Source organism: Ovis canadensis, chromosome 13 (assembly GCF_042477335.2).
Source record: "Ovis canadensis isolate MfBH-ARS-UI-01 breed Bighorn chromosome 13, ARS-UI_OviCan_v2, whole genome shotgun sequence".
NCBI lineage: Eukaryota > Metazoa > Chordata > Mammalia > Artiodactyla > Bovidae > Ovis > Ovis canadensis.
The window spans coordinates 73,503,103-73,644,611 of NC_091257.1; the positions used below are offsets into that span (position 1 = coordinate 73,503,103).

At 51.7% G+C, this 141,509-nt stretch overlaps 2 protein-coding genes and 1 long non-coding RNA gene across 12 annotated transcripts; all 3 read left to right on the top strand.

Annotated features, from left to right (window-relative positions):
- The first annotated feature begins 17,536 nt into the window (after positions 1–17,536).
- LOC138417099 (uncharacterized) lies at positions 17,537–21,078 on the top strand. The gene is made up of 2 exons (XR_011247991.1): positions 17,537–17,742; positions 19,977–21,078. It is a non-coding gene; the product is annotated as an uncharacterized lncRNA (long non-coding RNA).
- A 7,459-nt stretch (positions 21,079–28,537) lies between these two features.
- PMEPA1 (prostate transmembrane protein, androgen induced 1) lies at positions 28,538–83,491 on the top strand. 6 transcript variants are annotated; one of them, XM_069546818.1, is made up of 5 exons: positions 78,047–78,114; positions 78,428–78,547; positions 78,805–78,959; positions 82,007–82,060; positions 82,558–83,491. In XM_069546818.1, exons 2-5 carry the CDS (start codon positions 78,487–78,489, stop codon positions 83,104–83,106), a joined length of 819 nt encoding a protein of 272 aa, XP_069402919.1. In that variant the 5' UTR covers positions 78,047–78,114; positions 78,428–78,486; the 3' UTR covers positions 83,107–83,491. The 6 variants fall into 6 exon arrangements, with proteins under 6 accessions (XP_069402920.1, XP_069402917.1, XP_069402918.1 ...); XM_069546819.1 differs by lacking the exons at positions 78,047–78,114; positions 78,428–78,547 and adding an exon at positions 28,538–28,843; XM_069546816.1 differs by lacking the exons at positions 78,047–78,114; positions 78,428–78,547 and adding an exon at positions 29,162–29,819.
- A 24,104-nt stretch (positions 83,492–107,595) lies between these two features.
- On the top strand, positions 107,596–118,142 carry ZBP1 (Z-DNA binding protein 1). Of its 5 annotated transcripts, none has more exons than XM_069546825.1 (8): positions 107,596–107,853; positions 110,383–110,592; positions 111,343–111,408; positions 111,810–111,983; positions 113,112–113,273; positions 114,383–114,586; positions 115,598–115,810; positions 117,105–118,142. In XM_069546825.1, the coding sequence occupies exons 1-8, from the start codon at positions 107,751–107,753 to the stop codon at positions 117,254–117,256; spliced, it is 1,284 nt and encodes a 427-aa protein (XP_069402926.1). In that variant the 5' UTR covers positions 107,596–107,750; the 3' UTR covers positions 117,257–118,142. The 5 variants fall into 5 exon arrangements, with proteins under 5 accessions (XP_069402926.1, XP_069402927.1, XP_069402928.1 ...); XM_069546826.1 differs by having other exon boundaries at positions 107,628–107,853; positions 113,115–113,273; XM_069546827.1 differs by lacking the exon at positions 107,596–107,853 and adding an exon at positions 109,163–109,648.
- Positions 118,143–141,509: the final 23,367 nt, after the last annotated feature.

The window sequence follows — 141,509 nt, forward strand, 5'->3', positions numbered from 1 at the left end:
TTTTGAAAGCAAGTCCAGTGTTTTAGAGACAGATACTGAAATATTTATGGATGAAATGACATGATGTCTGGGTTTCGCTTCAAAATAACTGGGCAGGAGGGTAAACTCTGAGTAAAGGTACATAAAGATTGGCCATGAGCTGAAGTTTTTTGATGCTAAGCTAATGGGTAGAATAGTATATTAGGTATAATTCTAAATATGTTTTATATATAATTTTGGATAAAATTTATTAAAAAGTTAATATACTATCTAGGCTTCCCTGATAGCTCAGTTGGTAAAGAAACCGCCTGCAATGCAGGAGACTCTGGTTTGATTCCTGGGTCGGGAAGATCCACTGGAGAAAGGATAGACAACCCACTCCAGTATTTATAGTAATATAATATTTATAGTATGCAAATATATTTATTATAACATATAAAAGTATATATTATAATATATACTAATATAGTACATTATAAATTATGTAAAAAACATTGAGTTATGTTATTGATTATATAATTAATAACTGTATTATATAACTTTGCCAAGTCCCTTCAGTTATGTCAGACTCTTTGTGATCCCATGGATTATAGCCCACCAGGCTCTTCTGTTCATGTGATTCTCCAGGCAAGAATACTGGAGTGCATAGCCATTTCATTTTCCAGGTATACAACTGTATTCATTCTTCATAATATATTATGTTACATATGGTTTATCTTTTATGCATTATATATTATGGGTATCTTATACAATGTTATTCAGGCTACTTTGATAAGTATTTAAAATTTTCCACAAATACAAATGATTTTTTAATACTATATAAAAAATGTTTTTAACTAAGTTGTTTTAAAGAAGAAGTAAAGTAAGAGCTACCCAGAGATGGGACTTCCTAGGTGGCGCTAGTGGGCAAGAACACTCCTGCCAATTCAGGAGACTTGAGACGTGGGTTCAATCCCTGGGTGGGAAAGATCCCCTGGAGGAGGGCATGGCAATCCACTCCAGTATTGCCTGGAGAATCCCATGGACAGAGGAGCCTGGTGGGCTACAGTTTGTAGGGTTGCAAAGAGTAGGACACAACTGAAGCAATTTGGCACGCACTCAGTACTCTTGCCTGGAAAATCCCAGGGACAGAGGAGCCTGGTGGGCTGCCGTCTATGAGGTCCCACAGAGTCGGACACGACAGAAGCGACTTAGCAGCAAAAGCAGCAGGAGCACTAAGAAACGACAAAAACTATGACCAGGAAGAGCAAATGAGCAAGGTGTGCAGAACACTGGCACACGACTTGTTTCTAATGTGTACAAGTTTATTTTCCTCCCCAGGAAATGGGGAGAGGGGGTGTTCTCCTCCCCGTCTCCCAGGACTTTCTCCTTGTGGCTGCAAACTTGTGGGCTCCTGGTGAGGCTGGTGGTCCAATGTCATCTTTGCAGATCTTGGGAGAAAGGGCAGGAAGGAAAGCACTGCCTTTTTTTGAATCTTTCCCTTTAAACAATGTAAAAGTGCAATGTTGCTAAAGTGATCCCATCTGGAAATCCAAGAGCATTAGAAGCAAACAGGCCTGGCCCAGGGAGGGGGAGTATGACGGGGCTCTGTGCTGAGGGCATTCACAGGCCATGCTGCAGGCCCCACCCAGAGGACCTCGGCTCAAAGCTCGAAGGGAACAGGCTGTCTGGGCCACCCAGAGCCTTGCCCCAGGGAGGGTACACCCCCTCAGCAGAGCCAGCCAGACCCTGAGCAGCTCTGGGCTCTGCAGTTCGGCCCAGAGGGACCTCAGAGAGCAGAGATCGTGAGCCCAACAGACAAAAGCAGGAGGCCATCCAGCCAACTTGTGGCTCATTCCTTGACAGTGTGTAAAGGAAAAGTGTTTGTCGTGTAGTCATGTTCAACATTTTGTGACCCCATGAACTATAGCCCACCAGTCTCCTCTGTCCATGGATTTCTCCAGGCAAGAATACTGGAGTGAGCTGTCATTCCCTTTTCCAGGGGATCTTCCCAACCCAGATATTGAACCTGGGTCTCCTGTATTGCAGGTAGATTTTTCACTGTCTGAGCCACCAGGGAAACCCACTCATTCCTTGGGTAAAGGGAAATGAAGAGGCTTAATTGGGAGCAGTTTATGATAGGCAGGAAGATTATTCAGGCACTTAAGAGGTTATTAACACCTTTTATGAACCTCATTGTTTAAAAGCCCGCCATGCTTAATCATTTTAGCACCGTTAAATCAGTATTAACAACAACCCCACGACTTGCTCTCCGAAATATCACCGTTTGATAACACTCATGAAACACAATGCCGTGGGAAATCTGGGCAGAACAGGTGAGTACTCAGCTTGCCTGTGAACTGTATCTTCAGCTTGGGAGGCCCCAAGCTAAATGGGGGTGCCCCTGCTACTCAGGCACTTAGAATCTGTCCCCAGCCCAGCTGCTTCCCAGTCTTTCCCCCCATCTCGCAAGCAGGCCTGGGATCCTTCCCAGAGACCTCCCCAGCAGGCATCCATGAGCTCCACTCAGAAGAACACCCTGGGAGCTAGGAAAGAGCCTGAGATGAAGAGGGTGCCTGATAGGAATTGTGTGAATTAAGTCACATTTTAATCTTTTCCCTGCTTGCCCAGTGATATATACTTATGTAAAGTAAGAAATGTTTATCCTTTTCCCCCACACTTGAATCCCAGCTCTGCTACTCAAGTCCCTGTTGGCCAGTGGTAAAGAAACCGCCTGCAACGCAGGAGACAAGGGTTTAATCCCTGGGTCAGGAAGATCCCCCGGAGGAGGAAATGGCAACCCATTTCAGTATTCCTGCCTGGGAAGTCCCACGTACAGAGGACCCTGGTGGACTGCAGTCCATGGGGTCACAGAGTTGGACATGACTGAGCGACTAAGCATGCTACTCAAGAGCTGTGTGACCGTGGGCAAGCAACTTCACCTCTCTGTGCCTTCGTTTCCTCATCTGTAAAAAGGGTGTCAGGATAGCCCCTACCTCCTAGTCTTATTGTAAGACTGAGAGACTCTATGCCTTCAGCATAGTGCTTAGCACCTAGTTAACACTCAGTAAAGTACGCAACCTCTTAAATTCCAGAGGTAACACTGTCAGTAGACAGGGATATCTCCTTTCAGACTTTTGTGCACCTATAAAATACTTATGCATGCCCTGCCCTGTGCTGTGCTCAGTTGTGTCCGACTCTCTGCGACCCCAAGGACTGTAGCCTGCCAGGCTGCTCCGTCCATGGCGATTCTCCAGGCAAGAATACTGGAATGGTTTGCTATGCCCTCCTCCGGGGAATCTTCCCAACCCAGGGATTGAACCCAGGTCTCCCACATTGCAGGTGGATTCTTTCCTGTCTGAACCACCAGGGAAACATATGCATGCATGTTTCTATAATTTTTGTTGTTTCATTGTTCTTTCACTCTTCTTAACAGAATTAAAATCATTCTATTTATGCTGTGATGCATCTCAGTTCAAGGCTTCCCAGGCAGCACCAGTGGTAAAGAACCTGCCTGCCAATGCAGGAGATATAAGACATGTGGATTCCATCCTTGGGTCGGGAAGATCCCCTAGAGGAGGGCATGGTAATCCACTCCAATATTCTTGCCTGGAGAATCCTATGGACAGAGGAGCCTGGCAGGCTACAGTCCACAGAGTCACAAAGAGTAGGATATGACTGAAGTGACTTAGCATGCATGAATGCACATATCTCTGTGTGTGAGGTATTTTTCTCACATGACGGTAAGTCCTGGAGAAACTTCCACCCTGTTTTTGATTTTTTTTTTTTTTATGTAGCAAAGTTTTTCTGAAAAATGGTCGAATAGTAAATATCGTAGGTTTTGCAGGCCATGTGGTCTCCATGGCAACTACTCAACTCCGCTATTACAGCTTGAAAGCTGTCATAGACAATATGTAAATAAATGGCATGTTCCAATAAAACTTTATTTACAAAAACAGGAAGTTCACCATCCTTGGCCCTAGGGCTGTATGAGCAGAGCCTGGCTTCAGCCCCACCCTTGTGGATAGCTCCCCACAGTATCCAGGTATCCCAGAGTGGCTGTACTGTTACGTACTCAGTTCCCTTTTATAGGGAATTTAGGTCATTTCCAAGTCTGACTTTTCAAACGATGCTCCAAGTCTCACGCCCAGATCCCTGGGGCACCTGTAGCTGGGGGCTGCATTTCTCCCACTGGGAATGCTGGGTGATGCAGGAGGCATTCCTTGAATGTTACCAAGTACAGGTAGCATTTTAAATGCATGAAGCACACCCTTGGACTGTAAGCACATCAAGGGATCAATTGTTCCCAATCTATTGTTTTCTGAACAAAACCAGGGCTATTCTAAAAACATGCCTTCTTCAAGGTCACCAAGCAAGATGATGGGGAGTTAGATGATAGGAACCACCCTTCATGAGGGGGAATGGCCTGGGCTGCTGCACACAGCCCCCTCTTGGAGCTCTCACTCAGACAATTATGATTGACCTCCAAGAATCCCACAAGGTAGGAACCGGTGTTGTCTGCTAAGAGCATGTGTTTCCTCCCTCCTATTGCTCCAGAGCAGGCCTCTCCAGTTTCTCAAACTTACCAAGGTCTTGCCCTTACATGGGCCCGAGTGTTCCTGGCAACCCCAGCCTCTTTCCAAAGGGAACTACTTCTTATCTGGTTTTTCTGACCTCAGCACAGAGGTTTCATCCCCAGGGAGGCCCTCCCAGACCTGCAGATCCCAAAGCAGGTCCCTGGCTCCTCCTGCTCCCTTCTCATTCCCCCAGGAGTACCAGAATCTGCCACCATTCAGGATCATTCACTTGTTTGCTCCTTTACTCCCTGTCTCCTCCCATGCCCCCCACCCTCCGGATATTCAGCCACTCAGCACAGAGTCAGGATTTGAACACAGATTCCTCCAACCTCAGCAGTGCTCCTTTCTAATCCCAAGCACGCCCCTCCAGCATCAGGGTAGTGATGGCGGCTCCAGAACCACGCCACTGTGGAGTCCCAGTCAGTTCATCTTCCTCCGGCTGTCACTGGGCACTGGTACCCAGGTCCTGGGCTCCTCTGGGCATTAGATAAGTTCTTAAGGAGGTTCGAACACTGGGCTATGCAGGAAACACCCACAGTGTCAGCTGTCACTATGGCACTATGATTCACCACTTCTAGGAAGGTGCCAACATCCCCAGAATACCTTTCCAATACAAATCCAAGGTGCTCCTGGCTTCCCCAAGGGGCCAGCCAACACAAGTCCTCAGTACTTTCCAACTCATGGACTCCTCCCAGCAGCTCCAGCAGCTTCAGATGTTGTTCAATCATGCCTCTTTGCTACTCCATTGCCTGCAGCATGCCAGACTTCCCTGTCCTTCACTATATCCCAGAGTTTGCTCAAATTCATGTCCATTGAGTTGGTGATGGCATCCAACCATCTCATCCTCTGTCACTGCCTTCCCCTCCTACTCTCAATCTTTCCCAGGATCAGGGTCTTTTCCTATGAGTCGGCTCTTCACATCAGGTGGCCAAAGTATTGGAGCTTCAGCTTCAGCATCAGTCCTTCCAATGAATAGTCAAGGTTGATTTCCTTTAGAATTCACTGGTTTGATTTCCTTGCAGTCCAAGGGACTCTCAAGAGTCTTCTCCAGCACCACAGTTTGAAAGTTATAATTATAACATTCAGTTATAATTCCCATTTTAGAGATGAGGAGACAGAGGCACCAAGAGGTTAAGGAACATGATCCAGATTAAATGATTGGTGAGGGGAAGAGTGCAGATTTACCCTCATGCCCTCGATTCCAGGACCCATTGTTATAATCATACATACGCAAGGCACTCCCTCTTCTGAATACAAACACCCTCTTCCAACAACACAAGAGAAGACTCTACACATGGCCATCACCAGATGGTCAAAACTGAAATCAGATTGATTATATTCTTTGCAGCCAAAGATGGAGAAGCTCTGTACAGTCAGCAAAAACAAGACCAGGAGCTGACTGTGGCTCAGATCATGAACTCCTTATTGCCAAATTCAGACTCAAATTGAAGAAAGTAGGGAAAACCACTAGACCATTCAGGTATGACCTAAATCAAATCCCTTATGAGTATACAGTGGAAGTGAGAAATAGATTCAAGGGATTAGATCTGATAAACAGAGTGCCTGAAGAACTATGGATGAAGGTTCATGACATTGTATAGGAGGCAGGGATCAAGACCATCCCCAAGAAAAAGAAATGCCAAAAGGCAAAATGGTTGTCTGAGGAGGGCTTACACACAGCTATGAAAAGAAGAGAAGTGAAAGGCAAAGGAGAAAAGGAAAGCTATACCTATCTGAATGCAGAGTTCCAAAGAATAGCAAGGAGAGACAAGAAAGCCTTCCTCAGTGATCGATGCAAAGAAATAGAAGAAAACAACAGAATGGGAAAGACTGGAGATCTCTTCAAGAAAATTAGAGATACCAAGGGAACATTTCATGCAAAGATGGGCACAATAAAGGACAGAAATGGTATGGACCTAACAGAAGCAGAAGATATTAGGAAGAGGTGGCAAGAATACACAGAAGAACTGTACAGAAAAGATCTTCATGACCCAGATAACCATGATGGTATGATCATTCACCTAGAACCAGACATCCTGGAATGCAAAGTCAAGTGGGCCTTAGGAAGCATCACTACAAAGCTAGTAGAAGTGATGGAATTCCAGTTGAGCTATTTCAAACCCTGGAAGATGATGTTGTGAAAGTGCTGCACTCAATATGCCAGCAATTTTTGGAAAACTCAGGAATGGACACAGGACTGGAAAAGGTCAGTTTTCATTCCAATCCCAAAGAAAGGCAATGCCAAAGAATGCTCAAACTACCACACAGTGGCACTCATCTCACACATTAGCAAAGTAATGCTCAAAATTCTCCAAGTCAGACTTCAGCAGTATGTGGACCACGAACTTCCAGATGTTCAAGCTGGTTTTAGAAAAGGCAGAGGAACCAGAGATCAAATTGCCAACATCTGTTGGATCATCGAAAAAGCAAGAGAGTTCCAGAAAAACATCTACTTCTGCTTTATTGACTATGCCAAAACCTTTGACTGTGTGGATCACAACAAACTGTGGAAAATTCTGAAAGAGATGGGAAAACCAGACCACCTGACCTGCCTCCTGAGAAATCTGTATGCAGGTCAAGAAACAACAGTTAGAACAGAACATGGAACAGACTGGTTCCAAATCAGGAAAGGAGTACATCAAGGCTGTATATTGTCACCCTGCTTATTTAACTTATATGCAGAGTAAATCATGAGAAATGCTGGACTGGATGAAGCACAAGCTGGAATCAAGATTGCCGGGAGAAATAGCGATAACCTCAGATATGCAGATGACACCACACTTATGGCAGAAAGCAAAGAAGAACTAAAGAGCCTCTTGATGAAAGTGAAAGAGGAGAGTGAAAAAGTTGCTTAAAACTCAACATTCAGAAAACTAAGATCATGGCATCTTGGTCCCATCACTTCATGCCAAATAGATAGGGAAACAATGGAAGCAGTGACAGGCTTTATTTTGGGGGGGCTCCAATATCACTGCAGATGGTGACTGCAGCCATGAAATTAAAAGACGCTTGCTCCTTGGAGGAAAAGTTATGATCAAGCTAGATAGCTTCTTAAAAAGCAGAGACATTACTTTGCCAACAAAGGTCCATCTAGTCAAAGCTATGGTTTTTCCAGTAGTCATGTATGGATGTGAGAGTTGGACTATAAAAAGGTTGAGCGCCGAAGAGCTGATGCTTTTGAACTGTGGTGTTGGAGAAGACTCTTGACTGCAAGGAGATACAACCAGTCCATACTAAAGAAAATCAGTCCTGAATATTCATTGGAAGGACTGATGCTAAAGCCAAAACTCCAATACTTTGGCCACGTGATGCAAAGAACTGACTCATTTGAAAAGACCCTAATGCTGGGAAAGATTGAAGGCTGGAGGAGAACAGGATGAAGGAGGACGAGATGGCTGGATGGCATCACTGACTCAATGGACATGAGTCTGAGTAAACTCTCAGTAGTTGGTGATGGACAGGGAAGCCTGGAGTAGTACAGTCCATGGGGTCACAAAGAGTCAGACACAACTGAGCAACTGAACTGAACTGAACTGAACTGAACTTCTGAATACCCTTTGAGGCAGCAATTTCATGGGTGGGGAGTTATCCTGAGACAAGAATCAGATAACTACACAGAGGACAATGTTTTCTGCAGCATCAGGTACACAGCAATAATAATTGGAAAAAAACAAACAAACAAACAGAAGCAACTTAAATGTCCATCCACTGGGGATTGCTCAAATCACATATAATGCACCCAAGCCTGGATGCTCTGCTGCCATGAAAGATGATGATAGATCTACGTTCATTAGCATGGAAAGCTGTGACAGCTACGTAGAAAAAAGCAAGCCACTCAAGAGCACTCATAATGCGAGTCTATTTTTGCTTCAATATATATTTAAGTATATATTAAATATATATATATCTGTGTGTGCAAATATGCATAGAAATGAGATTGGAAGAAAACGCATCAAAACGTTCGAAGTAGTGTTTCTGGGCAGTAAGATTCTGGACTCTTTCCACTTTCTTTCTCCTTATAATTTTCTGTTTTCTTTATTTTCTGCCATGAGCATGTATTGCTTTTATAATTGGGGGCGGGTGGAAATGTAAAACCCGATTTAGCTCTTTTTCATTTGGAAAAATGTACAACTTGCTTTCTGTACTTCAAGATAAATCGTGTGGGCACCTCTCTGGACCCACAGATAGAAATGAAAGTCTTCTCTGTGATTACTGCATTTGCTCTGGAGTATGGAGGGGTTGCTACTTACTCAACCCTTCCCGTTGGGACAGTCAGTGGCTAGGGTGTCAGCCCTGTGACGGCACATGGCAAAGCTGAGGGCGTTCGCTGCCTTGCTTACCTTGTGCTCCGAGCACAGTCTTGCTATAATACCAGACTCCCTCCAAATGCTTGGTTCCCTCACTGTCTTTGAAGAAGCAAACAGCTCTGGGTACCACAGCCACAAAGGAATCGGTTCCACCAATAGCCTGAAGGAGCCCCGAAGCTGATTCTTTCCCAGTCTCAACCCTTGACTTCAGGTGAGACCACAGCCCCAGTCAATACCTTGATCTCAGCCAGGTGAGATCTGGACACAGAGTCCTGCTAAACCATACCCGACCCCTGACCCAGAGAAACTGTGAGATGATGAATGAGGATTGTTTTTTAAAGGATAGCTGATTTACAATAGTCTATTAATTAGTTGCAGTTGTATAACACTGTGCTTCAGTATTTATACAGATTATACTCCATTAAACATTCTTGCAAGATGACGGCTGTCGTTCCCTGTGCCATATAGTGCATCCTTGTTATGTATCTATTTTATACGTGGTAGTGTGAATGTGAATTGCTCTGTGCTGCTGTTTATGGCAAAATGTTATGCGGTAAAAGAGGACTAAAACAAACCGGGTAATTCATTCACCCTACTCAGCTCTGCTAGACAGGGTTGTCTGATTTTAGCAAACAAAACATGGGATGCCCAGTCAAGTTTGGATTTCAGTTAAACAGTGAAGAATTTTGTGCTATGAGTTTGTCTTCTGTCATATTGAGGGCAGATGTACACTAATAAATTATTCACTGTTGAACTGAAATGCAAATTTGCTGAATGTCCTTTCTTTTATCTGGCACCCCTACCGCAGACCCCAACAGCGGAGAGCTGAGTGTATACTCTTTTCTTCTGCTGGAAAGGCCTGCACAGCAAACCCAGGAACACTCTGAGAACAGCCCTAAAAGGTCAGACGGGTAAAGACAAGGACCTAACCCCAAGTTCCTCTTTCGTAACCCCAGATGTTCAACATTTCATCGATGTTCCTAAAGTGAAGTGCCCCTGTGTGTCTGCATGTCAGTTCTCCCCAGCCAGAGCATACCTGGAACTTGCCTCCAGGGCTCCCAGCCACAACCGTGAGGGCTGGCGTTTCACATGCAATGCCCTCCCTGGCAGTGGGGATAGCCTGACCCCCATGTAACATGACTCAGGGTCTGTGACTCTTGGCACCAAGTTACAAAGGTAAGTAAGATATAGTCCTACCCCTCAAGGGGGTTGTGGCCTAAGAGGCAGAGAGGAAGAGAGAAAAAAGGAGGCAGGGAAAGAAAGGAGGAAGGGAGGAAGGAGGAAGGGGGCAGGAAGGGAAGGAGGGAGGAAAGGGATTCACATGAGCAAAGCTGGACGCAGATGCATTGTTCACAACGGCTGATTGCTGGAAACAGCCCCGCGTGCTTCACAAGAGAGGGGACACACACTGCGGTGTATTCACACACTGGAGGGCTACTCAGCAACAGAAGGAGCAAACTGCTGACACCAGACAAGGACGGAGGCTTTGATCATCATGTCGACTGAGAAAGCCAGAGACACAGAAAAGGACATCTTGTAGGATCCATTCACATGGAGCTCCAGGACCACCAGCTTATCTATGTGTCAGCAACAGGCTGGGACCCCCTGGATGGGGGGCAGGGGTCTTCCAGGCTGCTGCGCCTGTTCTGCTTCTCCGTCTGGGTGTTAGCTGCACAGGCATGTTCACCGTGAAAATTCACTCATCTGGTCAAGTAGGATGTGTACACTTTTCCATATGTATTTTCGGCTGTGCTGTGCTCAGTCACTTCAGTGGTGTCTGACTCTTTGCGACTTGTGGACCACAGCCAGCCAGGTTCCTCTGTCCATGGGATTCTCCAGGCAAGAATACTGGAGTGGGTTGCCGTGCCCTCCTCCAGGGGATCTTCCCAACCCAGGAACTGAACCCGTATCTCGGGCGTCTCCTGCATTACAGGCAGGTTCTTTATCCACTGAGCCACCTGAGAAGCCCCGTATATATATTATACATCAGTAAATAATCGCATTGTAAGAAAAGACGTAGGTTGATCAGCAGGTGAATGGAGCTCAGTCTGTCCACATGATGGAATATGTACCCAGAAAGAAAAAGCAGTGAACTATCGCTCCACACAACGACATGCCTGAATCTTGCCTAATTCTGTTGAGAGAAAAAAGCCAGACCCAAAAAAGCACATACTGTATGATTCCGTTTATATAAAACTCTAGAAAAATGCAAAGTAATCTATGGTGGTAGAAGCAGATCAGTGGCTGCAGAGCAGGAAGGGGGTAAGAGAGATGACCAGGAACTTCTCAGAGGGACAGAGATGTCTGGTCTCATGACTGTGATGATGGTGTCACCAGAGGCGTCCCTGGGTCAAAATGGGTCAAGCTGCACATTTCAAATACTTGGAGCGTATTGTTTGTCAACAAAGACTCAGTAAAGCTACTTTTTAGAATAGAGGTAGAAACCCAGGATTTTCCATAGACTGGATGTGGGGATAAGGGACGAGAGGGAGGTATCAGAGTGACCCCAGACTTGTGGATCTGGAATGGGGGAGGTGAGGCTCCCCAGGACAAACAGTTTTCTGGCCCCAAATGTCAACAGTGACAGACCCCAGTCTAGAGGTAGACCTCTGTGTGTGTGTGTGTGTGTGTGACTGCTAAGTCACTTCAGTCGTGTCTGACTCTGTGCGACCCTATGGACTCTAGCCCGCCAGGCTCCTCTGTCCATGGGATTCTCCCGGCAAGAATACTGGAGTGGGTTTCCATGCCCTCCTCCAGGGGATCTTCCTGACCCTGGGATCAAACCCATGTCTTTAATGTCTCATGCATTGGCAGGCAGGTTCCTTCCCACCAGCGCCACCTGGGAAGTCCCCTGGGGGTTGAAATTCTGGATCTGCCCCTTCAGAGTGAGACGAGACAACAGAGGGAGACCTGAGTCAGCTTGTGACTCCCCTGGGAAGCTCACAAACCAGGAAAAGAGAGCATGCCCGCCCCCTCAACCCCAAAAGAACAGGCACACTGTCACGTGCCCTAAGCGTGTGTGTCTGCCGGTCAAGCTTGTCAGGAGGGTGTGTAACATGATACACAGGGGTCTAAAAATAAATAAATAACTGGAGAGGCCCGAATTAGCCGTCTGATGGTTTTAGCATGGAGATTTGGTACAGCTTGCTCCAAGCATCCTGGTTTCCTTGGATACGTTGGCCACGCATTAGCTGTCTCAGGCCAAAAATAAAAGATTTGCGAGAAAGAAGCCACGGGACATTGTCGCTGCCACTGCTGCTGTCAGGATCACTCGTCATCTTAAAAGACATGACACCCCAGGCTCCCGGGACAGACAAGTGCCTCATTCTCTCTTTGTCCTGATGGCAGGACAGTACAGCAGCTAACGAGGCTGGAGGGGTCAGAATTCCAATCCTGACCCCAGGACAGCTTTTAAGTGCACTCTCTGACCTCCCTGAGCCCCTGAGAAGTTGCCTTCTCTGCTCAGCAAAAGGGAAGATGCTCCCACCTCATAAGGTGGCATGGGTGTCATCACGGAGCAAGGCCCCAAATCTAGAAACTGCTTGCATCATCTCCAGAGTATCCAGGCATTGGCGGCCATCACACAGACTGGGCGCCATTAGACATGCTGTTGGCCAGCCAAGGAGAAACATCCTGAACCAGTACACCCCCATGCCCACCCTGGCTGAAGCCAAGGGAGCTGCCCCTTAGATGGGCCTGCCCTCCCCCGCTGCCCCAGGGCCCAGACTCTCCCAGGCAGCTGGTGCTGGTCACAGTTATTTGTGCAATAACTCAGGTAGAGACCTGAGCACAGTGCTCAGCACGTAGCAGGCACACAGACTGAATTCACAGTTGATGTTGTAGCAACTATCAGCCAGCCCGTCCAACTGCAGACCCCACACTCTTTCCACGATGCCATCTGCCCTTCTCTCTCCCTCCCTCCCAAGTCCATGTGACCAAAGGATGTCAGGACCCACAGGCCCGAGCTACAGACTGTCCTCGGCCATGAACCGAGGAGCACTGACTGGCCCTGTGGGCAGACACAGTATGGCTTCTACACTGACCAACTAAGACCTTCCCCGAAAGGAACCAGACCCTCCAGGAAAGGAAGCCTGGACCACCTGCTTGTGCAGAACCAAAGGGAAAAAAAAGCTTCCAACTGTCAAACCAAGAAGCAGTTTGTCTGCTGGTTGGATTCTAGACTTAGAAGCCTTCCAGAACTAATGGGCAAGGCTGGTTCCCTGCTGACCTCAGACAGGTGTTTCCCATCCCCCTACACAAGAATCCCCAGTCACTTTGAACCCTGGGACCTCACCAAAGTGGCCACAGCAAATGGCATTCCAAACAGGATGATCCATCCCCACAGGAAAAGGCAGCAGGCTCAGACATCCCCTCCGAGGCCAGTTTGCCTCCTCTCGAGTTCAGCTGACACACAGTCATTTGGCAGCTCTGCTGGGCCTTCTCTGTGCCGGGCAGGAAGTTGGGATCATGCAGCAAGCAAGGCTGACAGGTTCCTTACAGTGGGCTTATGGTGTGAGTCAAAGATATGAACAGCAAACAGATACACACATCAACACTCAGGGGTTCTTGCTGGCGGCCCAAGGGAAAGAAACAGGGTGATGGGGTAGGACATAACCAGAGGCCGGGGGAAGGCTTCCAAGAGGAGATGATGTTTGAGCTGAACCCCTGAATGAGAGGAAGGAGCTGGCCATGAGAAGGCCATGCTCATCAGAGGGAGCACAAGAGCCAAGACCTCGGGTTGGGGTGGGGCTTTTGGGGTCATGTCCAAGGTCACATAGCTGTGCATACTCAGCAAGAAGCAGTGGGAGGTAACCAGGCAGGGCAGGGGATGGGGCAGGTCACAGGCAGCTTGAGTGCCCAGCTCCGGATGCAGACTTTGTAGAAATGCAAGAAGAGGCATCTAAACACTGCGGCAGCCTCTCCCAAGTGACTCCTCACCTGGTGCTCCTGGAGGCCCCTAGCGGACAAGAGGCTTCATCTGTCTCCAAGATTCAACCTGGGGTGGGAGAAAGGTGATCTTCTCATCCACAGGCAATGCATTTGGAATCTGATTGCGTTGTCGGGCTTTGAGTGAGGAGGAAAGGGTGTAAGATTTGAAATCTGGTCCAGAACGGACATTTGTGTTTTTGTGTTTCCCTGACAACATCTGCTCTCTGAGGCACAAGCAGAGTTAGGGGAACTCAGGAGTCCTTTCTGATCGCTGGACCATGGGTTGCATGAGGTCAGAGACTGCATCTGCTCCATTCAGAACCAAATCAGCAGAGACCTGAACATGGATGAACAAACGAATGGAGGAACAGTGGATTCTGGTGTCTGCTGTGGCCGTGCGGGTGGTAGGAAAGCAGAGGCTTTCCCAGGGAGCGAGCTACATGCCACGGATCCAAGAACACCTTCTCTAGGAAAGGGAACCCTGCGTGACAGTGCATAGCCACAGCAACTTGTGTTCCATTTCAGAAACCAAGGGCTAGATCTCTTAAGAGAACGGGGTGGTACCAGGTTGAATGGTGGCCCCAAATTCATGTCCACCTGCAATCTCAGAATGTGACCAAATTTGGAAATAGGGTCTTTTCAGATCTTGTTAGCTAAAATGAAGTCCCTGGATTAGGAAAGATTATGAGCTCAGTTGTGTCCGACTCTTTGTGACCCCATGTACTGTAGCCTGCCAGGCTTCTCTGCCCATGGGATTCTCCAGGCATGAATATTGGAGTGGATTGCCATGCCCTCCTCCAGGGGATCTTCCCGACCCAGGTTAGGGTGAGTCCTAAATCAGATGACTGGTGTCCTTATAAGGCAACTTTGGGACTTCCCTTGTGGTCCAGCGGTTAAGGCTCCCCATGTCTACTGCAGTGCGCACAGGTTCAATCCTTGGTCAGCAAATAAATAAATACTCAGATAACATTTTTTTTAAATCCTTTTAAAAAAAAAAGGCCACCTGAAGACAGCAGAGATTGGCGTGGCTTCTATAAACCAAGGACGCTGAGGGGTGTCGGCAGTCACCATGAGCCAGGATAAAGGCCCCTGAGCCCCAGAAGCACTCTGCTGCTGATGCCCTGATCTTGATCTTCTGGCCTCCAAAGCCACAAGAAAATACATTTTGGTTGCTTTCAGTCCCCAGAAGCAAGGACTCTTTTGCATGCCCTCACGCCTGCCCACAGTGGCTGATGAAATACAGAGCTGTGTGGTCCAGCATTGGAAAAACAGTGTTCCAAACCTTTCGCATTCATTTCCCAGGGCTGCCCGAACAAGTTATCACAAATTTGGTGGCTTCTTCCTCTCACTGCCCTGGGGACCAGAAGTCTGAAATCAGCAAGTATCACAGGGAGGAAACCAAAGTGTCCTGGGGGCCGGGCTGCCTCCAGAGCCTTGGGCAAATGGGCTCCTGCCCTTCCAGCTTCTGGTTGCCATGCCATGCCACAGCTTGTGTCCGAATCACTCCAACCTCTGCCTCTGAGGTCACATGCCTTCCCTCTGAGTGTCACCTCTCCTTTTGCCTCTTGTGACACCTGTGATTATGCTGGACCTACCTGGATAACCCACGCTAATTGTCCCATCTCGAGATCCCTTAACTTCCTCATATCTGCAAAGAGTGGACGGTTAAGTGACATGATTTCCAACAAGGTGCATGGCTGGCATCCCTAATCAGATGACCATCTGCAATCCCCCACAGCCACATTCTAGGACAGATTTGTGAGGGGCCCTGCCCCAAAGGCCTAGGGAAAAAAGTGATTCCCGCGAGCCAGCAAAGGTCCACTTGGAATAGAGAGCTCACTGCCATCTTCCACCAGGAGACCTGAGGGGCCCTGGGAATATGGGGAGCAGGGAACACGAGGCAAGCTAGGCATCTTCTCCCCTAGGACACAGCACCTGCTCAGCTCTTACCCAGGATGGTCTGATCTTTTGATTTATCAGGAACAGTCAGAAACGCAGGTTTGTTAAGGTGAAGTATCCTCATTATCAAATAAGTAACTAACTTAAAAAAATTTAAAGCGTTCTATAGATCAAACAAGACATATCCAATAGGTAGTGCCAGTTCCCAATGTCTCCTGTTGACTGGGTCTATTAGAACCCAGCTAGCATTTATGAAGGTCTTCTCTGGAGCAGTCCAGGGGGAGAGTTAACAGCTGAGGCCTTGGAGACAGATGGACTCAGGTTCAAATCCATCCTTCACCAGCTGTGTGAACCTCAGGCAAGCTACAATTTCCAAGCCTCTGTGTTCTTATCCATAATATGGGGTGATAAAATCAACCTCCCCAGGATTGGGATTAACATATACTCACTACTATATATAAAATAGGTAACTAATAAGGGCCTACTAGGTAGCACAGGCCGAGAAGGCAATGGAACCCCACTCCAGTGTTCTTGTCTGGAAAACCCATGGACAGAGGAGCCTGGTAGGCTGCAGTCCATGGGGTCACTAAGAGTCGGACATGACTGAGCAACTTCACTTCCACTTTTCACTTACATGCATTGGAGAAGGAAATGGCAACCCCCTCCAGTGTTCTTGCCTGGAGAATCCCAGGGACGGGGGAGCCTGGTGGGCTGCCGTTTCTGGGGTCGCAAAGAGTCGGACACGACTGAAGCGACTTAGCAGCAGCAGCAGCAGGCAGCACAGGGAACTCTACTCAATACTCTGTAATGGCCTATATAGGGAAAGAACCTTAAAACAAGAGTTGATATATTTTTATGTATAATTGATTCACTTTTCTGTACAGCAGAAAATAACACAACATTGCAAAGCAGCTATACTCCAATAAAAGTTTTTAATTAAAAAAAATTAATTAAAAAATTAAATCAACCTCCCTGGGGTGTTGGAAAGCTCACATTGATATGGTACAGGTATAAAGCCCCTAGCACAGGGCCTCCCACAGTGAATGTGCTATAAGGATAAGGAGTAATTGTTGTTTCTGAGATGCATTCTTTTGCATATTTTAATCATTCATACGCTGGGTCAGGAAGATCCCCTGGAGGAGGAAATGGTAATCTGCTCCAGTATTCTTGCCTGGGAAATCCCAAGGACTGTGGAGCCTGGCGGGCTACAGTCCAGTGGGTGGCAAACAGTAGGACACAACTGAGCACACACACAATCATTCACACCTTTGGCTGCAACCTACAATCACTGTGTACATTTAACATCTGATTGGAACCCCTCCAGTCCCTCAAAGATGTTCTTCAATAGTTTGTGTGACTTTAAAAAGATCGGATACCTTCCTGTTCAAGATGTGGAAATAAAGGTCATGTTGTGAGAGATCAAGGACTTAAGACCCAGTTGGGGAGAGGAGTGTCCAGGAAGAAGCCAGGGCTTTCCCTGCTCTGAGATCTGTCCTGTTCAGAGTCTCAACAGTCACTCAGATGAAGTTCATGCTTGTGAAATCTGCAAGTGATCCCAAGGGGGAGGGGAGCTCTGGGGCGGGTGTGTGAATGTCCAGGGTTCAATGTCAGTGGTCAGAAAGGAACAGCAACTGTGAGTTCTGGCACTCAGCTTCCTTAGGTCAGTTCCAAAAGTCAAGTGCGACGTCATTAGGAGAGTGCAATTAAAACAGCGGCAATGTAGAGTGTCGGCGAGGCTGTGAAATCCCGGCAAGACTCATGTGACTGCTTCTGGGAGTACACATTGGTGCAACCAGCTCAGGAGACTGTTTGGCAATAAACACAGGCCCACCTCTGACCCACATCCCCACTCATGGCAATGACCCCAGGTTAATGAGTGCACGTGTGTGGTGAGCACACCGAGACAGTGCCAGTTCCCCACAGCAGCCCTGCCCGTAATGCCAACAGCTGAAAACAACCAAAATGAACAGGAGAATCAACATGAGAACTGTGGTGCGTTACAACTGCTACAGAGCAATGAAAAGGAACAAACCACAATTACACCAATGAGGATGAGGCTCCCAGATTTAATGGTGAGTGAAAAGGTCAGCCACAAAAGAGTGTGTACTGTAGGATCCGGTTTATATGATGTCTGAAAACAAGTGAAGCATATCCTCAGAGGAAGAAGGTAGAATGACCACTACCTCTGCAACAGAGTGGGGTGGGTAGTAACTGGGGTGGGACTGAAGGGAACTTTCTGGACTGGTGGGTGGTGGTTACCTGAATGTGCATGCTCAATCTCTAAGTCGAGACCAACTCTTTGCGACCCCTTGGACTGGAGTCCACCAAGCTCTTTTGTCCACGGAATTTCCTAGGCAAGAATACTAGAGTGGGTTGCCGTGCCTGGGCTGCCATGCCCTCCTCCAGGGGATCATCTCAGATCAGGGCTTGAACTCCCGTCTCCTACAGATTCTTTACCACTGGGCCACTGGGGAAGCAGTGGTTACATAGGTGTACACAACATAAAAGGTCATTCAGCTATAGACTTTGGATCTGTGCACTTTGCTCTAGATACATGTTCTATCATAACAGACAAAAAGTCAAGAGTGGAGAGCCAGCGGATAGATGTAGGGCAGGTAGCTGGGTAGGATCGGTGAACCAGAACTCCCAAGGAAGTATAGACCATGACTGTGGGTGCCTTCCCCTGGGTGCAGCTGGAAACTCTCCTTACTCTGTCCTGCAATAGGAGGCAGACCTCCTATTGCAACATGCAGATCTGCAGGACATTTCAGGACTGGGGACCACCCATGGGAGCGGGGACCACCCATGGGAGCAAGGCCCACTCCATGGGGTGTGAAGGAGTATAGTTAGAAGGAGTTTTTGAACTCTGCAGTCATCCCCTTGACACTCTTACTAAGTTTTGAACCAGGGGCCCTACATTTTTAGTTTGCACTGGGCCCCACAAATTATGTAGCACATCTTGAATGGGAAGCTATGATGTGTATCTGGGTCCTTGATTTCTGAAGGACTGTTCCATGTAAAGAGAAGCACACATCTGGTGTTAGGAGCATGAAGTTAAGGAAGTTATAGAGCAACTGAGACTCGGCTTGATGTAAGGAAGAACTTCCTGCCGATGCCAGTGCCTCCTAAAGAAAAGATCAGCAGCTTGTTTGATGAACACCAACTAAGTGCCAAGCATCTTCCCTGCATCATCTGACTCTTCACAATAACTCTGTGATCAGGGACTATTGTTATCCCCATTTTGCAGAAGAGGAAACAGAAGCAGGTTGTTATGGCCGAGCATCACTCAGCTGGTTGGCAGTGAAGCTGAGATTCAAATCCAGGGTTAACTAAGCCAGCGGTGGCATTCACTGCCAGAGTTTTCAGAAATTCCAGCTGAGGGCTGCACAACCTCAGGAGCCTTTCAGCTTTGGGAGGTGCAGAACTTCAGGGCTAAAGGTGGAAATTCCCACCTGAGTGCCAGCCCAAGGAAGCTGGTCTTCAGGTGCAGGGCCTCACCTGGGCCCTGCCTTCATGGTTAAACAAGGGACTAGAGACTCAGATGCTGGCAGGGACATGTTAATAAAGGCAGACACGTGTGATACAATAGAGCGGGGTGGACACTGTGGCAATTTAGAAAATTTTAGAAAAATTGTAACAAACATTAAGCAGCCAAAACCTAAAGCACTTCTGCAGGCTGCCCACAGGTCACCATTTAGTGGTTGCTGGTTTAGACTACCAGCCCCATGAGGGTCTGTCATGTTCATCAATGTACCCATGGCCCAGCCCAGCACAGGGCCTGACATGCCCCAAAGGCAGCCTCTCTGTTCACCCCTCTCTGACCTCTGCTACACAGCAAAGCTGGGCTATTCTGCCCATGGCAGGATGCCAGTTCACCTGGCTACGCCACACACACCTGATTCCTACTTCCTCCATTTTCTCTGGATTCCCAGGAGCACAGGGATGATTTATGAGAATTTTCTTAGGAAAGACAGACAAGTACTGGATAAATATTGGGATGGTACAGTGGTTAAGATCAGGGCCTCTTGAATCTAACCCTATCACCACCTAGCTATAGGATCTTAGAAAATACCTGGCCTCCCACTGCTTTGGTTTTCCATATCTGTAGAATGGTAATAATAATAGTACTTAACCTACTTTTTTTATGACTATTAAGTTACATAAGACATGTCATTTTGTAACCACTAAATGAAATAATACACAGCTAGTGCCCAGAACGCATTTAATAGTCATTTAATCAATGCTAAAATCAATTGTTCTTTATTCCACAAATGGCTACCATTTGTCAAACCGACTACGTGGCAAGCACTGTGCTAAAAACTGGTCTTTGAAGTAATCGTTCCACAAGTACAGACTGAACATGAACGTGGGGCCGACCCTTCACAAGGCACAGGGTATCTCCTCTTATCACTCCCTGTCCCGTGAAGCTCACATCTTCTTAGAGGAGCAGAGTAAGAGCTATGGACAAGAGGAGCATGGAGGTAGCGATAAACCACTTGCTGGAAGTTACACAGAAGCGTGGATTCTTTGGGTGTCTCTCGTGGGCCCTGCCTGGCAACACGGTAGATGGTAGCAAACATCAGTCCAGTGAACGAATGCCACTGGATACTCACAAGATCCTATAAGGTACCTGCTGATACAAACAGCTGCGGTGAAGCGGAGCACCAGGCCCACGATGCAGGAGGAATGAAGAGTGGCACCCATGCACACCCTCCAGGGTACAGCGCTCTCCCCCCTAAGGCGCAGTCTCCGCCACCGCCCTTCCCTTGTGCCACCACGTGGATTTAAAACCCACGCTGCCACCCGGCTCCTGCCCCTCTTCCGCCATTGGGCAAGGCCGCCAGCACTTGTGTCCAATCGAATAGGGGCTCCCAGAATGCAAACTTGGGATTGGCTCGTCTTCTGTGTCATTTCGGGCTGCTTCTGACGTCAGCGGTGTCTGGCACCCCCGCCTCTTCCGCGTCTTAACTGGAGTTAAAGGAGCCGCAGGGGAGAAGACGTGCATGTTGCTTCAGAGGCACTTTCAAGTAACCTTTAAATGTTTTTTTAAAAAATAACGTTAATTGTAAAAAATACAGCAAACCATATAAGAGAAATGTTAATTTCACTTAATCCATTACATAAAACTAACTGCTGTTAACATTGTGGCTTGTATCATTTAGTCTTCTAATAATATAACTGTATTTGTACAAAACTGGGATCAGTTCTGAAGCCCATTTTAAACTTTACTTTATGAAGGACTTTTTTCTATATTGTCAAATAATCTTTGAAATCATGTTTTAAACAGTTGTGTTGTATTTGACCTTCCTGATTCAACCAACCCCTTATATTTTTTTCTTAATTTCATTGAATTTTGCTTTTCCAAATGAAAATAAATAGGATCAAGTTCTCTGATTATTTCCTTAAAATACGTTGTAGAAATGGAACCAGAGGGTGAGGACATTCATCCCTTAAGGCCTGATGCATATTGCAAAATTGTCTTCATACATTCATTCACTAGGTATGTACTGAGCCATTATACCTGCCAGTTCCTGCTGTGGATACAGCAAAGAACAAGACATGTGTAACCCACACCTCTTTCAAAAGTACTGTGCCAGTTTGATCACCTCTGAAGCCAGCATTGTGTTCCTAAGCCATGTGTCTGAGCCCAGGGCTCCCTGTGCAGAGGGGAAGAGGTTCTGTCTCCAGCTCCAGCTCAGGGTCTGCAAACAGAAGGCTTAGAGCATTTTCTGGGTGCCACATCCTTGGGTGGTATTGGGGTATCATGATGCCCTATTCCTCTGGATTCCAACAGTTCCTGTCTGGTGTTCTGGAGGTCTTGGGGACCTCTGAGCATCCCTTCCTGGGACCAAACATGGGGGACATGCAGGGACAGTCCAGCGAGAAACACGGAACAAAGCAACTCACAAATTCATTTAAAAATTAAAATTTGGGCTAACTTCTCCAAAAGGAAGGAGGGTATTCTAGGGTTCACTGGGGTTTTGTATGGAACAGGGAGTTCCTGCAGCACAGAGCATGAAGTAATAACAACGATTAACTTTGGGGGACTTCCCTGGAAGTCCAGGGCTTAAGACTTTGCGTTCCAGTGCAAGGGGTATGAGTATGACCCCTGGTTGGGGAGCTAAGATCCCACATGCCTCATGGCCAACCCCCCCACCCCCTAAATCATAAAACAGAAGCAATATTGTAAGAAATTCTCAATAAAGACAAAAAAAAGGCCCACATTAAAAAAATAATAATTATTAACTTTTTCCAAGAGCCTCTTCCCAGCCAAGCCTGGGAGTTTTCGTATTTAATCCTCCCAATAGTGCTATAAGTTCCTTGATGGTTTCTGTTTTAAAGGTGAGGAAACTGAAGCCTGGATTCATTAAGTAATGTTCCCAATCAAGGCCTTGCAGTTAGCAGCAGTGGCCTATACTTAATGTGACCCCAGTTTGGGGCATGCAGAGTCCAGTCCTTGGGGAATGAATCACTGAATGATTGAGCCCCCAGAGGGTAGACTCTGCCCAGGCAGAGCCTGGCTTGCCACGGGCACCTTGTGGCATGGTCTCTGTGTGCCAGGTAGGGTGCCCACCGTCAGCCCAGCCCAGCCAGGCAGGCACAGTCTTCCCGGCACCCTCTGCAACTAGCCTGGCCGATACCCTCATACCTGCTTCCTTCTTCACCAGCCCCCACCCCCCAAACCCAGCAGCAGAATGCCACCACCCAACCTGGCACGAAGGCCTTTTATGCCACCAAGCATCACAGGTTTACATTATTAATCACTCCTGACAACAGTAAAATGTATCGCTCTTGAGAACAGAGACACAGAACATTTCTGCTCCGGTATTTCTGGTCCATGAAATCAACTTGAATGACAAACAGTTCTTTCTGGAAGTGTTTCAGACATGAGTTGAACATCTGGAATCTTCCAAACCCCTCTCAGGCACAGCCTGCCGCAGAGAAGTCTATATACTAAGCTGTTTAAGGTGACCAAAGGTTCTGCAGGGCTGGGAGTTGGGAGCAGGATGCTGGCTTGCTGCCTTGCTCCAGCAGCTTGCCCTTAGCCAAGTCATGTCCCTGCCTGGGCCTCAGTTTATCCACCTATCAGAAGACACAGTTTAACTCAAATGTTTCCTTCTGTCCTTTCCTTCAAGCCCACACCTCATCTCCTTGCCTTGGTCCCAAAGCCCTGCCTTCTCTATGGAAACTAGTTCCCTGTGGGAAATGAGAAACTGGACGGGAGAGAAAGAAGTGACTCCTCTAGTTGCATCTGTGACCAATTTAGCAGGGCTCCTTTGGCTTGTTGCTTGAGAGCTCAATGATGTGACATCTGTCCAGGAGCTGAACTCCTGTATCAGCAGCTAAGCACACAAACCACAACCAACAAAACATACAAGACACACATCCCCGTCCCAGCATGAGTATGCACAGGGATACACCCCACACATGTGCAACAAATACAAACACACACAACACACAGACCACACAGACACACACACATGCTCCTCACATCTTGTTTTTTTAATCTTTGTTTTTTTATTTGACTGTATTTAGTCTTAATTGTGGCATGCAGGATCTTCGTTGAGACATGGGGCTTGTCTCTCGTTGTAGTGCACAGGCTCCAGAACATGTGGACTCAGTAGTCATGACATTCAGGCTTAGTTGCCTTGTGGAATGTGGAGTCTCAGTTTCCCAACCAGGGATTGAACCCATGCCCCCTCATTGGAAGGCAGTCCTTTAACCACTGGCCCACCAAGGAAGTCCCTTCACATTTCTATGGTTACCACATCTGGCTCTGGTACCAGGCAAGCACTCTTTCTTGGTAGGTGCAGACCAGGTTTCTGGCTTCCGGATACTAAGTTAGAGGCTTGTCAGTAGGTGGGCAAAAGGAGACTGGGAGTGGAGCGGGTGAGCAAGCTGAGGAGACAGCCTGTCAGGAAGGGGGCCTCAAGTGTGACTTATGTGTTTACATATGCAGGTGCCTGCATGCGAGCTAAGTCAATTCAGTCATGTCTGACTCTTTGTCTCCCTATGGACTGTGGCCCTCCAGGCTCCTCTGTCCATGGGATTCTCCAGGCAAGAATATTGGAGTGGGTTGCCATGCCTTCCTCCAGGGGATCTTCCTGACTCAGGAATCAAACCCGAGTCTAGTCTCCTGCATTGGCAGGTGGATTCTTTACCTAGTGCCACCTGGGAAGCCCCACAGGTGCAGATACTGCTCATTTACTCTGCAGAGGTTTGCCAGCTGCCCGCTGCATGCCAGACCCTGACCAATGGACTCACCGGAGTCACATGGGGAACAAGCCAGAATGTCCTGTCCGTGTGGCATTGCCAGTGAACAGTGAACAGTTGCCAGACGGTGAACATGCAAACACATGTCCAATGTTGCTGGTCACTGTGCTGAGACCTTGAAACACTCCCCAGACCCCTATCCTATGAAATCCTGTTCCTGCCCTGCTTAAGGGCAGATGAAATGTGGCTTCAGTGAGGAGATGTGGGCTGCAAAGTTCATCCAAGTGGAATTTTGGCAGCAGGCAAAGGAAGCCTGTATGAAGCCCAGGGAGCCGTGGTGACCCAGTCCAGTGGGAAAGGTAGGGCAGACCCAGGCAGAGGTAATGAGGATGGGGCAGGGGAGCAGAAACACTACCTGCTGAGGTCAGTCCACAGGCTCTGGGGCCAAAGCCCCTGAATTCACATTCTGCTCCACCTCCCTCCTGGGTCCACGAGCCTCAGTGTCCCCACCCGCCCAATGGGAATGCCATTACCTTATGCTTCACGGGACTGCTGTGGGGATCCAGAGGACTGAGCCCTGGCTCTCTGTAGGAATCTGATGCATATTTGTCGAGTGATTAAATGGACAAATGTGAAGTGGCCAGAAGAGGTCCTGGCACACAGGCAGTTTCCAATAAATGCTCTTATTAGTGTTTAAAAGGAAAACAAGACCCAAAAAATCATAAAAATACAAAGTCCCAAAATGCTAACTTGGGAACACCAACAGGCCCCTTAAACCACCAGCAGGACTAAGGGGTAGGGAGCTGGGGGAAAAAGTGACTTAGCCTGGAAGGGGTTTCCAAAGGTGGTGAGTTGGGAGTAGAAGTGGTTAAACCACTTCAGGCCATCGGAGACTGCTTCTGAAAAGGCAGCTCTGTCCCACAGGCCTGGGGGTGGCAGGCGTGAGAGGGCAGAGCTGGACCGCAGAGGCTGGGATCTGCCTTGTCCCCTCTGTCCACTGTCAAAGCAGGCCCCAGCAGGTACAGTCAGGACACGGCCAGCCATCCTCAGCCAAAACCCACGCTGGCTTCCTTGGTCCCCCGACTGGCTGCCAACATGGGCCTGGCACCTAAGCAGGACGTCTGCAGGATTTGCCAGGCCCTTTGTTCAAAAATGATCAGTTATGAAGAATTTCAAGATGGTGACAGTAGAACATCAAACCAAGCACGGGGCCCTTCTGAGCATGAGACACTGGCACCTGGCTGGGTTGCACACCTGTGAAGCCATGTGGACGAAGCCCTGCCCTGCAGTGGGAGCGAGGCCTCTTCACTGGCCTGGACCACATGGTTTCTATCTGAAAACCTGCTTGTGGTGGATCCAGCCCCTGCTCAGGGCAGACAGGAGCATGTGCTGTTTGGAGGCCCTGAAACACCTGTGCCCAGCGGCTGTCTGGGAACACACACCCATTTCACAATCCCACCACCTGTAACTGGGTTGGGAAATGTGTTCTAAGTCCCAGATTTCCTTTAATTTCCCTTCCACCAAGAACTTTGGCCTGGGCACTTACTGCCCCTAGGCTGGGGCTCCTTCCCTGCTGTCCCACTCTGCTGAGGGGCCATCTGGCCCCCTGGGATCCAGCTGCATCCAGGCTGAGTCCCTTTGTTCCTTTCTAACTCTTGTCCCTCTGAAACTATCACCTGGACTTACATGTTTACAAATCTGTTGTCTGTCTCACCTGCAAGCATCTGAGCCTCAGGAGGCCCCTAGGAAGATGCTCCATAAAGATGAGTTGAATGAAACTCCACCTCCTCTGAGTGGGCTACCCTGATTACCAACCCAGCCTCTATCTCATTGTTACCATGTCTGATGTAACTTAGTTTAGCTATGGATTTGCATGCCTGTCTATAGTCACTCTTGCCCACCCCACCCCCACAATGTCACATGAGGGTGGGGAGTTTGCTTTTCTATTTTTTAATTTATGGCCGTGCTGGGTCTTTGTAGCTGTGTGAGCTTTTCTCTAGTTGCAGTGAGTGGGGGCTACTCTTAGTTGCAGTGTGCAGGCTTCTCATTGCAGTGGCTTCTCTTGGTATGGAGCACAGCCTTAAGGGTAAGTAGGCTCAATAGTTTTGGCTCCCAGGCTTTAGAGCACAGGCTCAATGATTGTGGTGCTCGGGTTCAGTTGCTTCATGGCATGTGGGATCTTCCCAGACCAGGGATTGAACTAGAGGCCCTTGCATTGCAAGGTGGAGTCTTTACCCCCAAGCCACCTGGGAAGCCCCGGGAGTTTGTTTGGGTAGCTGCCCTCTGTCTACTAGACCCAGCACAGCGCCTGGCACTGAAGACGGGCACAAAGGAAGGAAATTCTTTCTCCAGCTTTCAGTCTCCTTCCCATGGACTCAGGCTGGTCCTACAAAGGTGGGCCACCTCCCGCTTCCAAGATGGCAAGTTCTCCCACCCTGCCCACATCACCTCATTCCCTGCCTGGTCCAACAGTGGGCTCTGCCCTTCCTCATCACTGAATTCCTAGCATCACATAGGGCTGTGCCTGGCACACACAGGGTTGCCAGATTTAGCAAATAAAAACACAAGCCATCCAGTTAAATTTAAATTTCAGATAAGCAACACATAAATGTTTAGTGTAAGTATGTCCCACAAGATACACTTATACAACAAGCTGTTCATGGTTTGTCTGACATTCACATTGACCTGGCAGCCCCACGCACACATGAACTTCCATGAGTGTGGGTAGTCAGGTGCTTGCTTCTTCCAGAGCACCTCTGTCCCTGCCTGCTTCCTACTCAGCCAGGGGCCCTGTCATCATGGGAAGACTTTCCAGTTGTCAATGCCCTCATCTGTAAAAGAGAAAATAATATCATACCAGTTCCTCCCCTCCCAAGATTCTATGAGGATTAACTAGCCTAACTGCTAATATATAGATTGCTTGTGGCTCAGACAGTAAAGAATCTGCCTGCAGTGCAGGAGGCCTGGGTTCAATCCATGGATTAGGAAGATCCCCTGGAGAAGGAAATGGCTACCCACTCTAGTATTCTTGCCTGGAGAATCCTATGGACAGAGGAGCCTGGCGGGCTACAGTCCATGGGGTCGCAAAGAGTCAGACATGACTGAAGTTACTGAGCATGCATGCACGCTAATATATATTCAACCCTCTTCTTACCAACTTCAAAGCCACTGCCTCCTTCACCTCTTTGGATCACCCCAGGCAAAGACACTATTAGCATTCCCATTTTGAAGAGAAGGAAACTGAGGTCAGAGAGATGAAGGTACTCACTGAGGTCACATGACTGTATCCCACTCATCTTCGGAGGTGCAGTTGCCACCACCACACTGACACTCTGCATTAGGCCTCCAGGCAAAACTCACTTTGGAACCAGGATGGAGACCAATAACTCATCCCCGCTGACACCATCAAAACAGTGTGATCACAGTGTAGGTGCTCATTAAATGTTCCCGTGCTGTTGTCCCAGACAGATCAACCAGAGGTTGATATTGTGGATTTGTTTTTTTTAATCCACTGAATTAACTGGTTATTTTTGCCGGCCAGTGGTTTAACCTGGATTTTATAAAATGCTGCCCCATTTCCAAGGCAATCAACCTGTGTGATTCTTGTGGCCGGACAGGCCAGATCAGCTGTAAGACTTCAGGAGGGTAGAGACAGCCGCTCCTGGCCTCAGCCAATTCCTGGCACTCAGGGCTCGCTACAGCTCAGGGAATGTCTGTTGTTTGAATGACTCAAGGAATGGCTGAAAGGAGGGGCAATGCTGGTGACCCCCTGTGGCCTGACACGTGAATGGGGCTCAAGGTCATTCCCAGGCCCTGACAACATTCTCACTACCCCCCACCCCAGCCCTGCCCCCAAGGAATGCTCAAGACTCTCCTGCTTTTCCTCCAAGCTGCTGAAGTTAAACTGCAGCAAGACCTTCCCCCTCCTTCCTTAGACGTGTTGGTGAGACCTGCCTCTTCTTTAAGGGAGGGCCTGAGACTGCCATGAGTCTGTGACATGGGTCCCCTCCATGGTAAGTCCTGAGCAGGCCCCCCCCCTTCCGGGGCCCTGGGCTTTGAACCCTCTAGAAAAAGCTTTCGGTTTGTGCTAAGAAAGCAAGAGGCATCACTGTGCCCAGTTGCAGAAGAGACCTCACCACTTCCTGGGCTGGCTTTCTCTGAGTTCTGGGAAATACAGCTCTGGTTCCATAACTTTTAAGCCTCCCCCCACCACTGCTGCCCGCCCCCTCCCTGACCCCCTCCCCAATGCAAAACTTTTCTCTGCCTATTAAGAAAATTCCAGGCAGTACACGGATATGTGGAGGATATTTCAAGAACTAAAAATATTTGGGGTAGGGGGGTCTGACCTGGGTTCAGCTTAGAACTCCTCCATTGTGTGACACCCCCACCCCTCCAGTTTCCGTGTCTGTGTCAGATTGCCTTCTCGTTTGGCAAGTTTCTAGCACAAGGTAGTAAGTACTTGTTAAATAAATAGAGACTCAGGGCAGGGTCTAGGAGAGGACACACCGAATTGTTGAGAGGATGGAGATGTGCCAGGCAGGGGGGCCTCTTACATAATATTTTAATATCTTTTTAATTCCAGGAGAATGTGTTCTTGTAGCACTTGTGTAATTAAAACTTGAAATAAAAGTACACCCCCGCACTTCCTCCCCCGTCTTTAGAACTCCGGAGCCGCTTCTTTCCTCTCGCCCACCGCAGGCCAGTGGCCCTTTGGGCAGCAGACGTAGGGTGTGGATTCGCCCCGGGCCTCGCTGGCTGGGACAGTACAAGTCCCCGACACGTATTTACATGACAAGGGTTCCCGGGCGTTTTTCGGAGCAGTCCGGGGCGTGTCTACAGGAGTTCTAGTTTTCCCCAGTCGACCTCCTCTAGGTCGAGATAAATTGCGCGGGGGGCGCAGTGGGCTTGGGGCCTCTTGGAGCTGCAGATCTGGAATCGGGGAGTTGACAGCGAAATCAGGTAACGGACGACCTGAAGGGCTCCCCTCCTTTCCCTAATTTCCCCTGCCCCGAGTCCGAGGGACCTCGTGCTCCTTTGAAGGGGGACAAGCTTCCCCCCAAAGCCTCGGTCAAGGACCCCGAGGCCTGGGTTGGGGGGAACGCACCCACAAAGGCTGGGACCCAATCCCGCTCTCCCGGGCCTGGCCTGCGCGGGGCAGAGCTTCCAAACTGACCGCCGTTTGTGAGGGGACGCTGCACCCTTCTTTCGCCTCGCGGGTCCCGGGTCTACGCGGACCGCCTTGCTCTGGCCCTTTAAGAGCCCGCCCCCTTCCCCGTCACCCCGCCCCGCGGCCCGGGGAGGGGGTGCGGGAGAACCTCGGCGGGGATTGGCGCAGCGCGCGCCCCCTCCCCGGCCCCCGCGCGGTGGGAACCGGCAGCCCCGTCTAGCGCTGACGTCAGACCGTCTGCCTGCCTCCGACCGCGGTCTCGGAGCGAAACCCGATCTCCTTGGACTTGAATGAGGAGGAGGAGGCGGCGGCGGCGGAGGCGCTCGGCTGGGGGAAGCTAGCAGCAGAGGCTCAGCCCCGCCGGCAGCGCGCGCCCCGGCTGCCAGCCCATTTCCCGGACGCCACCCGCGGGCACTGCGGACGCCCCCGGGGCTGCGGAGGGGCAGCCGGGGGGTGCGCAGAGGAGCGCGGCCCCGAGCACTGAGTCCCACGGCGCCCCGGTAACTTGGCAGCGCCCGGAGCCCGGCGAGCCGGGGCGCGCCTTCCCCGCCGCGCGCCTCCTGCATGCGGGGCCCGAGCGCCGGGCGCCGGCCGGAGCCCCCCCCGGCCGCCCCCGAGCCCCCTGCGCCCCGCGCCGCGCCGCCGCGCCGTCCATGCACCGCTTGATGGGGGTCAACAGCACCGCCGCCGCCGCCGCCGCCGCCGGGCAGCCCAATGTCTCCTGCACGTGCAACTGCAAACGCTCTTTGTTCCAGAGCATGGAGATCAGTGAGTGACCCCGCGCCCCCCTCCCCGGAGGCCCCGTCAGGTTCGGACCCCGAATCGAGATGCAGATGCGGGCGGGGGCCCGAGCCGTGCGCGCCCCCTCGGGCTGTGCGCCCTGCGCCCCGGCTGCGCCCGCCGCGCCCCGGGCGCGCCCTCCCGGCTCGCGGCAGCTGGCGGCCGGCCCGGCTTTGTCCCGCGGCGCTGAGAGCCTGGCACGGCCCCCGCTGCCCGCGCCCCGCCCGCTGGGACTCGGACCCGGGGCCAAGCGGCGCAGAGGGCGGCAGGGCACCGCGCGCGGGAGGGCTGGGGCGGGTGGATCCGTGAAGTTTCCATTTTATTTCCCTAAGGGGCAGTCGCAATGGAGCAATTAGGCCGGCTCTTTATCAACTTTGGCTTGGGGGCAGGGGGGGAGTCGGGCGTGTGAGACACTGTCTGGCCTGCGCGGTGTCTGGAGCTCCGGGTGTGTGTCTGGAGTGTGCGTGGCGCTGTGGGTCTCGGTCTATGTGAGTGGGTTTCCGTGCCGTCCGTGGAGTGTGCTGTGACTGTGTGTCTCTGTTTGGGTCTCGGCTTCCCTCTGTGTGGCTGGCTGCCCCAGGAGTGTGTGACAGAGTCTTCTTGGTTTCTGAGTCCCTGTGTCCGGGTCTGGGTGCCTCCTTTGAGTGTGTGTGTCTCTCTGAGGGTCTGGGGACCATTTGTGTCCAGGTTTCCGAGTCCAGGGCTCAGCGCTGGCGAGACGTGGATCCTGAGTGTGTGTCATTGTGTGAGTGTCTGTGTCCCCGACGCACCTATAAATAGCCTCTGTCTGGACAGCTTGGCTCAGTCTGGCTGGGACGGTGGTTACAAATGAGTCAAAGTTTGGGGCTGTCTGTATTTGGGACTGCCTTGCTCCGAAAGGAGGAGGTAGACTTAGGGTGGGGAGGGGAGTGTTTGAAGCTTGGTGCTGACTGGCCCTGCACTCGGAGGAGTTGAGAGGGGAATAAGCCTGGAGTCCCAACATCTGTAGCCCACCCAGGTGGGCTTTGGTCTAGGTGGTGAATTGACTGCCACCCCCCAGGGGACTGCCTTCTAGCCTATACTCCCTTCCCCCGCCCATCCTTTTGGGGACCTCTTGCCTCTCTGAGCTTCCCAGTCTTTGCCCCCAGTCACTCCAGGCGGGGGTGGCACACAGCCCTTCTCCGCAAGGGCCAGCCTTCCAGCTGGGACCAGGAGTCCAGAGGCAGCCGCCACCAAGGCGAGGGCAGTCACTGGGTGACTCATAAGCCAGTTTCCGCAGGCGGCTGCCACAGTTTTCGGCCCCTGAGCCTGTACAGTGAAGCGCAAGAGGTAAAAATAACCCGTGACCGGCCAGGCTGGGGCAGGCTGGCTGGCTTTGGTGGTGGGTCCTTCCATCTGCTGGTCCCCCCCGCCTTCCCCGCCCTCCAGTCCTGGAATTGAAAGCCTTGCTCCCCCCAACTCCACCCCACCCCTCCCAGCTGCCCCACGCCAGGCCAGCGAGATGCCAGGAGAACCTGCCCAGAGCCAGCGTTTGCGGAATTGAGTTGCACTAAACCAGATTGCTTCCAAAGGCCCTTTGTGAACTCGGGAGGCTAATGAAATGCACGAGGATATTATTAAAATATGTTCGCACACGTTTGGAGAGCCTCGTTCCTCTGTGGTGCCTTATTTCTCCCCCTCCTGTAAAGCTGCCTTAGGAAGCTCCCCCTGCCCCACCAGGGGTTGGCAGTGGCAGCCAGAACTTATCCATTATGAGGGCTGGGCACAGTCAGACATTCCACTCTTCTTCCTTTGTGTTCAGGACTTTTTAAAAAATTCATTTTTATTTCTGTGCCTTCTTGGGCTAACTAGCCCTAACGTTATCTTGGCTGACACGGAGGGGCCGTTAAGTCTGTTGCCTGTTGTGACTGCTGTGCATCGGCATCCGAGAGGGACCCTTGAGGTTAGCGCGCCTGGAACCCGGGCCTGCTCCAGCTGGCCCCGAGGTGGCCCATTAGTCACCATGTTCCGTGTATTTTTTACACATGGCCCCTGCTTCCTGGAAGAAAGCCCAGGGCAGGGAGGGAAGCGTCTGTAAAGCGCAGGTATAATATAACTGTTTGTTGCAAGTGCTAATCAGGTTTCCCGGAAATGGTCTGATGAGGCAGCCTTTAAGGCCTGGCGTTTCTTTATACAAAAAGAAAGAAGGATGAAAGGAAGGAAAGAAATGGACAGTAGCCACTGTGCATTTCCTGTGGTCTGAGTTGGGGGTTCCAGTAGGTCAGAGTTGGATTTTGAGGTGGGCTGAAGGGCAATGTCCAGGTGGCTCCTCTTCTAGAGAAGAAGAGATGGCCCTTGGCAGTCCCTTAAGTCCTCTGGGCCTCAGCTCTCTCATCTGAAAAAGGAGACTGTGATGGTTGAAAAAACAAACTCTACCATCTTTCAAGATGAGACCTCTCCCCTCCAAAGTCTGGCTTGAATAGTGCTGGGCCCTGGTATGGACTTCAGTGACACCAGATTTCACAACTGGGGTTCATACCCTCGATTTAGAGATGCAGGGAAGTGACAATGAGAAGCTTTACCCAGGCCCCCAGTCAATGCTTAGACGTAGGTACTCGTGGAATGCACACACCATCTTGATTATGGAACGGGGTCCCCAGAGTAGGGGTCCACCTTCACCTTGCGGGCTGGAGATCAGCAGCATCTCCTTTGCCCCTGGGAGACTGGGAACTGGGTGGGCTCTGAGGATCATCTTGACTTTGACAAGACACTGCCCAGACTCTCCAGGGGCTCCCATCTTTTCTGAGCCTCGAGGGTTGAGGGCTGCTGTCTGATGGGAATTCACTGTTCCCAGAACACACCCCTTGAAAAAATATACCCGTTTTGTAAATGAGCCAGGGGTCTTAGAATCAGACACAGCCAGCTCAAGTGACAGCCCACTGGAGATGATCGCTAAGGAGTCGGATGCGCTGACTTTTGAGGAAAGGATTCCTCCTGGCATATGTTTGCATTTTTCTTGGCATTCTTTGACCTCTTTTTAGTTCTTCTGCGCCTGTTAGAAATCACCCCCTTTCTCCTCCAACTTCTGCTTGAGACTTTTGGGGGCAGCCAGGTGCCCACTCTGCTTTCTGGACAGGCTGACTTGTGGGGCCAGACAATAACCAGCTGTTGGTTCTGGTGGCAGTATTTCGGGAGGATCCGGGGAGGTACCCCTGCCCTAACCCTGCCCTGCACCTCTGCAGCAGTGTCTAATGTGGGAGCTTTTTTTAAAAAAAAAAAACACTGCTGTCATGAGCCTCTGATTCCTCTTCTCTGACCTCTCCTCCGATCCCAAAAAATCTTCGTGGGCACTAGAGACTCAGAAGCTCGCAGGACAACCCAGTTTTCTGGCAGTTCTTGTGGCACGTGTGCTGTGCATGTGTAACACTTGAATCCTGGGGAATGTCAACCCGGGCTCCAGGATGCCTGGGCCAGACAGTTCCTTGCTGGGACGAAGGGGACAGTTGTCTTGGGTGTTGGCGTTTTACCCAGCATCCTGGCCTCTATCCTTTAGAGATCAGGAATAGGATTGTCCTTCCCCGACCAAGTTGTAACAACCAAGAATGTCTCCAGACTTTGGCAGGTGCCCTCTGAGAGGCACATTGTCCCTGGCTGACAACCACTGTTTTAATCAGTTACCGGTTTTTCCAAGGGGACTGGGTAGGGGAGGAAGGCAGAGCTGGTCGTCAGTTCCCTTCCGAAATCAGTCCCCGTGAAGCCCAAGTTGGCCACTGCCACTCATCCACGTAGCCTTTGTTGAGCACCTGTTGTTGTGTGCCACACGGGGAAGACTGGGGCTCCTTCTTGATGAAATTTCCGGTTTTCGCCTTGAATTTGCTTTTACCACCAGGAAAGACGCAGGCACCCATGAAAACAGATATTTCAGGTTTCTGGTTAAACTATTGATTCAACACTAGCTTTTATACCCGTGGGCCTTCTCAGTTGGGACTTTTAACCCACATGTTTTCTGTCTGGGTTTTTGGTTGAGCTGCCGTAAGAGGCTGAGTTTTGACTGGATCTCAGGTCAGGCCCTTGGCCATGGCTTCCCAGGAGGCCTGGGTCAAGCCAGCTACATCGCCTAGTGTGACCTGAGGTCAGGGGTGAGCTTAGTGTTTGTCAAAACACAGAACAACTAGTGGCTCTTGCGCACACATGCATACACAGGCACACACGTGCGTGTCCACACACACCCCCTCGACATGCACACACACATGCACACGTATGGGTTCACACAGTCAGCCGCTACCCCTTTCTGCCTTTCCTGCCAGCTTCTCTTGGGGTTCGGAATGGCTTCAGCTTCTTCTGGGCATGTGAGAAAAATAAAAAGGGAAAAAGTGCACACACACTTCCTCCCTGATGAGTTGTGCAAATATATGCACTCGCCCTTCGAAAGAGAAGGGAGATGGAGCTGTGGGTGAGGCTGCAGAGGAGAGAAGGCTGGCGGCAGGGAGTTGGGGGGCACTTCTTATGTTTGGGACTGCAAGATGCAAAAGATCCATTTGCACCCCAGTGATCCCAGAGCAACCAGCTCAGGTGTGCCTAAGTACCCACCTCCATGTACCTGCCCCACCTCATCTAGCCCAGGGCTAGGGTTTTTAAACACTTATGGTTCTGGCAATTGTCAAATCATAAGAAAGTGTTGAAGAGGAGGGTGCTGGTGGTGGACCCCCACCAAGAAGGGCTGCGTGGCATTGTCTTCTCCGGTGTTATCACCCAGAGAGAAGTTGGCAGGCAGCTGGGCACCTGGGATCCTGAACAAAGAGAAGGCGCTGTGACAGGTTGAGTGTTGGAGGCTATACTCCTGCCAGCCTTGGGCTCTTTGGTGCATGTGCTGAGTAGCAGATCAAGGCTGAGGACTCATTCTGTGCTTTTTAAAAGGTGTTGTACGCACGTGTGCCTGTGTGTGTGTGTGTGTGTGTGTGAGGTACCCTTGGTTGGGGTAGGGCTGGGTGCTGTGTGTGCCGCCTGCCCCTTCATCTTTGTGAGCCCGTGGAGCAGAAAGGATGTACCTGCTGCTTGGGGGCTTCCCGAGGCCCAAAGAGGACAGCTAAGGGTGGCAAACTTCTTGTCCTCGGGGTCGGGGGCGGGGGAGGGGGCTGCAGAGAACCAAGGGCAGAAGTGCCGCCCAAAGGCACGTGGGCCCCATGAGGCCAGATCTCCCAGTTTCAGGGGACTGAGCTAGATTTTGTTGTAAAACTCCTGGATTTTAAGTACAAGCAATCTCTTGTTTTCTCACCTGCTTACAGACCCTTTCCAGCCCGAGGACTGCAGTGGGTTCAGAGCCAGAGGGATGGAAGCTCTGCCCCCATATCATGCTGGCTATGTCCCTTGTCCTTCAGTCCATCTGTCAGGCTGGGTGACAACAGCTCCCGTGTGCTGGGGTGTTGTGAGGATTCTCAAGGAGTCTGGCCTGCTGTTTGCACCCTGTGCTTCTGGGGGTCAGCAGTGACAGTGGGTGGACTTGGCCTGATGACCTACTTGTCCTGTCCCCAGCAGTCACACTCTGGCCCTTCACCTGTTGAGAAGACCTTCAGAAGAAGGTTTCCCCACTCGGAGCCTGGGGTGCCAGAATTGGCTGGGAATGTTGGAATGAACAGGCCTGTGCCAGACCATGACCTTGAGAGTGGAGGTGACTGAATATTTGTGTGTCATTGTCCCTGGCTGGCAAACCCCCAGCACATCCGCCCTTGGTCTAGAAGCTCCAGACATCTCTTAGGGTCCCCTGCTGGCTTCCTGGAGCCCACAGCCCACTTTAGAGGCAGAAGCTGGGTTCTGGGGCTGTGTGCAGCCCTGAAGTCAGCACCACCCTGACCTCAGATACCCACCGGATCCATTCCCTAAGATGGGAGCTCACAGCCCAGAGACTCAGAATGTGGGTGTGAGGCTCTTGTTTTGAAAATTCATTTCCATTTTTAACAAGTGACTCTACAGGGGTCCGGGGGGTGGCCATCATAAAGATACTCCAATCTTCTTTTCCGGTGGTGGGGGGGTGGTGGTTGTCTCATGTCTCAGCCTCTGAGCCACCTGCATCTGAAGTCGTGTCAACTTCTCTTTCTTTTGGGCAACAGCACAAAGCCAAACCCTGACAACCGCAGGGTCTCCCCAGGGCCTCCTCCGGCACCCGTGAGGTGTCTGTCGGCAAGCTGGGAAAGGGCCCGGAATGGCTTGCCAACAGGAGCTGGGGCTTCGGCACCCCAGGAGAGGCTGAGAAAGGTTTGGGGCATCCCCAGGCTTTCCCAGAGCCACAGAGCAGCTTCTGTCTTCTGTTTCCAGGGTGACTGATGGATTTTTGTTTCCACTCCCTTTCCTAGCTGGATATGGAGAGCTTATTATGTGCCAGGCACTAGTGACGCATTTTTCTCCATCTTCAAAACAACTCTGTAAGAGAGCTGTTGCTGTCACCAATTTGCAGATGCAAATAGTGGGGATCAGAGAGGGTAAGACACTTGCCCCAGGTCACACAGCCAGGAACTGATGTTCTGCTGGGAGTCACATCTCAGTGCCCTGACCCTGCAGCCCATGCTCCTGTGATTTCTTCCCCATGACACCACACCAACTCCCATTCATTAGGGAGAAGCACCAACAAATCTCAGGGCACATAGTTGTGTCCTTTTCACTCTAACAGTGTGCTGGCTGACTGTTCATTGGAAAGGTCTACGTCAAACACGTGTCTTGCCTCAGGCCGTCGCTGTCTCCAGTTCCTTCCCCCACCTCCAAACTACCACCATCTGATCTGGTGTCAGGGGCCTGGAAAGTCACCCAGGACTGTCCCTGGAGGGGCCATATCTTTACTTTTCCAGGATTTCCAGGTCATCCAGGGTCTGAGCATACCAGCCTTCTGGCCAGAAATGATGAGTATCTAGACTTTACAGGGAACCTGTGTGGAGCAGAGCATCCCAGACTAGTCATTCCTGTTTAGGCTCTGCGAGCCCTCTGTGGATCTCTCCTTCCAGACCTGTCCATAGTGTTGAATGTTGTGTAATGAGTTGTGTCATCTCTCTCTCTTCTGGTTACCAAGTGCCGAGAGGCTGAAGATAGTATCAGTTTTGTTCATTATATCCTGAACCTGGTTGGTACCTTGTGTGTGAGGGGGGATGGAAGGGAAGGACAGGCAGACTCCTAAAAGATTCCAGGCAGGACAGAATGTGGTCAGGATGTAGACCTGCAAGATCATCCTTTTGGGGTTCCATGCTGGGCCTCCCTTGCCCCTCTGCAGAACAGAGGGGAGGTTAACACCCACTTCAGATATTGTCAAGACAGTCGCCCAGCAATCAAAAGCACCTCTAGCACAAAATGCCGTTTTGAATACTAGAGACATTTCCACTGTTTGGGGCAGGAAGCTGTGCCCCCTCCAATCCTCCTCCCACCATCTCTCCTGAAGACCTCAGAGCCGCACGTGGGGGCAGGTGCAGAAGCCCAGGCAGACACGCCCCTGCCTCCGCCGCCTTGCCCAGGGAGGTTGAAGGTCTCTCAGTGTCACTTCAGTGCCACTAGGCTTCCCAGGTGGTGCAGTGGTAAAGAATCCGCCTGCCAGTGCAGGAGACTCAGGTTCAACCCTTGGGTCAGGAAGATCCCCTGGAGAAGGAAATGGCAGCCCACTCCAGTATTCTTGCCTGGAGAATCCCATGAACAGAGGAGCCTGGTGGGCTACAGTTCATGGGGTCCCAAGAGTTGGACATGACACAAGAGCTTAGAAGTGACAAAGGCACACCGCCAGGACCTGCCCCACATCCCCAGGAGGAGGATTTCTAGGGGGACTCTTCTCTGCACACTCTTGGCTTCGGTTGCCCTTTCCGTGTGGCCCTGGCTCCAACGTGACTGTGAGACCCGTAGATTGGAAGGGTGAGGCAGCTACTGTGAGGTTCCAGGTAGTGATTGGATCTTCCTAATTTTCCCACAGAGTCTGATAATGCATTTGTTTTTCACCGGGGTAAGGGTGGAAGGAAGAAGGGGTAAGTTTCTGGACTTATTGTCAGAGCCTCTGCAGTCCACTGGCTCCAATGTTGAAAGCATCGGGAAATGTGGAGTCTGATTTTCTCTTCTTTCCCTTCAGGTGTATTTATGGAAAGAAAGAGTGAAAGTGTTAGTCACTCAGTCTGTCTGACTCTTTTGTGACCCCATGCGCTGTAACCCACCAGGCTCCTCTGTCCATGGGATTCTCCAGGCAAGAATGCTGGATTGGGTTACCATTCCCTTCTCCAGGAGCTCTTACTGACCCCGGGGTCAAATCTGGGTTTCCTGCATTGCAGGCAGATTTTTTACCATCTAAGCCACTATGGACGTGAGCCTGAGTGAACTCCGGGAGATGGTGATGGACAGGGAGGCCTGACGTGCTGCGATTCATGGGGTCGCAAAGAGTCGGACACAACTGAGCGACTGAATTGAACTGAAGCCACCAGGGAAGCCCTCAGATATATTCATAACTACAGTCATGTAGTGTTGTATCAGTGGGCTTGGGAAATGGCTCTCCTGGCAGAAAAGAGAGCTTTTCTTATTGGTAATGAGTGTAAAATCTGAGTGACTCTGACCTCCACAAGCCAGCTCTTAATGTCCCACTGTCCACTGCCCTCTAGAAACACCTCCTGGTGCTCCATGCGTGGCACAGGGCTCGGCTCCCCAGGGCTGGACAGATACAACTGAACCATTAAGCAGTCACGTGGGTTTGAGACACCAGCTTCTCTTCGACGTTTGAAGGAGTGGTCCCATATCATTTGTCCCTGATATGGCCTTTGGTGGTGATGGGGGCTGGCAGCAGTGACACATTCTGCTTGGGATGGATACCACTTCTGCATGATATCGGCACAGAGTAGATGTTCAATAAATAGTGAAACAGTGGGTGAAAGAGTGGATTATGGTGTTCCTTCATTTCCCCCAGGGCTGCTGGGAGCCCACAGTGAGGTTCTGTAAACTCCTGGCCCTTGGCCTTCCTGCCAGCCTTGACCATACAGATGGGGAAACACGGGCAGATCACGTCAGGCTTTAGGGACAGGAGAGTCTCTGTTGGTCCTTAAGGTCTACAGGAGCTGGTGTTTCCATCCCTGGCTTTGCAGGTGGGGACAAAAGTGACATTCAGCCATGAATCTGTTTGGGTGTCAGTGGTTAAGGATACAGAAATATATGCTTTAATATATAAAACCATGTTCATGCACGTGTGCTCAGTTGCTTCAGTTGTTTCTGACGCTTTCTGGCCCTGTGGACAGCAGCCTTCCAGGCTCCTCTGTCCGTGGGATTCTCCAGGCAAGAGTTGGAGTTGGTTGCCATGCCCTCTTCCAGGGAATCTTCCTGATCCAGGGATCGAACCCACATCTCCTATGTCTCTTTCATTGTAGGCAAATTCTTTACCAATGAACCACCAGGGAAGCCCATAAAACCATGTATCATTGGATATAAGAAACATACATACATATATATAGTATAAAACATGCAGAAAATTTTAAGGTGGGTGCATTCCGCCCAAGACTAGGAGACATCTCTGAGGTCCCTCTACTCAAGGTCGTGGGGGGACCTCCCCACCTCTATCTGCAGGTGTGCTAGGACTGAACCTGAGGCTTTCCTTGCCTTTGTCCTGGGCTCCCTTGGAGATGAAATCAGAACTCTCAGGCTCCGTCCTCGGAAGCAATAGAAGTGGGTGCTGAGTCCATTTTCCTGCACATGTGCGGCAAAGAAACTGCCCTTTCTCTGAAGAGGTTTTCTCAGCGCCACTTGTCTTGGGTGCCTGGTTGCCAACTGCTCATCCAGAGTGGATTTGGCAGGACAGCCCCGCTGCCCCCTTGTCCTGCATTGCCCGAGATGGTCCAGGCAGCTGCTGGTAAGATGGGCTGCTGCCCAAGAGTATCAGCCAGGGGTGAGCTCAGGTTTGTTCTCACTCATGGGACTTTGCCCACCAAAGTCAGACATTGCTGAGAGGGATGCTTTCTGCTGTGCTCAAGCTGCCCCATAACGTTCAGATGCCTGACCCACAAGTGTCAAGTCACGGGGTCGATCCCTGGGTCAAGAAGATCCCCTGGAGAAGGAAATGGCCACCCACTCCAGTATTCTTGCCTGGAGAATCCCATGGACAGAGGAGCATGGCAGGGAGCCAACAGTCCATGGGGTCAAAAAAGAGTCAGACACGACTTAGCAACTAAAGAACAACAACAACAAAAGCTGCCCCGTAAGGTTCAGGTGCCTGGTCAACAAGCATCAACCCAAGCGCTGGGGGGTGATCGGTCCCAGAGGCCACACTTCCACTGGGGAAGCTCAGAATTTGCACATGGCCACCACAAACTCTTTCTGAATCAACCTAAATTTTATACCAGGTAGAGTAGCTGATATTCCTCCAGTAGATGTCAGTTGAGAAGTGACAGAAGAATTTGGTGACTGTAGGTCATGTGTTTCAAAACACTGATCAGGAAAGGAGAATCTGTATGGTCTGTTGTGGCTGCTACACTTAGATAAATGAAATAAATGTTAATACCAAGACATTTGGTAAGATTCAGTGCATATGTGCTTACATCCAGACATTGCTCATGTGGCTATACATTATAAGATCTGAAATAAATGTCCAAAAGAAAGTAGAAAGTGAAGCGGGGGCAGGGAGGCTCTTTCAGCCTGGGGAGCCCTGCAGGAATTTGGTAACTGCCAGGGCCCCCATTTTGCAAATTCCCAAGTCTGAGAATTCAGGCTGGTCATAGGTCTAATTGCCTTCCTGAAAACAGTTTAGTCGGTAATAATTCTGTAAACCTATGAATCAACTTTGCGCAAACACCCTGAGTAATTTCTTTGTTCTTTTCTTTCTCCTTTGTAATTGGTGTCTGTAAAAGCCAAAGGTTTGGTCCTGGGGAAGGCATGATTCATTTATTGGTGTCTGTGCCGCCCCGTTATCGTGCAGTCATTTCAGAATGCCGTCGCAGTGAGCCCAGAGTGATTCATAAGGGGCTGAACTGAGCAGCCGACGGGGGTCATGGCCATAGGGAATCGATTTTTCCTAATCTGTTTATGATATGGGAGAGGGAGGTGGCTGTATCGTAGTGATGGGAAGGGTGTCAATTACATTGGTGAGTATAACCGATTAAATAACACCAGCCAGCCCTTTGAGCATCCCTGCATTTGCCACTGTTGTTGGTCCTTGATGGACCACAGCTAAACGCACTCCTATCTCGGGTATATCTCTCCCACATTTATGGATGCCGATCTCTGAGCAGGCTGACATGTAAGGACACCCCCATCAAGCCTCGAGCAGAGTTTCCAACCCAAAAGCCACAAAGGCAGAGAATGTTGCCTTTTTTAAAAGTCTCTGCACTGGGTCCACCATGGAACAGTTTAAATATCCAGGCTTAAGGGGCTTCCTACGTGGCTCAAGTGGTAAAGAATCTGCCTGCCAACGTAAGAGAGGCAAGCTTGATCCCTGGGTCAGGAAGAGCCCCTGGAGAAGGAAATGGTAACCCATTAGAGTATTCTTGCCTGGAGAATCCCATGGACAGAGGAGCCTGACAGGCTACAATCCATGGGGTTGCAAAGAGTCAGACACGACTTAGTGACTGAATACACACAATACACATTCAAGGGCCAAGGGCCACTCCTATCCCCTCTCCATTACTCTAACAAGGATAGTTACTAGATGTTTGCGGTTGTCAAGACTTTGCATTAACCTTAAGTATTTGGAGACTTACACGTGGAGCCACTGTTTTGTCTAGTTTTATTAGTTACTTTTGGCCCTAAATAAAAATGTCACTGTCCTCCCATCCGGAGAGTGATTAGAGTCACCTGCTACTTGGCCTAGAGGTACAATTATGATTCCAACCTCCAATAGTCCACATAAATCTAGGCCCTGCCTGCTAGTGCATAATCCAGAAGTTGGTCTGTTGAGATAAGGAGTATTTCTTCCTGCAGCCCTTTCTCCTGATGTCCTCTTGTCCGGTTTATTCTGTCTGTGTGACTTGCTCCGTTGTTTTCTGTCCTCTGCATCAGCTCAGGTGTCTGTGGACTCCCAGCTCCTTTATGTCTTTAACATAGTTAGAAGAGAATCTAGCTGGTACTTACTGAGCTGCTTTGTGACTTTCACAGCGTGGATCAAGAATGAGTACATGGCATTTGAGCCAGCACTCCCCTTGTTGCCCATGACAGACATTGCTAATCAATCCCAGCATGGAGAAGCATCAAGGGCTGCAGAAATCCTGGAAGAGGAGGAATCACTCCTGCATGTAGCCACCGAGACTCGCCATCTGCTCAGCATGTTTCATGGAGGCCCTTGGGCTGCCTGACAAGTCAGGAACCGTCCCTACTGTCAGATCTAAGGCTGAGCCGCCACCTCGATGTGACCCAAATCCCAGCTTAAGCTGTCAGGCCTGGGTTCCTCACAGTTCTCTAGACTTGTTCCTGATGAGATCTGGAATAAGACCCCTACCCATGTTACTCTCGCCCCCACAGACAGTACTTCAGTTGTCCTTCTTTACAGTTGGGGTCACCAACTCAAACGTCACAGAAACCTTTGTTTTCACCTTGAATGTGCGTTGTGGCGTTCTTTTACACTGTAATGAGAATGAGCTCTGGACCTTTCCCTGGAATAGACTCAGGAGATGGGGATGGGATTCAAAAAAAAAAGAGCAGGAGAGGAGAGAAGCTGGACAGTCAGTATCTGGGGACTGAGCCCCCAGTGACTTTGTTTGTTTTATTTTCTTGGCGATCTCTTTAGTGGCTTTGTGGCTCTTCGAACCCCAGCTAGTCCTGCTGATGGTCTCAGATGCTCACCGAGCATCATGCACACTCTTGTGGCAGCCTCGTTGGCATGGAGGAGGCGGAGCCAGGGCACGTGCCAGGGTACAGAGATCGCCAGCCAGGAGCAGAGCAGGACTTGATCTTGGGCCGCGGGGCTCCAGAGTCTCTCCGCACAGCTTCATAACACCTGTCACCCGTGTGCTAGCGTGGCCGACTCCAGGTCTCCTGCCTTTGCCCTCCGGCTTTTGCAGCTGGCCTGGCGTCCTGTTCCTCCCTCCTCCGCGCACTCTCCTTCTTCGAATGGTCATGGGCAGTCATCCTGGGGCTCGGGGCCAGCAGGAGCAGAGCTCTGTCCTGGGTCGGATTGCCGCTGACGGGAGAAAGGGGTCATCATGACCTGTGGGGTGCTGGGCTTCCAGCGAGGTTGCCTTGGCAGAGGGGTGAGAAGGGGGTCCAGAGGCCATTCCTACTGAGGACCCCCTCCAGTCCCCTTCTCAACCCTGCCCTTCTCCATTCTGCTGACCGTGGAAGCCACAGCTGCAGTGCCTCTGCAACTCTGACCCTCAGACGTACCCCAGGGTGGGAGTGGGGCTTTTTAAAAGTTCCCAGGGAATTCCAGGGTGCAGCTGGGGTTAAGCCCCGCTAGGCTGGCCCCCACCCGGCAGTGCTTGCAGATAGAGAAACTGAGATCCAGTTGAGGAAGTACAGGAAACCTAGGCATGAAACCCTTCTGTGGCTTATGGGAGCACTGCCACTAATAGTGTCATCACCGTGAGGACAGCGGGCTGGCGGGACTCCGCGCGAGCCAGGCTGCAGCAACGCTTGCAAGCTGCACCGAGTCGGGCAGCCGGGCCCATGGGGCCTGGGCCTCGCCTTCCAGCACCCGTCTGGCATTCCGGGCCAGGTGCTTGAACAGCTGAGCAACACCTGAGGCCTCTTGCCCGCCATGGTGCAAGGGGATGGTCTGGGGCCTGGTGGCTGGAGTGGCAGCCAGGGGCTGTATGTTACTGTCTGTTGGGTAACGGTGGGGCGCCTGGTTTTGCCAGGATGAGGATGAGCACCCGGTGTCCTGGCTTCCTCTTCTGCTCCCTGTGGCTGGCAGCCACAGCCTGAAACCTGGCCTTCAACTGGATCTGCCCCCTCCTTTTGCCTCCGGCATTCTTGGTTTACCTGTGCGGCTTTCTGCTTCACTGGGGGTGGCACCTTGCTTCTTGAAGGGGCATCACACAGGGCACTGGTGGGCTTGTAGCCAAAGGCAGAATGTTCCAGACTTAAGGTTTTCCCATCACTGAAGCCCCCGATGAGCCCTGCTCATACCTCTGTCCCCTACCATCTCTCCTCATCTCCTCCCTTCTTAATTTTGTTCTCTGTAAAACAGGCTTAATTGAAACCCGGGGTTCTTGTGAGAAGGAAGATACTGCAAAGGCCCAGTCAGATCTCACCAGCTGCCCCTTCTCTTCCCTTCAGTTGTTAAACTTCCTTTCGGAATCTGTGTTTTCCCCTGCTGCGATGTGTTTATTGAGGTATAATTTAGAAGCACAAAGTGCACAGACGTAAGTGCACACTGTGATGAGTTTTGGCAAGTGTCTGTGTCTGTGACAACCATCCAGGTCGAGAGGAAGGTCCTTCCGGCTCCCCACAAGCCCCTCTGCCCCTTGCCCCTCTACACCTGCCCCGCCCCGAGGCAGTCACTGCAGATTCCATCACCAGAGATCAAATGTTCCGAGTGGAGAGCTTTGCATAAATGGAGTCACACTGTATGTTCTTTTTGTTTGCTTTCTTTCAGTCAGCCTCCTGACTTTGAGATCCATCCGTGTTGTGTGTCTCAGTTGTGGTTCCTTTTATTTCTGAGCAGCCCTCTATTGTATGGATGAACCATGAGGCTGCTGTTCACACAGGGGAAAGCCTCGTCAAAGGGGTATATGAACCCAAAGGAATGACTGTTTAACGGTGGAATTCCAGGAGCCTCCATGGGGAAGAGGTTTTATAACCTGAATCTGAGCCCCATAAACAGGCATCGAGGACCTGGGCATCTGTCCAGCTCCAGCACGGGGGGCTCAGGATGGTGGCAGAGGCGTTGGAAACTCAGCGGGCCATACCTCTGCCGCCGCCTGGCACGATTGCACCAGCCGCAGAGGCCAGTCCTCCAGCCTGCTTCACCTGGCCCGCATTCCTCTGCAAGGAATGAGGATGTGGGTGACCCCAGACAGGTGTGAATCATGTCTGGGGAGGTGGTTACTCAGAGGCAGAGAGCACTGAGGCTGAGTTCCTGCTGGCTGATGCCCACGGACAGCTCGGACCTTGGGATGGAGCTGTATGTCCTGGGGGTTGGGCATGCCTCATTGGAGAGTGTGGGGCTGGCAGAAGGGGTCCTTGACACTTGGAATCGAGTGTTGCCTGAGGAAGGAAAGGACCCTCACAGAGTGGCTTTAGAGATGGAATGCCGGTTTAGAATCACAGCTCTGTCACTCCCCAGGCCTCAGTTCTTCATCTGTAAAATGGGGATGCTAGTAAGTGTGCTGACTCTCTGGGCTGCATGTGACAACACACAGCTCACTTACAGGTATTTACTGAATGCCAGGCACCATGCTACATGCAGCTTTGCAGGAGCTGCTGTTACTAGACCTGTTTTTCAGATGGGCAGACAGACTGAGGCTCAGAGGACAGGAGTCACTTCCCAAGGGCACATGAGGATAATTGGCTGAGTTAGATCTGGGACCCTTTGACACCACTTGAGTCATAACCTCCTGACTTTGTAAGTTCAGAGAAGTTGACAGACCCAAAGCCGACTGGCAGCCCGTAAGAAAACCTTAGATGGCATGTGGACAGGCATTTTAGATTTAATAGTTATGTCCTTGGGTTAAAAGATGTTGAATGTAAATTAGGAAGGATGGGACAAGCAAAGTACATCATTGATTTCATGAGTGTTGCTTAAAACAAGGCCTCATAGTCAAAGGGATTGAATATTTACTTTTTTTAAATATCAAGAAATTTAAATTCCTGTAACAGGGTATTTGGAAATGGCAAAGCTCAGGAAGGCCGGTTGAAGTGATGTTTAAGGTGCACTTCCCAGGGAGTCCTCCGGGGTCTTTAATAAGCAATTATAGGCTCATAGCACTTTGCTCTTTGCCCTCCTAGGGTCAGCCGGCTGTTTGAAGGTCGGGGTCAACTCAGTTCTAATGAGCTCAAGGTCGCAAGGTCGTGTCAGAGGCGGGAAGCCAAGGGGATAGTTCATGGGCAGGGAGTTATGGATGGAGGGGGAAGCCCCCATCCTTCCCCTAGACACACAGCTCCAAGCAACTTCCTGCAGGTGACAGGCTCTGGCTTTATGCTCAGGAAGGTGGGGAGAAGCCAGCCCATTGCCCTGGCGTCCGTGACCTGCTCCACACAGCTGTGTGTCCTCTGATCTCTGTATGTGTTGGAATCAAGATTTCTGTGTTCTTTCTCTGTAAAAGAAAAAAAAAAAATCTCCCTAGCTTAATTACCCTCCAGTGCCTGGAATGATGTGATATTTTGCAGAATAGACCTGGTTTATTGTGCAGGGGCCTAATGCACCTTTTTGGCTTTGGGGAGAGGCAGGCATGAGGGAAATACAGAGTCCCATGGGTCCCAGCTCCGTCCTGGGCCTCACAGTGGGGCATGGGCTCCTGACTGGCCATCTGCTGCACTGCCCCCACCGTCCCCTGATTATGTCTGGGACACGGCCCTGCTTTGGGGGAAGTCCTGCTGCCTTTCTGACTTGGGGGTTGGCAGAGCTGTGTTTATTTCGACTATTTTCAAAACAGTCAAAGCATGTGACAGACGGTGGAGGGAGCTGTTTGAAGACCCCTTGTGAGGCTGGCATTGAGTGTCTCGGCGGTGTCACAGCTTCCTGGTGGGCCCCACTGGAGAGGCTGTTTTGATGGGGAGAACCAAGCTTCCTTCCAAAGAGCCTCAGACTCAGGGACCTTCCTGCCCCTGCACTTCCAGTCTCAGATCCCAGGCCTGGGTCCAGCCCGAAAGATCTGAGAGGAAAGGGCAAAGAGGCAGCTCTTTCAACCCACTGGCCTTACTTGTGGGAGCACACAGCCCCGGCTCCCCTGCCCTCTGCTCATCCAGGCCTGCCGCCTCCCTGACTACCTGTCTAGGAATTTTTATTGCAGCCCACAGAGGCATTGCAGCTTGGCTGGAATGTGGAAGATCCTGGGCGTGTGGCAGGCGTCAGACCCATGCGTCCTGGCCCCTGGGTGGGAATGCAGGCTCAGCGGCCCCTGGCCTGCTCACCAGTGAGCTGGGCCAATGCAGTTCCACTGCCCGGGGGCCCGTCTGGCCTTTGCACCCCCTGGTCCCACCTCCTTGATTCTGGGTAGATTTTGGTCTGACCACTTCCCCCAAGACCTTAACCCATGCCAGGGGCTAAATCAGGAGCTGATTGTGATCAGGTGTGAAAGCCAGGAAACTAGTCCTAAGAGTAAGAGCTTTTAGGCAGCCGCACTGTGTCCCAGAGAACGAGGGCCAGGACTCTCGCTGTAATGTGGAGTCCTCCCGGCGCCCCCGGCAGGACTGTGATCACTAGGTCCCTTGTATAGACACGCACACGCTGAGGCTGGGAGGGCGCTGCCTGAGGGCTTATGGCTGGTGAGTGGTGGGCCGGGCCCTGAACCCTAGCAGTCTGGCTCCCACACTTATCTGTGTGGGCTACAGGCTTGGCCAGGGAATGGTTATGGTCCTTGTGGATCTGATCAGCCTTGCCATTCAGCACCAGGAGGGACTGGCCTGGCCAGTCCAGGGTGGCCTGGGGTCGCAGAGCTCTGCCCTTTCTCTCGACTCTGAAGAGTGTCCAGGTGAGGTGGCAGTGGACAGAGGGGCCCCAGATTCCAGGCTGACTGATTCCAGCTTCCATCGGTCACCCCGTTAGTGGGTTTCAAGCCAGCGGTGCCAGCCAGCGTGGGAGAGCCGTCCTGCCTCTTCTCCATCTGGCAGCTTGGCCCTCGAGGAATTCTTCTGCGACCAGGAGTGGCTGTGTCCATCCCTTGCCGGCCTCAGGGCACATGGACACTCAGCTTCCCTGAAGGAGCAGAGGAGGAGGGCTTCTGGGGGAGGGACCAGGCCCTTGCTCCTGGCTGCCCCGTGGGTATCAGCCCCACCCTGTGGGTCCAGGGGCACATCTGCTGTGCATTGAAGGGGAGCAGCCTTCAGAGTCCTTGTTGAGGCCAGGCCTGGCATGCAGGGAGTGAGCGGGCAGAGGACCCAGATCCAAGGAGAAGAAATCCAGGCTCCAACCTCTGAAGCTTAGGAGAATGTCTTTGGGGCGGCTGCCTCTGCTCTCTGAGCTTGTTTCCTCCTCTGCAAAATGGGGGTGGTAAGAGCCACCCACGTTATGGGGTCATAGTGAGGACTGCGGGAGAGAAGACCTGCTCAATTGAGCGACAGGTGCCTTGTAGATGCTCCACCAATGCGGCCTCTCCTGTGGTTAAGACATGGCCGGTATTGAGGGAGAGATGGCTTTGGGAACCCTAGGACCTGCCCATGAGAAGGAAGGAAAGAGTGGCATGGAAGCCCTTGGCTCTAGTGGGGAAAGTTAGACAAGGCTCTGAGGCATGAGTGGGCGTTCTACCCAGGGAAAATTTTCTCCCATGAGGTTAGAGGTGCCGGTCCCTCCCAGGCACATTCAGGGTTCTCTTCACCTCATTGTCCACAGGAAGTAGAGGCACAGTGGGGGCTGGCACCAGTATTGAGGCTGGGTACCGGCGAGGTGGTCTGAGCCACCTGCTGTGGCTGTGTCATGGACAAGACCTAGATCGGGAGCTGTGCACCTGGCCTCAGCCTGCTCTCTAGCCTCAGGCCAGTGTCTTCCCTGCTCAGGGAGGGATGAGGGTGCTGGCATCTACCAGTCTGCACTCTGGCCCATTTCATTTTCTACCGCAGAGGAGTGCTTTCTTTGGGGGAAAGTTCCTTCTGCCCTCCCCCCAGGGGCCAGGAGAAGTGTTCTGAGGAATGGGAGCTGCTGCCTAACGGGGGGGGTGGGCCCTGCAGACCCTGCCCGTGGGCTTGCTTACCTGGGCTCCCCGGGCGCCTCCTTCACCCTTGTCTCATCCTTCCCAAGAGACCCTGGTGACCCAGCCCTGCAGCACGGAGGGGGACCTTGACCCCCGTGAATCTGCCCCTACCCCTTCAGAGCCTGCCTCTGCCCACCCCCCAACTCAAAGCCCTTCTGTGGGTGCAGGAAAGGAGCCCTCAGCCCATCCTAACTAATGGGTGTGCTGAAGGCTGGGGTGGCTGTGTCATCTATTATTTTGTGCTCATGTAGGAGCCTCACTAATGGGTAGTTTGCCTTAGTATTTCATTCGTGAATTCAACACATTTACTGAGCACATTTACTTCCCACTTGGCTCAGCTGGTAAAGAAAGTGCCTGCTAATGCAGGAGACCTGGGTTCGATCCCTGGGTCAGGAAGATCCCCTGGAGAGGGGAACAGCTACCCACTCCAGTATGCCTGCCTGAAAAATCCCATGGACAGAGGAGCCTTGCGGGCTACAGTCTGTGGGGTCGCAAAGAGTCGGATGTGACTGAGCACGCACACACAAGGCACCACACTGAGCACCTACTGTGTGCTGGGCCTAATGCTCTAGAAGTTCACAGCCACGAGAAAGGCAGCCCGACTTGAGTGGGGCAGACAGGAAGTAAGGAAAAAAGTGAACGTGAAACAGCTTTCCCCAAGTCCCATAGGAAGGGACCGGAGAGAGGTGGGCCTTGAGGCCAGGGCTGGCTTTCTCTGTTTGCTCTGCTTTTCCATCAGCCTTGTAAATGGGGGTGTCCTGTGGGACCAGTGCAGCCCATTTTATCAGATGCATGCGTTCTTAACTCAGACATGGAAACTGAAAAAGAGAAACTTCTGGACTTGCCCACTGGGGTGCTGATCTGGAAACGGGGTGTGCCAGGAGTCAGCATTTTTATGTTTTCTTGTAGGAGATATAGATTCGAGACCCCACGGTCCTAAATTCTGATGAGCAGGGTCCCCAGCAATGCTGGCGTCCAGGGCCCACCCCCAGGGATTGCGGTGGGTCAGGACTGGCCTTGAAGCCCTTGTGTCCTCTCTGAGCATTTCCTAGGACAGAGGCCCAGCAGAGGAGTTACTGGCTAGCCCAGATGCGTGCTTGCTTTTTAGGCTTCTGCCTTTTCCATGAAGACCTCTTGGAATGCCCATAGCAATGTTTACCCGCCCTAAAAAGATAATGATAATTTCACAGTGAAAATAGCCTGATTCTTCTGATAGGAAAAAGTGATACATGCTCCTTATTTAAGAAAAATTCAAAGAATTTGATAAATGACAGAGACAGACGTCTAAACGCTCACAGCCTCGTCACATGGAGATTAGTTTGTTCCACAGGCCTGTCTCCAGGCACCTGCAGTGCAGGCTGATAAAGGGGGGATAGCAGTGGTTGGAGAGATGGGTGCAGGGCCTCCACCATGCCCCAGCAGCTTTGGGGAGGGGGAGGGAGACGTCCCCTCTGGGTGGCCTGTGCCCTGTCTCCTCCCTGAGAGGTGGGGTCTGAGGATGCCGTGGGGACCTCCTGCTCATCCGGGCTGCCTGGGTAGCAGCCTGTGCCTTTATGTCCCAAACAGGCTGATGCCCATTGGAGAGGCTGGGCCAGTGCCCAGAATGAAGAGGGTGTCTGGTGGACCCCAGCTGCTAAGGGGGATAGTTGTAAAGTCTCTTACCTCCAAGCCTCACATTGGCCAAGCAGTGCTGCTTCTGTATCCACTCAATAGATCAACGCTCCTGAGTCAGACTTTCATTAAAGCAGAGGTCTTCCTGGTAAAACATAGTCTGAGAAACCACAGATCTTACTCTAGCCTCTTTTCACAAAGGTGTCTTAGAGGCCCAGAGAGTGTGAGTAGGAAGGTGGAGTCACGCAGCCAGTGTTTGCTGCCCAGATGTCCCCTCCGCTACTCGAAGCAAGGCCTTCCAGATGCCAGAAGACACTCCTCACCTCCTGGGTCCCTGCTAGGGACTCCGCAGCCTGGTCACCTCAGCCCAGAACGCACCTGAAGCTTCTAAACTGGTCATGATAAACAGCTGACTTCTATGTGCGTGGGTGTGCATGTTCAATCACTTTGGTCATGTCTGACTCTTTGCATCCCTACAGGCTGTAGCCCACCGGGCTCCTCTGTCCATGGGATCTTCCAGGTGAGAATACTGCAGTGGGTGCCATGCCTTCCTCCAGAGGATCTTCCTGACCCAGGGATTGAACTTGTGTCTGCTTGTGTCTCCTGCATTGGCAGGCGGATTCTTTACGCACTGAACCACCTGGGAAGCCCCTGACATTTCTGTGCGTGCCTATGTTCAGGCGCTGCTCCTAGGGCTTCCTGTGAATTAGTTCCTCGAGTGAATTAGTTTTTTAGTGACGGGCCGAGGGATTCCCTGCATTTCATTTGGAGATGGCACATCCAGCCTTGGCAGCCACCCAAGCCGGATCCTCAGGGCTGAGCTCTGGCCACATCCCTGTCTCCCAGGAGGGCAGTCAGGGGGACCCCAGAGGTGTCGGGCCCTCACACACCCCTCCCGGCCCCTGCTGTGCCCCGACCTCTCCACTGGGGAGGCAGGCCTCTGTCCCACTTATACAATGCCCTCTTCTCACGTTCAGACTGGCGGTCTAGACGCTCACGCTCCCTTTTGTTCTGGAGGGTCAGGGGTTGGAGAGAGGCCCCAGAGAAAGGGACTTGGGCCGAGGCAGGAAGAGATCTTCCCCCAGAGAAGAAAGGGGAGGGGAAGGGTGAAGGGACACCCATTTCAAAGGAGGCAGCCCATTGTCTGCCCTCCTCGGCCAGTGACCAGCCTCCCAGCAAAACACGCACTGATTTGTAATGCTGGAGGCTGCTCCCAGCGGAGACACGCCGTGAAACCCGATGGAGCTACGCCCACTTGAGCCTGTGTGCCCAGAGCTGCCCAGCGGACACCATCTAAATAAAACCCTGCAGCCCATGCCAGGAGATCTGGGCCAGGCTGCCAGCCGGATCCCAAGGGTAGCGCTTGGCCCGGCCCGAGCCCAAGAAACCCCGTGGGAAGAGACGTGTCCGTACCACATCCCCCAGCCTCCAGGCTCTGTCTGCCCCGTATCCTCCCCATGTCTGGGTGCTTCATCGGGGGTGGGCTAGACCAAAATGTCCCTAAGACGCCTTGTCTGTGACCGTTGGTGACAGGAAGCTCAGGGCGTCTCTGCCTGGGAGCTAGCGCTGACCAAGGGGAGAGACAGTTGGAAGCTCTAATTCTAGGCCTGGTTCTTAACTGAGAGGTCTGTAGGCACTAAGAGCCTCAGCTGCCTCATCTGTATATTGGGGCAAACATGAGCTAACCCACAATCCCTGAGTGCCATCCCTCTTGACATTGGTAATTGTGACATTGTTCCTCTTGGGATAGAGCCCCCCATCCCCCTGGTGAATTCAGAGCCAGTAGACAACCTGGGCAGAGGCCATGGCAGTCAGGAAGAGAAGCATCTTAGGGTGCAGGATGGCACTGGGAGGTGGGGGCGGCTGGGGAAGCCAGGAGCTGGGTTGGGGGTGATGTGCCCAGGATGGGAATCAGCCCAGTGGGGCTGGGCCCTGCCAAGGACTTGCTGTGTGTTGCAGCCAGTCGCTTGCTCTGAATGACCCCTCTCAGCTCTGCTGTGCTGGGGAGAAGCTCCTAGAATGGGGATGCCACATGGTACCCATCACCTGTTCAGGCCACAATACCTGTTGGTGCAGCCTTGCAGAAGGAGAAGCAAGATTTCATCCCAGGGATGAAGAGTTCCCACAGAGGTCAGTGAACCTGTGCGTTGCCTTTGGGACTTTCAAAGCCACCAGGATGGCTGGAGCTGAGGTGTCAAGTGGGGCCTCTTAGAGCTCGGAGGATGGGATCTGATCTCACCAGGTTTCAGTTTGGAGTTGATGCTGGGGTACTGAGGAGCCCTCCAAGGGTTTAGAGCTGGAGAGAGAGGGGTAACAAGGTCCGTGGATACCCATCTCCAGTTGCAGTGTGGAGAATGGGCTTGAGACAGGGCAGAGGTGGTCCTGCCATGTTCCAAGGTACCAGGGACAGCAGTTGGACCTGGTGTAGGGGGAGGGAGGGCAGGGTCAAGGTTATGATGAAGGCCCTGGACCACCTCAATGTGGTCACAGCTGAGGGCAAGACAGAGGGATAGAGGACCTGGGATAGTCAGGGTCAGAGGCTGTGGTGAGGGGAACTGGGCTTCTGTCCCTTGGACACTTTCCTCCACTCATGGGAAGAGCTGCTCCCACTTCTCAGGAGCCATCTGGAAGGCCCTGGGGGTCTGAGATGTGTCTGGGAAAGCGGAACAGGATGGAGAGGCAGGCACAGCAGGAGCCTGTGTGGGCGAAGGTGCGGAAAGATGTGTCTGTGGGTGTTTACGATAATCCCTGGGGTCAGTCCGTCAGTGGTCCTCCCAGCTGCCCTAGACCTTGTCCTTCAGGACTTCTCCTAGTTACTCCCCATATTTTGTAATTTCCTTCCAAAGACTCCTCACATCTATGTTTGGAGAAGTGTTTGCAGAAAAATGTTTCACTTAACTTCCTGGGACTCTAGGGACAGGAATCTCCCCGAGGCCTGAGATGGGCAGAGGGTGGGGCGGCGGTGGGGGGAGGGGGAAAGTGCAGTCATTGATTAGTAATGTCTGCTGTAGTTGCCTGATGAGACTGACATCAGGTATGTGCTGGAGGAAGTCACAAGTGCAGGAAGCGTCTGAGTTCTCTCTAGTCCTGGATAGGTCACCCGGCCAAGTCGCATCGCCAGTAGCCTTGGAGTCCACCTGTTAGACAGCAGTGCTGACCAAGCGCTGGCCCTGCCCCGGGCATAGGAAAACCATGAACTCCCATTTCCCATTGCTCCAGTTGAACCCTTGACCAGAGAGTACACTGTTCTAAACCCTGGCGTCGTATCCCCCACAGCAGTGGGTGTCTTCCAGAACCTTCACATCCGTGTGTCTGGGTAAAACCAGGGGTTCTGCCCACAGACGTCGGAGCCCGTGGGTTGTTCGCTGTGGGAGGAGCAGAGATTAGAAGCAGCCTCTTAAAAGCAGTTATTAAAGATGAGTCTGGAAACCAAAAACAGAACAGGGGGAAGTGCTTGTCATGAGTCCTCTGACATGTAGCCCACAATCAACCCCCCCCCCTTTATTTGAGTGGATTGGGGTCCCTGTAAGGACCAGCAGGGGAGGCCACCTGAGGCTTTGTCATCCGCACACTGTCCTCCCCAGTGGATAGGGTAGACTGTGGGACCCCTGATCCTGGTGGTATTCTGTGTGTTCCCACTTCCTCCCCCTCTCTGCCTACGAGCAAGGCTGTACCCACTTCCCAGGTGAAGGCAGTGAGACCCAGACCATGGAGTGGGGCCGGTGGCGGGGGCATTTAATACTCAGGACGGCCCTTTGGGTCAGGTGGCCAGGACACCCTTCCAGAGGTGGGAAGACTGAGGCTCAAGGAGACCAGAACCTCAGCACCCTGGCAGAGAAGGCAGTGAGGTTGATGGAAAGAATGATTCTTTGTCGGGCACCCAGTGGGCGCCAGGCCTTCCTCTAGAAGTTGGAAAATCTGAATGGAAGAGACCATAGACTCCATGTCCGGGGACCCCCCCCCCGGCCCCACATCTGGCCCCCCAGTTCCTGCCCACGCCCTGGGCTGGGGTTCAAGACCTCAGGTGCAGTGTCTCCTCCCTCTGACGCGCCTGGCCGAGTAGAAACACGTCCCCTGGTTTCTGGAGGTATTTGGAGTAGCCTGTGCACCAGGCATGTGCCCTTGTGGCTAGCCCACCCCCATCCCTGTCCCAGCATGGGAAGGGAGGCAGTTTTGCCTTTGCCTGTTTCGTGCTGACTCTGCGGTGGGGCAAGGGCACACCTGCACAGCGCAGTCAGAAGTACCCCAGATCCCCCTCCCCCTACTACTTCTCAGTGCCCCCCAGAGGCGGGTGCAGACAGGTTCTCATCCCACCGCCCCCCGGTCCCCCAACCCCACACAGGCATTTCCACGTTACCCTTTCTGCCACCTTTCCTGCGCACAGAATCTGCCCAGCCTGGGTGTTAGACACATTTTAGCAGCCGGCTCCTTCAAACAAGATCGAGAATCGTTTGCCAGTGGGCCGCGGACTGTCAAACAGTCCTCTTTTCTGCGCAACTGGAGGACGGCCCAATCAGACAGGATGCGTTTTCCATTTCTCCTAGGGCAGCCTGACCCCGCTCTCCGCCCCGTCCACCCGCAGACCCCGAACCAGACCGTTAACTTAGCATTTCCATTGAAGTCCATCTGACAAATGGTTTCGACGGAGAAAGCAACACTGCATCTTTAAATGGCGACTTTGTCAGCGCGTCTCTGGGCGCCGTAAAAAGTCCTTTGTTATCTGTGTCTAGACAGCACGCCAGCGGGATATTTGGTCTGCGTGAGGGAGAGAGATCTGACAAGGTTGAATTCATTTACCGGCTTATTTAAAGCAGAATTTCAAAACACTTGCTCATAAACTGTTTTCGGCCCAGACTCCCCCCTCCCCCCCCCCACTCGCCCTGGGCTCCCCCTCGCCCACGCTGGCTTTTCTTGTTTTTATAATTTTTCGCCTGTTTGGGCAGTGAGCGGGCTGCAGTCGGGTGCCCTGGAGAGGAGGAGGCGAGGGGTGACTGGGGCTTGCAGCTTTTTTCTTTCTTTAATTGTCCTCTTTATGACCGTCTAGACGCCCTGCAGATGTGCGCTCCCGGGCGGGGGGGTGGGGTGGGGGGGGGAATGGCTTTTCCCTCTGGTTACGGGACGCTGAGTAGGAAGGTTGTAGACGCCACCCCTTCTCTCTCCTACCCCCCCCCCGCCCCCCCTGCCCAGAACCTTCTTCTTCCGCCATCTTCCCTCTCTTAAATTAAGGCACTTCGCCTTCTGGCAGCGTCTTTGTGTTTATAACACATTTACTTGACTGTGCTAATTTTATACCATCACCAAAAAAAGAGAGAAAGTGACATCCAGGTTTTCTCCTCTCTGAAGAGTGAGCGGAGACCCCTCCCACCCCCTCCCTACAACTTCCCCCGCTTCTTATCACTCTTTTGCATTCTTTTTTTTGGTGGCACATATAGACTAATGAAACACCAGAGGATAGCTTTTTGAGGATGAAAACATTAGTATCAGGGCAACTTGAATGGGGTCCTGGGTTTTATTCGAAATAGATGCATGCATTAACCTCGTTGCCATAGTGACTAGGTGATTGTTGCCTCAGTGAAGTGGGGGCAGCCTGTGAGGCTGGAGGGTCTTCGGCCCCCGGATGCCAATCGCCAGCCCTGTAGGACCTGAACCTGCAAATAAACATTGTCCTGCCAGTGGTTTGCAAGTGGCCGCTCTGCTGTCCTAACCCTGCAGTGCGTGTTGGGGTGTGTTTTGGGGAGTCTCCTCAAACGCTCCCCTTTGGGGCAGCCACAAGGCCCAGGAGGTAGGAAATGGAGTGGGACTGCCATCCAGCTGAAAGTTAGGCTGGGAGGAAGGCAGACTCCAGGGCTCCCCTCTAGAGTGGGAGCTGCAGGATGGAGAGCCCGCTCCCCTGGCTTCCGCCCCTCCCCCATCCAAACCCAACTCCCCCCACCTCTAGAACTATTGTCATGGCTGTTGACCTGGCTGCCAAGATGTAAATTTTCACCCTCCACCCCGCACTCATCAATCTGCCCTCTGGGTTTTACATGTAGGGGGGCACAAAGGAGGGGGCTGGGGGCGGCCAGCCGACCAGATGTCTCCTGGGATCCCTAAACTGCATCTCATTTTTGCCAGGCCAAGCAGATCCAGCACATCAATCTACTTCTTTGGGCAGGTTGGGGAGGGGGGCAGTGGGTGGGCCTGGACATTTCATCTGCAAGAGATGTGAGATCTGGTTTCTTGGCCCAATCCTTTTATTTCTTCCCCAAAACAGACAAAACCCACAGGCAGGAGTGGCCCGTGACACGGCATCTCCCTGTGCCTGGCACTGGTTTATTACCGGCTTTGTGGGGGCAGGTGAACAGAGTGCCAAAGGTGAACAAGAGGGCGGTCTGTCCTGTTTGTCACCTCAGCCTGCAAGTCTCTGAGTCCTGATCTGTAAGTTCTGATTTGTGACTGAACTGTAATATTTTTAGTTATACAGTCACTGGGGTCTCTACCTGCTCCCACATTACTATGACATCCATCTTGAAGGAGAAAGATCCAAAAGGAAGGTCAGGGGCCTCTTTTAAAAATAGGAGAGAGAGCCCAGAACAGTATCACTAAGTCTGTACTGCCCGCAAGCACACTGCTGGCCCCACTTCCCTTACCAAGCTCCTGAACAGGGATGGTCCTTAAAGAAGGATGGGCTATTAAATATCGGATCCTTGGGCTGGCAGACATGTCTGCACTTAATTGGGTCTGTCTTGGAGTAATTAAAGGAAAATGATGATAACCCAGTCACCAAGCCAGCGTGGCATAGAGAGACGAGTGCCACCGCTATTGATGTGTGCTCCAAAAATTGGCCTTTTTCAGCACATCAAAAATGCACTCTTGGCTTCAGTTTGGGGGGACTTTTTTGTTGCATTTTTATACTTGATCATATGTCTCCTGGTCTTCTTTTTCTTTTTAAAGAACAGCGGGAACCCCATTCCCTCTAATATAAGCAGCTTCTGTTCACACTGGGAGATGTGAGCTTTGAAAGCCGAGTTTAAGGATGTGCGCGTGGCTCAGACGCCCCAAGAGCCTGCAGCTTGAGAGACGAGATTGAAAAAAGTCTCGTGTCGGAGTCTCAAATATGGGAGGCCTGGCCTTTTTTTTTTTTTTCCTTGGGAAAGCTGGAGTTTCAAGACTGCCTTGGTGCGTGGCTTTATTTAGGACGCGAATCGCTGCTCATTTGTCAGGCAAAACAGATGTGGCTGGGAGACAACATCTATTTTCATAATTCGAAACAAATCTGGTGGGCCGCCTTCCTTTTCAGTGGGGCCTGCTCAGCCAGAGAGCCCAGCTCCCCAGCAGAATTGAACAGAAATATTTATAGCTCGTCAATTGAACTTTTCTTCCTCCAGAAGTTGGTTTCTCCTGGCGACTGGCAACACTGACTCTTGCAGGCAGTGGGTACTTTGTAGGGAATTTTTTTTTTTTAATGCAAGATGGGGAGTGCCAGCATGGCAGAGCAGCTGTGCTTCACCCCATCATTGGGTCTTCTCAAAGTGGGCTGTTTGCTAAGGAGACCCACTTTCCTGTTGCTGTTTGCATCTCTTTGTCAGAAGGGGCAGTTGGAGGCTGGTCTTGGGGGACACATCTGGGCAAGCAGCTGGCATTAATATGAAGACCTTGGATCTGGACCTCGTACCAGTGGGGAGTTCGTGCTTAGGTTTGCAAGGGAACATGGGTGTCCATTCTGCATTTTATGGATGAGAACACTGAGGCTCAGAGAGATGCAGCCTGCCCAAGGTCAGGTGGTAAATTGATGGTGGAGCTGGTCCCCTGGCTCTGGGGCTGGTTCCAGAAATGACCCAGACTGTTCAGACTCTACTCAAGCATTCATTCCCAACTTCAGCCTTCCACATACCATTACTCCCAGCCAAACATAGCCTGGTGCCTGTGTCCATGCAGCTTGTGGAGGGAGGTAGGGGACAACCCCAGTGTCTGGGGAACTGAATGCTGTGTTCATCCATCAGATGGTTGAGCTCCTATGTGTGTGCCCCTGAGGCAGCTATAGATGGACAGTGGTGACTGAAAAGCGTCTGTGCCGCCTCAGCGGAGCACAGGCTCTAGTGGGAGAGCAGATGGTAGTTATTTCAGACAGTGGTGATGCCAGGAAGGAACTAAAACAGGGTCACATGACCATGCCAGAAGTTGTGCCGGACAGGAGTTGAGAGGCTGACACGTATGCTGGGACTTGAAGGGTGGGACCCAGCCAGCAATAGAAAGACGTGGTGCAGAGAATCTCAGGGAAAGGGTGATGGTGAGGGCGTGGGGGTCTTCTGGCTGTGAAACCTGGATCGGGGAGGAATCAGGTTTTAGTCCTTGCTCTGTAAAACAAGGATTGACTAAAAGGTAGGGAAGTTTCTGAGTCACCTGGGAAAGCCACAAATGATGCAGTTTTATAGGATGCTACGAAAAGGCAAAAAGATATGGCACCGGAAGATGAATTCCCCCAGGTCGGAAGGTGTCCAATATGCTACTGGGAAAGAGCGGAGGGCAGCTACTAATAGTTCCAGAAAGAATGAAGCAGCTGGGCCAAAGCAGAAACGACGCTGTGTTGTGGATGTGTCTGGTGGTGAAAGTAAAGTCCGATGCTGTAAAGAACGATATTGCATAGGAACCTGGCAAACTTGGGAGATAGTGGAGGACAGAGGAGCCTTGGGTGCTGCAGTCCATGGGGTTGCAAAGAGTTGGGCATGATTTAGCGACCGAACAACAACAACAATGACCACTGAGGACACCTGAAATCTGCAGTTTTCTCCGAAGAAAAATTTTGTCCTAAAAAGTGAAAGGCCTGGGAGGACCCCTTCCCTTCTCATTGCTGGGATCACCCTGGTGCAGGTTCCTTAGTGTCCTTATCACTGTGGCTCAAGAAGAAGAAAAAAAAAAAACCTTCTCTTATGTTTACCTGCTAACTGTAGAGTCTAGAAGTAGAGGTTCAGGGCAGCTTGCCTACTGCCCCTTACTGCCCTGGCAGGAAGGAGACACACGCCAGGGTCAGGGTGCCCTTTGGGTCTCAGGTAGGCAGCAGGTTTGGAAGGCATAGTAGATCCCAGTGAGGCAGGGCTTCTTGTAACCACCAGAAGTTGGAACCATACACGTCTCTTGTGTGTCCTGCCAGCACCTGGGGCAGACATCACTAGTCGATCAGGGCACACTTTGTTGTAGGCCTGGACACATCCTCACCCCATTGGTGGTAGAACCTGGGGTGGATGAGTAGGAGCTCAAGGCTCAGGAGGACTGGCCAGGAAGATGGCCATGCCAAGTTCCCCAGCCATCAGGGGGCCCTGCTTTACATCTGAAGGCTATACCCTGAGCTACCTGAGGCATTGTAGCTCTCTGTCAAGACTGAATGAAGACACTGGGTTTCTTAGAGGCACCGGGGCTTACAGTCTCTGTGTGTTTGCATGAAAGTGCTCTCAGATAGTGACTGCTGGTTGCATAAAAGGCAGAAGCCAAACGTTGTCAGACACCCTGGTTTTCCTACAGGTTGACGTCTCATCTAGAGATCCTTTTTATCACTGATTCGGGCCCCACACATAAGTCAGTTCATTCTGTATCCTCCAGAGAAGAGCCTGGAAACAACACGGGCTGCTTTCTCTCATTCTCACCCATGTACTCTTTCACAGGGCTTCCCAGGTGGCTCAGCAGTAAAGAATCTGCTGCCCATGCAGGTGATGTGGGTTCGATCCCTGGAGAAGAACATGGCAACCCACTCCAGTATTCTTACCTGGAGAACCCCACGGGATCACAAAGAGTCGGTCACAACTGAGCACACGTGCATCTTTCACAAGCATTTATGAAGCACCTACTGTGTGCCTAGGACAAGAGGGAGTTGCTCCATCTCTAACTCTCAGAAACGTATAATCCGGGTGTTCATTGAGCAAGGGCTTTTCCATCATTTGTCTAGTTTCACATCAGATTTACAGACTGAGCTGTTGTTAGTCCTTAAACCAGCCACGTGTAACTCGCATCCTTGCCACTGTCTCCGTGTTGAGCCTAAACGAGGACTCTCGTGCTCCCTGAATGCTGTTTAGGGAGCAGGTTTTATGTTCTAGGCACTGTGACTCCAGAGTCTCTGGACCTCGGCAATAACAGCATTGGGCAGGATAATCCCTCTCTGAGGGGCTGTCCTGTGTGCTGTGGGGTACTCAGCAGCATCCCTGGCCCCTTTCCCCACGTGATGCTAGCAGTACCCTTCCAGGTGGGATGACCAGAGTGTCTACAGGCATCGCCAGAGGTCCCTTGGTGGCAGAATCGTCCCCAGTGAGAACCACTGCCTTTACCCTCAGAGCCTGCCCTCAAGGTAATGCGTGAGTGTGGGCAGCCTGGCAGTCTCTGCATCTGTCCAGGTAGGCGAAGACAGAGGACATGTGGCTGGTTGGGAGCCTTGATTGGCAGATAGACAGACAGATAGATGATAGATGGATAATAGAGAGAGATAGATGATAGATGAATGAAAGGCATAGATATGATAGTAGATGAATGATAGATACATATAGATAATTAATTGATAGGTAGGTAGGTAGATGAATGATAGATAGCTTGCTCTTAAAGCTTATAGCACAGCACAGCCAAGTCATAGAAGCTAAAGTGCTCACCACTCGTGTGTCTAATGGGCAGAAGTCATGCCTATCATTTATTCATCACACCAGGCTTCCTTGGGGCTTTCAGTGAGTATGAGGCAGGCTCATGGAAGGACAGGCAGGATCATGTCCCTTATTCTCTGGAGTGGTACATCGTGCTGACCCTGGCCAGGTATGCCAGTGTGGGCAGCTGGTATCTAAGGGACTGGGAAGCCTATGCTGGCCCCACCCCCAGCTTTGCCCAGGTAGCTATGTGACTCTGAGTAACCCTCCTCCCTCTGTGGTCCATCATTTCTGTGTCTGACCATATTGGGGGTTTCCAAGCTGCTGCCTCCCCCAGAGGCCCAGCATCTCGTAGGCTTGTTTTCAGGCAGCCTCATTCATGACCCCCATCGCTGCAAGGTTCTCTGAACCACTTAGGCGTCCACCCCTTCCTCTCCCTGTCATCATAATTAGTTTAAATATTGTGTACTCAGACCCGTGGGCTATAGCCTGCCAGAATCCTCTGTCCATGGAAATTTCCAGGTGAGAATACTGGAGTGTTCTAGCTTCTCCAGAACTACCACAGGGCTGGACTGAACGCCAGGTGAAGAGGGACCAGCGCTCATGACAGGTCAACTCCAGATCCAGTCAAGTTTCCAGAGAAGACAGGTGAACAGTATTTGAGAGGACACTCAGATGTCTCCCAAGATGCCCGTGTTGTTCACAGACCCCTGTAGTTCCTGACTCCTCTGTGCCTGAGGTGGTGACTGGCAGCAGAGCTTGCAGGTACTTCGTCATTGGCGACACATTGACACTTAGCGGTGCTGCTTTACTTTGGGGACATGTGACACTTTGACCTGCAGAATTGGGGTCTTGGGTTGTATTGGGGATGTGGTGATACTTTGGGGGAACTCCAGCTGCTCTCCATCCCTTTGGGAAAGAAGTAGGAGGTGCTGTGCTCTTTGCTGGGGGGAAAGACAGGGCTTAGAGGTTACTTAAAATCTTCTTTCTTCGTTTCTAAATTTTAAATGGCATGTTTAGAATTTAATCTTCAAACCTGGGAGCCAGACCTGCAAGTTGAAAGATGACAGCCGAGAGATGGTTTCGTTTGGCTGGCTGCAACAGCCAGATGGCAGATGCTGTGAGCGGGAGACGGAGGGAGGCTGGCGGGGTGCGGGGAGCGGCTTCTGTTTCGGCTCCTACCCCCCATCCACAAGTAAACCACTCACCCAGCACCAGGCCTGGGCTGTGCACACCCCGGGGGTCGCTTGAAGTAGCTGGTATTGCCCTCTACCAGACGGGGCCCCAGTACGGCCTCACTTTTCTTTTTAAACTTTTTATTTTGAGATAACTGTAGATTTGCATGCAGTTGTGAGTGATGATACAGGGAGAACTCTTATATGTATCTTCCGGCTTCTCCCGGTGCTGACGTCTTCCATAGTGATAGTTCAGTATCCCAACCAGGAACTGACATGCACTGACCTTGTTCCAGTCCCCCCCGTTTACATGCATTCATCCGAATGAGTGAGCATGGGTGTGCGTGCATTTGTGTGCGCCTGTGTGCATGCTTAGTTCTATGCAATTTTATCAGATGAACCACTGGCAACCAGTAATCTGTTCATCTCTATAATTTTTTCATTTTGAGACTGTTATATAAATGAAATCATACCGTATGTAACCTTTTGAGATGGGTTTTTTTCTCCCACTTGGCATGACTCTAAAGATCTACCCAGGTCTTTTGATGCATCAATAGTTTATTCCTTTCTGTTGTTTCTGTGCCACGGAGATACCCAGGGTAAGTTTGACCATTCACCTGCCCAGGAGCATCTGGGCTGCTTCCAGGCTGGGGCTGAGACAAATAAAGACCCCATGAACATTCACGCACAGGTTTTTGTGTGAACATAAGTTTCCGTTTCTCTGGGCTAAAAGCCCGGGAGCGTAATTGCTGGGTCATATGGTAGTTGCAGATTTCGTTTTGTGAAAAGACCTTCCACGTTTCATCAACACCCATCTATCCCCTGGCCTCTGGGAGAGAGATGTGAGTCCTGGAGAGTGGACCTTGGATGTGAATTCCTTCCTCCTTCAATTATTAATTGACAGCAGCATATTGTGTCAAGCGTGGTGTTGCCCTCCAGGGATTCACTGAGAAAGAGATAAACAAGGGTCTTTGCGTGGAGCTTTCCTGCTGCTGAGGTGAGATCAGCAGTCAGCAGGCAGGTGCGTCAATAAAGACAGTTACTCTTATCAGGAGCTGGCCTACACGCTGGGCACTCTGCAGGTACATTACCGTCCTCGAGAAGACCAGGGAGGGACTGTCCTTTGCCCCTAGAGCCATGGGGCATGCATGTGTGCCCAGTCATATCTGACTCTGCAATCCCATGGACAGGGGAGTATGGCGGGCTACAGTCCACGGGGTTGCAGAGTCGGATGGACTGTAGCCCACCACACTACCCTGTCCGTGGGATTCTCCAGGCAAGAATACTGGGGTGGGTTTCCATTCCCTTCTTCAGGGGATCCTCCTGACCCAGGGATCGAACCCACGTCTCCTGCCTTGGCAGGCAGATTTTTTACCACTGAGCCACCTGGGAAGCCCTGTGGGAAAGAGCAGAAAATCCAGGCTCCTAACATACACTGCATTGCCCCTCGTGGCCAAGACTGGCCATCAGGAGATGCAGAGTGAGGTGAGAGGTGAGGATGTTTGGGATGGGGCCACTGGGTGGTGGTGGTGTTCAGTCGCTAAGTCGTGTCTGGCTCTTTGCGACCCCATGGATTGCAGCACACCAGATTTCCCTGTCCTTCACTATCTCCTGGAGAGTGTCGGAATTTGCTGACAAAACATGGTCCATTGGAGAAGGGAATGGCAAACTGCTTCAGTATGCTTGCCTTGAGAACCCCATGAACACTGGCTCAGGTAATCCTCAGTCATCCTGGCAGGTGATGCTGTTACTGATCCATGCTTTACGGTAAGGAAGCAGAGCAGGGGGCCAAGGTCACACATACAGGAAGTGGGACGTCTGGACTCAAGTCTGAAACCAGGCTGCTTGCCTCCCACTGCCCTGCTGGTCCACATCTCAGTCCTACCATGAGCCTCTGTGTTCCTCAGAGAACCTTGTTCTTTCCATTGTTTGGGATTTCTCTGCTGCTGGAAGATGTTCAAGAGGAAATGATACAAGGGCTGGAGTAGCCTCACCCGTCGGGTGGAGACCATGGAGCCGCAAACCGCTTTCGGGGAGGCGTCTGGCGTCTGGGAGGCTTTCCACTGCCCTCTGGGGATTTGTTTTGTTCATCATCCAAAAAAGAAAGAGGAAGGGACTCATGAGCACCACAGGGAAAGACTGGACAGATTTAGACGCCAATCTCAAACACACACAGAAACACACGTGCACACGTGCACCCACAGGAGACCCTCAGAAAGACAGACAGCTCAAAGAGAAGGACATACGGACACAGGAAGTCAACAGTAGGAGACAGATGCACAGACACCCTCAGATAAAGACCTGCGGGCCCTTGGAGAGAGGCAGAGAGACACTGATGCTCCCACCTGCTGGGGTGTGGTAGCCATGGTTCTGCAGGAGTGCGGTCACTCCCCCACCTGAGCTCCTCCCAGCCAGGGGGTCCATGCAGCGGCCAACTGTCAGGATATCCCTCGTTGGTTTCTAGAGCCCCCACCCAACCCCCCAAGCCTGTAAATAAACTCTCAGTCAGGGATTCCTCCGCCCGGTTCCAGACACTTTCTTGGACCTGCATCCCACATCCAGGCGATGAGCCGTCCTTCCTCCCCGGCCAGCATGCAGCGTCTGTGTTACCTTGTGGTCCAGTCTGGCCCCTAGTGGATCGGCCTTTGCTGGCTGCTGCTCTTGCTACGAGACAAGAGGAGGTAAGCCAGAGTGAGGGACCACTTCAGCTGGGGCCGCCGGGAGGCGGTGGTTTGTGCTGCGGCTTTGTGTTGAGTTTCTGGTCCAGAGGACAGCAGTTAGGATACCAGGCCCCACGGAGAGATCTGTGTGAGTTCCAAATCTCAGGTTCCCTGTCCGTGTAACAGGGGTGCCACAGGACTAAACCCCCCAACCCTGGAGCTGCTGGGAAAGGTCCGTGAGATGACAGCTCAGGCCTGGGAAGCCCTGGGAGCTGGGGCCATGCCTGTTGTAGGTGTGTTGTTAGAATGAGTGGCCTTGGGAGAGTCCAGACCATCAGTCGTCTGTCCCAGAAATAAATTTAGCCAGGTTTCTGGCAGCACAGGTTTGAACCCTTTTGCTGTGGAGAGCAGGATTTATTTATCACCCTGGGAAACTTCAGCTCCCAGGATCTGGGCCCAGCACATAGCAGATGCTTGGTGAATGCGCTCCTGGAATGATCGTGTGGGACAGCAGAGTCCCTGAGGTTGGAAGTAGACCACAGAAGAGAACATCCCTCGTGGAAAATAAGATCACAGAGGCCCTGGCGTCATGCATGGGGTTGTGGGCAGGCTGCTGGTGTCCCCACAGGTACATTTGTGTCTCCATAGACCCCCCCACCGCCAGCCATCTGCCCCCCATGCAGGGCAGGTTTGCCACTCCCACAGTTTGCAGCCAGCTAGTCCCCCTACATCAGCTCCTACTATTCAAGATGTGTTAGTGAGCTCATGTCTTAAGTTCAGGGTGCCAGTGAGGGCTCTTCCTCAGGCATACACGGCTGCCTTCTTGCTACGTCCTCAGATGAGCCTTCCTCGGCATGTGTGCAGAGAAAGTGAGCTCTGAGGTCTCTCTTCCTTTTTGTTTTTTCTGTTGGCCACATTGTAAAGCTTGCAGGATCTTAGTTCCCCAGTGCAGTTCACAGCTCAGTCACTCAGTCTCGTCTGACTCTTTGCAACCCCATGGACTGCAGTACACCAGGCTTCCTTGTTCATCACTAATACGCAGAGCTTCCTCAAACTCAGGGATTAAACCCAGGTCCCAGCAGTGAAAGCTCTGAGTCCTAACCGCTGAACCACCAGTGAATTCCCTTTGATGTCTCTTTTCATAAGGACACTAATCCTATAGGACCAGGGCTCCACCCTTGTGAACCCAGTTATCCTTAATCACTTACCTGGAAGCCCCATCTCCAAATACAGCCGCATTTGGGAGTTGTGGCTTCAATGTATTGTTTTAGGGGGGACACAGATTCAGTGTGTAATACAAGGTACTCTTCTGCTCCAAGCAGAGGATTTGGGAAGGCACTTGAGAACTGCCACTCCTTGTTGGCTGATCTTAGCACCAGCTCCCCACTGTAGGTCTGCATCTCAAGCCCCTGCACTGCTCTGGAGGTTCCAGGCTCCTGGCTGCTTGCCTGACTGTGTGTTGACCAATGCAAGTTTCTTTGCTGCCTGAGCACCAGGATAGGCCAGATACCAGGGAGAGACCAGTAAAGGGGATGCCTTCTTCCTTGGAGCTGGGAGTCCCACATGGTGATGGCCAGAGTTTGGCACTGTAATAGGATGTAAAAGTTGCTCTGGAGCAACCATAGCTGGGCTTTGAGGGTTGAAGAGGAGTCCTTCAAAGACTGGGCAGAAAGTCTCCTGCTTGCCAGTCTCATGCTGGCTGTGGGGAAGCTGCAGGACAAGGAGACCGCATGCTGATGGGCAGACGGACAGTGACAGTTAAGACACAGACCAAGGGATGGCTAAGTCATGACATGCATTTTCTAGGAAGTCATAGCAGATAACCAGGGTGCTGTTTACAAAAGAAACTTCCAGTTACATGGGAGAGCTTACAACTGCCAGAGAAAGCCAGAGAAGGAAGTGGCCGCAGGGGCAGTTGGACCTGGGGTCAGAAGCTGTAGTAGGAGGAATAGGAGGCGCCCGGGCAGGTGGATTAGCCTGGGCAAAGGCCCCGCCAGAGGGAAGCAGAGGTTCTGCTCAGAGGGCAGCTGAGATGCTGCCGGGCCAAGAGGACTGTGCAGGCTGTCAGGAGGCAATTGGCATGAAAAGTGGGAGGCCAGGGTCCTAGGAGAGTCACGCAAGTCCTTGTGGATAACAGCTGATGCTTATGGGCCACTTGACATGTACTGGGCGCTTGATAAGGAATTTAGCCTTGTCCTTAGGTCACACATCTGGCCACGGGTAGATCTGGGGTTTGGGCCCAGGCAGCCTGCTCCAGGGCTTCTGCTTACCCTGCTCCTGGTGTTTGCTGAATCCGATTCAGTTCCAGAGAGCCCAGGGGTGCAGGGGAACCCATTCTGCCCTCACAGTTTCTTTGGCCTCTCCTGCCATGTGACCTTGACCATCATTGCATCTCCTGCCTCTGCTCTGGATGAGACCTAGAATAGCTGGGCTGTTCATGGTCCTAATGGAAAGGGGCACCCCCCAGCTGGCGCTGAGACTCCTCCTGACCAAACGGGTCCCACCGACCCTGAAGGCCCCCAGCACGCGGCCGCTGTTTTAGCGGAGGAGCTATTGAAAAGTGGCTCAATCCCGGCCGCATTGTGAGCCAATTCAGAGCTGAGCTCTTTGTCAGAGAGGCTTGGAGACCGAGCCCCCTTCACATGCCCTCTCCTGGCGCTGCCCCCAAGCCCCTCTGAGCTCATGTTGGGAAACACCAGGCTCTTGAAAATCAGTAATTGAGAGAAACACTGCTGGTTTCCAAGGAGCACACGGTGACTCCCGAGTGTCGAGGGCAAGCCAGAGTCACGTTGTCACCATGTTCAGAAACTCACACACACGCAAGCGCACGCGCCCCAGTCTCTTTGGTATGTAAATTAGTATCGGTGAAACTAAAGCTGTCCATGTGTGTTATAAAAAATGCAAACAATATAGAAATACAAAAAGAATAAAGGATAGATGGCTTCTTTCAGTAGTAGTCATCATGAACAATTTGATTTTTATCCTCGTTTTTGCTATAAAAATGGGTGCATATTATAGATACTGTTCCAGTTTCATTATTTCTGCTTGGCAATAATTGCAAAAATAGCCATCCATCCTTAAACCTATATAGGTCAGCTGTTCTCAGCAAGGCATCGTTCTTTGCTCCCCAGGAGACACTGGGCAATGTCGGCAGACACTTTTGGTTGTCACAACTTGACCGTGATGGTGCTACTGATTTCTAGTGGGCAGAGACCAGGCATGTTGCTAAACATTCTACAGTGCATACGCCCCACCGCAGAGAATTATCCAGCCCCCAAAATCTCAGTAGCACCAAGGCTGGGAAACCCCAATGTAGGATTTACCTGTCTTTTAGTATGTGTGTAATTTTTATTGGCATTTAGTTGCTTTACAATGTTGTTAGTTTCTATTATACAGTAAAGGGAATTAATTATACCGATACATATATCCCCTCTTTTTTAGATTTCCTTTCCATGGAGGTCACCGCAGATCACTGAGTAGAGTTCCCTGTGCTAAACCGTAGGTTCTCATTAGTTATCTGGCTTCTGCATAGTGTGTATATGTCCATCTGAATCTCCCAATTCATCCCACTCCTCTTCCCACAGTGGTACACGTAAGTTTGTCCTCTACAGCTGTGACTGTGTCTCTGCTTTGCCAGTACGTTCATCTGTACCATTTTTCTGTATTCGCCATATAAGTGATATGGGCTTCCCAGGTGGCAGCGTGGCAAAGAATCCACCTGCCAGTGCAGGAGACGCAAGAGACACGGTTTGATCCTCGGGTTGGGAAGACCCCCTGGAGGAGGAAATCACAATCCACTCCAGTATTCTTGCCTGGAAAATGGCTTGGACAGAGGAGCCTGGCAGGCTATACAGTCCATGGGTTCGCAAAGAGTCAGACATGATTGAGCATGCATGCGTGCATAAATGATATTTCTTTTTCTCTTCTGACTTACTTCACTTTGTATGACAGTCTCTAGTTTCATCCAAGTCTCTGCAAATGGCACTGTACTGTTCCTTTTGATGGCCGAGTAATATTCCATGGTACGTGTGTATCATGTCTTCTTTATCTATTTCTCTGTATGTGGACACGTTTCTCTGTCCTGGCTGTTGTAAACAGTGCTGCAGTGAACATTGGGGTGCATGCATCCTTTTGAATTATGGCTTTCTCTGGATACATGCCCAGGAATGGGATTTTGGGGTCATATAACGGCAAGACAGTGAGATACATATATACGACGGTTAGGTTAGTGGAATTTAGACGGTCTCTGGTTGTTCACAGTCACAAAAAACCCTGCAGAAGTGTCCTTATACGTGTATGCTCTCAGGTCCTTCTGCGGATTTTTCTGTTGGATACAATCTTGGAAGTTAAAATTGCAAGCTGGAGAGGTAGCATGCCTTTTAGATTTTGATAGGTCCTGCCACGACGCCCTCCAAGCTGATTACGGTCATCGACGCTGCCACCGCAGACAGCTCACTCACCCACGCCTCCTCTCCTCAATTAACAAAGCACATTTGATTTATTTTAAATAACTTTCCATTGCACCTCCGTGTCCATTGACAGAAACTGCTCTCTCTCGCCGCAAATTCACTCCGTTCTGCCAATAACTCTGAAACGGTGATTGATATTTTGCTGACAGTGGGTGTTTAAAGATGTTCGATGTTGGTGACAATAGGAAAAAAAATCCCATTAGTTCTTTCCATTTGGGTAATAGCAAGAAAGATAAAAGGCACGGCTTTGTCTTTCCTTATTGAAGGAGCGTTTAATCACGAGGCTCTAAAATGATTACACAGGCCCTCTGCTCGCCCTGGAGTTGATTTTACCTCCCCATTCCCACACACACACTTTGAGACTCAGGGCTCACCCATCACCCAGCTGCAGCCCTCTCTCAGGTGACCTCCTGCAAGGTGACCTCGGGATGTGTGGGCTGAAGCCCCAAAATGAGTGAAGCGCTGCACACGTTGCCACTTGGGTTCAAGAAGGCAGTTCGCCTACATGCAGGACTAGGTGTCTTACTAGTTAAAGGAGATGCACAGCACAGAAGGGTATGTGGGACTGATGATTTATCGTTCACGTCCTTTAAACCTGGCTCTGTATTTGTTGGCTAATTAGTGCACCTTGACTGTATGGTCCCCTGGGCTTCCGAGTGCTTCCATTGACGCTGGGACAGACCAGTGTGGAGCCTTCTGTTGGGCTCCGCTGGACAGGCTGCAGAGCTGAGATCTGGTGCTCCCATCCTGAGATGCTCCTGAGCAGAGTAGGGTAGACAAGAGTTGAGAGAGTGATGCCCGCATGCTGGGGAGCTCAGGGAGGGATCAGGGGGAAGCCCAGCAGAAAAATGTGTGTGTGTTCATGCATACTTGTGCACACAGGCGCAGTCCAGCGGGGGAAGAGGGAAGGGAGGGAAGGAGTCAGCCAGGCGAGGAAAGGCTGGAGGTGGCTCAGGTGGACTGAAGGAGTGGTGTCAGTGTGGCCCATCTTCTGTTGTCCCATTTGCTCTGTCTACAGTACAACACTTTCATCCCCAGAGTGGCCGTCAGTTCAGCCGGTGTTGGAGAGAGTAGGGAGACACAGTCTCACAGGGCAGCTTTGGGTTCAGCCACACGTGTCTCCCCTCTCCAGGTGAGGGGACTAGACGACCACCTGGCACCTGGGTATCACCTTGGGCTCCTCAGCCAGGGCACCATGGAGGGGTGGTCAGGCCCTCGCCTGCCCCATGAAGAGCAACCCCAGCTCAGCACTTAAACTCCCAGGGCCCATCAGAGGCACCCAAAGCCAGGGCTCCACTGCCCTCTATCCCAGGCTGAGGGGCTTGACCCAACCTCCCCCCAGCCCCCAAGAAGTGCTGCTAGACCCAAGATGACAGCGTCTTTGCCAGGAGACCTCTGGGAACCCCCATTCCAGGGATCAGCCACCTGGTTTGGAGACCAGCAGATGCTTTGTCTCTTTTCCTGTGAATGTAATTGCACGTGCTCAAGGGTGAGTGTGCAGGAGTGTGTATTACAAGGAAGGAGCCATCCCCTCTCGGGCACCCCCATGCCTGGCCCTTGGGCCATGTGGATGCATGTAGTCACTCACAGAAGTTCGTATGCATCACCCGAATCACTTTTATTTTAAAATACACGTCTGTGCTTTTTTAAACAAGGATGGTCCCGTCTCATTGGATAGCTTCTCTTGCTCAGGAAGAAGCACAAATCAGTGCATAATTTATCATTGTACACAAATCTGCTAGCAGTGGCTTCCTAGGTTGTGTCAGCCCCTTGGGCGGGGGGGACATTTAAGTGGTTCCCAAGGATTTTGCCTTTTCACCTGCAGCGGGCCTTCCTGTGCTCTTCTTTATACTTGAGAACACTGTAATCCTTTATGCCATGCATTTCTTGTGTGCCTGCCCTGGGGAATGTGCTGGGGACACAGAGAATGAGCGATGGACACTGGCGTTCTGGGAGGGAGAGGCGCAAGCCCCTGATGAGAGCTACAGAGAACCGTGAAGCAGGCTTGGGACATGGGTCCCAGGGACCAGGGCAGACACTGATGCAGACAGGATGCTCAGCATGCTTTGTGTGTATGTGACACTGGAATGGAGATCAGGAAGGAGGTGAGGGGGTAGCAAGCACAGGCTCGTGGGTAAGATCATTCCAGACAGAAGGAGGGTCTCATTCAAAGGCCCTGGAGTGGGCTGTGTTTGGTCCTCTTAGAGCACAGGGGCTTCCCTGCCTGGTGGCTCAGACGGTGAAGAATCTGCCTGCAATGCAGGAGATGCTCGTTCTATCCCTGGTCGGGAAGATCCTCTGGGGAAGGGAATGGCAACCCACTCCAGTACTCTTGCCTGGAGAATCTCATGGACAGAGGAGCCTGGTGGGCAACAGTCCATGGGGTCGCAAAGAGTCGGACATGACTGAGCGACTCACACTTCCACTTTTTTTTCACAGAGCACAGAACAAAATCCTCACTAGAACAGAGAGCTAAAGGCAGAGAATCCCAGGAAACCTGCGTGTGGAGATAAATACCCAGGAGGTGATTTGTCTGGTCAGGAGTTCTCACTTGAAAGTTTTGAGAGATTGTTACTTTGCTTTTCAGAGATGCTCCCAGCTTGCACCGTCTGTCAGCTACGGTGCTGGCAGAGGGACCGCCTTGCTGGGCCTTCTCCAGCCACTGTGATTCCACCACCCAGCTCAGGTCTGTGTGGGGCAGAGGATAGGTGTGGCCCAGGGCCTTGGGTTCTGGATTCCACATAATGAGGCTTCTCGGGTGTTCTTGTAGAGGCGCTGCCAACCTGAGTCTGTGGCTGCAAACTGACCGGTACAGTTCTCACCACAGCCACATGGGATGGGAACTGGGTCAGCCCTCCGTGTTTTCTCCCCCAGATGAGGACACTAAGTAATGTGCCTGAGGTCACAGTTAAAGTGGCAAAGTTGGGATTCGAACCCAGGAATCTTGGGGGCATACTTCGTGTTCTGAATCAGTGCTCCGAACTCTGCCATGAGCAGCAATGCGGGGAGCCCTGGGCCCCAGTGCAAGGCTTTCCCTCGCCTCCCTGCACCCAACACTGGACAGCGTCGTGGACAGTATCTCATGGTTATGTGCTCTGCTATCAGGCGCCTGGCGCCCAGCTGCATGCTTGGCACAGAGTAGGGGCTGGGTAAGCATACAGTCTGTCTTTAAAAATGAGAAAACTGGCCTAGATTTCTGCCCACCTCCCGAACCTTAAGAGAAAGATCCGTTCTTTTACTTACAAACGGTCTTACCCTAAGAAATCAATGTGCCGTCAGGGGTGTTTGAAATGGCACCAGGAGTGATCAGAAAGTTATTCCTTTGACGTCTGGCTCAATTTTATTTGAAATTCCAGGGGGGGGAAAGGAGCTGGGTTCTTATTCAAATGCGATGGTGGGGGAGGGGCAGTAAATGAAGTGGCAGGAACCCCAGGCTGGCTGGGGCTCCTCAGAATGACAATGAGGCCTGCCCCGGCCAGTCTCATCCAGGCAGGCCTAACGAGATTAGATTTTCATAAATTTCAGACAGTGCCAATTCCTAATTCCTCAGTGTGCGGCCAGGAGGCCAGACAGGGCCGCCTGCACGGACTGCTTGTTAACCAGGGAGCACGCCGGCTGCCCCTCCGCCCGGAGCAGACACAGGGCGGGGGGCGGTAGGTGGGGGGGTCGTCTGGTCTGGAAACCTCCTGTGGGCTGGCAGGAGCTGGGTGGACTCTGGCCCAGCTCTCCAGCCAAGGAAAGAGAAAAGATCTCCAGTATCCGGCTGCTTCTCCGATGATTAACTGAAAACCCAGTGATGGTTGTGCCCACACGTTGCATGGCAAATTTTGCACCAGCCCTCTCCCCATTTACAGCCAGGAAGCAGCCGGACAGGGGTTTGAACTGAGGCTCCTGCGTTTGGTTTAGGTCTGGCTCTTTCACTCAGAACAGGGGGCCATAAACTTGGTTGCAAAAGAATTGCATCTTCACCTTAACCACCCCTAACAGGAACATGGGTACCAAACCACAGGGCATCAGCAGCTACTTGGCAATCCGGTCGCCAGTAGAAACCACAGACTTCCTATCCATGGAAACCTGCTGGGTCGCATTTAATGTGATAGTATCCCAGGTCGCTTGTGTGATCCTGTATGTTCTTCCTATATCGAAAGTCTGATTGAGAGTTTGATAACTATATTTTGGTAGATTTGGGTTCCTTTTAAAGCCTCACATGAATTTTTATTCAGTTTAATTTTATTTTAAAATAAGCATTCTGAGACCTCATCCTGGCTCCCCCAGCTGCAGGGAAGGAAGCCATGGGGTCAGGACTGCTCTCTGACTCCTGGCCTGACGGGACCGACACTGCCCCTCGGTTTGTGGGAACTAAGTGGGGAGGGATGTCCTGTCCTGGGCAGGTGCTTGGCACTCAGATAGAGACAGAGGAGAAGGCAGCTGTGTCTTTATGCAGTTTTGTGGGAGGTGCCCAGAGCTCCCCCAAATGCATGGCACAAGGCCTTTCTAACAACCATCCTGTGACTTTCCTCTGTGCTGGTGGGGAGGTGGGAACCACTGGTCAAGATACTGGCTTCATGGACCACATGGCAAGTGATGCTCTAGGCAGTCTTGATCTACCCTGGCAAACAGTCCCATTCCACGCGAGTGCCTGACTTGAACCAACACTGTTCCTGACATTCTGGGACCATGGTACCCAGGACCATTGGGTGTGGGGCTGTCGGCCTAACCCATCCCTGAAAGCACAGGCTTGGGGGTTTGGGGTCTTGAACTGGCCAGTCATCTCCCTTCTTGCAGCCTCAGTTTCCTCATCTGTAAAGTTGGCGGCAGGGGTCATATTAGTGTCTATTTCACAGAATGCAGCTGAGGATTCAATAAGATGATACCCAAAGAGATTCGGGCCACACCTGGCCCTGAGGGGGCTCCCAGACACTACCCCTCATTAGTGTGAGGCGAGCTGGGAAAGGACCAGAGACGCCCGTATGCACACCTCAAAGTGACTGCATCCGTCCCTAGAGGAGGAGACACAAAAGCAGAGTCAGGCTGCTCCAGTGAGGTGGACGGAGCTATTAATTTGAAGTTATTCCATGAGGAAAGAAGACGCTCAATTAAATAAGAGTGACCTTACTTTGCATGTGGAAGATGGGCTTGGCCACCCCCCGAGAACCTGCTGCATCCGTCACCCACCCCAAGGGGAAAATTACCAAGAAAAATGACAGGACCGCTGCCCCATGGTAAGCGGACCTGACACCCAGATCAGAATGAGGGAAGTGTGATGTTTCTTCCCCAAAGACTCCTGTTCTCTGCGCAGGTCCTCTAAGCAGGGACTGGTGCCCGTAAGTCCAGCCACCACCCTGGGTGACCTTTTCTGACTGACCCTGGGACAGAGGCCCATGAAAGCATGCTCAGTGTTTCCAGGGCATCAGCCTGGATGAAGGGTGCCTGCTGTCCCAAAGGCATGGGGTTGTGATGGTGGTGACTGCGAACCACCCACTGTCTCCCGCCCTGTTCTGAGCCCTTGACATGTACTTCTTCATCTTTCCTGGAGCTCTCAGGGGTGCATATGCCCAGGATCACACGGCCAGCAGCTGGCAGATGGAGGGCTAGGCATATTCTGAGGTGTTCCCGTGTAGGCGGGGGAACTGACAGATACTTCAGGAAAGCTGGGAGCATTTAGCAGGAGATAAAGGCCCTTTCCCCTCTCATTCCTTCAAGGAGGCTCTGGATTTGGGACTGGCCCTGCCCTTTGATCTGGAGGAACTGTCTGTGCCTTGGTTGGCTGGTCTAGACAATAGAATGGTGATGGCTCTCGTAGACCTGGGGGAGGTGGGCTCAGCGCAGGGCGGTGCACATGTTGTACATGTTAGCATCCTGACTGTAGTCCCAGTGAGTGGTTGCTATGACAACAGGGAGTTTGGGCTGGGGACCAGCCCGCCACCCCCTCCTGCTCTGATTCCCCTTTGTTTGTGACCAGGCTTTGCTGTGAGCCCTGTGGTCACAGGAGAGTTGAACTGAGTGGAGGGCAGCGGTTGGACCTATCCCTTCCGCCAGTGTGCTAGGCACCTGGTCCCACGTCCAGGTAAAGGGAAGCCCATGAGACTGAGGACGCTGAGGCAGGATCGGTGTGGCTCTGCATCTTGGGGGCTCCTCTCTTGGCTGGAAGTCTAGAAGCCACCCATCCTGCAGACTTTGGCCTCTCGTTGCTTTTAAAACTCTTTGAATATGCTGCCGGCGTTAAAGGCCAGGCAGCTTCACCAGCTGTTCCTAGGTTCTGGAGAGATGGGGAGTTGGGGCTGCACTGACCCAGCCTGCTTGGGGGCTGTCTGGCCTGCTGGGGTTTCAGCTAGCAGTGACTGTCTGGAGCACCCTGTTGACCTGATGAGGAGGAGCTCTTGCTCGATTAGTGATGCCTGCAGTGGGAGCAGGAGTGAGGAGCTGAGTATGAAGATCCAGAGAGGCCAGGCAGATGAGGTCAAGCAGAACTAGGGCCCCGGTGGAGCTTGGGGCAAGTGGACAGCACAGCCTGTGTTAAGAGGGTGGCCACCCACAGCTCTGTTTGTTGCTTGGGTGGGGACAGGACTGTGGATGCTAATGCCCTCAGGCCCCCCATTTGCCCCGTATTCCAGCAGATGCTTTCTGATGCATGTCCCAAAGAGGTGAGTTCATGTCCCCTGAAGGCAGAGTCTCCAGGAAGGAGCACCCTGAGTGTGAAAGTTCACTGTGCTATCCAGGGGACCAGAGCCCCCTCACCCCATGGCCAAGGTCAAGACACCCAGCCTAGGCTTATTTTTGCCTTACGGGTTGGGATGAATCACCTGTTGGTTGGGGGGGCCTCTCCTGACCCCCTCAGTCCCCCTGTTTCCGTGTCTCCATGTCTTTCCACATGCTCAGTCGCTCAGTTGTGTCCGACTCTGCGTGACCCCATTGACTGTAGCCTGCCAGGCTCCTCTGTCCATGGGATTCTCCAGGCAAGAATACTGGAGTGTGTTGCCATGCCTTCCTCCAGGGGATCTTCCTGCAACCCATCACTTACGTCTCCTGCATGGGCAGGTGGAGTCTTTACCACTAACACCACCTAGGAAGACCTCGTGTCTGTGCACACCCTGGAATATACAGCTGGGTCCTGCTTGACCCTCTCTCTTCAGACATATGGGTTTGGACTGTCTTTGTTTGCTTTGGCTGGTATGCTGGGGAGCCTCATTGAGGGAGTGTTCCCTAAGTGCTGGCCATGTGGGCCCCCACACAGCCTCTCCCTTCCACTTGGGGAAACTGGGATGGACTCAGAGTGAGTGAGGGTCACAGAGCCAGCCTGGGCGTCCCCATGGAGTGCTGTGCCAGCCCCGGAGCTGCCTCAGGGACTCTGCAACCCTTAGGCGTCTCCTTTCCCTTCTGGCCACGACCCCAGGCCTCTGGCTTCCAAAATAGAGCCTGGAAGCACTTCGTGGTCCCCTGAGAATTTCGCCCCGTCGTCCCCCACGTGGATTTGTGTGGGGTTGTGGCCCAGGAACCAGTGCGGTCATGTTAGTGCCTTCAGCACCCTGGGCTCTTTTCTGGGGGTGATTCTCTCACTCTGACACTGCACCCCAGAAATCAGGTCCTCCCGCCCTTTGGGGGTCGGGAGAGCTGTGGGCTTTGTTCACGCCCACTCGGCCCGTGGGGCCTCATCTGTTGACCCAATAGGACACCTCCAGCCCTGTTGCCTCCCCACTGGATGTTACCTAGAGGAGGGCAGCGGCCTGGCCAGGAGCCTGCAGGCCGCGAGGCCTGGGACGGAGACAGAGACACAGACACCTCCCTTGCTTCAGGCCAGGCGTGGGCAGGGCCCCTGGAGACGGGCGGAGGAGGGCAAGGGTGCCTACCCCCAAGTCCAGGCCGGGGTGAAGAGTGCACGGTGTTGGGGGAGGGGTTGCAGGCCCCTCTGAGGAGGGGGCGTGGGTGTTGCACAAAGCCAGCCTGTGTGTCCCCTGAATGGGCAGCTTTATCCCAGGCCCTAGCGCACAGGCCCCAGACCAGCCTGTCTGGGGAGGCAGGAGGCGTGGCCACAGCCACTGGGTTCCAGGCCAACATCCTGGCCTTTGCCAGCTCAGGCCCCGCACCCTCCTGGCGGGAAAGGGAACGAGTCCCTCTGAGGGTTTGAGGCTTGTCCGATTTCCCGCCAGGCGGGGCCCAGCCTTCTCAGGCATCAGGAAGGACTCACTGAAATCCCTGGCTACTTCATCGTCCCTCCTGTCCCTCCCAGGGCAAGATAAGGATGTGAATCCCATCCCCACCCCCCAGGCTGGAGCCAGGACCCAGGCTCCAGATGGAATTCTGGGTGCAGCAGTGGACATCCAATGAGGGAGTCAGCAGCGGGCAGTCTGTCACATGACCTGAACCTGGGTCCCCTCACCTGTGAGGCAGGATGATGAGAAAGCACCCATATATAGGCTCAGCCCTGCACAGAGACGCTCAGCCCTGGCACATTCTTTGTCCCTGTGGTCTTATGGACTGTAGGCTGTTAAGCAGTACCTTGGCTCTCACCCTCTAGATTCTGGGAGTGCCTTCGGTTGTGTCACTAGTGACACCAGTCTGAGCCACTAGTGTCCTCAGACATTGCCACGTGTCCCCCGGGGGCAGACCCACTCAACTAACAGCATCACGCAGACTTTGGCACGTCTGGGCAAAAACGCTTAACATGGTGGGAGAAGGTGGGTGTCCCGCAGAGCCTGGGTAGGAAGAAGGGGTGGCCAGGGCTCCAAAGAGGGCTGTGGGCGGGCAGCGTGCAGAGGGGTCCTGCCGAACCAGCAGGAACGTCCACCCGGGACAAGTCGATCTCCGCTGGAAGCAGAGGCTGGTGGCAGGAAGGGCTGCCCTCACAGGCTCTGGCCAGGCCCCGGGTGAGTGGCACATGGCACACGGTGACACAGTGCACCTCACTGCCTGCTTTCGAGGCCCCACCTTCGCCCGCCCCCACTCCTCCAGCTTCCGTATGTCTGTCTGAGAAGAGGAAGCGCTGAGTCAGTGGCCCTGAGCTTGAACCTGTACCCCTGGGGAGACCTCGGCTAATTGCTTGTCAGTGCCAGGGGGCGGGGTGGGGGGAGGGTCTTCCTGCCTGCCCTCTGGGATCTGGGGAGACACATTTCCTGGCTTGTCCGTGGGCAGCCTTGGACCAGAGGAGGCTGGCTGTGCCCGCCCCCCCCCCCCCCCCCCCCGCCTCCCCGCAGCCAGGTCACTGCCCCGGCCCCCAGCCTCTCACCTGCCACTGCTGGGGGCTCTGCTGGCATTGCGCATGGCCACCTGCCGATCGGCCCAACACAGACCCGCTCGAGTCAGCAGAAACTGCCCCGACTCTGGCAGGATCAAAATAACCTCTTTCCTTTTCCAGCACTTGAGGGTTTTTCCGCTTTCTGGGGGAAAAAAACAAAACAACCCGAAAAAAAAGAAATGAGAGTTGCAGTGTTTGCAGCCTCCCGGAATGTGGTTTTTCTGAGGCCTCTTCCTGGAGGTGGGGTTGGCCCTCATACCCTCCCGTCCTGTCGAGGGTGGTGTCTCTGTGCGTCTTGTGTGTGTGATAAATATGTCTGTGCGTGGGTGTGTTATCTGTGTTTGTGTTTGTGTATGGGTATGGCAGAGTGCTGGGGGTGTACAGGGATGTTGGGGTGTGTTTCTGTGCTGGGGTGTATGGGTGCTCAGGAAAGCTGGCACCGAGCCCCTGCCTGCTCTGGGAACCCCAATGTCTCACGTGTCCCCTTGGTCTTGCAGCGGAGCTGGAGTTCGTTGAGATCACCATCATCGTGGTGGTGGTCATGGTGATGGTGGTGGTGATCACGTGTCTGCTGAGCCACTACAAGCTGTCCGCTCGCTCCTTCATCAGCCGGCACAGCCAGAGCAGGAGGAGGGAAGACGCCTTGTCCTCGGTGAGTGCCTGAGCTTCCAAGGGCCTGGACACCCCCATCAAGTGCGTGTGGTGTTGGGGTTGAGTGCTCACAATTGGGGCAGACGGAGCGGCTCCCAGCAGGAAGGGACCTCGCCCTCCCCCAGATCTCAGCACCCACATCCCCCCTCATTCGCCTGCGCCATTGGGCTGCCCCTGCCCACCAGTGGGTGTTCCTCAGCAGATGGACCGGGAGGCGGTGCAGAGTCCATTGCTAAACAGTTTCCACCTCCACACCTATGAGGTGGAGTGTGACAACCTGGACAGAAGTGGCTGTGTGACCGGCAGGCTGCGGATCACAGAGAGGGCAGCCCCAGGGCTCTGCAGGGAGCACGTCCCTGAGCCTGTGTTGGCCGGGCATCGGGGGGGCAGTGACAGAAGCAGGCCGGGGCAGCCACCGTGGCCTCTCAGCTTTGAGGGACGTCTCACTGGGCCACATCGGGCTGGCGGGTTCGGGCATCTCCGCTTGTGTACATCGCCAGCCTGCCAAGGCAAGGAGCATGTCCGCTCAGGTCCCTCAACTGTGAACACGGGACGCCCCAACCCTGAGGCCCGGTGTGCCCGGAGGGCGCTGCGCCACTGCTGAGAAGCATCTGAGGCTCACCCGTGTGTTCATGTGCTGTTGCCCAAGGGGCGGAGCCAGCAGCTGCACTGCCACCTCTGCACTCGGTGATCTGCCCATCTTAGGAGAAACAGGGCTCAGAGAGGCGGGAACATTTGCCTGAGGCTATACAGCTTCTGTGGAGAAGGAAGTGGCAACGCACTCCAGTGTTCTTGCCTGGAGAATCCCAGAGACGGGGCAGCCTGGTGGGCTGCCCTCTATGAGGTCGCACAGAGTCAGACACGACTGAAGCGACTTAGCAGCAGCAGCCCCAGCACACAGCTTCTAAGCGACAGCTTGAGGCCTATTTTACCCCTCTCAGATCCTGGTGCAAAAGAGAGTACTTTGGACAAACGGGAAGACTGCAGCCCGGTAGCTATGCCCCAGGGCAGGACATCTCACCCCTTCTGAGCCTCAGTGTGCACATCTGTAAAATGGGAGGGGCTCGCATCTCTCCTGCCCACCCCCCCCACAGGGTCACAGGAAGGGTGATGTTAGTGGTGAGAGCTGGGAAGATGGCAGAGGTTTCCATGTGAGGGATCCTGGTCACCATGGAAAGGGGACAGCCATGTGGGCAGCACTGGGTCTTCGTGCCCAGATGGAGGCCAGGATCCAGGTTCTGGTTCCTGAACATCTGAGGCTAAAAGAAAGTACCCCTCGACATCTACCAGCCACCTGCATGGGCCCCTGGGGATGCCCGGCTGGGTAAACGCAGAGGCTTGTTAGACCTGAAATACGTGTAGCGGCTCCCCTGGGGCTCCTGCTAGACAGGGCACATCTGCAGAGTCTTGGGGCCCCATGACCTCCCGGAGAGACCCAGAGACAGCCATTGTCTGCTTGGCGCAGAGACCACCCCTGCCATAGCTGTCCTGCTGTGGCCTCTTTTCAGGGTGACCCCTGGGAGTTAATTTCCTCATCTGTCAGAGGGTGGGGTTCATGTTCAGGTAAGCCCTGTGCCCTGAGACCGCACGTCCCAGCTGGCGCTGCACCAGAGAAGCCAGAAAATACTGCATGATGATGACAACAGAGATGCCAGCCGCTGCAGTGACAGATCGCAGCTCGAAGTCTGCAGCTGAGGGCAGGTTGGGGGCCACCTGGGTATAGACAGACCTGGGCCAGCTGCCTGCTCTATCAGGTTCTCCTGGCTCATTCCCTTGGACTCTTACTGTGGCTGTGCTCACCCGGCAGCAGCCGTGTTAGTGGCATGACAGACCCCCTGGCCCTTGATGGAGTCAGCTTTCGGACCCCTGATCTAGATGGAGAAGCCATGAGCAGGCTGGACAGGCTTTCCAGGGAGGCTTTTAGGAAGAGAAGGAAGTGTTGGGGAGTGGAGGGGGCGAGAGAAGGAGCTGCCAGAAGCAGCACGTGGGTCTGGCACTGGGACCTGGAAAGGTGTCGGGGCCATTCACTGAGTCAGGGAACAGGGTAAGTTAAGACTCAGCCCATGGGCAGGTGCAGGGCAGCAAGCTGATGCCGGGTTACTTACAGTGGGGCTGGGCTGGCACAGGAGCAGAGATGCTGTGGGAGCCTGGGGAGGGGCCTCTGGTGGGTGGGTGGTCCTTGGAGGCCTCCCTGGAGGAGGAGGTGACCTCCAGGTGCACAAGTTGGGGTTAGTCAGGTGACAAGGATGGCGGCGATTCTGGGCTCTGCAGTGGGGCCTCCCAGCATTGACTGGTATATTCCTAAGCTCCCTAGTGGAGACTCCCTGGGCTAGTGGGTGGGCAGAGATGGTTTGAACCCTGGACGGAGGGCCTCCCAGAGGGGTTTTAGGCAAGTTCACGTTGATCCAAGCTGACCCTGGCTGCTTGCACCCCTTTCCGGGGCTCCCAACTTGAATGGGGAGCAGGTGGGTGTGCCCTCATGTTTTCCTGATGCCCATGTGGGCTGTGCCAGGGGCCCATCCCGGGGCCACAGAGCCTGCTAGGGCCGGCTTGAGTCCAAGTGAGTCTGGCAGTAGCAGAAAAGGTGTGGATACCAGCCCTGCCTCTTACCAGCTGGGTGGATGCTGTTCAGCTACATGCTGTTTTTTCGGGAGAACTGAGTTAGTGCTTTAAAGAGCTGAGCACAGTGCCTGGCACCAAGGCATTCCTAACATCAGTACCGAAAGGGCCCTGGATGACCATATTAACAGTAACCGTATGTATCTGCTCTCTGTATCCACACGCCGGGAATAAACTAGACCCTAGTGAGTCTGTGTAGGGTAACTGCTTTCCTGATGGGACGGTTTTGAGACTCACAGAGCCCCCTAGCGGCCACATAGGAAATTACAATCTTCCAGGCGAAGCCCCCCGCCCCCCCCCGCCCCCAACTCCCCAAGACTGCAGGTGATAACCGCCTTACCTGAGGATCCTCAAGAAAACAAGTCCCCAAGGAAACTCTGAGTTGATGGATATGTTCATTATCTTGATTGTGGCCTTCTACCCATACAGGAAGGATGCCTCTGGCCCTCAGAGAGCACGGTGTCAGGCAATGGAATTCCAGAGGTGAGTCTTAGCGCTGCCTATCACTCCCCCAAGTGATGGAGGGGGACTCCCTCCGTCCCCTGCTCCCGAGGCCGCTGTCGTGGACGCCCCTCTGCCCAGTAGCTTCCCTTCCCCAGGCCGGAGGCACCTCCCCTGTTAGCAGAGTGGCTGCTCGAGGCCCACTCCTACTCTTCTCTGAAGAACCCTCCTGGGCAGCCGGAATGGTCCCCGCAGGGACATTGTGCGCTCCCCACCCCCAGCAAGCAGCCCTTAATCTCTGCGACACCGAAGGACTTGGACTGGCCCTCTCTCCACCGTGTGACGCCACTGTGTGACGCCGCTGTGTGACACTCCAGGGCTCTCCAGGCATCGGACGCTGGACTCCGGGCTCTGCTCCCTACCCCCACCCTCACTCCCCAGAGAGCAGAGTCATAAGCAGCACCCCCCACCAACACCCCAGCACCCCCACCCCCACCCCCCCGCTGGGCCCTGACCCTAACTTGGCTCTTGCCCTCCAGCCACAGGTGTATGCCCCACCCCGGGCCACCGACCGCCTGGCTGTGCCCGCCTTCGCCCAGCGGGACCGCTTCCACCGCTTCCAGCCCACCTACCCGTACCTGCAGCACGAGATCGATCTACCACCCACCATCTCGCTGTCGGACGGGGAGGAGCCCCCGCCCTACCAGGGGCCCTGCACGCTCCAGCTGCGGGACCCCGAGCAGCAGCTGGAGCTGAACCGGGAGTCGGTGCGCGCACCCCCGAACAGAACCATCTTCGACAGCGACCTGATGGAAAGTGCCATGCTGGGCGGCCCCTGCCCCCCCAGCAGTAACTCGGGCATCAGCGCCACATGCTACGGGGGCGGCGGGCGCATGGAGGGGCCGCCCCCCACCTACAGCGAGGTCATCGGTCACTACCCCGGCACCTCCACTTTCCAGCACCAGCAGAGCAGCGGGCCGGCCTCCTTGCTGGAGGGCACCCGGCTGCACCCCGCACACATCGCCCCCCTGGAGAGCACAGCGGCCTGGAGCAAAGAGAAGGATAAACAGAAGGGACACCCCCTCTAGGAGTCCCGAGGGCGGGCCGGGGCCGCAGTAGGTAAAGCCGCAAATCACTCCGCACTTCTTGAAAGAAAAGAGAGGAGGCCGGGGCGACACAGAAAATGCGACGCGTAACCATCCTCCTCCCCCCCTCCCTCACCTCTCTGTGTATAAATATTTACGTGTTCTGTCTGGTCTGAATGCACAAGCTAAGAAAGCTTGCAAAAAAAAAAAAGGCAAAAAAAAAAAAATCCCACGTTTCTTTGTTGAGCTGTGTCTTGAAGGCAAAAGAGAAAAAAAATATTCTACACTAGTCTTTTCTGTTTCTAGTTGAGCTGCGTGCGTGAATGCTTACTTTCTTTTGTTTGTTTATGATGATTTCACTTAACTTTAAAGACATATTTGCACAAAACCTTTGTTTAAAGATCTGCAATATTATATATATAAATATATATAAAATAAGAGAAACTGTATGTGCGAGGGCAGGAGTATTTTTGTATTAGAAGAGGCCTATTACAAAAAAAAGTTGTTTTCTGAACTAGAAGAGAAAAAAAAATGGCAATTTTTGAGTGCCAACTGAGAAAGTGTGTATTACCTTGTAAAGAAAAAAAAAACTACAAAGCAGGGGTTTAGAGTTATTTATATAAATGTTGAGCTTTTGCACTATTTTTTAATATAAATATGTCAGTGCTTGTTTGATGGAAACTTCTATCCACGTGTGTCAAGACTTTTAAGGGAGAAATGTCGGAATTTCCCAGTCAACTTCAGGCAGAGCGTGGGTTCCACGCTGGGGCTGGAGAGAGGCTCCCCAGGGCTGACCTCCTGCAGAGTAGAAGCTTTCATCTAGTGATAGGTTATTACCTCGATCTACATTCCCTCCTGAAGGAGACGTGTTTAGCCCTCCTCTGGGCCAGGACAGCCTTTGGATAGCAAATGAAATAGGAAAAGTTAACTCCAGGCCCCAAGTTCCAGGAAGGTGGGCTTTGCTCTTCCCGAAATGAAGATTAACTGTTACTGAAGGAATCTTAGTTTTTGTTTTTTGGTTTTTTTTTTTTCTCTTCTTTTTTGAACCATGAAGGTCCCCATAGGAAGGGGCTCACCAAGGTGCTCCCTGCCTGCATCACCAGGGCCCTGCCAGAGGCAGTTAGGTGGTTCAGATGTGCAGGGTGCTTCGGCAGTTCAGCCGGCTCCACACCACGCCAGCTGAGGTGGGTGCAGCCTGCTGGCATGTAGGAAAGGCCCAAAGGACTAGCTGCGTGACCTCACCCCTGTCTTTATATCGGTTCTCACGTAACAGGCCCATAGCCAGAAGACCAGAGAGGAAAGAGCGGTATGCCCAGGTTTCTCCCAGGACACTGCGAAAGGGTGAAAATGAGAAAAACCGTCAAACCAACACAAACTCAAGCTTTAGGATGTAGAAGCAGAATTCTTCCCCTTCTCTCTTTTCGCATTTTCATTCCCTTCCCCGTGGAAACCATCGTTTTTGGTGTCTTTGTGTATCTGTTTTCACAAGCGTCTTTGTCAGACACAACTCTTGTTTACCAGGATTTTACTGCTTAGATATTGGTGGGACCCCTCGCTGGTGGCATGTGTGTGTAGATGGAGATGACCGGGAGAGAGTTGAGCAAATGAGAGTCCTTCCTGCCACCAAGGACGGGCTCATATTCCATGGGGTGACACCTCTGGCAAGAGAGTAGCACCCCCCCCCCCCGCCCTACCCATCCCGCAGAAGTGTCTCTTCATTTTCGACAGAATCCCGACTAGCCGGTGAACAGAAAGGAAAAGGAAAAGAGGCAATAACTATTGTTTCAAACAACCTTTTTTATTGCTTGAAAAACTTGAGAAGAGTTTTGAAGTTCTGACCATTTGAACTATTTCTATTATATACCTTTTAAGAACATGGTGACCAATAGGTGTGACCGAGGTGTCTGAGTACCCGCTCACCAGCCTGGCAGAAAGTTCTGGTCCCTTGACAATAAAACCTGCCTCTCTGTGGGGTCTTCAGCCTAACCTCTGCCTCTCTCTTGAAGATTCTTTGTAAAGGTCATTCATGCAGAGACATCCCTAGAGTTTGTCCTGAAAGGTACAGGGACACATTTATAAAGTTTTTTTAAAAAAACGTATCTGTCCTTTATGTGAAGCGTCTCCCTAGTGCCTTACTGAGGAAGCAGTTGACCCCTTCTGTCCCCAGGCAGCAGCGTTCCTGGACAGCGCCCTTACTCACCCGGGCCTGCCTTTCTCACTCGTGGGCGACAGAGGTGACTGCTTTAAAAACGCCCCCATCACCCTCGTGCCGTGCCCCACCCATCCTCCTTCCACCCTGGCTGTGCCTCCCTTGGTCAGGCCACCCCTCCAGCCTCCTGTCAGTACTTAACTCCTATCCGGGTCAAAAGCCTAGATGCAGACCTTGTTTCTAGAGTTAGATGAAGGCCAGACCGAGGGGTCCCTGAGGTCCCTCTGGGGTCCTTCCTCTTGAGCCAAAACTTGCATCTTGTTGCTGGGGTTGTGAGGGGGAATGTGTGGTCTGCATTTGCCAGATGGGCAACAAATTAGAAAAGGAAGCAGGGGCGGGGGTACTGACCTCAGCTGGCTTGAGGGCAGAGCATCCCTCTCCTTGTTGTGCCCCAGTATTGTAGTCCAGTCCTCGGTGCCAGAGTATCATGCCTGGGCTCCAGGCCCAGCAGACGACAGTTGCAGAAGTTCATGGTAGAGCAACTTGTCAGGGCCAGGGCACCTCCCAAGAAGACTATGGGTGTGTTTCTGCAGAGCTCTTGGTTTCCCTGCCGAACCCAGAGCCCTGAGGATACAGCCTTCCTCTCGGTGTTGGCTGTCATGCTCTTACTCTTGAAAAGCCTTTGAGCATCCCTTAGGAGGGCCCCCTTTTCCAGGAGAAGGTTGAAGGGGAGGGGTCCTCAGCAGTGGCTGGTTGGAGGGGGACCAGGCTGGGCTCAGAGAAGGTGGCAGAGCTCAGCTTTTTCTACTCACGTTATTTCCCTGTTTTTCCATCATCATATTTCCTGTGGAGGAAAAGTTTCCCCCGCAAAGCCCAGGTCTACACAGACGGCCTTAGCAGAGTGCACTCAGAGCCGTTCGCTCCCTCACGTTTTTGCCAGGAGCTGAAAGCGACTCCCCTCCACGTCTAGCGAACACTGGGGCAGGCCAAGGACCGAACCCATTCCCCTCCTTGTCTGTCTGCTCTGTGAATTGTACATTTCAGAGAATTTTTTTTTTTTTCTACATGCAACACCAAGCTTCCAGATCCATAAAACATCCTGGTGATAAAGGAGAGAAAAATGTTCAGTTTGGTTTTCCGGAAACTGCGCTTCAAATTTTGCTGTACTATAGAGCTCAGAAGGACCCGCTGCGCTCTCGTTTGCCTGCCTGATTCCACGGTGGTTGTGCTGATGGCGACGCTTTTACGTTGTTCCCTTGGTGTTGGAACCGCTCTCTTTTGCAGCCCTGTTTCCCAAGTTCTGTTCAAGTTACATGTGTGTAAACTCCGTGGCACGCTGGGTGCAGTGCCCACGTTGCTGCTGCGTAAGACTCTGTATTTGGATGCCAATCCACAGGCCTGATGAAATCGCTTGTTGTGTATCAGTAATCATTAGTGGCAATGATGACATTCTGAAAAGCTGCAATACTTATACAATAAATTTTACAATTCTTTGGAGCCAGGCTCTTCCGCTTTCTTGAGCTGCGTTGCTTTCCCCTGTCCCTTCTGCCGCTCTCAGCCCCAAACCCTGGATGCCTTTCGAGGGCAGGAAGCAAATTCTGCAGGGCTGCTGTGTGGCCTTAAGCAGTTCCATCGACCTCTCTGTTTTAGTTCAGGCAGCATTCAGGGCGCTCAGTGAAAGCACTTGCACAGGCAGGGAGTACATTGGGCCTCATAGGGGTAAAGAGTTTGCAAAACATTGTATATTTCCTCTTGGGACATCATCTGCCAGGACATGATGAAAGCTCGGATAAGGGCTGCAAGAAACTGTCTCAGGTGGGGCTCTTCCCAGAGGCATGTACTTGTGTGAAGGCAGGTATCCAGGTTGTGCTCCCAAGGGAGACAATGAAGGGAGTCAGGAAAAGGGCAGAGGGAGAAGTTGTGCCAGGGGGACTGTTCTAGGCAAAGCCCCAGCCTCAGGCTGATGATCTCCAGGGGGTCTGTGGCAAGCTCTGAGATGCAGATCCACCCCCTCAACCCCCAGGAGAGACAGGCTCTCCAATGCTCCCGGTTCTTCCTGCCTAAGAGTGGGGCAGAGAGGGGTCCCCCAGGTCCCAGGGTGGCCCCCTGAAGACGTTCCCAGGTGCAAGCCCTTAGCAGCCACTCACATGGAAGCAGGGACAAGATGCCAGAGGGTCTGGGTGAGGCAGTGCCCACTACAAATGTTATTACTTCCCTGGTGGCGCAGATGGTAAAGAATCTGCCCACAGTGTGGGTAAACCCAGGTTCGATCCCCTGGAGAAGGGAATGGCAACCCGCTCCAGTATTCTTGCCTGGAAAATTCCATGGACAGAGGAGCCTGGTGAGCTATAGCCCATGGGGTCACAAAGAGTCAGACACAACTGAGCGACTAACACTTTTTATGTCTGGTCAAAGTTTGTTTGTTTGTTTGTTTTTAATCTGCCAAAACTGAGTCAATCTCCAGGGATGAACACTTTGGCCTCATTCCAGGGTTTTGTAATCTTCTGGGCCATAGAGCCCTATGATCAAGCCAGAACACACCTCTACCTTACCTGTTCCCCTTATCTAGTGAAGATAAGCTTCAGATTATAAAGAACTGGGGAGACACCAAGAGAGCTCATTACTCTCGGCTGGTGAGAGCAGGGCATGGTGCTGTGCCCAGCCCAGCTCTGGAACCCAAGTGCCTCTCACTGGTGGCCACTTCCCTTGCTGACCCCTCATCACCTGGTCTGCAGAATGGGTTAACAGCAGTGCTTGTGAGGCGGGGTCTGATTGGATAATGCCAAAGGGTGCCTGGAAGAGGTAAGTATTAGCCACTTATTAATAACAGGCTCTCTGGGACAGTTTTCATATCACTGAATATCCCTCCAAGCTTCTGGATTAGTTTTCAGTTCCCAAGCACACAGACAACACCACCTCCCCAAGCCATAGTGTCAGAGTAGAGCTTGTCCCCCACCTGAGAGGGGAGCCACGAGTTCTAACCAAAAAGATGACACTCCTCTCCACTTTGAGTTTAGCTAGAGCAGACATTGTTGTATTGGCCCAATAATGGCTGAAACCACTATAGCTATTACTTATTGAAGGGTTTCCCAGGTGGCTCAGTGGTAAAGAATCTGCCTGCAATGCAGGAGACCCAGATTCTATCCCTGGGTCAGGAAGATCTCCTAGAGAAAGAAATGGCAACCCGCTCCAGTATTCTTGCCTAAAGAGACCCATGGACAGAAGAATAGGTCTACAGCCCATGATGTCACAAAAGAATCAGACACAACTTAGTGACTAAACAACAAAAACCATGCTAAACAAAACCAACAAGAACAGCATCTACAAGCTGCCAAGCATGATGCTAAGATCTGAGTGAAGGGGGCAGCTTCACCTTGTACTCACTGCCCTTCGGCTCCTGCAAAAAAAAAAAAAAGCATTTTCTGAGCCCTGCTGGGGGCTGCTGGTGCATCAGACCCAATCCTGAAGTCAACCAGCTCACCTTCTGGTTCTAGAGACAGAGTCACAGCCCGGGATCATGGCCCAGTACATCGAGGGCAAGAAGACTGGACTGTCTGGAGCCAGGAGAGTTTTATGAAGGCTGGATTTGGAGCTTAGGGAACATGAGAAAGGAAGACCAGGGTGGTACAGACCAAACCAGGTGACTGCATGCGCAGAGGCAGCAGGGGGATTCACCAGGCACTGTGATGCCTTGGAAGGGGGGAGGCTAAGCACCAGACAGGGTGGAGTCGGGGCACAGAGAAATCCAGCAGGGTTAGGAACACCAGGTAGACCACGTGACAAAGAGAGGAGTGAAAGTTTCATTTAGAGACAATCTGATAAGCAGGTACTTCACACCTTCCGTGTGCCAGGGACACAGGGTGACAAGATACATTCTGCCCTCTTGCAGCCCCAAGGCTGGTGTGTGCTGCAGGAAACAGGAAGAGACCCTCCCTGGCCTCCAGCAGGTCTCACATTGACTTGAGATGGGGCAGGGGCAGGCAATGGGCCCTCCTAGAGACTGGAGCCTCAGCAGTTTCCTAAAAATCAAGTCAACTGGTTGCCTCATCACCCACCATCCTCATGACCCAAAGCCAGTGCCTTCTACCCTACTATAATTCATGGATCAAATCTCCAGCTACCTGATTCTGAAATAAAGTTTTATTGGCACACAGCCTCATCAGTCTAGTTACACATCATCTATGGCTGCTTTTGTGCAATTGAAAAAATTGACCAGTTGCTAAATGGTCCACAGTGCCTAAAATATTTACTATTTGGCCCATTACAGGAAAGTTTTCAGTCTCTGCTTTAGAACATCACACCACTGCAGCTCCAGGCATCACACTCAAAGGTAAAAAAGAATCCCATTCTTCTTTGCATCTTATTAAAAAACATAAAGCTAAATATAAGCCTTATTTTTATAACACTTTTATGTTTATAGAAAAACTGATAAAATAGTAGAGTTTCCATACATCCAGCTTCACATATTATTAACATCTTGTACCAATGTGGTGTATTTGCTACAATTAATTAATGAATGTTGATATACTATCATTAACTAAAGTCTAAACTTTATTCAGATTTCCTTAGCTTTTCCATACCAACCTTTTCCTGGTCCAGGATTCCACCCAGGACACCACATGACTTTTATTCATTGCGTCTCCTCAGGCTCCTTGTGGCTGTGACAGTTCCTCAGACTGTCCTTGTTTTTGATGATCTTGACAGTTTGGAGTGCTAATCAGGTATTTTGTAGGACGTCTGATGTATCAGAATTTGCCTGATGTTTTTCTCATGGTTTAGACCGGGGTGATGGTTTTTGGGGAGGAAGACTCCAAAGGTAAAGTGCCCTTCTCATCACAACTTATCAAGGGTCACGTATTTCCAAAGAAATGGTGCTTAGGTCAGCACCATTTCCCCCAACCCCTTGGTCACACATTTCCAAAGATACTCAGGTCAGCACCATTTCCCCCAACACGTTTCCCTGAGGCTGTGACATTCATTTGTCAGATAGTTCCATTGTCTTGCTGCATTCTGCCATCCTGGGAACCTCTGACCTCCTAAATGATTTTTTACATACCTCAAGATTCATTCTTTATATTGTCAAGCCTTGACACATGCATGGTGTCATGTATCCACCGGTACAGTATCATACACAAGAGATCCACTGTATTGAGAAACTCCCCTGGGCTTCTTTCACCTTGTCCACCACCCAGCTCCCAAGGTCCTGCAGACGTGGGTGGTGTTATGAATCTGAATCTTAGTTTCCTCCAGGAAACAGGCCTGGGCAGTGAGTCAGTGAGTCCTGTCGCCTCCCTGAGAGCTCCCCTGAGATCAGCAGGAGGTTGTCCCTTATCATCTGTCACAGGCGAAGTTATAGTTCTATTAAATTGTGTATATTTTACATTTTTAATCAAAGTAAAACAAATCTAAAGCAATGGCCCATGCTCCATCTTCCCCAAACTTACAGCCCAGTTCTTGGAGGTGACGACAGTCCTTAGACCTCTTCCTTCTGAGAGTGACCACTTCATCATCAAAACAATAATCTTCTGCCTCTAAGTCTGTGGTTTTCCAAAGTCTAGACATTACCTACTGGCTTCTTGCTTTGACAAGCGAGGATCTAACACGTGGACACATCTCCCTACTTCCCAATAAAGATGTTCTTATTTGGGGTTCCTTTTATGATTGTCTTTGTGACTTCAGCTACTGTTATCTACACTATTTGGTGCTCCCTCTAAAGCGACAGGATCTCTGGACTCCCCACCTGGCAAGCTGAGACTGTGCGGCCGCTGGCCTGGTCATTAGCTCGCCCCCTCCTCCCAATCTTCTTTCACCTCCTTTCTACCTGCCTTCTCTCCATTTTTACTTCCAACTTATCAAGACAAGTGACATTCCTATTCTGCCCTGTATCATAATTCAGTCCTCTGTACTTTATCTGTGAGTTGATCCTAAAACTGAAACTCAGTAAATGCGCTTCACATTGTTGTGACTATGCATGTATTGTTCATTGTGTTGCAAAGTCTCATTCAGTAAAAAGAACTGTTTCGTTATTTTTTATTACAAAGAGCTATGGACTAAATTTTGTCCCCTACCTCCAAATTCAAATATTGAGCCCCTAACCCACATAAAGAAGGCAAAGTACTGAAGAATAATGCTTTCGAACTGTGGTTCTAGAGAAGACTCTTGAGAGTCTCTTGGACAGCCAGGAGACCAAACCAGTCAATCCTGAAGAAAATTAACCCTGAAAACTTGGAAAGACTGATGCTGAAGCTGAAGCTCCAATACTTTGGCCACCTGGTGCGAAGAGCCGACTCACTGGAAAAGACCCTGATGTTGGGGAAGCCTGAGGCAGGAGGAGAAGGGGATGACAGAGGATGAGAAGGTTGGATGGCGTCACCAACTCAATGGACATGAACTTGAACAAACTCCAGGAGATGGTGCGGGACCAGGAAGCCTGATGTGCTGCAGTCCATGGGGTCACAAAGAATAGGACACGACTGAGCAACTAAACAACAACAACCCCTGAGATGAGGCCTTTGAGATGCAATTAGGTTTAGGTGAGATAGTGATTGTGGAGCCCCCAGGATGAGATTAGTGTCCTTATAAGGAGAGACACCAGAGAACTCCCCCAAACTCCCACCTCGTGTTCTCTCTACCTCTTTTTCTTTCACTCAATCTTCCGAGGACACAGTTGGAAAGCAGCCATGTGTCAGCCAAGAAGACAGTTTTCGCCAGAACACAACCAGGTCGGCACACTAATCTCAGACTTCTACCCTCCAGCCCTGTGAGAAAACAAATTTCAATTTTTTAAGCACCGCCTCCCCACTCACCATTCTTTTGCATATTTTGTTACGGCAGCCACAGAGGACAAGACATACAAGCAATCCACATGTATTGTAGAAAAATATTAGAAAATATGGAATACAAATCACCTATGTTTTGCTAAAAGATAATCCATACTCTCTCTAGGCACTTTTCTGTGTTATACATAATCACATGTATTTAAAAATGGAATCAAGTATTTTAATCTTTAAAAATAAAAAAAATTAAAAAATGGAATCATACTCTAGTTTTATAAACATCTTTCTTTAATATAATATGAACACTTTTCTCCATAAATCAGTTTTATATATCACATTTTTTCATACGTCCAGAACATTCTATTGTACAGATTTCCAAATTAACTGGTCTCCTTTGGTTGGACATCTAGGTTTATAATTCCTTCACCTTTGTGTATATATAAAGATATATATATATGTATATATATATCTGCAAGAAGATCAAATATTCAGGGTTGATTTCCTTTAGGGTAAATCAACCCTGAATATTTATTATAAGGACTGAAGGTGAAGCTCCAATACTTCGGCCGCCTGATGTAGAGAGCCAACTCATTAGAAAAGACCCTGATGCTGGGAAAGATGAGGGCAGGAAGAGAAGGGAGCAACAGAAGATGAGATGGTTGGATGGCATCACTAACTCAATGGACATGAGTGTGAGCAAGCTCTGGGAGATAGTGAAGGACAGGGAAGCCTTGGGTGCTGCATAGTCCATAGGGTTGCAAAGAGTCAGACACTCAGACCCTGAGCGACTGAACAACAATACCTTTATAAGCTAAATTGTGATGAATAGTTCATGCATACAATAGGGAATATTATCTCATCAGGATAAAAGAAAGAAGCACCTAATATTAATGTTGTTACAGAAGAGAGTGTTCCAAACTGAGAGTGAAAAAGCTGAGGCCACATACCAAGCATGTGGCAAAAGGGTTCTTGTCCTCTCTCTCCTCCTTCAAAAATGCTTTCCATCCCTAGATGCCCACCAAGTGGCCGTGAATCAGGTCCTCCAGTATTTTAGTTTTCTGTCTGATAATAATGTATGCTCTCATTAATTCTTTATATAAGTGACCCAGGGACTTCCCTCGTGAGTCAGTGGTTAAAACTCTGCCCTTCCACACAGGGTAGATAGATTCAGTCCCTGGTTGTGAACTGAGATCCTGCATGCCATGCAGATGGCCAGAAACAAGTGACCCAAACCAGCTGCCACTGTGTTCAGCAGAAGATAGAATTGTTGACTCTTGTAACTGGCTGGGAGCAGGGCTAGACCAGGTCCAGATACACACACCATGATGTTAGGAAGGTGTCTGTCTCCATCAAACTGGTCATCATCTCTCTCGATTTCTCTTTCAGGCAGATTATTCTCTCCCTGCCTTTTGTCCAGATTCATTTCCTGACAGCTCTAAGTCAAGTGAGAAGATATTTGTTCCCAATCTTCCATCATAAGTCCCAGAATAGAATCCTATTGGCTGGCTCAGGTCATGCACTGATCTCTCAGCCAGTCACTGCAGTCACAAGAAGAGCGTGCTCTGATTGGCCTGGTTTGAGTTATATGCCCTGCTGTGGACCTGGAGCTGAGGTCACTTACTCCCATCTATTGTGGATGAGATGGGAGTGAGGGAGTTCACCAAAGGAAAACTGGAGTGATTGTGTCAGAAGAAGGGGGCTGGGTGCTAGATAGTCGAAACCAGTAGGTGCTATTACACTGGACAAGTAAATGCATCAGTAATGAAAAAAGAAAGCTTTTTTATGAACACGGCAACATTCTTGCCTTGTGTGGTCCATGCTGTCTCCACCAACTGGGGAAGGCAGCAGTGCCTGAACCAGCCCTGCCATTTTGACTGCTTGAAGTTGGTTTAGAGTTGATATTTGTTGAAATTATTTCAGCATGTGTGTCTGGCTTCCTGTCTCAGTCACAGGCATAGACGGAACGTTCAGAGTGAGGAAGAATGTGTGAGCCAGCGGGAGAGACAGAACACACAAGAAGTCTGTGCCAAACCAGCATCGCGTTTTCTTTAACACTTTGTTCAGTTGTCCCGAAGTAAAAGAACTTTTTCTAAAAATAAAACAAAATATTATAAAAGCTATACGATCAAATGATTTAGAACAAATTATGGGTTTAAATGTGCAAATAAAAATTTAAAATAAATATCTATCCATGTGTGTATGTGTGAATGGTGTGTGTGCATGTGTGTGTGTTCATGCCCATGTATGTGATTTGCCCCCTCCCCCTCCATGTCCCTCCACCACCTCTCTCCCTCCCCTTCGTGCCCCCTCCTTGCCATGACTGATAACCCTGAAAGCAGAAGGCTGAAACTATGATGTTCAGCTTATTAAAAGGCTTTTATTGAGCTCAAAATAATTAAATTTGTCTTTAAAAGCATCTAACTTGATCGAGTGAGCAAATGCAAAAATGAATTTTTAAAATTCATGGAGTTAGACTCCTGCCTGCTCTTTTCAGGCGTGAGCAAAGTCAGGGGAAGCTGCAAAGGATGGAGTCAGGGTCTGGCTCTATAATCATTTGATCTGCCCTTTGTCCCTTTCCAGCTAGTTAACCCCTTGAGGCTTGAGTCCCAAGAAAAGTGACTTGTCCAGAGAAGTGTATGCCAGATGCCACTGGTTTCCCCATCATATGGAAACCTGCTTCACCATTTCCATGTCTGTCCACATGGGTCCAGCTTCCAGCCAACACTCCTCGGCCCTGGTGCCTGAGGCTTTCTCTGGTCCAGAAGCTTCTCTGCCCACCATGCTGCAGGCCAGAAAGCCCGGGGGACTGACACAGGTGTGAGCAGGCTCCTCCAGGGATGGGAGTGGAGGGTGAGCACATCAGCTTCCCCGCCCTCTGTGGGGAACCCCAAGAAGATGCTCCCCATGTGCCCATGTGCCCAGCATTCCTAATGCCTTCAAGCGTACCCAGGTGGCTTGCTTGCTAGCAACTGGTCCATTGTTCCCCTGCCCCAGGTTCCCACTGCCCTCCCAGGGTTTCTTGGCATCACCTCCCAAACAATTACTTGCATTCAACTCTGTGCCTCAGGGTGTGCTTCTGGGGCCCCCAGGCTCAGACAACAACTTGTAAAGGGCTGGCAAAAGACACCAAACTATAATATGAAGTCAGAGCACCTTGGAGAGACGGTCCCCTGTGAGGAAGGCATGGACGGACCTGTGTGTGTGTGTGTGTCTGTGTTCAGGGCTATGTGTGTCTGCTCAGGTGTGGACACACAGTCACCAAGATTTGTTTTCAACCAGATATATCCAAAATACTATTTCAACATGGAAAAACTGTAAAAATTGTCAATGAGAACAGCAGTCTTAAATATTGGACTCTTTCCTACTAACGTGTCAGGGTTCTGCCCCTCTGAGGACTTAGGACAGTGCTCTGCTCACATGGACACTATACAATGGAAGTGAGAAATAGATTTAAGGGACTAGATCTGATAGATAGAGTGCCTGATGAACTATGGACGGAGGTTCGTGACATTGTACAGGAGACAGGGATCAAGACCATCCCCATGCAAAAGAAATGTAAAAATGCAAAATGGCTGTCTGAGGAGGCCTTACAAATAGCTGTGAAAAGAAGAGAAGCGAAAAGCAAAGGAGAAAAGGAAAGATATAAGCATCTGAATGCAGAGTTACAAAGAATAGCAAGGAGAGATAAGAAAGCCTTCCTCAGAGATCAATGCAAAGAAATAGAGGAAAACAACAGAATGGGAAAGACTAGAGATCTCTTCAAGAAAATTGGAGATACCAAGGGAACATTTCATTTAAAGATGGGCTTGATAAAGGGCAGAAATGGTATGGACGTAACAGAAGCAGAAGATATTAAGAAGAGGTAGCAAGAATACACAGAAGAACTATACAAAAAAGATCTTCATGACCCAGATAATCACGATGGTGTGATCACTCACCTAGAGCCAGACATCCTGGGATGCGAAGTCAAGTGGGCCTTAGAAAGCATCACTATGAACAAAGCTAGTGGAGGTGATGGAATTCCAGTCAAGCTATTTCAAATCCTGAAAGATGATGCTGTGAAAGTGCTGCACTCAATATGCGAACAAATTTGGAAAACTCAGCAGTGGCCACAGGACTGGAAAAGGTCAGTTTTCATTACAATCCCAAAGAAAGGCAATGCCAAAGAATGCTCAAACTATCTCACAAATGCACTCATCACACACGCTAGTAAAGTAATGCTCAAAATTCTCCAAGCCAGGCTTCAGCAGTATGCGAACCGTGAACTTCCAGATGTTGAAGCTGGTTTTAGAAAAGGCAGAGGAACCAGAGATAAAATGGCCAACATCTGCTGGATCATGGAAAAAAGCAAGAGAGTTCCAGAAAAACATCTATTTCTGCTTTATTGCTATGCCAAAGCCTTTGACTGTGGATCACAATAAACTGTGGAAAATTCTGAAAGAGATGGAAATACCAGACCACCTGATCTGCCTCTTGAGAAATCTGTATGCAGGTCAGGAAGCAACAGTTAGAACTGGACATGGACCAACAGACTGGTTCCAAACAGGAAAAGGAGTACGTCAAGGCTGTATATTGTCACCCTGCTTATTTAACTTCTATGCAGAGTACATCTTGAGAAACATCGGGATGGAAGAAGCACAAGTTGGAATCAAGATTGCTGGGAGAAATATCAATAACCTCAGATATGCAGATGACACCACCCTTATGGCAGAAAATGAAGAGGAACTAAAAAGCCTCTTGACGAAAGTGAAAGAGGAGAGTGAAAAAGTTGGCTTAAAGCTCAACATTCAGAAAACGAAGATCATGGCATCTGGTCCCATCACTTCATGGGAAATAGACGGGGAAACAGTGTCAGACTTTATTTTGGAGGGCTCCAAAATCACTGCAGATGGTGACTGTAGCCATGAAATTAAAAGGCGCTTCCACCTTGGAAGGAAAGTTATGACCAACCTAGATAGCATATTGAAAAGCAGAGACATTACTTTGCCAACAAAGGTCCATCTAGTCAAGGCTATGGTTTTTCCAGTGGTCATGTATGGATGTGAGATTTGGACTTTGAAGCAAGCTGAGCCCTGAAGAATTGATGCTTTTGAAGTGTGGTGTTGGAGAAGGCTCTTGAGAGTCCCTTGGACTGCAAGGAGATCCAACCAGTCCATTCTAAAGGAGATCAGTCCTGGGTGTTCTTTGGAAGGACTGATGCTAAAGCTGAAACTCCAATACTTTGGCCACCTTATGCGAAGAGTTGACTCATTGGAAAACACCCTGATGCTGGAAGGGATTGGGGGCAGGAAGAGAAGGGGATGACAGAGGATGAGATGGCTGGATGGCATCACTGACTCGATGGACGTGAGCCTGAGTGAACTCCGGGAGTTGGTGATGGACAGGGAGGCCTGGCGTGCTGTGATTCATGGGGTCACAAAGAGTCGGACACGACTGAGCCACTGAGCTGAACTGAACTGGGAACTGAAATGTTTGCTGCTGCTGCTGCTGCTGCTGCTAAGTCGCTTCAGTTGTGTCCGACTCTGTGCGACCCCATAGACGGCAGCCCACCAGGCTCCCCCATCCCTGGGATTTTCCAGGCAAGACCACTGGAGTGGGTTGCCATTTCCTTCTCCAATGCATGAAAGTGAAAAGCGAAAGTGAAGTCGTTCAGTCGAGTTCAACTCTTCGAGACCCCGTGGACTGTAGCCTACCAGGCTCCTCCATCCATGGGATTTTCCAGGCAACAGTACTGGAGTGGGGTGCCATTTGGGCCCCCTCAATAAATTCATTTGTTGGAGCCCTACCCCACAATGTGATGGTGTTAGCAGGTGGGGACTTCGAGAGGTAATTAGGATTAAATGAGATCATGAGGAGGTAGCCCCCACAATAAGATTAATGTCTTTAAAAAAAAGCTATTCATTTCATTTATTTTTTTGACCTCTCTGTGTGGCATGCAGGATCTTACCTCCTCACAATGGATCAAATCCATGCCCCGCCCTCTGCAGTGGAAGGCGGCATCTTAACTACTGGACCACCAGGGAAATCCTGAGACTAGTGCCTTTATAAGAGAATCACAAGAGAGCTTGCTCCACCTCACCCCCACCTGCTGAAGGCACACTGAGAAGACAGCATCTAAGAACCAGGCTTCCCTGGTGGCTCAGATGGTAAAGAATCTGCCTGAAATTCAGGAGACTCAGGTTCAATCCCTGGTTCGGGAAGATACCCTGGAGGAGACAATGACAACCCAGTCCAGTATTCTTGTCTGGAGAATCCCACGGACAGAGGAGCCTGGTGGGCTACAGTCATGGGCTTGCAAAGAGTCAGACACGACTGAGTGACTAACACTTCACTTTTTCATGGGATGCTGGGAAAGATTAAAGGTAGGAGGAGAAGGAGGCGACAGAAGATGAGATGATTGGATGGCATCACCGATTCAATGGCCATGAATTTAAGCAAACTCAGGGAGACAGTGAAGGACAGGGAAGCCTGGCATGCTGCAGACCACAGGGCCACAGTGTAGGACACGGCTTAGTGCCTGAACAAATACAACAATAAGATTGCTAGAAGAATTGAAAAAAATAATGTAAAACACTGGAAATAAGGCCCATAATAAGCATTAAGTAAATCAGTTGCTATCCGGTTGCTCAGGCTTTTAAGAAACGTCTTCAGGTCACATTGTAGGGTGTGGTTTAGTCACTAAGTCCTGTTGACTCATGACCCTGTGGACTATAATCTGTTAAGAATTCTTTGTCTATGGGATTTTCCAGGCAAGAATACTGGAGCAGCTTGCCATTTCCTCCTCCAGGGGATCTTCCCAACCCATGGATGGAACGTGCTGCTCCTGAATTGGCAGGTGGATTCTTTACCGCAGGGCGGATTCTTGAGCCACCTGGAAATTTCAACTAAGCCCGCCTTTAAAACAACACATTTTTAATTACTCATTCTTTCAAAAACAAAATTCTACCTGCATATTTTCCACATATTCCCCCCATTTTTTTTAATGAAAAGAAGTCACGAATTAACATGTAAAAGATTCTGCTGTTGCCCCGTCTTCCATCTTATACTTGACAACACCCCAGAGTACAACTCACTTGGGGCCATGATCCCCCAAAGACCAGGAACCCTGGCCCTCACGGTCTGGCTCTCTGAATTTCTTCACTTTATTTTTTAAAGGTGAAGGCCTTTAAATATATTTATTTATTTATTTATTTGGCTGTGCCAGGTCTTACTTGTGGCATGTGGGAACTTAGCTGCCCCAACAGGGACTGAACCCAGGTCCACCTACATTGGGAGCATGGAGTCTTAGCCCCTGGACCACCAGGGAAGTTCCTGCATTTCCCCATTGTATGTTGTAGGTATAGAAGTCTTAGCACCTCAGGCCTATGGATGCCTCAAGAGTCCATGAAAATGTTTGAGCTCCAAAATATGGGGGGGAAACCTTGCAAAATCAGACTCAGTAAATGTTTAATTAAACATCTAGAAGACATAGCATTATGTCAGGTTCACTAATTGCTCCATTTAATCACCATAAAAATTTCAGGCTACTTCATTATATCTGAAATAAATTCATAGGTGAGATCTCTTCATTGTGCAAGAATGCCCAAGAAAACTGACCCTTTGGTGGAGGAGTTGTGGCCAATTATAATTAAATGAATTTCTTGTAGGCAAAGCGTTTTAGAAGCAGCATTATCAAAAAATCTTTTGATTATAAACAAGTTAAATGATTATATATGAGTTCAATGTGAATTCATTTCAATCTATTTTGGGGGGATGTGGGGAAGGACTTTCTAAAAAGAATCAGGGCAGGGGGAGGAAGGGGAGAACAGCCTGATGCTGGCTAAGCCCCCTCCCCTGGACTCACACAGCCTTCTCAAGGTGGCAGCCCCCTCCCCTGCTGACTTCCTGCCAACACTCTCCAGCACCTAGGCGACCTCTCCAAATCCCCAGCTCACCTTGGATGAACACCTTCCAGTGGGGCTTCTTCTGCCCTCAGGGAAAATCACAAGTTGCAAATCACAGCCTTCAATGCCCTGATCCCTGCCCACACCATGACTTGTGTCCTCCTGCTCAAGAGTCCAAAATGCAGTACTTGGATTCAGTCTCAAAAATGACAGAATGAATGATTTCTGTTCGTTTCCAAGGCAAACCATTCAATATCACAGTAATCCAAGTCTATGCCCCAGGCAATAATGCTGAAGAAGCTGAAGTTGAATGATTCTATGAAGATCTACAAGACTTACTGGAACTAACACCCAAAAAAGATGTTCTTTTCATTAGAGGGGACTGGAATGCAAAAGTAGGAAGTCAAGAAATACTTGGAGTAATGGGCAAATTCAGCCTTGGAGTACAGAATGAAGTGGGGTAAAGGTTAACAGAGTTTTGACAAGAGAATGCACTGGTCATAGCAAACACTCTCTTCCAACAAAACAAGAGACGACTCTACACATGGACATCACCAGACGGTCAACACCGAAATCAGATTGATTATATTCTTTGCAGCAAATGATGGAGAAGCTCTATACAGTCGGCAAAAACAAGACCAGGAGCTGACTGTGGCTCAGATCATGAACTCCTTATTGCCAAATTCAGACTAAAATTGAAGGAAGTAGGGAAAACCACTAGACCATTCAGGTATTCAGTTCAGTTCAGTTCTTAGTCATGTCCGACTCTTTGCGACCCCATGAATCGCAGCATACCAGGCCTCCCTGTCCATCACCAACTCCCAAAGTTCACTCAGACTCATGTCCATCGAGTTGGTGATGCCATCCAGTCATCTCATCCCCTGTCATCCCCTTCTCCTCCCCTTCTCCTCCTGCCCCCAATCCCTCCCAGCATCACAGTCTTTTCCAATGAGTCAGCTGTTCGTATCAGGTGGCCAAAATACTGGAGTTTCAGCTTTAGCATCAGTCCTTCCAATGAACATCCAGGACTGATCTCCTTTAGGATGGACTGGTTGGATCTCCTTGCAGTCCAAGGGACTCTCAAGAGTCTTCTCCAACACTGCTACTTCCACCGTATAGTCGTAAATCCTGGAAGTAGCAAATAGATTCAAGGGATTAGATCTGATAGAGTGCCTGAAGAACTATGGATGAAGGTTCATGACATTGTACAGGAGGCAGGGATCAAGACCATCCCCAAGAAAAAGAAAGCAAAAAGGCAAAATGGTTGTCTGAGGAGGCCTTACAACAGCTATGTAAAGAAGAGAAGTGAAAGGCAAAGGAGAAAAGGAAAGATATAAGCATCTGAATGCAGAGTTCCAAAGAATAGCAAGGAGAGATAAGAAAGCCTTCCTCAGTGATCAGTGCAAGGAAATAGAGGAAAACAACAGAATGGGAAAGACTAGAGATCTCTTCAAGAAAATTAGAGATACCAAGGGAACATTTCATTTAAAGATAGGCTTGATAAAGGACAGAAATGGTACAGACCTAACAGAAGCAGAAGATATTAAGAAGAGGTAGCAAGAATACACAGAAGAACTATACAAAAAAGATCTTCACGACCCAGATAATCATGATAGATCACTCACCTAGAGCCAGACATCTTGGTATACGAAGTCAAGTGTGCCTTAGGCAACATCACTATGAACAAAGCTAGTGGAGGTGATGGAATTCCAGTCAAGCTATTTCAAATCCTGAAAAAATGATGCTGTGAAAGTGCTGCACTCAATATGCCTGCAAATTTGGAGAACTCAGCAGTGGCCACAGGACTGGAAAAGGTCAGTTTTCATTCCAATCCCAAAGAAAGGCAATGCCAAAGAATGCTCAAACTACCTCACAATTGCACTCATCTCACATGCTAGCAAAGTAATGCTCAAAATTCTCCAAGTCAGGCTTCAACAGTATGCAAACTGTGAACTTCCAGATGTTCAAGCTGGTTTTAGAAAAGGCAGAGGAACCAGAGATCAAATTGCCAACAGCCATTGGATCATCGAAAAAGCAAGAAAGCTCCAGAAAAACATCTACTTCTGCTTTATTGATTATGCCAAAGCCTTTGACTATGTGGATCACAACAAACCGTGGAAAATTCTGAAAGAGATGGGAATACCAGACCACCTGACCTGCCTCCTGAGAAATCTGTATGCAGGTCAAGAAGCAACAGTAAGAACTGGACATGGAACAACAGACTGGTTCCAAATCGGGAAAGGAGTACATCAAGGCTGTATATTGTCACCCTGCATTTTTAACTTATATCCAGAGTACATCAAGCAAAATGTTGGACTGGATGAAGCCCAAGCTGGAATTAAGATTGCCAGGAGAAATATCAAGTGCAGAAGAACTAAAGAGCCTCTTGATGAAAGTGAAAGAGGAGAGTGAAAAAGTTGGCTTAAAACTCAACATTCAGAAAACTGAGATCATGGCATCCGGTCCCATCACTTCATGGCAAATAGACGGGGAAAGAGTGGAAACAATGACAAATTTTATTTTGGGGGGCTCCAAAATCACTGCAGATGGTGACTGCAGCCATGAAATTGAAAGACGCTTGCTCCTTGGAAGAAAAATTATGATCAACCTAGACAACTTCTTAAAAAGCAGAGACATTACTTTGCCAACAAAGGTCCATCTAGTGGAAGCCATGGTTTTTCCAGTAGTCATGAATGGATGTGAGAGTTGACCTGTAAAGAAAGCTGAGTGCTGAAGAATTGATGCTTTTGAACTGTGGTGTTAGAAGAACTCTTGAGAGTTCCCTGGACAGCAAGGAGATCCAACCAGTCCATCCTAAAGGAAATCAGTCCGGAATATTCATTGGAAGGACTGATGCTGTAGCTGAAACTCCAATACTTTGGCCACCTGATGCGAAAAACTGACTCACTTGCACAGATCCTGATGCAGGGAAAGATTAAAGGCCGGAGGAGACGGGGACGACAGAGGATGAGATGGTTGGATGGTATTGCCGACTCAATGGACATGAGTTTGAGTAAATTCTAGGATGGGAGTGGACAGGGAGACCTGGCATGCTGCAGTCTACAGGGTCACAAAGAGTCGGACACAACTGAGCAACTGAACTGAACTGAACTGGTCAACTCCTCTTACCAGCCACCACGTCCAGGAGTGGTGGGGGACTCAGGACTTGGCCTTAGTCACCCATCAATACCTCGATTGAGCAGTTGAAATGAGAAGTGGAACCAGGAACTAGCAAGAGGAGGGCTCACTTTCACCCCCTACTCCCTCCCGGCTCTAGCACCTAACACATAGTCTGGGATAAAGGAGGCACAAGGAAGTACTTGATGCAAAACCAGATGAGTGAATGGGACTGCTTTGTCATTCAGGGAGGGACAGATGGGGGTCAGAGTACCAAGACACAACAGTGCCTGCTCACGGAACACACACTTTGCTCTGCTGGGATCTTCTGGGGGACGATCTCAGGGAAGCTTGCAAAGAAAGATCCCCGGCAGAGCTGCTCGATCCCCTTTCTCCAAGGGAGAAATCGAAACACAGAAAAAGTACTGAGGGGTTCAGGGCATAGAGCCACGAGATCAGAACCCCGGATCAGAATCCCAAGTCTGTCCAACTCCAGGAGACAGCGATGGCCCAAGGAGCCTCCCTGACCTGTTCCTTGAAGGGCAGTGAATGTAGCCTGGGGAAGATGGCTTTGGGGCAGAACCTTTGGGAGCCGCACAGAGAACCTGCTGCCTCCCGTAGCCCCTGGTCGGATCTTTGCTCCTCACCCTCTACCATAGCTCTTGAGATCTTGTGTAATCTCTGTCTCCCTCTGGCCACCTCTGGTCCTCTGACCTTTGCCCCTGGACAAAGGCAGTAATTATTGTCCCCACTTGGTGCCTTCAGACCTTTCCACTTCCTCCCCCTGAGGTTGAATTCACAGAGAAACCATGATCATAACATTCAGGCTGCCTGGTAGAAAGGAGACTGCGTTTTGCCAACACAATGTGCAGCAAAAATATCTCTCTTTTAAAAGGGAGAAAGAGAGAGAAATTTAAAGACTCAAGATCAGTAACATGTAATTATCATCTGGTTGGGGCGGAGAATTCTAATAGTTTCCAGAAAAACACAAGCAATGAAAAAGGAGTGTGCTTTTCAAGGCAAAAAGGGACCTGGGCTCCAGCAGGCAGTGGCACCATTTTGAAACTCCTGCGGCCTTTGAGGTCCTGCCCAAGCAGAGTAGGGAGCCCCTAGCATCCTCTCCCCCCTTTTGTCTTCCACACTGGACAGGAGTCTCTGAGAGTGTAGGAACTACCTGTGAACTCAGCCTCAGACCTGCTCAATACAGAAGCTCCGCTGAACAGATATATTTCAAAGCATAGAGGAGCTTCTTGCTCCTTTCTTGGGGTGAAAACAGCTTCAAAATGGCAGGGACAGATAAGTATCTTCTAATATCTTATCCCCTATTTGGAAGTTAATCAATCCCCCAGTTTTAGCCAGGTAGCATGGTAGCCCAGAATAAAGACCTTCTTTCCCAGCCTCGCTCCTGGGCTCTGAGACTGAGGGATGTCAGGGGAATGTCTGTGCAATTCATGAGTGTTCTTAAAGGAGAGACACTTATTCTTCTTCCCTTGCTTCCTTCCTCCTGTAAGGAATGGAGTTGTGATGGCTGGAGCTTGAGCAGCCATCTTAGAACATAAAGCCCAGAAATGGCAGAGCAGCAAAATAGAAGGGGCCTGGGCCTCAACACTATGGTGTTGGGCTACCCACCAGACTGTTACAGGAGAAAGAAAGAAGTTTCTGTATAGTGTGAGTCACTGATATTTCAGTGAAAGACCATCCTTATAGTCAAAATTACCTTGAAATTCTCTTAAGTAGAGAAGAGGAAATGCAAATTAATTAAAACTTTAAAAGTAAGAATCCCATTCAATGTGGTAAGATGTTCACAGCAGGTTCATGGTTTCCATTCCAGGTGTACCATGGAACGCTAAGGAAGGAGGAACCCATCCACATTAAATCGTGTTTTTTACTTCCTCTTTCTCACTTGCTTTTTTTTTTTTTTTGGCCTAGTGTCTAATCTTGGGCTCTCCTGGCATCTCAGCTCATAAAGAATCTGCCTACAATGCAAGAGACCCTGGTTCAATTCCTGGGTCAGAAAGATCCTGTGGAGAAGGGATAAGTCACCCACTCCAGTATTCTTGGGCTTCCCTGGTGGCTCAGACAGTAAAGAATCTGCCTGCAATTCAGGATACCTGGGTTTGATCCCTGGGTTGGGAAGATCCCCTGAAGGAGGGCATGGCAACTCACTCCAGGATTCTTGCCTGGAGAATTCCACGGACAGAGGAGCCTGGCAGCCTACAGTCCTTTGGGTCGCAAAAAGTCAGACACGACTGAGCAACTAAGCACAGCACAGTGTCTAAAGTTATGTTATGGAGATCCATCAGTCACATGGCATTTTCTAAATGAAGCAAATTTTGTAAACACCTACTAAGTGACAGATAAATGGCATTTTCTAAATGAAGCAAATTTTGTAAACACCTACTAAGTGACAGATAAACATGCTTTTTCTTATCTGTTATTTCTGTTTCATAATTAAAACAAGGCTCAGAGAGGAAGTGGCACACTGTTAGGGAGAAGAAGGGTTGCAGCTCAGAGGTGGGTGATGGGGAACAGAGCCCTCCCAACGTGTGCATACGGACACAAACCAGAAGCAGCTGACCCTCAGATTGGACTCTAGTGTGACCTGCAAATCCACCAGGTAACCAGGTCTAGGCCCAAGTCGGAGTGTCCACACTAAGGTCAACATGGCTGAGAAGCCAGAATATGGTCAGATGGAGTTGGGGTTATCCTAGGATGGGGGACAAGTGAGAGCCACCCCCGCTAAATCAGAGGAACTGGGCAAGGGGAGCCGGGACTCAGGTTGGTGAGCGGGCGCCACCTAGTGGTCGGTCCCGGCGTGGCGCCTCCCAGCCGCCCACAGTGACTCAGCCTGAGCCTGAGCTCAGAAGACACCTGACAATCTCTCCCAATACACCCAATTAATCCTCATTTAATATTAACGTTGTCAACGCACATAGAGACACACGTTTCTTCTGTTTTACATTAAAAAGGAGCACAAATATCGTTGCGCCTTCCTATTTTTATTGAGTTGTCCAACACTTCACCTCTGGTTCAAGCGAAGTCCTCTAGGACTTCCAGCCCTGCCTCCCAAGATGGGGACTTACTTGGTCTGAGAGTGGACAGGGCATCGGGATTTTTCTTGCTTGCTCTGCAAATGTTGCAGGGATAAACCAAGTCTGGCTCCATGTTGGAACGGTTTCTAATTTGCTCTCTGTTGCTTTTGTTATTATAATCACCCATAATGGCCTGCCTCAGAATCCTGCCCCCTCTGCCTGACTGCTAAACTAGAGTGCCTTTGTTCAGAACCCTGCCCACCTGTAGATGGCAGGAAGGAAGAAATGAACACATCCTCTGCCTGAGGCTCGCCGTTCGAGATGTTCGCAAGATTAATGGCCTTTTTACTTTGTTTCCTCATCTCCCTCCACCTCTGATCTGTGAAAGAACCTGGCATCCAGACCCCATAAGATGGTTGTTTTAAGACAATAGTATGCCATCTTCTCGGTCAGCTGGCTCTCCAAATAAAGTTGTATTTCTTGCCTCAACACCTCATCTCTGATTTGTTGGCCTGTTGTGCAGTGAGCTGGGAGAACCTGGACTCGGGAACACAAAGATAACTTTGAGATAAGCCTTCGGGGCCCTTTCCATGGCTGTACTTATTCCCAAGTGTCTCCCTTTGCAGAAATGCTGCGGATGGTATTCCCCTAGGAGCCTGGGACTGGCACCTACTCCTTGGCCTCAGCTGAGACCCTGAGCCCTTGACCCTCTGGGCTGCCTCGCACAAAGCCCTTCACCTCTGTTGGCCTCAGTTTCCCCTTCCGTCACCTGGACTGAGCAGGGTCTCTGAACTGTTTGGGGAGGTCAATGGCCCCTGTAAGAATTTTCAGAAGCGATGGGTCTTTTTTTCCAGAACCAGGTCAGTGGGTGCCCAGCTATGCTCATGGCTGTAGAGGTGCCTGAATTAACCCTTTTAGTCCTCGCCACCACCTCTTGAGGTCACTCCTTTTATTAGCTCATTTCATAGATGGGATAACTAAGACATAAATAGGTAAAATAACCTGTCCAAGGTCCCACAGCCAGTAAATGGTGGGGCTGAGTTAGAACCTGAGCATCTCTGTGATCTTGGACAAGTGGCCTCATTGACCTGAGCCTCAGTTTCCTGAGAAAAGAGACCCTAACTAGATCCTAACCTGTAGATGAGTCAGGGGCACATGAGGTTGGAAAGTACATAGTAAGTACTCATTAAACAGTCCTCCTTTTTTTTTTTAATTAGAGGATAATTGCTTTTTAATGTTGTGGTCTCTGCCATACACCAACACTGTCGTTGGTTTGATATGCACACACATATGTGGTTTTGATGATCACAAGCGCTCAGCCACTCACCCACCCAGGTATCTTGGCCTGTGGCTGGGGGAGTCAAGGTGGACAGTGGTGGGAAATCCCCCCAGCCCTAGAAGAAGCTCTGGTCTCCTCCATCTCAGCAGCTCCCTACCAATATCTAGTAGAAGGCCTAACTGTGTCTTGCTCAATTCAGCTTTCGATTTTGTTTCTCTCAAAAACCACACATAAGAGTTTCATTTTCATTTTCTCCAGAAACTGATCAGGTTGGCTGCCTAGGGCCTCATTTCCGGGGTGTGAACAGCTGACAGCTGACAGCTGTCCGGATGAAGCTGGAGTGTCTTCACAGCTGCTAGAAGCACCAGCCTGGCCCACAAGAGTACACACAGCCTTGACCGGACCCACCTTATGCAGGCCCCAGGGTCAGAGCCTGCTGCTGACTCCAAGTCTCCCAGGCTTCCTGCAGCTGCTGCCAGCATGGCCGAGGTCCCTGCTGACCCAGGAGACACAGGTACTTTTTTCCTTCTAAGGACCTGCGGGAGTGCCCGGGCTGGACTTAACTTTTCTTCTGGTTCCTTTTCTTGGTTCAGATGACAACCATGATAGGCTAATACCTGAAGGCACCACCGTAACAAGAGAGGGAGAGAGCATTGCATCGGGTTCAATCCGTGTGCGTTTTGCAGGAACCCTCAGGGGAAGCCCGCTGAGGTTCCCACCTCACTCCCGAGATCACAGGCAGCACAGGTGAAATGACTCAGGCGACCACAGCTGAGCGTGGGGCCTGAACACCCGCCCTCACTTTCATTTTGAGGAAGGAGGGAAGTTGCTTTGCTTGTACGTGGCTTTCCTCCTGCTGCTGTTCTTTTATTGAATGGCGCACACGAAACTTAACTGGCACTGAACAGAGCTGATTCCTAGGGTCCCCACCGAAAGGGTGTGGGCTGGGGGCTGAGGTGCTTTTTGTCTGTCTTTGTTCTGTGATCAGTAACTATCTGAACCTCACCATGATCTGAAGTAGTCATGAATCTCACCATTTCAAAGATGGGGAAATGGAGGTCACACAGCTGATAGGTGGCAGAATTTTGGCTCAAACCCAGGAAAATATGCTGTGTCAGGGAGGGGGGTTAACTGGGAGTGGCCCAGAATCCCAGGGTGGGTTCCCAGGTTCCTGTTGTATTTTCCCAAGGAGACTTGTCAGGGGCACTGGGTAACTGAATTTAACTTGTTCCCCAGCAGGTTTTCCTTTTAACTGATGTATCATTTATACCTCATCCCATTTTGCAATTTCTGGTTCAGCAGCCAGAAGACTCAGTGGGGGAGGCAAGCCCAGCCTTCACTGCATGGACCCCATTTCCTCTTTGGGGTCAGGGTACTGCAGGAGGAGGAAGAGAGAGAGGCTCACCCAGGAGCAGGTTTTTCAGGAATCAAAACTCTTTTCAAGGCTAGGCAAAGCATCAGTGGGTGGGACGGGTATGACAGTCTCGGGGGTAGTGTTTAGTGAGTGAAATTCAGGCTGGGTGACCCCAGGGGTTGTAATGCACATCACCTGCCCCCAGAAGAAAGCAAACCTTCCACCCACAAGAGCAAGCCACAGTGCCCAGCGCAGAGCTGGCAAACAGGTCATCCCCTAGTGCTGCCCACTCAGAATCCAGCAAGAACCCAGAAGTCAAAGGGTTGGGCTGCTGCCCTGGGAAGGTAACTTGGCCTTCCCAAGAAAGGCCCTGCTTTGCATTCCCATGGTGTTCTCAGGGGCAGACACTTTCTCTCCCAGCGCCATGCACTGCTGGCTCTGCGCCCACCAGTTCTCTCACTCCCCACAGGGCAGCCGGCTTGGGTTTATGGGAGCCTGCCTGGGAGGAGTAGAGGCTATTTGGAAAGTTCCTCTTTGAGCCTAGAGGCATCCTGCTTAGGACCATTAACTCTGGCAGAGGGGAGGCGGAAACAGAGGCCTTGGAGGAGCGCCCATCCCCTGCCCAGGCCATCTGAGCACACATCTACCCAGGAGTGGACACTCACTCTTTCATCCAGTCCCTCCTCCATTCAAATGCTGTTAATAGTTCGTGAGACCCTACTGCATGCCTGGCCCATGGCTAGACACAGAACCACTACAGTGAACCTGGCAGTCACAGCAGCGGATCCCTGGGGACACTCTGCAGGGGACCCACACAGGACCAGCATCCCACCTGCTCAGGGCACTCAGGACAGCCTTCCAGCATTGGAGTCTGAGTGAGAACTCACACTGGACAGGTGGAAATGGGGGGAAGAGCATGCCTGGCAAAGGGAATGGCATGTGCAAAGGCCCAGGGGTGAGTATGGCTGAAAGGAATTCAAACAGGTTGGCACTTGAAGGGCAGTAGAGGGTGGGTAAAGATGAGGCTGGCAGAACGGGTTCTGCCAGCCAAGAGGAGGGTGGACTGGAGGGAAGCTGGAGTTGGTGGAACTGCTGTCATCGAGGGGATGCTGACAAGGAGTGGGGAGTGGAGGCAGAGGAAAGGAGAAGGGGTTGAGAGAGTCTGGAGCGGCACCACCAGGACTCCATGGTTGGGCAGCAGGGTGAAAGCTCTGTTTCTGGACGCTGGCTGGGCTTCTGGGGGGGATGAACGGTGAAACCCCCCCGTGGATGGTGAGCCCGAGGAGCAGATTCCACAGGGCGGGGTGGATGGGGGATAGAAGGCACCAGGGACAGGCCTTACTTCCCTGGCTCCTCTGCTCCGCCCTTACCCTCCTGCATCCTGCCGCCTCCACTCTCTTCTGCTCTGAGGACACCTGAGGGCTGACTGTTCTCATCTGTCCTCCAGTGCTCACACAGGCAGGGGACACTCGGAAGGCCTGGCAGCTCCTCTGGCCACCAGACTGTCCTGCCCAGGTCACTTCTGAGCAGCCCACGCGCCCCTCCCTGAAGACAAGGAGACACTGATGGGTGTCTACGTTAACCTCTGTTCCTCCGTCTGCCCTAGATCCCTCTCTGGGGGGCGCCTGACGGCCCAGGCTGGGTCGTGGGGACCTCAGTTCTGTCTCTGCCCCTGTCTCCCTCTCCCAGACCTTGAGCAGAGAATTCTGGAGGTGTTGAGGGATGCTGGCTCCCCTGTGAAGACCACCCAACTGTTAAAGAAATTGCAAGTGCCCAAGAAGAAGCTCAACCAGCTCCTCCACAAGATGAAGCAGGAGTCAAAAGGAGTCATGCTCGCAGGCCCTGCAATGTGGTGCTTGGGCGACAGCGGGACCAAAGAAATGGTTCCCACAGAGCGGGGTAACCTGTCACCGCGGGTGGGAGAGGTGGGGGTGCGGGACCCAGCATGAGCGGTCCTGGTAGCGACCAAGCCCAGATTTGGACCTGGGTTCAAGTACGGGCTCTGCCCTTGAGGGTGCATGCTGTCTTCTGACTGCATCCTGATTTCTTTCTCTGGCCAATGGAGGTGAGAGGATTTGATGCAAATGGCTAAGCCCATGCCAGCACGTAGTAGATGCTCAGCAAAACTTTAATAATGATGATTATGACATGACCAATGACACAATAATAATTGAGCATCGCATGAGATCTGCTTCTCTGGTTCTGCAGCCCATGGCCCTAAACAGCTGACATGTGTCAGGTACTTACAAAAAGCCGTTGCAGGACCAGGGTTGGGGGAGGGGGGCTGAAAGTGAAGGTGTTAGTCACTCAGTCATGTCCAACTCTTTGCGACACCATGGACTGTAGCCCACCAGGCTCCTCTGTCCATGGAATTCTCCAGGCAAGAATATTGGAGTACGTAGCTGTTCCCTTCTCGAGGGGATCTCCCCAACCTAGGGATTGGACCCAGGACTCCCATATTTACAGTCTGAGCCACCAGGGAAGCCCAGAAGTGGGTGGGGCAGGATTTGAAGCTAAGTTCCTTTAACTCTAGAATCTGAGTTTGGAGATCCACATACTGGGTCCTCTACAGAGCAGCCCGCCTTTGTCTGGCAGAATCCACGTCCCCTCTCCCGTTCCTTCACCCCCTGACCATCTTTCTTTCTCCAGTGGAGAGGCCCCAGCAAGATGCAGTTGCAGTTCCAAAGAAGCCGGGCCCAGAGCTCAGTGAACAGCGTAAGCATCCTGGTTTCATTCAGCACCGGGTCCCTCTGCCCCTAGACTCTCACGGTCACTCAGGAAGCTAACACGTGTCCAGCAACAACCACCCCACCCACTGAAAGGTCCCCACACTGCACACAGTATTCAGAGGCAAGGCTCTGCCTCTTGGGAAAAGAGGCTAAGTGACTGAGAAATCATTTGTCTGATGAATGGTTAGCATTTGCTGTGCACCTAGTGTGGGCAGGCACTGTCTGGAGCCCCTGGAGAGAATTCCCAACCCCCAGAGTGACCTCCGTGGTGCAGTAATATTATTGTGTCCATTTCACAGATTAGGAAAATGGGCACAAGGGCTGGTAAGTAGGGGAGTAGATCCAGCCTCCAGGGTCCTCTTTAACCACCGGCCTCCCACCTCCCAGAGAAAGAGATCTACCAGTTCCTGGAAGCCCATGGGCCCCATAAAGCCCTGATGATCGCCAAGGCCCTGGGGATGAAGACAGCAAAGGAAGTCAACCCAGACTTGTATGCAATGAGGGACAAGCACCTCCTGGACTTTGACCAGAAATCAAACTCTTGGACAATTTATCAATCAGGTAGGCCCTTACCCTGGACAGGGCAGAGGGCAGAGCTGTGAAGAGAAATTGTAACACGCAAGCCCTGGTTCTTGCCGGGTTCCTGCTAGGAGCTTCCCTACCTTGTCAGAAGCTGGAGTCTTGCTGACCTGTCCCTGGCAGGGGATTCCAGGAGGGAGGGGAATGCTGGTGGAAGTAACCAGGGAGGGCTTCCTGGAGGTGGGGTCCACCCCTGACTGTATCAACCTTGGGACACAGGTCTCAGTCTGAATTTGCTAACAGTTTTCTGTAAGCATTTTGCCCAACTTGGAGTTTTAAAGGTGCTGAAGGAGTTGGCTAGGCTGGGCTTACATACCCACAGGTGGAGTCCCAGAACTGACTAAGGCACTACAAATAGCAGGCCTAAGGCCTAGAGCCTCCAGTACTTTTAGGGGGTCACCAAATGCTCCAATTTCTCTTTAAATTAGAAGAAAAAATGGATATCATAGTAAGAATGAATAGCTAATAATTCCAGCTGAGTTATATTTGCCTTTATCCCAATACAGTCACTAAATGCAATTTTAAATGCTCACAAAGACACAAGAGCCAAGGGCCCACAAAGGTGGGAATGTGGCCCTTTGTGTGGAGCCCACGTGGAGCTGACACCCCTGCTTAAGGCACCCAAGGAGGGCCTCAGCTTCTTAAATGCTAGATGTTAAACAGTGGTGACTACTCCAAATTCTTAAAAATGCCTTGTGAACCAAACAAAGCTTTTCCCATGGTTAGAAGCAGCCCGTGGGCAGCTCCCTAAAGGAAAGGTCCCTAAAGGAAAGGTCCCTAAAGGAAAGCAGAGGTTAGTGCTGTCGTTTCCTCGCAGTGGGAGGGGGCAGAGGGTGCAAGCAGCAAGGCACCTGCTGCCCTCCCGCGGTGGCAGAGGACACATGGGTAGGGTGGCCTGTGGGACAAAGTACAAGCTTACCTGCAGTGTTTGGTAAACACTCTGGCTCCTGGGGCCCACCTGGGCCCACTGACTCAGAACCCCAGGGTGGGCCCCTGGGAATTCGTGTTTTAACCAGCCCCCTCCAGGAGATTCTGGGGCTGTGGACTAGTATTTGGAACTTCTGACCCCTTACGAGGCACAAAGGGATTGAGTGGAATATTATTTTGCAGAAGGTTCTAGAAATCAGCCCACCCCAGTTATTTACCAGCAAAATCCAATCAACATGATCTGTCAGAAGGGACCAAACAGCCACATTTCCATCCAGAACTGTGAAGATATCCAGATTGGACACGGGAATCTCCTAGTGAGACAGATGGGATCTGGGGAAGACGGTGAGTCCTCTGAGATGCCTAGGAGAGGGGCCCTGTCCATCTGGGTGGGGTGAGGAGCCGGGGGTGCATGTCTCCAGGGAGAAAGGGCAGCTATCAGATTTCCAAGGTCCTTTCTGGCTTTCCCCAAAATCAGGCTGTCTCTCCTTGTGCCTGGATCAAACCCTTCCTGCACTCCCTTTACTCTGCCATCTTTCGCCACATTTTCCACAAGAAACAACTTCCTTCACTCTCTCTTACTAAGATGTCACAAGGTATCATTGTAACATGTGTTTGTTCCAAGACACTGTTTCTTCCCTCATGTTAACATTTCATAAACTGGGATCCCTCTTACTGGGTGCATCCTAGCTTTGATGGAATAATAGTAAGCAAGTGAGTACCTACTCCGTGCCAGGCACTGTGGGGAGAGGGGACAGGGCCACCTCTCAGTCCAGCTACGGGACATGAGTGAAAGCATTGACCCCAAACTTGGGATACCCCCTTGACCTCTAGAGAGAGCCCTTCCCCGCTCTGGGCCACAGTTTCCCTAACTGTGAAATGAGGAACTTTGTTCTAGAATCTAAATCAACCTTTCCCCACCTTCAGTCCTCTGAGCTCCACCTTCCATAATTTTGGCTGAGTCCCTGGCTAACTGTTTACTCAGTGTTGCTAAATGGTTTACCTTTTATTCTACTCAAATTCACTTTAAAGTAAACTTTTACAGCATTACCTTGAAAACCACAAAGGTCACCATGAAAATAAATGCTGAGAAAATAAAACAATGTCAGAGTCCCTGAGGGCTCTGGGTCAACACCAAGTTCACCCCCAAGGAGACTTTTTCCCAATAGGCTCAGAGGGGTAAGAATGGCTAGGAACAGAGGGCATGCTCAGTATTTGGGTTTTCAATGCCCCATTGACACCCCAGGCATCCCAGTTATAAAACCCTGGAAACCCACGCTAACTGTTCTGCCGATCCACCTGCTCTTCAATTCAGAGCCTAAAGTAATCATTCCCAGTCTGCCTGTGTCTCCTCTGTCTGGCTAGGATTTACCTGTGTGCATAGTGGGGAGGGGGTGGGAAGAGCGGTAGCAGAGGGTGGGGGTTAAGGGTCATGTTTCCATGTCCTCTACCAGGCTCCACAGCTCCCTGCTACCTCCCTCCAATGCCTTCTGCTGATCCCTCAACTCTGGATTCCCTGGCTGGATCCAGGGGGCCCCAGGACATCCGGATGGAGAAGTCTGTGCTCAGGCGAGTTCAGATGGGACATGGCAATGAGATGCGACTTCACAGCAACCCAGCCAAGGGCTCTGCCTGCGGCGCCTTTGACAGCCCCCCAGGTAATGAGACAATGGGCTGCCATCCTGCCCCCACCCCACCCCACCTGGCCTCCTCAATACATGGGACTTGAGCCAGTCCTTGTGGTGAGAGAGGCATTATGGGAAATTCTTTCCATCCCACCAAGAGGCTGTCCACAGAGTAGAGCAAGGGGGTCTGGCAGAGTTAACACAAGGATTCCCATTCCTGCTACTCACCTAGGAAACCTCGATGTCCTCATCTCTACAATGGGCAGGGATCATTTCCTGGGCCAGATGAAGCAGAGACAAAGGAGATGGCTGGGCTGGAAAGGCATCTAAGGAGCCACCTAGGTGCTGTTGACCAGAGGGCCGAGACGATGTCCTCGCTGGCACTGGGCATCCAGAGACAGGCTGGGGGAGATGCAGCAGAGAGGCCTGGGAGAGGAGGAGCCCCAGGGATGCCAGGGCACAAGTTTCCAGAAGAGAAGAGGCTTTAAGATCAAGGGAGGGTCACGGGGTCTGGCAGCAAGGGGTCTGCGGTGAGCTGAGGGGCCAGAAGGAGCGAGGGCAGTGGACGAAGGTGAGACAGAGCATGTCCAGCTCTCTTTTGAAGTTTGGCAGAGGAGGCAGGAGCAAGATGGCAGGGGCTGGGGACTGGGCCGGGGGCCATGTGAAGATTTTAACTGAAGATGGAGATGGTGTTCCAGAGCTGCCAGAAGGCAGGCAGCAGAGGGGCAGGGACAGGGGTCCACAGGGGCAGTGGCTGAGTGCCTGGGGAGGCACAGGGGACCAGGTCAGTGGGGACAGGCAGCAGGAGGGGAGCTCAAGCTGGCAGACCCAGGGGCCGAGAGAGCTGGCAGCCCAGGCATGTACATACAGAGTCACCACGTGAGGCCACGTGTCTGCCAATGAATGAGCATAGCATGGACCACTGCAGGGAGGCTCCAGGAGGACGGTCAGCTGTGGAGGATCTGGGAGCCATGTTGGAGGTCAGGCCTGCTGTCCAGCTGCTCACACCCCCTCCCCGAATCCCTTTCTATGACCAACCTGCAGCCTCTGTCCTGGGTACCAGCCCAGAAGCTTCCATCGAAATTCAAATCCCTGAACCAGGACCTCAGTCCGAAGGGGTCACGTCCCAGAGAATCCACATTCGCTCCTGCTTCCTCGAGGACACCACCGTCGGCAACAGCAACAGGATGATGGTCCACCCGGGGGCAGCTGATGTCAAGGGAGTCCAAAGGCCTAGGGAAACAGGAGGGGATGCAGGTGAGCCTGGGGCAGGGCGGGGCCCCCATGCTCTCTCTCTCATTCACTCAACAGTCCTGAATCTCCCGTTTCCTGGATTCGGGGAGGCAGGAGAGTCATGGCAGAAGTGGAGAACACCTAACCCATCACTCAGCTGGGAGCCTCTGCTTCCCCATCTATCAGTTGAGGGTTAGAGGAGCCCATGGCTCCTGGGCTGTGGGGAGGATTGGATGCGCTCCACTCACTGCTGCCGCACCTGGACCAGACCAGTGACACGTTTGTGGGGCCTGGTGCAGCAAGAAAAAGCAAGGCTCCTTGTTCAAAATTTAGGAAGAATTTCAAGACAAAGACCGGAAAGCAGTAAGCCGAACACAGGCCCATCTGAAGGGCCTGTGTGACCACCCAAGCCACATGCCATGAGGCTGGGCTGCCTTGGAACCTTCTGGAACATGATCATTCCTCTACTCTTAGTCACCCAGCTCACTAATTCTTCCCCACGAATAATGCTGTAGCCATCTTACGCTTCTCCCACGTCTTCAGTTGTTAGGAAGAAGTCATTGATTCATTCATTCATTCACCCACTTTGGCCCCACTCCTGCACAAAAACCCTCCCCGTCCTTGGAAATACAGCTAAGAGCACAAAGAGACAAATACACCCCACTCATGAGATAAGAGTCCAGTAGCAAGTAGAGACTAGCCTTTTGAGACCAGCACTAAAAAGAACTCTAAAACGGGAGGCGGCAGGTAGGCAGCAGTGTGACCTAGTAGATGTGCCTTAGCCAGGCCGACAGAGACCCTCAGGATGAGGTGGCATCTGTGCCCAGGCCTGTAGGAAGGGAGGAACCAGACAAGCATAGATGTGGGAAGAGCACTGCAGGCAGAGGGAACAGCAAGTGCAAAGGCCCTGAGATGGGAACAAAGTCCAGGACCACACACATGAGCCCAGGGAGCAGAGGGGTGGGATCCAGTGGGCAAGGCCGGGTCTCTCCCTGATGGGAAGCCCAGGAAAAAGGCCTGGGTCTTATCTGAAGTGAGCTGGGGAGGCCTGGGGGGCTGGAGCAGAGGGACAGCATGATGTGGGGCACAATTTAAAAGTCTGACCAAAGATAACCTGAAATCAAAGGCAGGGAGGAAGTGGGAGCACTGGTCTGGGGGAGAAAGGATAGGGCTTTGTAGATGGGGACGTGAGGCCATCCACCCGTGAAGCCTGCACCCCAGGGAGCGGCTTCAGCAACCATGAGCCAAGTCACCTCGGTTGTTCAGTTGTTCGTGGGGAGATGGCTGACGTGTTCCTGGGGTCCCTTCTCTTCCCCAGAGCCTCCCCACCGAGATGTACCATCCAGAAGCGAGGTCCCTCCTGTTGGCAGTCGGGCCGACCCCGTCAGCGCTGAGACGCTCATCTCAGAAAACCTGGCAGCTACGACCCTTGAGAGGCATGACTCCGAAAACACAGAAGACACCTGCTGAGTGATGGACCCGAAGAGCCGGTGTCCCCAGAGGGGTGGGACTCAGGGCAAACAGCCTGCAGGCAGACACACAGAAAGAGCCTGGGGGCGGGTGAGCTCTCTGCTGCCATGTTATTTCTTACCTTCTCGCCTCCGGACGCGTGGCCAGTGTGGGTCAGCATTTGGGCTGGACCCGGCACGGTGTGAGGGCTGTGTCGAGGCAGTCTGAGTGCGGCTTGGAATAGAGTTTCCAGAAAGGAGTGAGTTTATTAAGAACAAAGGCCGGAAGTAAAGTGGGCACTGCAATCACGGTGGGCCGTCAGGTCCCGACAGGCCTGAGCAGCTGCTGTCCCCTCCCTATGTTGTGGCCAGGTCTGTCCTGCTCTGTCCAGGTCTGGTCTCTTGATGGCTGCTCTGCTTCCTGTCACCAGGCTCAGTTCCTCCGGCCACCCCTGCCCCTACCATCTATCCCCGCTGTGCGACCCCTCAGCCTGATGGGCAGAGACTGCTCTGGTTGGGGCCACGGGGTGGTGGGGGGGGGGGGTCAGAGGGCAAAGCTGGCACCCACAGCATGTGGACAGGAAGAGAAGCCAGGGAGCAGACACTGCGGTCTGGAAGCTAGACTTGGCCTGAACGGTGCTGGCTCCGCACCCCATGGGGCCTCCTCTGGCTGCTGAGATGTCTGCGAGCCATGCCAAAGGGGGCATCTGGGTGGGCCCAAGCTGGATCTCCAGCCGGGGAGGGCAGGGATAGGGCCTGATCATGCCTGAAGACCTAAGGTGGGGGTGGGGCTGGGCTGGAGGCGCCCTGTGACATATTGTGCTTTTCCCGTGTGCTCTGTGTGTGTCTGGGCTGTGCCTGGGGTTTCACAAATAAAGTCTTGTGGCAGCAGTGGGGAAAAATAAAAAGGACTTCCCTGGCTGGTGCTGGCTTCCCACCCTTCGGCTCCTGAGAAGCGTAGCCATTCCCTTCTCCAGGGGATCTTCCCAATCCAGGGATCGAATCCAGGTCTGCCACATTGCAGGCGGATTCTTTACCGGCTGAGCCACAAAGGAAGCCAAAGAATATTGCAGTGGGTAGCGTATACTTTCTCCAGCGCATCTTCCAGAACCCAGGAATTGAGCTGGGGTCTCCTGCATTTCTGCTGCTGCTACTGCTAAGTTGCTTCAGTCATGTCCGACTCTGTGCGACCCCAGAGAAGGCAGCCCACCAGGCTCCACCATCCCTGGGATTCTCCAGGCAAGAACACTGGAGTGGGTTGCCATTTCCTTCTCCAATGCCTGAAAGTGAGAAATGAAAGTGAAGTCGCTCAGTCATGTCCAACTCCTAGTGACCCCATGGACTACAGCCTACCAGGCTCCTCCGTCCATGGGATTTTCCAGGTAAGAGCACTGGAGTGGGGGGCCAACACCTTCTCCACTGAGAACAAACAGCAGAGATAGAGTGGCCGCTGCGAGTGCAGCGGACTGACAGCTCCCGACAGGCCAGGGAGAGCTGACAGTTTTTGCAGGTTAATAACCGATTTTTACAGCCTCAAGACAAAGAAAATTCCTGCTGGATGGTTTTCACCAGGTAATTGCTTGGGATGCTATATGGTATTTACTGGAGTGGGCATCTTTGCCTAGCTGGGAGTCAGGAAACTTGTTAATGATGATCAGGGGCTTCTCGCAAAGTTACAAAAGGGCTCAGTCAGCTTCGGAGGTGACCTTGGTTCTGGGCTCTGCTTCTGTGGCCTTGGGGACAGGACTCAACAGACAGGGCCTCTGGCGGCCAGGAGCAGCCTGCCAGGGGGCGCCTTCCTGGGTCTACCGTACATTAGAACCACCCACTCTTTGCTCTCCATGTAAGACTTGACTTCCTCAATGCCCATCATGGCCCCCTGATAGTTTTACCAACTGACCTTTCTAGAAGCCTTGAAGGCTAGGGATGGGTCATTCCCTAATGTTACCAGAAAAGGGTAAACTCCCAAATCATCAACTCAATGGGTATGAGTTTGGGTAAACTCCGGGAGAGAGTGAAGGACAGGGAAACCATGGGGCTGCAAAGAGTCAGACATGACTGAGCGGCTGAACAACAAGACAGATGAGAACCTCAGAAGCCAGCTACATCTTCTCCGGCACTAGCCGGGTGAACTCACTAGGCACAGAGGCCCTGTCTTTTCGCTCTTGAACCTCCAGTAGATGGAGGCCCCCCGCCTCCCACCACTCTGACCACCTCCTGAGTACCATGCCCTCGGGCTGCAGAGACAGGAAGACCCAGCCCCTGCCCTCAGGGAGCAGCTCACAGTCAGCAGAAGAGGCAGCCCAGGCCTGGGCAGTGAGTCCTGAGCAGGAATGACCACGTGGAATAAAGGAGGGCAGAACAGGGTCCCAGACACCATCTGCAGGGCCAGGAGGCTTTGAAGGAGATAGCTCTGGAACTCATTCTTCAGCACCTGGCAGAAGGAGGGGGTTGGGAAGGGAATGATGCTCTAGGCGAGGGCTCAGCCTGAGCAAAGGCATGATGCTCAGAACAAGATGACTTACTCGGAGCAGCACAGCAGTGTGGGTGTCGCTGAAAAACCCAGTGCAAAGAGAAAACACCTGGAAGATCGGCTGGAGAGGAATCTGGACTTGATGCTGAGCTCTGAGCAAGCACCGCTCCACCTGCACAAATATTCAGGGAGAACAAGGAAGTTGGCTTCATTACAAGGAAGGCAGGGTTTTGCCCGGTGAACTGGAATGGCCCTGTCTACAAGGGGACAAAGTTATCTCGACCACCCCTGTGACCTAGGGCCCCCAAATCATTCCTGCCTGGGATAACCAGTTTGCAAACATGCCACCAGGATGTTAGGGGCATGAAATCAGGTTTGGCTCCTTGCTCTGGCGTTGTCTTCCCTCTGCGGTGAGCTGAAAACTAAGTGCTTGCCTCAAAGTTTGCCCGGCGTCTGTGGTTAACCAGGCCTGTATCGGCGGGTGATCAAAATCATCTCAGAGCTCAACTTCAGCTCCCACCTGCAGCCCAAGCCAGAGCACTCAATTTTCCTACGAGATTTCACCTCTCTGTGCGATTCATTTGGGGTAAACACGCTGACAAAGCATTGTTGGCAGTTAATTGGGGCTGGAGGTGAAGGTCAAAGCTGGTCTCTTCAGGAATGAAATTAACTAGCTACCATTAATACAAAGAATGATTAAGTCCATCTATCCCCCAGCCTTTTGCTCTCACTAGCTCATCCATCGCCCCAGCTTCTTCAGTGATTCACGTGCACACAGAACTTGAAGCCTCTGGAGTGGGATAGGGTGAGGGTTGGGATGGGGATGGAAGAATTTGCTACTTGAGTTAAAAGTGATTTTCCAAAATCACCATGACCTGCTCACAAACACAATTCTATTTTCCTTCTTTTTAAAAAAATTTTATTAGAGTATAGTTGGTTTTCAATGTTGTGTCTGTTTCTGCTGTACAGCAAAGTGAATCAGTTATCCATAAACACATATCCACTCTTTTTTAGAATATTTTCCCATATAGGTCATTAAAATATATTGGGTAGAGTTCCCTGTGCTATACAGTAGGTTCTTTTTAGTTATCTATTTTATGTATGAAGTGAAGTGAAATGAAGTCACTCAGTCATGTCCGACTCTTTGCGACCCCATGGACTGTAGCCTACCGGGCTCCTCCTTCCATGGGATTCTCCAGGCAAGAGTACTGGAGTGGGTTGCCATTTCCTTCTCCACAAGATCTTCCCTACCCAGGGATTGAACCCGGGTCTCCAGCATTCCAGGCAGATGCTTTAACCTCTGAGCCACCAGGCATTTGTAAATCTCAGCCTCCCAATTCATTTCTTCCCCACCCTCCTTATTCCCTGGTAACCATTAGCCTGTTCTCTACATTTGTAACTCTATTTCTGTTTTGTGGATAAGTTCATTTGTTCCCTTCTTTTGGGGCGCACGTATAAGCGATGTTATATATTTGTCTTTTTCTGTCTTTCTTATTTCGCTCAGTATGACAAGCTATCGTCCATCCATGTTATTGCAAATGGCATTATTTTGCTGAGTAACATTCCACTGCATACATGGTTAAGTAATATTCCACTGTACATATGTACCACACCTTCTGTATCCATTCCCGTATCAGTGGACATTTACGTTGCATCTAATTCTTGGCTACTGTAAACAGTGCTGCAATGAACGTTAGGGTGCGTGTATCCTTTCGGATCTTGTTTTTCTCCAGATACCTGCCCAGGAGTGGGATCGTGGGGTCAAACAGTAGCTCTAGTTTTAGTTTTGAAAGGAAACAGTGGTATGTGCCGTGGTCGGTGCAGGGGTGGCTACCCCACCTGGACACTTTGTTGTTTCGGGGCAGGGGGAGCAGGTTCCCGTTGCTGCTGTAACAAACTGCCGCATGTGAGGGGTTTAAAACAACACAAACTCAGCATCTGGTCCTGGAGGCAGACTGAGTGAAAGTCACGGCGTGAGCAAAGCCGGTTCCTCTGGAGATTTGGCAGAGAACCGTTCTCTTGCCTTTCCCAGCTTCCAGGGGCACCTGCTCTCCTGGCTCACGGCCCCTCCCTCTATCCCCAAATTGAGCAGCATCACATGTTCGATTCTCTCCCCTCCCTCCTCTTTCCGCCTCTTCTAAGAACCCTTGTGGTTACTGTCTGCCCATCCAGGATAATGTCCCCTCAAGGTCCTTTATCTCCTCCACACACTGGGTATCATGCACAGTGCTTCTCAGCTCTCAGAGCATCTAACAAATGCTGAGTCCCACTCCACCCCAAATCGACTGATGACAGTCTCTGGGAGAGAGGCCTGGGCTGGGGTGTGTTTTTTAAAGCTCCTCTGTGATCCCAAAGAGCCCCCTGGGGGCTGAGATATCCCTGCCAGTTGGTCATATCCAGGACACCAACAGACCACAGCTGTTAGGACCCTAGAAATCCCTCACCCAGCATCACCTTCTAGCTGGTGGCAGGAGAGCATCTAGAGGGAGAAGAACCCCAAGCCACGTCCCAGCCAGGTTCAGGGTCCCAGGTCCCAGGTGGCCTCAGCCTGGACTGTGGAGGATTCGGGTTCAGCCTTTCACTGCTTTGGTTTGAGCGCCACCTGCTGGCGACGAAAAACTTGGCCACTGGCCCGCTACAGCCCCCACCAGGCTGGGCTTGTGAACTTCCAGGGTCCCAGTCTGGGGAGGGGGTGGGCTGGGACCGTTCCCTCCCATTAAAATGGCCAGACTTACATCTGGGGCTCTGCCTCACAACCTAAACTTGTCCACAGACCCCAGGTTAAGTCCCTGCACTGCCCACCCTTCCCCCAGTTGCCAGCACTCCAAAATCAACAACGCAGTGCCCACAAAAGCTGATTCTCTTTCCTCAAGAAGAATACCCCTATAAGCTTTGGGACCGACCCCCATCCCCCGGAAGACTCAAGCCCAACTTCTGCAGGAATCCCAGGGACCTGGTCCACGGCGTCACAGCCCTGAGTCCTGACATTTGTGGAACTCCTACTTGTACTAACTCACTTCATCCTTCCATCCAGCCTATGAAGAAAGGGATTCTCATCCCATTTCACATGGTGGGAATACTGAGTCACAGAGAGGTTAAGCTACTTGCCCATGGTCACACAGCCAGCATCCAACCCAGGGGACAAAGTGGGTGAAAAAAGCCCCTCGGGGTGTAAAAGAAAATCTCTGTACATGGAAGGCCCACATGCTTGGGCAATGCCTTGGTCTGGGAGGTGGGGGTGGCTCCCACCTTCCCCCACCTGAGTGCAGTCAGCCACCTGTCCTCAGGCAGGCCCACCACGCAGGTGAATGCCCCCCTGTCTCTGCAACAGTATAGGGCTGAAGGGAACAAGCGCAGGGCCACTCTGTTTCTAAGTTCAGCCACTCCCTTTCCTGCTGGGTGATTTGGGGCAGATGTCTAGTCTGTCTGTGCCTCAGATTCCATATGTGTGAAATGGGCTAATCATGGCTCTTCCTTCACAAGATGGTTTGCAGGATGAAATCAGTGTCTGGTTCTTAGGAACCAGGAGCCCCTGTATCAGCGCTGTTGATAAGTGTGGCCCTCCCACATGGCCCCCCTAAGCGACCCACATCTCAGAGGCCGCCCCTTTCCATGTTGCCCCCGCCAGGCCCCCATCCTCCTCCGAATCCTGTATGGCCCCTGGTTTTACTCCAACATCAGTGTGGATAGGATGGTCAGAAGCTGCACCACCCCTAGCAAGCCCCGTCAGGCCCAGCAGGCAGAAGCTTCACCCTCTGGGCTGTGACTCACCCTGAGCGGTCTACCACCTAGGGCCTCAGCATCTCAACTCCGCAGTGCACACACAGCTCAGTGCCCAGGACAGAAGGGGTGCCCCTCCCGACAGGGAAGCCCCCTCCCACAGGCACGCACACACACCCACACCCACACCGACACACCTCTGGGCAACATCACCGCCTCCTGCCTACCCAGGGGCAGCCAGGCCTGGGACCATCAGGGCTCATATTCTTAGCAGAGGCTTGGCCCTGGAAATGCTGTACAGTCTTTCTGAGCTTTGGGCTCCCCATCTGCAAAGCAGAGGGTTAACACATGCTCCGTGGCAGCGTCCAGTGTGCAGTGAGCATTCCATGGACATCTGTGGATGTGGCTGCTGTGATCCTGTGCTCACACCTTCCCACACAGCCATGGCCACAGTGACAACAAACGGTGAGCCTAAGCTGCTGTGACTTAATGCCATCTGCTGCTCAGGCCCATCCTAGGAGGTATCCCAACCCCATCTGCAGAGGACGAGAGCAGGCCAGGCTTCATCCCACAGCCTATGACTCTGCGTTTGAATGCTGAGCTGTCCCTCCACACAGACATCACCTGTTCAGCCCTCACACCAGCCCTAAGAAGTGCACAAAGAGATTTTGCCCATTTCACAGATAAGGAAACTGAGGCCCAGGGAAGCAAAATCAAATCTTGGTCTGACCAGCCCCCATGGTGGTTCAGGACCTTCCAACTATAGGCAGAGCCTGGGGCAGGTCATGGGGTGACTCATAGCTGATGCTAGGAGGCTGGGTGGGCCTGGTCCCAGAGCCAGGAGGTGTGTGTCCAAATGTGGATTTGTCAAAACTCCCTTCTCATCACAGAGCCGAGGGCTTTGAAGTTTCAATTTTCCGCAAGGGATGAGAAACTCTGGAAAACTCACTTTGCTCTAATAAATCCAACCTACAGTGCTCAGCCAGCCTGAATCACCCCCTGGCCACACCCAGAGGGCATATGCAGCTGCTCAGATTACGTTGTAAAAGAACCTTCAGTGACACGGAAGGAAGGAGACCCAGCATCTCAAGGTGTGTGGGGACAGTCCCGGCAGGTCCCGGAGCTCCGTGTCGGGGTGATGCACTTTTTGGGTAAGAAATATCTGGGTGCGTGGGAAAGAGACAGAAGAGTCAGCGTGTGTGCACGTGAAGAAAGGCTCTCCTTGGCTGAAGCTCCCGGTGCTTGGCTTCTTTCTGCTTTACCTGGATCTTTGGTGTTACCTGCAGGGCGAGTGCGATAATTGGGTGACTATAAACATGGGCTTCCCAAGTGGCGCTAGAGGTTGAGAATCTGCCTGCAGTGCAGGAGACACAGGAAACACGGGTTCAGTTCCTGAGTTGGAAAGATCCCCTGGAGGAGGGCATGGCAACCCACTCCATTACTCTTGTCTGGAGAATCCCATGGAGAAAGAAGCCTGGCCATAGGTCGCAGACAGCTGGACACGACTGAGGGTCTTACAGGATAGGAAACATTTGTCATAGGGCCTCCTGGGACCCCCCACCCTGTGGGCCCTGACGAGGGCCGTGGCCAGGGCTCTGACCACCAGGTGGCGCCCCTGATCATCTTTTGCAAATTGAGCCCAAGTTTGGAATTAATGGGGCAGTGGGGCAAGTGCTCATGGGATCCAATTTTCTGCCTCTAGTGAGCCCAGGACACCCAGGGTCAGGACTGGGTCCTGAGATCAGGAGCTTCAGACTCTAAGACGTGGGTAGGGGGTCTCTGTGGACTCGCCACACCCAAATCAGTAGTTCTTCCGTACAGCGAGGCGACCACCCTGCCCATCTCTTCCCTCTGCCCAGAGGTGTGTGTCCTCAAAGTGACCTTCAGATGGCCTTGTGTTCAGTCCCTGCAGGGACCCCACCTGTCCTGGCCCCTTCCCAGCCCTCACTGACCCCCTCATTCTGGTCGGGGTCACACCCCATGCACGCCTGAAGCCCCACCAGCTCTTGTCTTCAGCTGCCTGTCTCTCTCTGCATCTCTGTCTGATTTCCCCTCTCTACCTCTGTCTGCCTCTCAGCATCTGCTCCTACCACATGAAATCTTACTGTCCAGCAAAGTCCAGGTGTCTGCACAGGCAGACTACCAGACCCCCCTCCTGAGAATTCAGGTGAGTAGGTCCGGGTGGACTCTGAAATCAGCATTTCATGCAAATCTCATCAGCTGAGAACACTCCGTGGTGAGCTCACTGCTCAAGATCCCTGCCAGCCTGGGCTGCGGATCTGACCTGGCACTGCCGGCCCCGCACCTTCCTCTCCTGACATCCCTCTGTCTCCCTCCCTGGCCTCAAATTGCATAGCCTTTAATTTACCCCAGGCCTCCTGCCCCAGGGCCTTTGCACACACACTCCCTCCAGCAGCCTGACTCTGTCCTCCTGGCTCGCCTTCCCGGTCTCAGTTCAAATGTCTCCTCCTTAGAGAGTCTCCCCCCAGCCCCAGGCCCTCCTTGCCACATTCGCTGAGCTATTTCCTTCTAAGCATCCAGAGTGATCTGCCATACTTTATGTCCCTGCTTCTTTCATTACTGTCCCTTCTTGAACCACATTCTCCGCTCCACCAGGGTAGAGATCTTGTCTATCAGTTTGTCTGCGATCCTCTCAGTGTCAAGAACTATATCTGGCTCTCAAATAGGGACACAGTATGTTTGTGATTCATAAATGAATGAGTGAACACCCCCAGGTGACTGATGCCCTTTGAGGGCTGGAACCTGGTCAATTAGCCCACCCTTCCGGGCCTTTGAAGGTCAGGGCTTCACTCCCTGCATTTTCCCCCAGGTGCTCCCCAGACCTGATCACTCCAGTCCAGGGTCACCCTTTCCAGCCCCTGAGCCTTGGCTTAGGCAGTGCCCTCCACCTGGGTGCTCTCTCAACTCTGCCATAGAACTCACTGTTAAGGCCCCACCCAACTTTGGACTCCACCAAGAAGCCTTCCTGGACTGTTCCTTGAGTCAATATTTATCATTCTGTCCCATAAACCCCACCCCATGCTTTATGGGTTTCTCAGGGCATTTGCTGTTTTCTCCAGGAGCAGCACCCCCAGGCACCTGGCCTGTATTGACCATCCTCAGACCCCAGTGTGAGTTCCATAGAAATGCTGGCTCCAGGGCCCCTGACGAAGAGGGGCAGGATGAGTGTAGCCTGGGAATCAGCATCAGCAGCCTGCTTTCAGGGACCTTATGTGGGCTGGTGGTTGGCTGAGCTCAGTGACTCATGTCTTACCAAGCCAGGAGCCCGAACCCAGAAGGAGCAGCTCTTGCCCTCTGCTCTCTGCCCTTTGCCCTCTGCAGGACCCAGGGCAAGCAGGGGAAATAGAGGCCTCCTTGCCCACCTTGTCCCAAGGGCAGGCGCTTTGTTCCAGAGCCACCTCGGCAGTTCAAACCCTCTCCCAGGCTGTGCAGCCAGGCAAATGCACACCCTATCTCTGCCCGGCTTCCCGCCTGCACTGAGCTCACAGGCTGCTGTGGTGGTTCAGGAAGCCCAGACACCTGATGTGCTTGAACCAGCCCGACACAGAGAAGCGAGAACTGTTTACTGAAGAAGAAACAGTCAGTCCAAAGAGTGGGCAACTCTTCCAGACCCCGTATGACACACAAGGCAGAGGGGCGGGTGTGCTGGTGACCCTCCAAGGGCATAACAGGGACCCTCATCCATCCACCTTCCACCTGGATGGCAGGGACGGGCTTAGCTCAGCGCCTGTTCCCTCCACTGGACAGTGAGATCTGAGGACAGCAATTGTGCCATCATTTGGGGACCCTGTCCCTATGTGCAGTCCCAGACGATCCTGTCCCCTCACCCTATAAGGGGAGTCTGTCCCAGCAGGACTGCACCTTAGATTCCCCAGGGGACCACGGTCACACCGCAGGAAGGTCAGCTGCCCCGGGAACCCCACAGTCTCTGCACCCACTACTCTTCGGGCCTGGCTGCTAAACACCCCACAGTCGAGCAGGTGGACTTGAACCCCACTGGCGGGCCAGGACTTTGCGCTGGGACTTCGCTCTGGCCTGGGGTGTTTACAGAGACCCCGGGCCTGGTCCAAGTGCTGACACCATGGCCGATGTCCCCGCTGGGTTAAGCATTGATGGTCCTGGCTGATTCCGGCTTTGGACAGGGGACGCCTAAGGGAACTGCTGGGGCCAGACATTACAGAAGCGGTTCAGAGGCTTTCCACCAGAGGTGGGGGCTTCCCTCCCACCCCAGACCCAGCTTCTCATTTTCTGGCTTTCAAAGCCCAGATCAAACCTCCTCTCTGCCCTTGGCACCAAGCTGCCCTCCCTCTTGCCCCTAGTCCTTTGACCCTGTCTTCCTTCTCCAGGCTGATCCCCCACCCCCTCTTCCAGCCTTCCCTTCCTCTGTGAGGGATGGGGGGGGTGTGGGCTGAGCCAGTCTTCCCTGCCCCTTCTGCTGCTCTGAGGTGGTCCCAGCTCCTCCTGGGTGAGACAAAAGTCCCTGGAGGGTGAGGCCTGGCACTCTGGGTCTCTGCCCTCCCAGTGCCCTGGGAGTAGGGGAGGGCCCGACCAGGCGGCTCCCAACCGCTGCCAGCAGGCAGGCATCCCCAACCCCTGCTCATCATATTCTTCCCAGGACCCCACAGATCTCTCTTGAGCAGTCTCCCCAGGGAGAGAGACAACATTCACCCAGTAGAGCCCTCAAACCCACCAGATCCCCCTGCTTCTAAAGCCACCTGGCCCCGACGCCACCATCTTTCTACAGACACTGCAGGAGCCTCCCCACTGACCGCCCCTCTCTCACCTCTCTGCCCCTTCTCTACCCGGCATCCAAGAGACTTGGAAAATGCCACTCCAGTTCTGCTGCTCCTCCACCACAGCCCTCAGTGGCTCCCCATTGCCCCCTCGAACTTGGCCCTCAGGTCAGCCAGAACAGGCCCTCCAACCCCTCTGCCTCTTCTCCCCACTGCTTACTCCCCAGCTCAGCCCGTCACCCCCAACTACCGCTTCTCTTCCCTACATGCCTTGGCCTCACCCTGGCCTCCAAGCCTTTGCACAAGGCTATTCCCTCTCATGGGACGCCCTTCCCATGTCTTTCTGTTGCTCAGCTCAGACGTCTCTTTGCAGGCAGGAGGCTCCTGTTGCTCTCCCCGCAGAAGTGCTGGCTTGGCACTGCGTGTGGCCCTGGGACTGGCACTTGGCCTCCACTGGAGGCAGCTGTGTTGCACCGAGTGGGCCTGGGGTGACCAGAGGCTGTGGGTGTCCCCAGGACAGAGCAGAGTGGGTGGATCCAGTTCCTGCCAGGCGCTCGTGGGGACATGTTCCATCTGCTGCTCAGGCCCCCTCCCAGTGAAGCGCCCCCCCGTCCCCGCCCAGCTCTTCACTCCAGCTGATGGTAGTGGGTCTCAGCCCTGCCCCGGGTGGCCCCTCTGGGTCTGCGAGTCAGCGAGTCCCCAGCAGCCCCCACATCACCTCCTGGGAAGCTGGCTATTGGCCAAGGGAACATGTCTGTGTCCATATCCATCCCAGGCCTTCCCACAACTGGCTCATAGGTGACAAGGGGCTCAGAGCTTACCTGCTCTGCCGTTTCCTGGCAAGGGGCCGACCCCTCTGAGCTTCAGGCTGCCCTGGAGTGGAGCTGATGGTGATCTCCCCACCCAGGGGGCCAGGGTGAGCTGGGCAGTTGTTGAGAGCCTGGAAATAAGCCTGATATGTAGTAAAAGCTCAATAAATGTGAGCATTTCCATGTTAGTTTCAACGTCCTTTTACCAAGATTTCATTTTCACATTCATGTCTGCATCTAGTGTCTCAAACCACTAGGTCCTCTGCAGGTGTTTAGTGAGTAAACAATGGTCCCCAGGGCTCCAAGGAGACCCTGGCCCTCTTTATAGGCTGTGGCAGGAAGTGGGGGGGGGGGCGGTCTATGGGGCTGTCCAGCTCCAGTGCCCCAGCCCCTTTTTCTCATCTAATCTCATCCCACCACCTCTTGGCTCTGGAAGGAGTGTGAGGCAGTGTGACCCCAGCCACAGGAACTCAGGCCTTCCCCACAGACCCCAAAGATCCCCCTTCCTCGGGCAGGTCACAAAACACCCCACGGGACTGATCACAGCCAAGCATGATGCTGGGGCCTGGGCTAGCTGGAGCCTGGAAAGTTCTTCCAGGCACGACTCCAATGGACAGGGAATGATTAATGGAGCTGGCTGGGGCTGGATCTCTGGCTGGAAACGTCCAAGCTCTTGGAGACAGTGGTTTGGATTAGCTGCGGCAGCCCGCCCCCACCCCAGCAGGTCTGCCCCCACTGCCCAGGACTTTGGTAAAGCAAAATCAGGCATGCAAAGCCCTGTCCTACCAGGGCAGGGGGCAGTGCAGGGGACACCGGGGAGTTGGGGGGGACCCCCCCTGGGGGGGACCCCCCACACACCTGCCAGGAAAGCAGAACTCCCCAGAACTGGTGGCATCCAAGGGGCAGTGGGGCAGGGAGACTGCATCCTCAAGTCCTTTGTTCTGACTGTGCTCCTTGTGTGGCTTTGAACCTGGAGCCATTCCTGGGGAGGGGGTAGCTCATTTGTAGACTGGGGCCCTTGGCTCCCCCAGCTCAGCCCTCTGCACTGGGAAGCCCACCTCCGAGCTCTCCCCTGGGGCCACAGTCCTGATTCAGAGTGCAGCCCCTTAGGGTCGGGTTGGGCCAGGCCTGCTCTGTGCCCAGCTGGGATCTGCCCCAATTCCTCCTCCCTACAGCCCCAGGGGTAGAGTAAGGTGGCAGGGAGGAGCCAAAGCAGACTGGGAGCCTTTCCTGGCTGGGTCCAACCCCAGCTGTGCCATGATGTTCTCTGAAAAGTGGGCAACAATCCATCCCAGGGAGCTGCACTCAGAGCTGGGAGAGCTGCACTGGCCACAGATCACACAGCTGGGGAACAGCCCTGCAGGAATGCTGTCCGTACCTCTGTCCGTGATTCCCCAGGCCATCACCAGAAGCTCTGCCCTCCTGCACATGCTGTCTGCTCTACAGCCACCTCCAGGCATACCCTGGGTGTCAGTGTAAAGGATGCTGGCTCAGAGTGGAGCCTGCTTTTTCTGTCCTTGAGGAGGAAGTAGTAAGAATAGCACTCTGTGGTTGTTAATTACAGGGGCTCTGCTATCTGGGAGTGCATGCTTGTGCTAAGCTGCTTCAGTCCTGTCTGACTGTTTGAGGCCCTATGGACTATACCCGAAAGGCTCCCCTGTCCATGGGATTCTCTAGGTAAGAATACTGGAGTGGCTTGCCGTGCCCTCCTCCAGGGGATCTTCCCAACCCAGCGATTGAAGTCATGTCTCTTATGTTTCCTGCATTGGCAGGCAGGATCTTTAGCACCTCCTGGAACCTGAGTTCAAATCCTGTCTCCCTGTGTGGCCTCAAACAGGTCTAGTCTCCCTTGCCATAGTGTTCCCCATGCCATAGTGTCCCGCATGCCATAGTGTCCCCCATGCCATAGTGTCCCCCATGCCATAGTGTCCCCCATGCCATAGTGTCCCCCATGCCATAGTGTCATGAGGACAATGACAGCTCCTCTAATGCAAGCTGATCTGAAAGCAACTCTGGGGCCAGTCCCCAGAAGCATCTTCATTTTCACCATTCATGTGCTTGACTTGATTCCTTGGAAGGTCTAGGTTAGTGTCCAGGGTTAATATCCAGGGTTCAGCCCAAGGCTCAGGAATATTGATCATAAACCACTTGTGCTTTCTGGCCTTGGTTTCCTCTTCTGTTAGACAGAAATAGTTAACAGTCTGCACTCCTCAAGTGCTTAGAAGTTACCAGGCCCTGTTCTAAGCTGTTCAGCCACTCAGTCATGTCCAACTCCTTTCCATCCCATGGACTGTAGCATGCCAGGCCTCCCTGTCTCTCACGATCTCCCAGAGTTTGCCCTAGTTCATGTCCATTGAGTCGGTGATGCCATCAACCATCTCTTTCTCTGCCATCCCCTTCTTCTGCCTTCAATCTTTCCCAGCATCATGGTCTTTTCCAATGAGTTGGCTCTTAGCATCAGGTGGTCAAAGCGTTGGAGCTTCAGCATCAGTCCTTCCAATGAATATTCAAGGTGATTTCTTTTAGCATTGACTGGTTTGATCTCCTTGAAGTCCAAGGGACTCTCAAGAGTGTATTATCTCTTTTAATTCTCACCACAGCCTAGTCTGTGCAGGTGTGGGGAGGGAGGGCCAACCTCCTCAGGCTGCTAAGAAGAGAATGTGGCTTAGTCCTTCTAAGACGCTAAAACACTCCTGGCAACAGAAAGTACCTTGCATGGGTGCCTGTGTTACTATTCCCAAGGTGGGACCATAGGTTTTACTTATCTCCTCTCCCCACCCCAGGACATACATACCAGTGTCCGCAGAGTCAGCCTGAGGGTCCAAGCTCACTGTCGTAGATGCCTTTCTTCCCCTCTTGCCTCTTCCTACTCCCTCACTGATGTGAAACACCATGGGGATGCTGCAGGCTAAATCCTAGCCTCCTTGGAAGACCAGGTCTGTTTCAGGCATTGTGTTAGGTAAACAAGGAAGGGGCCACCCACACCAGGGCAGCAGGATCTAAGGAGGAACTGCAGGGCTCATTAATGGTTGTTTTTATCACCAGGAGTGTTTTCTGGGACATAGACACCAAGCCCTTGAGGACGCAGAGAAGTTTCTTGCGTTGACCCCATTGGATATAGCCATTCTGCAGCTACTTGGGAAAGAGGGAGGGAGCTTCCCGTCGCGGGATGAAATCAAGCAAGGAATGTACACTCCATTGTCTATGGTCCCGCAGTGGCTTGCCCTGGGTAAGAAGGTGAACTGATGGTTCCCTCAGGTGGCAGTTTGACAGTGGGAGTGAGTGGGTGAATGAGTTAGTCCAGGTCACATGTCTACCATAGCATCAAGCTTACAGCACCCTGGATGTGCTGGTTGTTCCTTAAATGTCCCTTCCTGGTCTGAATCGCATGAGTCTGTGACTTTGCATTGATGTGTGCTGTGTTTTAAGTAGCTTCCATTGTGTCCAACTCTGCAACTCTATGGACTGTAGCCCACCAGGCTCCTCTGTCCATGGGGATTCTCCAAGCAAGAATACTGGAGTGGGTTGCCATGCCCTCCTCCAGGGGATCTTCCCAACCCAGGGATCGAACCGTGTCTCTTTTGTCTCCTGCATTGGCAGGTGGGTTCTTTACTACTGAGTCACCTAGGAAGCCCTTTGTATTGATACATATGACCAATTGCATAGCATGGCGAAGAGACACCAGGTGAGAAAATGCCGAAGGATTTAGGTTTAAGTTAAAAACCAATTAAGGAGTGAGTTGAGACACATCTCTGAGCCCCAACTCCCCAGGTGCTAGAACCTTGGTGGGAATATGACAAATTGGAGAAATCGTATTTATTAGGGCTCCTCTCACGAGGAGTGTGTTTGTGATTGCAAGACATCTCAGGACAGACTGACTGGTCTGAAGATGAGACTCTTCCAAAGATGTGTTTGGATGATAAAAGCACCCCCTACAGCTGCTTCTAAAGAGGTGCAGCCGTGGCTCCAAAGGACTGGTTTAACAGAGCAGGGCTTCCCTGGTGGCTCAGAAGGTAAAGAATCTGCCTGCAATGCAGGACACCCAGGTTCAATCCCTGGGTCAGAAAAATCCCCTGGAGAAGGGAATGGCAACCCTTTCCAATATTCTTCCCTGGAAAATTCTATGGACAGAGGAGCCTGGTGGGCTACAGTCCTATGTAAACAATCCTATGTATGGCCTATGGGGTCATAAAGAGTCAGACATAACTGAGTGGCTAACACTTTCACTTGCACTTTGGAGCTGAAGCAGAATAGCTCCAATGAAAACAGAAGGTTAAATCCTATCCATCACCTTCCCAATCTTAACATAGGAAACAGGCACAGGGATACCCAAGGAGGAGCAGTTCTGTGGGCTCGCTGTCCTCTGTCTCTTCAAGAGTCAGTCCCAAATTGAGAAACCTCCTTTCTGGATGGAGAAAGAGGAAGGGAGATAGATAGGTCCCTTATGGCAGCAAAAATGTGTCTCTCCTTCTTCTGGAAGAATCCACAGGGTATAACGTTCAGTCCTCTTTGCTTGAGATACCTCTCAGCTATCCCAGCAGACACTGGAGGCCCCTGGGGTGCCCTCAACCTGCTTCCAGGGAGTAATTTCTCAAGGATAACTCCATATGATGACCCCTAGCTAGGCCACTCCACTGGACCTTGTGCTCTATGGGGACAGAGCTGTGTCTGTCTGCTCCCCCATTGTATGTACACGTGTGTAAAGTTGGTGGGTGCTCAGTTAATATGTACTGGATCAAGTTACACACAATCAAAGCCGTGTCCAGAGATGAGCATCTGTTTTCATCCTCTATCTGACATATCTGAGCTCCTATGTTCACTGAACCTGAGCTTCCTTTCCCAGCCTGATGGGTTACTCCACAGCTCATCCCCAGGCATCTTCTGAGCTCAGGGTGCCACCAGGCCAGTCAGTCCCCAAATGTGGTCCTTCCCACGTTGCTCCTTCCTGCGCATCTGCCTGTTGTCACCGCTCTCCACTTAATTCCAGATTTCTGCAAGTCCCAAATACGTTCATTTCTCCCCTCCTCTCCATTCTGCATGAACATCCTTGGGCGGCATCAGACATTGTTTTCCTGAGCATGTAGATAATGGAATTATTTTTTAGCGCTTATTAAAAGTTATCATCTGGTTTTTAAGTTGGCTTTGGCATCAGGATAACCGTTCTCTGATGTGGACACCCATGGTGAGCCCACTTGTGTCTCAGACAAAGCCCTCTTTGTACCTCGGTACTGCCAGGATGTGGTCATCCTTGGAGGCTCCACGTTTGGGTGAACAACCACCACTTTAAAGCTTGGAATGCAATTGTGGGACATAGCTGTTGAGTTTTTTTCCTGAGCAGGGGTGCAGCCACCCTCACCTGCAGTGTTCTCCACTCTAGAACTTACACCACAGCCTGGCTGAAGCCAAAAATCTAGGGGGCATCCTTGGTCCTTCTTGGTGTCCCACCATCAGCCTATCCATCTCCAGGCTGGTGGCCCAACCCTACATGTAGCCTGAATCTGACACATTCTTTCTACCCTCCTCTCTCTGCTGAAGCCCCTCCTCCATAGGATGGAGACCCTTTCTGTCCCCCTCATCCAGCTCCCACATGACAGCCAGAAGGAACATTTTAAGACTGTCTACACTGGAGATCAGCCCTGGAACTTCTTTGGAAGGAATGATGCTAAAGCTGAAACTCCAGTACTTTGGCCACCTCATGCGAAGAGTTGACTCATTGGAAAAGACTCTGATGCTGGGAGGAATTGGGGACAGGAGGAGAAGGGGATGACAGAGGATGAGATGGCTGGATGGCATCACCGACTCGATGGACGTGAGTCTGAGTGAACTCCGGGAGTCGGTGATGGACAGGGAGGCCTGGTGTGCTGCGATTCATGGGGTCACAAAGAGTCGGACATGACTGAGCAACTGAACTGAACTGAACACCACTATCTGCACTGTGTGTGCTAAGTCGCTTCAGTCGTGTCTGACTCTTTATGACCCTATGGGCTATAGCCCACCAGGCTCCTCTGTCCATGGAATTCTCCAGGTAAGAATACTGGAGTAGGTTGCCCAGTATTCCCGTCTTCAGCCATCCTCCTGACCCAAGGATCAAACCCGGGTCTGCTGCATTGCAGACAGATTCTTTACCTTCTGAGCCACCAGGGAAGCCCTGCTCTGTTAAACCAGAGTCCTTTGGGTTGGCATTGGCAGGCGAGTTCTTTACCAGTAGCGCCACCTGGGAGTGGTTCTCAGACTTGAGTGTGGGCCAGAGTCTGAATTGGGGGAGTGGTCCTGGGCCCCACCCCTAGTCTCTGATTCAGCATGTCAGGAGTGGGGCCCCTAAAACCGCCTTGGTAATGAGTCCCCAAGTGCTGCTGCTGCTGCTGCATGGAGCCCTCTGCTGACTTCAAACCAAAATCAGGACCACACGTCCAGTGCCCCACTGGGCAGGGGTTAGCACACAGACTCAGGAACCAGACTGTCTGGATTCAAGCCCTGGCTCTGCCACTTTCTGTGTGTCCTTAATCAAATGACTTAACATCTCTGTGCTTCAGCTGGGTTTCCTTCTCTGCAAAATGGGAGCAATAATAGCATCTCCTTCCCAGGGTTTTGTGAGGATTGAATGAGCTAGCACTATGTCTGGGTCAGGTTCTCCCGAGAGCAGACTGGAGACAAGGATGGGAGTGACTCTGGAAGCCCCGGGGGGAAGAGTAGGGAAGGGAGACCGGAAGCAGGAGGCAGGCAGTGCAGGGGCTTGGACGGGGTAGGTCATCCTCACGGGCAGCTTGGACTTGGCCCTATGGTGGGGGGTAGGGCTCCAGGACCCGTGCAGGACACACTGTTGGTAACTGTGAGATGGAGTTTATTCCCAGCAGGAGGTGAGGGAGACGGGATTTACCCAACAACAGGAGGAGCTGTGCATTGATGGCTGCCCCCAGTGGGATGTGGGGCAATGTAATCAGCCTGCCCCACAGTGGGAACAGCAGCTCCAGTGGCCTCAGAAAGCCCCCAGCACTCAGAGTCACAGCTGCCACTGGGAGAGAGCTGGGGGCACATGAGGACATCCTGAAAATACCAGCCTCGGCAGACAGAGCATGGGGAAGAGCTCATGGAGTTCCAGCTCCCCTCATAACCCGGCCTGAACTGAGCCCTAATCAAATCGCCTTCCAGGCTTGCTGCCCCCATGCCGGCCCCCTCTGGCCAGCTTCCTGCTCCCCCAACATGTCCAGCCTGAGAGCCCTTGCCCTGGTTGTACCCTCTGCCCAGAGCATCATTCCCAGCTCCCACGGCCTCTCTCCCCCTCCTCCCTGCATCTCAACACCATGCCCTGAGCAGGGAGTGCCTCCCTACTTCTCCTGTAAAGCCCACCACCACCAACACATCCCTCTCAATTCCCATTCCCCTTTCACTCCCAGCCTAGCCCATCTACTCCAGAACCTCCACATCCATTTCCTTGTTTATTGGTTTATAGTCTGTCTCCCACTGGAGACAACTGTCTACCTCACCCTGAATTCCAGAAACAGCAGTGTTTACCATTCTGTCCTCAGACTCTAGCAAGCACAGAATGGCCTTTACTAGATGAATAAATGACTAGAAGTACTTGCCTGAGAGGCAGAGAATCAGCAGTGTCATCTAAGGAAACTGGCTTCCTGAGCTGGCATCATAAGGCTTGAATCTCAGACCGTTTCTCACTCCTGTGTCCTCCCTCTGACCCTCAGTGTGTTGCTTTTCTCATGGGATCACTAATACCCCTCTCGCTGTTGGGACCTGGGGGCATTGACCATGACTCTGAGGGGGGGACTCTTCCTGCAAGGGTGAGACCCATAGATCTGAGGACAACCTGGACAGGGCCAAAACATGTGCTTCCTCCTCTGTCCTGGGCACTCCCCAAACCCTAGTTGAGTATGAGTTAGAATTCAGAGCAGAGAAACCAAGGTAAAAGCAGCGTAAAGAGTAGCAACAGATTATTTACCTTCCTGTAGGAGCAGCTCAGAGGAAGGATGTCTGGGGTGAGTAAGGCACCTTGCAGAAGTCAACAAAGCCTGGTGCTTTCTGCCTTGTTGCCCTTCTATCCTCAACACAGAGCTTCTACCTCATAGTCCAAGATGGTGGCTTGTGCTCCAGCCATCATGTCTGCATTCCAACCATCAGTTAAAAGAAAGAGATGAAGAAAAGCTTGCTCTCTCCCAATATGGACACCTCCCAGAATGCCACACATAAGACTTCTGCTTATAAGTCATTGGCCAGCATGTGATTGCACATTTATCAGACACTGATAAAACAGCAGGGGGCAAGATGAAGAAAGCCCTGCTTGCTGACTGATGGGACTCACACTCCAGAGAATGGGACAGACAAGAATCAGGTCAACACACACATGAGCTGGTGGCTCTGAAGCCCTATGAAGAGAACAACAGTGATGAGAAGGAGCAGTGGGGAGTGAGTGGGCCTTTCTGAAGAGGAGACATTTGGATGGAGCTACTGACCATTCCAAGAAGCAGGAGATGGCTTGCATGCCTCCACTGGGCCATGTGCCTGCTGTGCACCCCTGGGCAAGTATCAATATCTCTCTGAGCCTATCTTTTCTCCTCTATGAAGTGAAGAGTAGCCACTCTCTCAGTGGGTTGTGGGGTGGAATCTTGCTCTCAGAACTGGACCTCCATGAAGAAATGAAGCTTACAGAGACCAAAGAACCTGGTTCTAGGCCAGTAATTCTCAACTGGAGTGGGGCTGTACCCTAGGGGACATGTGTCAATGTCTGGAGCCATTTCTGGTGATTACAGAGAGAATCATGAACCCCAAAAGTCAGCAGTGCTGAGTCTGAGAAACCCCGCTCTCTGCAGTCACCTGGCCAGAAGGAGCAGAGTCAGGGTCTAAATGCAGGGACAGTTCATTCAAAGTCCACTCTGTCTTCAGGGTGGGTTTCAGAATCCCCATCCCAGACCCCTTCTGTGTCCTCCAGACAATGGGGTTTAGGTGTCTGCTTTCTCAACAAACAGCCATTTCAGTGATGACTCAGACATTCACTGTAGTTTAAGGAGAACCAAACTTTGTGCTTATAAAGTGCCAGGCACGTATTTGCCACTTCCCCCACTACCCTCCCCTCCCCCACCACCCTCCCCCCCACACACCAAAATCCATTACGAGTTTAAAGTACAGCTATTATTTTTACAGCATTGCTTAGAAATGGCTTGCAATCTCTAATTTGCTAAATTGATGTGTATATTGACTAAATAAATATTCGGCATGAAGCCCGAGTCTCCCCTTCCACACTTATTAATCCTCAGGAAATGGAAACACAAGACATGAAATGAGCTTTCGCTCCGAGCTACAGACAGGAATACATTATGTTGTTTTTCAAGTGCTCGGGGACTTGATGCACTGTGGAAGTGGGCCAATCAGCTGCCTCTAAGGTTTCCATAACACACGTGTCTGCCGGCAGACGTGATTGTGTTGCTAAGGCTCTTCCTCGGACTTTGAGAGTCTAAGACAGAAGACTCTTATCTCAGTGGGGGGACATCTGGAGTGACTGCCTTTTGGGGAGTTGATTTGAGGGGCTGACGCCTGGCACCAATATTCATTAATAGAAATCAAAACTGCTATAGGACTCCCAAGAGATAACCTGGGGACAGTTTTCTTTCTTTAAGGACTGGGGTTGTTTTAGTTCTCTCAGCTATGGGGAGATAAGAGAGCTACCTGGGGCAGAGGAGGCAGGGGAATGTGTCCTCTGTCAACAGCCCCTCCCCCTGCAGCAGGGAATAAGGAGACAGAGGGGTGCAGTTCCCAGGGGCAAAGTTTGCTCTGAGTTTCTGGAGGCTCTGACCTGGCATGCTGATGAGTCCTGGGGCTGACATACCAGGATGGCCAAGGGGAACACTAGACAAGTAGGGGTGACCCAGGGGTAGAGAAGCTCTTGCAGGTACTGCCGTCTAAAAGTTCTTAATCCACAGAACACTCACCTACCATGCTGGCTGGCAGCAGTGAAGAAACAGAGCCTGGAGTTAGCAGACAAGTTTGTCTCATGAGAATCGGGAGATGGGAAATGCTCTCTGGAGAGAAGAGAACTTTGCTTTTGCCCTACTGGGCGGAAGTGAATCCCAAGAGGGAGGCATTTCATCAAGTGTAGTCTCTGCCCAAAGCCAGCCCAGGCTGCTCAGGGTCTCCTCCCCAAGGGAAGCCAGATTCCACGGGCTAGAGACGGAGGGGGTTGTGGACATGATGGAGACTTCAGTGTCCTGGTCTGTCTGATGGGCTTGTTCACAGTGGGACCACTGGCAGTGACCTTGCCTGGCACCTAATTCTTCAAGCAAGCCCCTCACTGCAGAAGACAGTGGTGACTCCCCCCGGACATGCATCTGCTGACAGATGGAGCTGACGGATGGGAAGGTGGCAGGGGCTTCTCTGCAGACTGTGCTTAACCCCCAGTGAGCCTGTGGGACCCCAAGATGAAGCAGCTACACAGGACGCAGGAGTGAGGGAGGAGAAATCACAGACATCTCCATGGGAGGCCCCTCACTCGGGGCAGAAGGAGCAGCCAGTGCAAAGGCCCTGGCTTAGGACCAGACCTGGTTAACAGGTGGGACAGTGGCCCGAGATGCGGGCAGAGGGAGCCCAGAAAGCCAACCCTCCTGCAGACCAGCAGAGGCTTTGTGGATTAAATAAAGGGGAACCCTATGGCAGATGCCACCATCACACATCTGCTAGGGGAGGAGGCAGGCATAGCAGACCACGCTGAGTGCTGGCCAGGGTGCCAGCTTCTTGTCCACTTGGAAGTGTGCCTGACAGTTCCTTAGAAAGTTAACTCTGTATGTGCCTTACCCAAGAGTAAATGCCCGGAAGGAAAGACCAGGACAGGCATTCACAGCAGCCTTATCCTAAACAGGCAGCACTGGAAACAGACAAGGCAGCCATGGAGAGGGAAATGGCTCAACCAACTGTGCTCATTGCTTCCAGCGGAGAACCACGCAGCCAGCTCCCAGCAGTCTCTGCAGTGACGTTGCCTCTCCTGGGACCGAGCACCAGGGTGGGCTTCTGGAAGTGCACTCTGGTGAGGACTCAGGGAAAAACAGGCAGAAAACAAAACTGCACATGGAGGGTGAACCCCGGTCGACCGGGGACCTTGCCTGCCATGGATAAGGAGAACCTTGTTTTTAGTGACAGAAGCATCAGTGGTTCCCTGGGGCTTGGGGAGGTGGGGGTTAATAGAGGAGGGCACCAGGGGACTTTCAGGGGTGAAGATGGAATGTTCTGGATCTTGATCCTGGTGGTGGGTACACACAGGAGTCCAAACTTCTCCCACTTCCGACTTAACACCTGTTGAGTTTTGCTGTCGGTGAAATATGCTTGAGTAAACAGCATCCGTGAAACAGGGTCTGCAGGTGGTTTTGCGATCCACACCTGCCCCTCCTCTCTCTCTTTCAAGCTGCCCAAGTTTCCCAGACAGAAGGTGGAAGTTCTGAGCAGGTGGAAAGTGCCTCACTCCAGGGCCGAGGGCTCCTGAGGCCACCGTGCCTGCCTGCCTGCGCCACATCCATCGTGTTATTGCCGGAGCCTGAGAACTGCTCCCCAGGCGGAATCTTGAATATTCATCTGATTTACGGCCCGCTGCCGACAGCTTTATGAATCCGCCCACCAGTACCTGCAGCCGGTCATCAATCTTCCCCCGAGACTGTGCTGCTGCCAGTAACTCATGAATTAAAGAGGCCCCTGGCGGCCCCCACACCTCCCTCCCCCACGCGGCGCGTCGTGATGGAGAAGGACCTGACCAGAAGTCAAAACACTGCTGCCGCCTCGCCTCGCAGCTCGGGCGACCTCGGATGACTCCCTCAGCCTGTCTGCAGTCAGGAAGAGAAACTCAGGGGCCCTCAGAGCAGCCCCTTCCCAGCTCCCAATCCCAGTTTCCCTGCCTGCAGAGACGCAGGGGGTGCTCAGCATCACCTCCGTCTGCTCACCTGGGCGAGGGGCTGAGGCAGTTGGGTGGGCAAGCCCAGGCAAACGCAGAATGCTTGCTATGATTTGACTTGGAGATGCTCTCTGAACGAGAGAGGTTGTGGTCCTCGCAGCAAGCTCCCCTAGGCGTTCTTATCAACAGAGTGGGAACCAAGGGAGCATCTCCCTCCAGGACTTCGGGGGTCTCCATGTGGGCCCCCTGGCCCCTGTCCATAGGGAGTAAATGTGATGATGTTTGTCCAGGAGGGAACAAATCTCACAGACTTAGCTCTGGGCTTCAGGAAGCAGTCCCAAGGGTTGCAGAGCTGATTCCTGGGCAGGAACTCCTGGTCCTGAAGCTGCTACCCATGCCTTAGCCAGTCTGGCTCACCCAGGACCCCCAGCACCTGCCATGGGGACAACATTCGGCAAGTGGTCCCAGGGCTGAGCGAACCTTCACTAACAAGCAAGACGTTGGCGACACACGCAAAAGCTTCGGGATCAGCCCCTGCCTGGCTCCACCCCCGTCCACAGGTGGCTAGGAGGCAGAGGGGTACATGAGCCCCTCTGAACCCAGACATACCAGGGTTCAAAGCTGCTCTGCCCCTCAGCATC

Coding starts and splice junctions, on each gene's coding strand:
- PMEPA1 (XM_069546821.2), top strand. CDS start 78,487: ATGAGAGTTGCAGTGTTTGCAGCCTCCCGGAATGTGGTTTTTCTGAGG. Junction 78,960..82,006: donor GGGAAGACGCCTTGTCCTCG/GTGAGTGCCTGA, acceptor CTACCCATACAG/GAAGGATGCCTCTGGCCCTC. Junction 82,061..82,557: donor CAGGCAATGGAATTCCAGAG/GTGAGTCTTAGC, acceptor CTTGCCCTCCAG/CCACAGGTGTATGCCCCACC.
- ZBP1 (XM_069546822.1), top strand. CDS start 110,259: ATGGGTGTCTACGTTAACCTCTGTTCCTCCGTCTGCCCTAGATCCCTC. Junction 110,593..111,342: donor AATGGTTCCCACAGAGCGGG/GTAACCTGTCAC, acceptor TTCTTTCTCCAG/TGGAGAGGCCCCAGCAAGAT. Junction 111,984..113,111: donor TTGGACAATTTATCAATCAG/GTAGGCCCTTAC, acceptor ATTATTTTGCAG/AAGGTTCTAGAAATCAGCCC.